The 134,173-nt window shown below is 34.4% G+C and overlaps 5 protein-coding genes and 3 pseudogenes across 6 annotated transcripts; 6 read left to right on the plus strand and 2 right to left on the minus strand.

Moving 5' to 3' along the window:
- Positions 1–9,078: 9,078 nt before the first annotated feature.
- LOC120210853 lies at positions 9,079–10,717 on the plus strand (annotated as a pseudogene).
- A 746-nt stretch (positions 10,718–11,463) lies between these two features.
- Positions 11,464–16,678, plus strand: LOC120210859 (annotated as a pseudogene).
- Positions 16,679–30,634: 13,956 nt separating this feature from the next.
- LOC120210860 lies at positions 30,635–33,970 on the minus strand. Its single transcript, XM_039209522.1, has 6 exons — positions 33,598–33,970; positions 32,307–33,313; positions 31,633–32,163; positions 31,465–31,551; positions 31,023–31,140; positions 30,635–30,954 (listed from the first exon to the last, which is right to left on the minus strand). The coding sequence occupies exons 1-6, from the start codon at positions 33,968–33,970 to the stop codon at positions 30,635–30,637; spliced, it is 2,436 nt and encodes an 811-aa protein (XP_039065453.1).
- An 8,352-nt stretch (positions 33,971–42,322) lies between these two features.
- LOC120210879 (ultraviolet-B receptor UVR8-like) lies at positions 42,323–46,270 on the plus strand. 2 transcript variants are annotated; one of them, XM_039209532.1, is made up of 7 exons: positions 42,323–42,481; positions 43,167–43,206; positions 43,331–43,611; positions 43,712–44,061; positions 44,146–44,547; positions 44,747–45,131; positions 45,793–46,270. In XM_039209532.1, the coding sequence occupies exons 3-7, from the start codon at positions 43,387–43,389 to the stop codon at positions 46,033–46,035; spliced, it is 1,605 nt and encodes a 534-aa protein (XP_039065463.1). In that variant the 5' UTR covers positions 42,323–42,481; positions 43,167–43,206; positions 43,331–43,386; the 3' UTR covers positions 46,036–46,270. The 2 variants fall into 2 exon arrangements, with proteins under 2 accessions (XP_039065463.1, XP_039065462.1); XM_039209531.1 differs by having other exon boundaries at positions 43,167–43,611.
- Positions 46,271–50,822: 4,552 nt separating this feature from the next.
- On the plus strand, positions 50,823–52,506 carry LOC120210881 (probable pectate lyase 5). Its single transcript, XM_039209535.1, has 4 exons — positions 50,823–50,977; positions 51,055–51,804; positions 51,896–52,034; positions 52,111–52,506. Exons 1-4 carry the CDS (start codon positions 50,874–50,876, stop codon positions 52,330–52,332), a joined length of 1,215 nt encoding a protein of 404 aa, XP_039065466.1. The 5' UTR covers positions 50,823–50,873; the 3' UTR covers positions 52,333–52,506.
- A 946-nt stretch (positions 52,507–53,452) lies between these two features.
- Positions 53,453–60,628, minus strand: LOC120210880 (actin-related protein 3-like). The gene is made up of 9 exons (XM_039209533.1): positions 60,277–60,628; positions 59,703–60,159; positions 59,134–59,280; positions 58,413–58,505; positions 58,150–58,269; positions 54,982–55,092; positions 54,258–54,383; positions 54,084–54,182; positions 53,453–53,863 (listed from the first exon to the last, which is right to left on the minus strand). The coding sequence occupies exons 1-9, from the start codon at positions 60,321–60,323 to the stop codon at positions 53,783–53,785; spliced, it is 1,281 nt and encodes a 426-aa protein (XP_039065464.1). The 5' UTR covers positions 60,324–60,628; the 3' UTR covers positions 53,453–53,782.
- A 25,835-nt stretch (positions 60,629–86,463) lies between these two features.
- On the plus strand, positions 86,464–93,772 carry LOC120210882 (oxysterol-binding protein-related protein 1D-like). Its single transcript, XM_039209536.1, has 8 exons — positions 86,464–87,311; positions 88,456–88,812; positions 89,364–89,448; positions 89,762–90,228; positions 91,805–91,960; positions 92,130–92,438; positions 92,826–93,167; positions 93,509–93,772. Exons 1-8 carry the CDS (start codon positions 86,799–86,801, stop codon positions 93,692–93,694), a joined length of 2,415 nt encoding a protein of 804 aa, XP_039065467.1. The 5' UTR covers positions 86,464–86,798; the 3' UTR covers positions 93,695–93,772.
- Positions 93,773–110,640: 16,868 nt separating this feature from the next.
- On the plus strand, positions 110,641–115,199 carry LOC120210862 (annotated as a pseudogene).
- The last annotated feature ends 18,974 nt before the right edge of the window (positions 115,200–134,173 follow it).

Here is a 134,173-nt window from a genome sequence, read left to right on the forward strand (position 1 = left end):
ATGCTTAGAAATGATTCTACAACCTCAAAAACATCAAAATCCTTCATCAATTTCATAAATCCTAGAGTTTGGGATCTTTGAACACAAACCAAATTAGTAAGTAATAATAGTACCAAATGATAGCATTTTTGGAATAGAACAATTTTATATTTCACGTCATGATCCAAAATCCAAAGGAAATTGCTCAAAAATTAAAAATAAAATTTTCTCTTACCTAGGTATTAAGGAGAAAGAAATTTTGGCTGAAAAATGGCTTGGTTTCATGAAATTTTAGTTAATTTCATGTTAATTTAGTATTTATTTAAGCTTAAATGAAGTCCATTTTACCCTTAATGAAACTTGATAACCTTAATACCAAGCCACATAAACCTTATTATAAATAAAAAGTCAAAAATAAACCAATTATCTTACTCTTTCCAACTTTGCCCATGCAATTTTCCAAAAATTTCAATCTTGTCATTTTCATCCAACGGTTCAAATTGAACATGGAAATTAATTCTTAAATCAAATGGTCCATATTATTTTCCATCATTTTAACATGTGTAAATAATATTTATAAGATTAATTTAATGCCCTTAAAATTTTCCTGAAATTTCTATTCGATCCGATTTATCGATTTTTTACCAAACTTTAACACTTTCTAGTTTGTTAACACAAATTTCGGATCAAGAATCTAATTTCAATAAAATCACACTCTTAAGAGTAAAATATCAATTTATGGAATAAAAATTATTTTTGAAAAAATTACAACTTAGGTCCCTAAACTTTTCTTAACTTTATACTTTGGCCACTAAAATTTCAAAAATTGCATTTTAGCCACAATCCAAAATTTTGGGGTGTTACACATGTGCTCACGATGTTTCTTCATGTATGGATGTTAATGTTGACCCATACTCTTCCCATAAATGCATGATTTGATTCTCATATAAACTCTATCAACTCACCTGTAATACCCCATACCTGATCACAAGAAAATGCTCGGGGTACTTGAGCGTATAATATATTATGATATTTTTGAACAGAATAAAAACCCTAAATCATACATACTGATCAAAAGCATACAAATTTAAACCATACATTATGCAACACGTGGCAGCAAATATCAACAAATAATCTAAATTCTCGAAGCAATCAGAACAGTGCATGACAATCACAACCAACTAGTCAAGGGTAAATTGATCATTTGCATAATCAAATAATTACAATTTGTAACCCTAAATTAAGTTTTTCAATATTCATTATTAATCTTTAATTAGTGACATGCAAATTTCCAAATTAATCGAACATCAAACAGGGAATTAATTGAACATACCATTATAGGGAATAAAACGTAAACAACTCAAAAGTCACATACAAGAAATAAACATGCAATTGACACCTTTAGTATGTAATTAAGTATATTTAAGAGTGATAACTCAAGTCTCATCAAATTCCAAGTTAAGATTTAATATTAATTAACAAATCAATTTCTAGACCATTTTGAACTTATATAAACATCCTTGGGTCAAACTAAGACTTAGGGATACTTAGGGCCTTTAATGAATGCAATTTTACCATTTTTCATCGAGAACACAGAGAAGGGATCGATTATTTTTCATGGGGGATCGATCCTCTGTAAAACTATGAGTTTGAGATCGATCCTTTCCCTAAGGGATCAATCATTTTTCTTAGAAAAATGTAGCAAGAACATGCATAATGAATTACCAAAATGTCATACAATCAATCATAGGGACTAGATACATTCTTGGAAACTTTCATACCACATCATACATGTCAAAATACACTTGTAATATGCTTCATAACGCAAGTCAATCATCATACAAGAATGTAGCATCAAAAGTCAAACATTCCGTAATAATTCTCTTTTACCTCAAGTCACCTAGACCAATTAATCATTTTGGGTCATTTCACGCATCCTAAGAGTCTAATACATTTAGTAAACTTAGTGTCACTTGTCTAAACACACCAACCACTTCTTTAAGGCATCAATCAATATTTGAAATTTTGATATTCAATTCAACCACACATGAGTTCAAATTCCAAATCAACAAATTAAACCAATTAACAAAATCCAACACAAAATCAATGGTCCATATCACACCACACTTATTACAACCCAACATATCATAATAATCTAGGTCCTTAAATGACTCTTACATTACCACTATATGGATTCAACCATACACTTTATTAGTAATGCCTTACTTGATCACTTCGAATGCTTGCTCCTCTCCTCCAACTCAGCTACTAATCCTCTGAAAAGTGTTAAACATCGAGTGTGAGCTAAAAAGCCCAGTGAAAAACTAACATTCTAAGCAATGCACATTTCAAAGCTAAAGGAAATCCCTACATACAATCACTACTCACTTGTTTTTACCTCAACATTCATACTAAAATGTCATGCTTTTATGTTCACATATTGTCTCCTAGCACACAAAATCTAGAATATATACATGTCGTTTATCATTATATGTCCAATAGTAAACACATACACTCATGTATAATTACCTATTTTAATTAAAGATCATAGGCAAACCTTTCATATCAAAAGGTCTCATTAAGAACAAATAGCCAATTAATCCAAGTTCATTAAGAGTTGTTATCAAATGATGCATAGCTTACACATATACACTTTCAAAATACACTTTGAAACACTTATCGAAAAATGGTTGTCATGATCAACCTTATATGGACAATGAGACGCTCACTCATCCATGCAAACTTTCACTTATATATACACTTTCAAATTCACTTTTAAACCACTATGCATCAATTTCAACACATATACGATTCATAATACATATCCATATTTTATGCCAATCATGTGCATCATAAGATTCATTTATACCAGAGTTCAAGCTAAGAGAACATCCTAAACACCCTATTTTACCCTTGAACATGTTCATTCACAAAGAATGAAAATCACTTACCTTTGTTGTCCACTAACCGAAATAGCTTCCACAAACTTAGCAAACGCTCACCAAAAATTGATACACCAATTTCCCTTAATAATGTACACATCAAACACCTTTGAAAGAAATATAACACATCCAAAATATAGAAGAATTTTTTATTTCCAAAATAGAACGAAATTATCGAAATTATCGAAAACCTTACTAAAACGAATCTTCGAGCCTCCGATCTAATTGACACTACTCCTCAACAAAAGTTGATCAAGAAAAAATAATATCAATAACTAAACCCAACCAAAACCTCAAAATTAACCTCAATTAATCCAAATTCCTATATTTTCAAAAAAATGTTGAAATCAAACTTGTTTTAAAGAAATTGATATCCAAATCAAGTGAGATTGCAAAACTGATTTAGTATGATAATGATATCATCAAAAAATCTTAATCAACACAATAAAACCTTGAAAAGTGATATATAAAAATAACAAATTAAATACATTCGAAAATCAAGTTTAATTCACAAACTTTTCTTTAAAGATTTGCTTAATAAAATCATCAATCACATTGGATCATTAATCATTGAAGTAAAAAAGGAACAAGGAAAAGAAATTACCTTTCTGGAAAAGAAGATGAATCAACAATGGCAACACCAAGAGATCCAGAAAAAAACGACAAAAGAAATGAGAAGAAACAATCTTGATTGAAGAAAGAAATCAAGAAGAAAGGAACAAGAACCAATAACAAAGGAATAGAAAATTACGAAGAAGAGTTTCAACCCATGAGAAAGCTTGAGAGAATTTTGGGAGAGAAAATGATACGATAGTGTTTGGATGAGAGAAAAATGGAAGAAATTAATGAGAATTAAGAATGAAAATGAGAATGATTAAGAGAATGAATCTAGATGGAAAATTAGCAAAAAAGAAATTAAAGATACGGTTAAACTTGGAGGGGAAAACACTAAGCACAAGCCTTGGTAAATTAGCATAATAGATTTTGATTTGTGATCTCTTTATAAATTAGTCACTAAACTCACAATTTCCAATTCATTCAATTTAGTCACTTGGTAAAATCAATTATAATTCCCAAAAATATAGTTAATAATTCAAAACTATTTAAATTATTTTAAAATATTTATCAATAAAAATTTCAATATTAATTTTACCGAAATCTAGAAACCAACCCGACTATCGATCTGGACTTTAGACGTTACATCACCCCACTCCTATTTATAATGAAAATTTATCAAAATGACTGTTGGAACTCACCACTCCCAAAGAAACTTATCACCTCAACATGATGAGTTATGTAATTTTCTTTTTAATTTTTTTTAAAAATTAGTCTAAACTCAAAAAAATATTTTTATAATGAAACTCGTCATGTAAACATGAAGAGTTTCAAGAAAATAATAAATTAGTAGACCATATGAATCAATCCAATAAAATATATTTTCCATTAAAATTCGTCACATTGATGTGACTAGTTCCATGAAGACTGTAACAAATGTCGTAAATCTCAAAATAATTTTCTTTGTGTGCTATTGAATTATTTTTTAATTGGTAACTGTATTGGTAAAAACATTAGTTCTTACTTATAAAAAGATTTTAAATCCATTTCCATTTACTACTTGGTTTATAAATTCCACTTGCGCTTTCTTTCCTCAATCATTCAAGTATGAAAGAAAAGATAATATAATAAAAATGTTTTCTTATATTTCTTATTTTTCATAGTCTTAAATAAGATATTATTTGTAACACTTCAGTCTCTCTCTACAGACTATTCTAGTTTCTCTCTTTATTTTATTTGTAACTTCTACACACTTTACTTTAATATGATCTTTCTTTTTAATAAACGACAACTTTACCTCTATTAAAAGATTTTGATCTACCTCTTTCTCCTTTACTATCAGAAGGACACTCCATTTTCTTTCACCGTTTAAGCTAGTTGATCCATGCATCACGCGATCCTTTGCCTATGCTCGAACTATATACAAGATGTTTCATCTTATCAATGATTGCATACCATTGTACACTTCTTCAATAGTGAGTGTTTCGGGACTGTACAAGATGTGTTTCTAAAAGATGAGTAGGAATGAGACAACGAACATAGGATTAATCCTAAGTCTTCTTAGTCATACTTCACTTCTAAAGTCTATAGATTAAAGAGATTTTCCTGAATGTGGTTAGGTTCTCTTCAAGAGATGAACTTTCTACTAACTTGAGTGAATAAGACGTTGTTTTTAGTGTAACTACTGGTCAACGATTTGTGTGTGCATAGTTGGCCCAATTTTACCCATAAAGAAGCATTTGTTTTTTCTTTCAATACATGTTGCAAGATTCAATTTGGTAAATGTAAACAAATCTAAGATAGGGCCTTACGATCCTTACACTTTTTTTTGTTCGTCCAATCTGATGATGTCTTCTAATCAAACCCTTTCAATGCACTATCCAAGTCTAATTATGCAAGGACATCCCAAATCTTCACTTGTCACATCGATAACCTAGTGTTTCAATCCTACAACGGAATATCATACTTTATTATTGCCATAATCTTGAACCTGAAGCTCTGTTACCAATTTGCTATAACATCAAATATGATCAAAAAAGAAAAACAAATAACACCAATATTTCGTGGAAAAGTCAAACGGAAAAAAACTACAGTAAAAGAGAAAATTTCACTAATATGAAGGAAGAAAATACAAGAAGATATTAGAGAAAGAAAAACTTGATATATAACCATCATCCTCAATATCTATTTATAGGGATATATATTTGATTACAAAGAAAACTAAAAAAAGTAAAAAGCTACTTTGTAAAAAGATACTTTAATATGTTTCTCAATTAAATTGTGTCACTTTAAATACGAGTCAAACTTTAACACTTATCAATATAAATTATCAGTGACAGAATGTTAAAAAATTAAACTTTTAACAAATGACGACCATCAGTGATAGGTTTGGTATAATCAACAATGGAAGACAGAAGCTTTATAGATTTACAATTTTAATATAAAACAATTTTTCTAATGACGGGTGATTGCAAATTTATAAAATAATATTTGTTCAGAATTTTTCTTAACTATTGATAAGGCACACACATCTTTCAGACACGACTACTTAAATTTAAGCCCTATAAGAAAAACAACACTCTCTTCAATTATTGGAGCCACTTGATAGGTTTAATATAAAATTAAATTAAATTCCTATAATAAAAATACATGATTTAATTATGTTTATATTAGAATTAAAATTAAACTTGTATAAAAAATTAATTACATATAGACAGTGACGGGTCCATTAAGGATTCAGGCACGTAAATTTTATTCAGATAGTTACATATTTTAATAGTTGTACTCACCCTGTATAAAAATTTTATGTGATTAATATATTTACGTGTCTATCATAAAAAATATTTCTGGATCATCCACTGCATATAAATCCTTAAAAGTTTTAATATTTCTTTAATAAAACTAGTTTAATTAATAATATAAATCAATATATCATATTAATGTTATATTTACAACGTTTACTATAAACTATTTTTAAAAAAAAAAGTTGTAATAGAATGCAACTTTGCAATCACATGATAACATAAACCTCTAACGTGGAATGGTTTTTTTTAGGTTTTAAATTTATATAAATTATTAATGATTAATAAAATTTATAAATATTATTTTATAATGATTCTAAATTAAGAAAAGAAAACCAGTGTGGAATGGGTAAAACTAATTACTCAGTCCTGTTTCACGTGACTTTTCAAACGCATTTTTAGTTAAAAGTTTGTTTTGACTCAACATCAATGTCAAACAATTAAAAACAATTATGGTGGGAACGGTAGTTTCAAACCAATCAAAAAAGTTAAAATTTGTAGTTTTTTTTCATTTTCAACTTTGCGTTTAGAAATAAACTATAATTTTACCATTATTAATATATGACCTTCACTCAATTACGAAGTTTTAATTTATTTTAATAATTTAATATTAGTATCCTTAAAATATTTATTACTTAATAATTTATTTTATTTATTTAAAAATAAATATAATTTAAATATATTAATATAATTTATTACTTAATAATTTAATATTAACATCATTAAAATAATTTATTATTTACTAATTTATTTTAATAATTATTTTAAATATTTATTACTTAATAATTTATTTTAATTTATTATAATTTAAATGATATATTTTTATATCATATATTTATGAGTAAATATAATTTAAATTCTATATTTTCAAATTTATAATAAATATTTATAATAGATACTTTATTTTTAAATTAATTTTTATAATAATTCTAAATAATTAAATTTTAACTATAATTTTAAATATTTTTTTAAATTATACACTTTTAAAATTATTTTCGAAAACCCTGAAAAATGAGCCCTATTACAATTTATTCTTTCGTTATCTCACTGTTCACGAAAATCATCGGTACTACCCACCACCGAACTGTCCCCTTCTCATTACAATGCGGTTCACATGAATTTCTTTAAGATTTATTCTCCCGATAATTGAACTCTTTATATTGTGGGTATTTTATGTATTTAAATTATTAGTTTTAATTTATTTTAATATTTAATTTTTTAATTTTTTTTAAAAGTATACTTAAAAGTTAGTTTTTGTTTCATTTTAATATTTCATTGTTAAAAGTTTAACGCACTTAGTACTTAAACTATCATTTTTTTATCAGTCTTTGTAATTAAACTTTCAATTGATTTCAAAATTTAACGTTAAATTTTGAACATGATACTAAATGAAATAAAAACTAAACTTTAGGTATTTTTGAAAAAAAATTAAAAGTTTAGATATTAAAACCAACCAAAACTAATAGTTTAGGTACTAAACGCGTAATTTACCTTATCTTTTTCAATTTTTATATTTTTTTTTCAATTTATCTTACCTTAATGGTTAAAGGAATCATCGTTGTTCTTAGAGCTCACAGGTTTGAGCACCATCGACCCTAGCAAGGTGATTAAGTGTATATTGTCAAATGGTTAAGATTATTTAGAACATGTATTACTTTGTAATCACCTTAGCTTAATCAATTTTTATATTAAAACTTAGAGTAAAGTACACAAATAGTCCATTGACTGTGATGTTTTATTAAGTCATTTGACAATTAAAAGTTATAAAATCTCAACTATTTAGTATGTTCCAAACGTGTCATTTTCTGATAAAATTTGACAACAGTTTGAGCTGAATGTTGACTTGTTGGTTGAGATGTGATAGATTTTTTAGATTATGAGATCATATTTTATAATATCTTAATCAGTAGATTAATATTCAACTCAGATTGTCATCATTTTTTATGGAAAATGATGAATTTGAAACATATTTAATAGTTATATAACTCAACAAAATGTCACACTATACTCAAGAGACTATTTATATACTTTACGCTAAAATTTTGTAAATTTTAATAATTGATAGACTCAACAAAACCTCACAATATAGTCAAGAGGTTATTTATATACTTCACCTAAAATTTATTGTATATTTAAATGTTTTAATTTTTCCCCAAGAAACCATATTCCTTCGACAAATATTGCTTTTTTCAATGCTGCTCGACCAGCAAATTCCATCACAAAAGCAAAGGAAATCGACACTTTAAATGTTATCCAAAATTTATCCAAAACTAAATTATAGAAAATTAATATTATATTAATTAATTTCAAGATCCAAACCTCGTTATTTCGATTAGCTAATTTATTTATTAACTATTCCGAGATTGGAGTATTGAATTAGAATTGATTAATAATATTGAATTATTGATGGCTGAAATTAGTTAGAAACGATGTAATTCCTAACAATGACAGATCTAAAAATTAAAAAACGAGAGTCCAAAATTATAACACTCTATTTTAAAAAAGTTTTGGACGTGCAAATTTACTTAATTTTCCTATTTACATTAAAAAATTAAATTAAATTTAAAATTTCTTCCAAAATAATGAGTGTGTAAGTGGTTCCTATAAAGCCAAATGCATCCGTCACTAGTCCCTAACTAGTTAATAGATCAAGTCAATGATGACCCCAAGTCACATGCCATTGGGTAATTAAAATAGTCGTTGTCAATCACAATCTCATTCATTTCCAACCGTTGGATGGAACTGAAAATTAAGATTCCTATAGAGAGAGTGAAAAAGCGACAACATTAATCTTTGTTAAAAACGGACCACAAAAATCACTTGGTGTTTCCAGATTTAAATGGCAACGCCGGATTTCATGGCGATTTTCCTCATCAGTTGTCTGGGTTTCATGTCCATTGTAAACCAGTTGTCGGTTTCATCAAATGGGTGTGGGTCATGTTCCTCAGGCCGCCAAAGAACCTCAGAGATCACTACGGTTCATGGGCTATAGTCACCGCTGTACCGACGGGATCGGGAAAGCCCTGGCGTTTCAACTGGCGTCCCACGGTCTAAACCTACTCTTGGTGGGCCGAAACCCTCTGAAACTCCAAGCCACCGCCGACGCCATACGTGAAAGATTCGGGGCACAAGTCGAGACCAGAAACGTCGTCGTCGACTTAGCCAAAACCAGCGGCGAAGAGATATTGAAGACGATGGAGGGTGCTACTGAAGGGCTGGACATCGGCTTGCTTGTGAACAATGCTGGCTTGGCCTACGAAGGTGCGAGGTTTTTCCACGAGGTGGAGTCGGAAGTAGTGGAGAGTATTATAAAGGTGAATGTAGAGGCGGCGACTATGATTACTAAAGCGGTGGTTCCGATTATGGCGAGGAAAAAGAAAGGGGCAATCGTCAACATCGGCTCTGGTTCTTACGGTGGCTTCTGTTCTTACCCCTTATACACCATTTATGCTGCTTCAAAAGCGTAAGTTTCTCCTCGCTTTCCGACTATCTTTTAGGGTTTTAATCATCAGGTTGGCATTCCCCGATTAAAATGTCAAGATAATTATTGCTTGATTTGGAGAGTCAGTGAGGTTAATTTTGATGAGAATAAAAAAAACGATGTAGATGAAAATAGTTATTACTGTGGTAAGTTTAAACATAGACAATATATATAGAAAAGTTAAGTGGTTAGGATATTTTGGTTAAATTAATTGAGATTCTTTAAACAATATAATTGGACAAAGGCTTTGTCCAATTTTTGAATTTGGATTGCTTGCTTAGATTACATACAATAATTAAAGGTTTCCCTTTTAAACAATTAGCGCAAGTTGTAGGATTTAAGGAGAATAATTTAAAGGGAAAATTGGAATTTTTGTGACAGATACCTTACAATGTTTTCGAGAAGCATCAACTTGGAATACAAGAAAACTGGAATCCATGTTCAATGTCAGGTAAACCTCTCTCTCTCTCTCTCTATATATATGCTTTGGAGAAGAAGAAAATGCAGAATTTGATGATGTTTTTGGCAATGGCAGATTCCATTGTTTGTGGCCACGAAAATGACGAAGTTCAAGCGAACTTCGTTGTTCATCCCGTCAGCTGAGACGTTTAGCAAAGCAAGCTTACGGTGGATAGGTTACGGGGAGCATCTGTGTGTACCTTATTGGCCTCATTCTCTGCAGTGTTTCGTGTTGAAATTGTTGCCGGACAGCTTCAAGGATCGTTGTGTTTTCCTTTACTTTCTGGGAATGCGGAAGAGAATGATGATGAAAGATTCCCGGAAACTAAGACCAAACATCAACCACAACCCCACAAGTACAGCTTCAATATGAGGATATATTTTTAGGTGATATGCCATTATCGTTTCTGTTACAAATAATTGGATGTTCCTTTTTCTCATATATATATATATATATATATATATATATGGGGTAAGGGGAGGTAAGATAGTAGGCTACCCCTAATATCAGATTGAGAGCAGCTTTCGTAAGAGACCTCCGAATTATGAAATGCCCTCCATAGGACTCGATCCCACAATCTCAAGATTAAGAACCTTGTGCTCTACCAACTGAGTTGGATGATCATTTCGTTCTGTTACAAATAATGATTTGATTAAATTACGATTTACATAAGAAAAGGATTTATTATTTTAAGAGTATTTATGTCCAAAGTGCTAGGAATTGATCATTACCTAAGAATTTGAACGTAATGACATTTCTACCGTTTTAACTGAAAATGCTATTATTTGTAATAATTTTTTACCTGATACTGATCTTTTTCGCCAACCAAACATATATATACAATTTCATAAAATATTATTCTCTTTGGTAATGATATTTTCCATAAACCAATGCCCCTAAGAGTAAGGAAATATTACGTTTTTTTAATAATTTATGATGATTACGAGATAATACTTATTTAAAATTTTCATAATATATTAACAATATATATACTCTGTAGAGACAACGCATCGAACTCAAGACCTCTAGGGAGAATAATATTTTATTTTACCACTAAGGTCACTTGATATAAAAAAAAGATGTCCAAATTATACATTTTTTTCTATTTTGTGTTTAATTTTCAGTCAATGTAAGTGTCTAATGTTACAAACATTACAATTTTTAAGTGTTTGATTTGTCACAAACGTTAAAACAACTCGTTATTTGACATGCATTTCGATTTATTTATCTCTTATTTTACACAGAATGGATTTACCTGGACCAATACACGATTTTCTTTTAGTTTTTCTGGGATCGGGTCTTATATTAGGGGGCCTGGGAGAGGTATTACTTATCAATCCAATCTATTCTGCCTTTTCATTGGGATTGATTCTTATTTGTATATCCTTATTCTATATTCTCTCAAATTCTCATTTTGTGGCGGCTGCCCAACTCCTTATTTATGTGGGAGCCATAAATGTTTTAATCCTATTTGTTGTTACATTTATAAAATTTTAAAATTTCATTTAAAAAACTTAAAAATATATATTTTTTAAAATATCTTAAACTTTTTAAATACTAAAAAAACTCAAACTCTTTGTATTTTTAATTCCGCCCAATTATCTTCGTCCACCGTTGTTGCCCACTACTGTCATTGTCGAACATCGATCCACCTATTATCGACAATCACTACCACCGCTAAACGGAAATCCATTTATTACCGACCACTCACTGATCAACCATCACTCTTGTTATCATCTTAATATCCAAAATTTTTAAAATTCTTATACCCGACTCCTAATCCTTCCCCAGTACCACCCCTTCTTTATCTTTGTCGACTATTTGTTTGTTGTTAAACGCAGCTTGAAGCTGGTATTCAAGGCAAATTAACCAAAATTTGAGTTAATTCATTGGTACATTTGATTTGAAGCATTTAATGCAAGTACTTAGAATATAAATTTTGTAGTATTAGATATATACATTTATCAACAGAATTTAAACACCTAAATAGAAAATATATATTGTTAAACCTAATAATTATTATATACTTAAATACATTTAAATCTTTTTCCCGGTAAATGGTATAACATTAAAAATAATATCAACAAAATTAATATTTAATCAACTAAAATAAACTTTAAACCCTAGTTTGAAGGGGTTGTCTAAATTTTTTTCAAAGTGATATTTAGGCGTCTCTCTTAATTTTAATATTTTTTTCTTTTTACTTAATTTTCTTTTGATTTAAATCTAAATAAACATCATCTTCATATTGATTTGTTCGCATGTTTTTATGATACGATTTTATCTATCGTTATTATAGCTTGGTGTTTCATGTTCCATTCATCATGGTGTACCTCATGATCAGGACAAGTTGATTAACTCGTAGAACTAAATCTCCTTTTACAACAGTTTATCTATATATTCATGACCATTCTCGAAGCAATCGATTAGATTGGTTTTCTCAATCTCTATGCGTTGCCTATATAAATATCGTGTCTAATTTTGAATAGAGACAAATATTATTGATAAATAGTTTGAATTTTCATATTGGGATTGTATTATCTCATTTCGTTGTATATTTTTTTAACGAAAAAATTATTTTTATTAAGAAAAATTATTAGTACATTCTAAAATCATTAGTGAAGTCTACAACACTGTTTTCATCGACTCCAGCCTTGACACCCACCTGGCGGTGACCGTATCCAACTCCGACACCGTTTCTGATCTTAAAAGTACGCCACTCTCTCTTTTTTCCTTATCGGTGTTCTTGGTTACCATTGTCTTTAGTAAATTTTCATTCTCTGCATTTTCAGTATCAAAAATTATCTTTCTTCAAAGTACGTAAAAAAATCAGTTTTTTTATATTTATTTTTCTTTGGTCTAAATGTTATACGAAACCAATTCCATAACGAGCAACGTTGTGCTTTAGATTTTGTTTTGCACTTTTCAATGATTTGTTCAATTCAAGTTCAGAGTTTCCATCCCTTTGAGACCTCAAAGATAAGAACATGAATATAAAATCTGAAATTTCCCTTGGAAAGGACCTGAAATTGAGTCATGTGAAGACCTAAAGTTTGCTCAACGGATGAAAGAGTCGTTGACTCCATTTAGAATCCCTTTAAATTGCTTGAACATGAAGTAATGTGGTAATGTTTTGACATGGAGAAATGGCTTATTTCTTATCGTTCTTTACCGTGTTGAGAAAAAAAAAATTACTTTTTCTAGTTGTTTAACTTGTAGTAACCGTTGTGTCGTAAATTTATGCTTAGTTAGTAATATATTTGTTCTGCTGATTTGCAGAAAAGATAATGTATGAACACCCTTTGTGTTTTCCGAACTTTGGTAATATAAAGATTAATTCATTAAAGGTTGGTCATCCATCTTGTACTCTTACGTTTTACGTATTAGTTGTTACTTGTTATGTATGTTTACAGTTGATTTAATTCTTACAATGAAATGACTTGCATAACACAAACAGGTAGAGTGTAATGGTGTTCATTATCACCTTTCGGATTCTATGTTTGTGAAAAGTGCTTTCGTTGGGGTGAGCGAAAATTGGTTTCTTTTGGTTGATGTTGCTGAAGAGCTTAGAGAAAACCACGATTCAATCAAATATGATACTGGTAATGTTGTGGCCTGCTACGGGATTGAATTTAAAAATCCTTCGGCTTATGTGTTTGATCCTCTAGCTGGGGATATGACCAAAAGATTGTCCAACATCAAATGATGCTTCATTGCCACAAGATCGGGACAACTGTTGTGCAAAACAGAATTCTCCATCTCAACAGTTTGGATTTAGCAATTCCACCAAAGAAAATTCGGAAGATTTGCATAACGAAGCTGAACACATGGCTGATAGTAATTCTCATGTTTCTTTCCCTGCTACCAATAAGGGGCCAAGGCTGATTGAACAGTAGGAAGATGTCGGAGAAAACATATGTGAAGATCTACCAGCTTCTGCGTCTGCATCTATTTTAAAGGAGAAACCAAAAACTAGAAAGTGAAAAAAGGATGCCGTCCTCCATGATTTGAAAGAAAATGATGCTATAGTTGTTGAATCTTGGAAAGATGCATTGGGTTCAGGTAATGTACTCAAGAAAAATTCGTTTCAGGATGGACCAAGTTCGGTTTTGAATGATGCAAACTTTGGTGACCAAATTTGTAATATTGAATCCGTGAAACAAAACCATTTATCGACTGCCGATGCAAGTGTTGGGAGGAACAGAAGGAAAAGGCAAAAATTGAATCCTAGTCAAGCAGGTAGTGAAGTCTCTTCTGCAAAAGATGTTCATCATGTTCATGTGGACTCTTTTCAGGCTGCTGAAGTGAAAGAAAAAGATTCAGACAAAAAAGCTAATCCAGATTCTTTTATTGGAAAATGTTCTATGGGTGGATTAATATCCGAACCTTGTCCGATTTCTCCAATGGAAATGCAAGAAGTTAGTGAAACAAATAGAGTGCCCCACACCGAGGGTAAGTTTCAGATGATATGAAGTGTTTTTAAAGTTTTTTCCCCTTTCATTTTAACTGTACTCTTCTCATTTTCACTTCCATGATCAGCAGAATTGAGGCAAAAATTAACTTTTGCTAATATCGGTAATGACTTTATCAGGTGACGATGGTATGGATGATACTAATGATGGGAACCTGGAAAGTAAAAATGAAGCACCCCATCCGGTTGTTGCATCAGTAATAAAGACGAGAAAGGATCAAAATTCCAGTCATGCGGATGACCATCCTACATCTGTGTCTCGAAAGGGAATTAATTTCCGGAAAGCATTTGGGGTAACAGGAGATGAAAATCAGAGTGATACTTTGGAAGAGAAAATTGTGGAAGTCTTCTAAGAAAGTAAAGAAGTCCAAGAAGAGTAAGGGTGCCATTGGAGGAACAGAAGCAGTAGATGTAGCACATAATAGAGGTCCTCCAAGTGAAATATCTCCTGCAGAGGAGGGCCCTACTACTGTGAACAGTGAGCATTTGAGTGATAATGTTGAGCAAGCCGGCAAAACTGATGGAAAAGAGGAATCAAAAATGAAAAAAACGGAATGTTCTCCTTCGGTTACTGATGTGAAAGATGATGACGTGATTCAAGATGTGTTGGAGTCCTTGAAACGTTGCAACAATGGCCCAGCAAATGCAGAAAATGCGGACAAGAAATCGAGGAAGAAAACTAAGAAGAAAAGTGCTACTGTGTTGGCCTCTCCAGAGTTGCAAGCAAAAGATGATGTCGATCAGCAGGAACCAACGCTCCTGGTACATAAAGTGAGTGAGGTGAGCACATCATCTAAATCCACAAGGAAGACTGTGAATGGGGATTCAAGCTTAGTTGTGCAATCGAATGGAACCAATTTGGGATTTAACCGAAATAAAGTTGAACCACAACATGATGGAAGGCCTATTCAAGATGATGACAGTGTAGATCACTCTAAAAGCATTCTTGTTTATAACAGCAAAGAAGTTCCCCGTGGAAGCGAAACAACCCAAAGCCAGAAGAAACATGAAATTGTTGATTTTGGTGAGGTAATTATTGATAAGACTGCACATAAAGCGGGAGTTGAAACTGCGGTGAAAGGAAAAAGGAAGAAGAATCCTAAACCCCAGTTACCATCTTTGGAGATGTTAAATGGGAATCAACACAAGGAAGCAAAAACACAAGCTAACAAAGCTAGCTCCAGCCAATCTCAAAGATCATTGTCGAAGGTTGAACCAAGTAGCTCCAATGTTAAACCAAGTAAGCCACTATTGACCATTTCTGAAAGTGTAGCGAAAGAACCTCCACAATCTAAGAAATTTGAAAAAAATCAATTCCACTCCTAAAACTGCTCAAAAGTCCGTTGAGGTCAATTCTTTAAGGGTTCATACAGATATAAAGAAAAAAACCATCGAGCCGTGTCAAGCTCCGCCTTTGAAACACCTAAAAAGACCATTCTAAAAAAAGGAGGTAATGAGCCACAATCTCATCCGGATGTTGCCAAAGCTACTGGAACTAATAGCAGGATTGTTGCAACAAGCTTAGCAAATAAGAAGAGCTTACTGGCTACTGCGGGTGCCATATTTAGGCACATTGATAATGAGAGTTCTGATGATGAAGATGGAGTAGGCAACTCGAATTCCAGCACCAGAACTCTATCTGATAGTTCATCATCATCTGCTTACTCGAGCAATAGTATAGTGAAGGGTAGTTCTTTACAAAATGGTAAAATCATATTCTTTATTATTTCAACATCATTTTTATTTGTCGTGAATGGTGATCCAGGTTGCATAGGTGGTAATTTCTTCATTTTTTGTCGAAAATTTATTTAGGATCTTACAACTCGAGGCAAACAAAACTATTGCTAGCTCAAGGTCATGAATGGTATAATTATGCTCATGAAGTATATGCTGGCAGGAAACATAAGCTACAACTTTGCCCTCTTACATCAAAACGCATCCAAGACCATTCAACGAAGTGTCATTGAAAATTGTGAAGTCTTTGTCTGAATCTGGTTGGGTCAATAATTGGGCTTGAGTTAAGATAGTCTTTAATTGTTCGAAGCTCTCCTGTAACTTCTCATTCCACATAAAGGGAACTCCTTTCTGAAGCAGTTTATCAACGGGGCAGTTATCATAGAGAAGCCCTGAATAAATCAATAGTAGTACCTAGCTAAACCTAGGAAAATATGTATCTCTGATACATTCTAAGGTGGCTCCTACTCAACTATAGCCTGAATTTTCTGAGGGTCGACTCTGATACCGTCTGCTGATACGACATGACCTATAAAGGAAACCTTTGGTACCCAAAACTCATATTTCTCAAACTTGGCATACAACTGACGGTCTTGAAGTGTTTGGAGGATGACACAAAGATGTTGATCATGCTCCTTCTCTGATCGAGAGTAAACTAGGATGTTGTCTATAACACCACTATGAACTGGTCTATGTAGGGGAAATACTTGGTTCATCAAACCCATAAATGTCGTCGGGGCATTGGCGTGTCCAAACGGTATTACTATAAACTCATAATGATCATATTTCGTCCTAAAGGTTGTCCTTGCTACATTGGTATCCTTGACTTTCAACTAGTAGTGATCGTACCTCAAATCTATCTTCGAGAACACACATGCTCCCCTCAGCTAATCAAAGAGATCATCTATAATAGGAAGTGGGTAACGGTTCTTAATTGTTAACTTGTTTAACTATCTGTAGTGATCCACAACCTTATCAACCCATCATTCTCCTTGACAAATAAGATATGTACTCCTCAATGAGAGATATTATCATTGTAACACCCATCTCCCTTATACCTTTACGTTTACGAGTTACAGATATAACATCACTTTTAAAACAATTTCCCATTTGAAAAATCCATATAATTTTGTTTCATTTTATAAACCATTTGAATTTAAGTATACTTAAAACATGCATTAATTTATATATACAAATAAAAAGAGATGTTTTATATTTCACCGTTTTACAGTAGTTTAATTCAAAAGTTTTACAGAGTGTTTTTACTAAACCTATTACATGCCGACTAAAATATATCAAAAGTAGACAGGTACGTCATACTGTTACTGAATTAGGCGACTCTAACTTGATGTCCGATAATCTCCTTACTCAGCTGGTATTCAACCTACGCGCGAAATGAACACACGTTAAGTATTACTTAGTGAGGCATACATAATCATAAGCAGCTTATAAACATAATATATGGTAACAATTCTAATATCGAGCAACTCTTTACAATTTATTGTAAACCTTATAACTTTGCACTATTAGTGTTATTACAATCATTTTTCCATTTTCTATTCATGTTCATGTATTATAATACACAATTAGTGCCTATACGGAAATTCATCAACTTATGATGAATTCCGTGTTATGTGGGTTGCACACATAGTACCTATACGGTGATTCATCAACTCATGATGAATTCTGTGGATTTGGACACAAGGTGTTTGTACGGTGATTCATCAACTCATGATGAATTCTGTGAATATGCACACGAAGTGCCTTTACAGTGATTCATCAACTCATGATAAATTCCATGAATATGCACACGAAGTGCCTGTACGGTGATTCATTAACTCATGATGTATTCCGTGAATATGCACACGAAGTGCCTGTACGGTGATTCATAAACTCATGATGAATTCCGTGAATATGCACATGAAGTGCTTGTAGTACACATATTATTGATATATCGATGTAATATATATATATATATATATAACAACATATCTTTATAACCCTTAATGTACAAAATATATGCACTCACCTAAGTATCCTTGTTATGTATCCAAAATGTAAGGCTGATTACTCTGGAACTTTGCCTTTGCCCTTAGTTTTGCTTGTTTCAGGAGCTTGGTTTCGATCTACTCAAGCATCCATAAAAACATATACCATACCCAATGTTAGAATATTTCTTATCCATTATACTTAAACAATACTCAAAAGAACATATCATTAACTTTATATACCAATATCAGCATATTTTGACATTTATGGCTTCATAGTATCGATACTACTACCCTAGTACCAATACTTCTATACTATGGTACCGATACCCCCTTTGGGTATCGATACTAAAAATAGGTTCGATGTTGGTTGGTATCGATACCCTTACCATGGTATCGATACTACCCTTCTATGGTACTGATACCCCCTACCGGTATCGATACCAAAATTAGATTCAATATTTCTTGGTATCGATACCCCTTATCATGATATCGATACTACCTCTTCGGTATCGATACTGATTGAATCAGTATCAGTACCACTCATATAATTTATCTCATTTTAGCCTATAGTATCGGTACTGTTCTCAGCAGTAGCGATACCCTCGCCTAGAATTTCCAGTTTTCAGCTCGAAAATCACCCAAATAAGGTCAAAGTTCTTTACATTTACCCCATTCAATACTATTAAACTCTTCCTTAACTATCCATACTAACATTCCTTCATTTTGTTTCCTAAAACATCTAACATCTTTCAAGAACATTAAATTCTAAGAATCAAATCACTTTTTCTAATATGTTCTTTATCCCATATAATACTTATAATCTCTCATTTACCTCATTGGCAAGTCAAATCAACCATTAAACCTCAATAAACACCAATATACCAACATATCATTTCAAAACCCATTTTCTAAAATATCTCATATTTTCTCCATTTCATAGTTTTAATCTCACTAAATCATTCCTTAAACTTCTATTATACTCAATTCTTCAAAACCCAACCAAAAATGAAGTAATAAACTAGTGAATTGAAAACTCACATTTGAGCTATGGAGGAAGGTTATGCACAGGAAAGGAAGAAGAAGAAAAAGAGTTGACCAAGTTTAAAAGCCCTTTTCCCTTTTTTCTCTACTTTAATATCCTAAGAAAAATGAATTTTAAATTCATTTACTCCAATTGACCAAAATGTCCTTTATAATCCTCTATTACTACAATTTATTTTTAAACTACTTTTCCTAATTCATTCTCATCTTTTATCATTTAATCAAATAAATCCTCATATTTTTTAAATCATTTCAATAAAGTCTCTAATTCGGTATTTGGGGCATTACAATCAAGGTACCTGAGATCACATTGGTTGTATCATATTCCTCGTGGGATCTCACTACGTACTGTATAGAGGCTACCATCGACTTTGCAACGGTCACTAATTTGGTTGTCCCTCTACTTTGTTACCTAGATGTAATACTACCACCTATCGGCGACCTTCAACCCTTATGGTCTTTACCTCTGGGTCATTGTTGGAGTTGCTTCCTGAATACCCGAACAGTCTCTGATGAAGTGGTCTAAGGAGTCGCAGCTGTAGCAACCCATCGATCCTGCTGGTACGTCCCTAGGTGTTTATCCCGTATTGAGCATAGACGGGATGGGTAAAGACTCTGGTCGGCTCGCTGGAACTAGCTCCCAAAACTAATGACAAGGGTCTCCTTCGAGACTCAGATCTACTCTACGATCAAAATTATAATTGACTTTAAAAAATTGAGCTATTAGGGGTCTCCATGAACCCTGACTGTCCCTGACCCTCTTGGCCAGAGTCTGAACTAATCTTGTTGCCTCTGTGGCTCTCCTGGTCTGTCCTATAGTCTTACTGGTATGTTGGAACTTCCTACTAATGACCCTCTCAACCACTTTTTCCTGGTGGGATAACTCAGCAAAAACCTTGGAAGGGTAAGCCATAAGATGCGACAGAATATTGAGGTATAAGCCCTTTATGAACCTACAATAGCGGTGTTCCTCTAAAGAGATCAAAAATAGTGCGTACATACTCAATCTGAGGAACTCGTACTTATATTTCATCATTGATCGATCCCCCCAGACTAAGTGTAGAAATTGCTCCCTTAAAACATTGGTGTGAGCCTCACTGATGTATTTCTGTCGAAACTTTAATAGAATTGCTCACATGTTGGTCTTTTTGGCTATAGTAGAATCTCTATAATCTCCCACCAATCTATGGCATCACCCTTGAACAAGGTGGTGACATACTCAAGCTTACCATCTAGGGTAAGGTACTATTGTCTAAGGATGTAGAGGGTATCTCTGAGCCACTAGTCCATTACTATGCGATCATCATCCCTTTAACAATAGAAGTTAGCGGTCTTGTATCAGCGGAGTCTCCTGGGGAACCACTACTGGTTGAGTTAGGGGTACTGATGGAGGAGGTGATGCAACTGTGGTACTAAGTAGGAGCCTAGTTATTTTCCTAGGTACGGAGGTGAGGTCCTTGATGAAAGTCGCCTCCTCGACCCCTACGTCTTTAGGTACGTCCTGCTGGTTTGTATCCGAGACAAACTCATCACCGATGTCTTCTGTTAGTGATGCAAGACTCTCGTCTATACCATCCTGACTATATGTTGGGTCATCTTCCATAGGATTCTCCTTGAAATTAGAAGGAAAAATATGGATATTATAGTCATTCTAGTCTTTAAAGTACTCTTGACTCTCTAGAGGTATGTATACTTATAGATGCTAACAGACTCTAGCCTGCGTGTCCTAGTAACGACTAAACCTGATGCTCTGATACCATTAAATGTAACACCCTAACCAAACTTACATAAAGATCATCGGATCATGATGTCACACAGGACCACCAAAGTATGGGAGATCCCAAATATTCAAAATTATACAACACCGAGTTTCAAATCAAAATAGAGTTACATTTGACAAAAATAGGGTATATAATAGTACATACCCTCTAAACAAGATCAAGATGTACTCTGAATCTCTTGATTGATTTGGAATTAATGTCGATAATACTTCACTATTAGTCACCTAGGAACCTGTGCATGGAAACTCATTTCGAACGCTGAACTTACGAGCTCAATGTCACACTAATAATTATACTATACTACATGCATTCACTAAATAAACTGACTAGCGCATAGGTATTAATACATGTAAAATATTGATATATACTTAAATAGGCATCAAGGTGCGATTGAAGGTTCTACATCTCAGAGCTCACACACTCTTCTAGCTTTTTAAAATACCCTTGGGTATCTTACGTGAGATCTGGAGCTACATCGGAAACATACACCCGGTCAACTTACTCCGTTGAGTCTTGGGGCATCTACACCTAGTCGACTATTAAAGTATATTGGCATTGATCGGGATATTGAATTGGTTTTCGTATTCTTCTTGAAAGACTCGGGTGTCATGTTTATTTTCCGAGCTTCAAACAATGCTAGTTTTATGTCATCCTAGTTGTTACTGTTTCTAGTTGTTATGAGTTTATTTCTATTCTCGCTTGTAGTTTTGTCTATTGATATTCTGATTTTATTAGGCCCCTTAACTCTAATCTTTGAATCACTGGATTATTTATCCAAAACTTTACATTGGAACTGATACTGGCCTTTCATACCAATACTAACCCCTGAGTATTGATACTCACATCTTGGTATCGATACTGACTGATTGAGTTACGTTGATAAGGGGAAAATAGTATCGATACTCCTTGCTGAGTATCGATACTCTACTGTTGGGGTATCGATACTGGACTGAGTATAGATACCAAAATTTTGTTTGATGTTTTGAAAAATACTTTAGTATCGATACCCCCTGTTAAGGGTATCGATATTGGTATTGATACTCCTATGAGTATTGATACGAATTTTGCTACTTGAATTGATGTAATTAGAATCAGTATTGATACCAACCTACGAGTATCAATACCACATCTATACCATCGATACCCAATGCATGAGTTTTGATACTACTATGTCTAAAACCTCTTATTTTTCACACATGAAGAACAATATCGATATTATTCTTCTAGTATCAACATTCATGCCTAGAAATACCTTGTTTTGGGCACGAAAAATGCTAATTTTCCTACCCCAAACACCCTACTGAATTCAACTTTTGGGGAAGTTGATGGGAAAATTATCATTTTGGTCCCATAAGTTCTAACTCCATTATAAATGTGCCCCATTTTTAAACTCATGTTGTGCTCAACTAGGCCCAATTCCACTCTACTTGGATCATAGTTTTCCTACAAGTTAATGGGTTGTACTAAGGCCTTATCACGTTAGTCTGAACTCCTAAGTTGGGATTTGGGGTGTTAACACTCTCTTTTCCTAGAAAGAAATTTTGTCATTGAAATTTACCTAGATAAAAGAGGCGAGGATACTAAAATTGCATGTCCTCCTCGGTTTCTCAAGTTGCCTCCTCAACGCCATGGTTCTTCCATAGCATCTACACTAAAGGAATCATCTTATTCCTTAGCTCATTTATATCTCTAGCCAAGGTCCTGATAGGTTTCTCCTCATAGGGCATGCCTGGGCTCACATTAATCTATTTTAGGGATATGACTTAAGAATGATTGGGACGATATCTTTTGAGCATGGATATGTAGAGCACATTATGGATATGCTCTAACTCTAGTGGTAATGCTAACCGGTAAGCTACTGGTCCAATTATCTCTAGTACCTTATAAGGCCCTATGAAGCATGGGGTCAACTTCCCTTTGCAACCAAAACGAAAAAATTTCTTCCACGAGGAAACCTTGAGGAACACATTGTCCTCTACTAAGAACTTTATATCATTACGCTTCAAATTTGTGTACCATCTCTACCTATCTGAGGCTTCTCTCAATCGACTCTGAATTAACCGAACTTTCTCTTCGATTTCTCTTATTAGGTTTGGACTCACCTTCTTACTCTTACTGAGCTTTGTCTAAACTAATGGAGTTCTACACCTGTGCCCATAAAAGGCCTCAAACAAAGTCATTTGCATACTCGAATAAAAACTATTGTTGTATGTAAACTCCACTAATGGCAAGTGGTCTTCCCAACTACCCTCGAAATCTATAATAGTGCACCGAGCATATCTTCCAAGCTATAAATGACACGCTCTGATTGGTCATTTGTTTGGGGATGAAAAGTTGTAATGAAGTTTAGTTTGGTACCCAAGGATTCATGAAGGGATTTTTAGAAACGAGAAGTGAATCGGGGATCTATGTCGGATATGATGGAAACCAATACACCATGCAACCTTACTATCTCACGGATGTATAACTGAGCTAACCTCTCTAAGGTATAGTCCATCCGACTGTAAGAAAACGAGCTAATTTGGTTCAACGATCGATTACGACCTAAACAGCATCATGTCTCTATCTGGTCATTGGTAACCCGGTCGTGAAGTCCATGGTTACCATGTCTCATTCCACTGAGGAATTTGAATGGGTCAAAATAAAACTGAGGGAATCTAGTGTTCTAGTTTAACATGTTGATACACTAGACATCTTACGATAAACTCTAACACTTCCCTTTTAATTTATGACCACCAAAATAATTATCGAAGCTTGTGATACATCTTGTTACCTCCCGAATGAACTGAGAACGGACTGCAATATGCCTCATGAAGGATCTTACTGCACAACTGAGCATCTGTGGGTAAACACAATCGACCTCTGAAGTACAATGAACCACCATCGTATAACTCAAATTCTAATGCTTCGACTTGGTAAACCTGCTCAACTTGAGTCGTTAACTACTCATTTGAACTTTGTAGCCTCTTGGTCTCATTAACTAATTCGATTTTGACTTGCAATTGAGTAACAACCCACCTTTAGTAGTCAAATCCAAGCGCACTAGGAGAGCTCTCAACTCTTACATTGATTTTCTGCTCAAAGCGTCTGTTACAACGTTTTCTTTACCTGAATGGTAGTCTATCACACAGTTGTATTCCTTGAGTAACTGACCTACCTACGTTATCTCGAGTTCAACTCCTTCTACGTGAGCATGTACTTAAAACTCTTGTTATCGATGAAGATATAACATTTCCCACCAAAAAGGTAGTGTCACCAAATCTTAAAGGCAAACACAACTATTGCTAGCTCAAGTCATGGGTGGGGTAACTACGCTATGAGGTTTAAGTTGGCTGGAAGCATAAGCTACAACTTTGTTCTCCTTCACCAAAACACATTGAAGACGATTCAATGAAACATTACTAAAAAATGTGAAATCTTTGCCTAACTTCGCTTGGGTCAATACTAGGGCCTGAGTTAAGATGGTCTTTAACTGTTCAAAGCTATCTTATCATTCTCATTCCACATAAATGGAAATCATTTCTGAAGCAGTTTGCTCAGCATAGCAGCTATAATCAAGAGGCCCTAAACAAATCAGCGGTAGTACCTAGCTAAACAAGGAAACTACATACCTTTGACACATTCTTAGGTGGCTCCCACTCAATTATATCCTAAATCTTCTGAGGGTTGACTCTGATGACTCTGCTGATACGACATGACTCGGAAATGAAATCTCTGGTAACAAAAAATCACACTTCCTAAACTTGGCATAAAACTGACGGACTCGAAGTATCTGTAGAATGACATTGAGATGCTGATCATTCTCCTCCTCTGATCGGGAGTAAACTAGGATATCGTCTAGAAACACCACTACGAACTAGTATAGGTAGGGGTGAAAGACTCAGTTCATCAAGTCCATGAATGTCGTCGGGGCGTTGGTGAGTCTAAACAATATTACTATGAACTCATAATGACCGTTTCTTTCCCTAGAGGTTGTCCTTGCTACATCGGCATCCTTGACTTTTAACTGATAGTAACCGGACCTCAAGTCTATCTTTGAAAACACAAATATCCCCACAACTGATCGAAGAGATTATCTATCCTAGGAAGTGTGTAATTTATTCTTGATGGTTAACTTGTTCAACTGTTTGTAGTCAATGCACAATCTTATCGACCCATCATTCTTCTTAACAAACAAGACTGATGCTCCTTAATAAAAGAAGAGATTGTCTAACAACTCTTGAATATGAGTCTTTAACTTCTTCGACTATGTCGATGCCATGCTGTAAGGGGCAATAGATACGGGAGCTAAACCTGACATTGCCTCGATACTAAACTCTAGTTCACGGTCGGGCGGTAAACCTGACAACTCCTCTGGAAATGAGTTGGTTAGTTGCACATGTATGAATACATGTAAAATACTTATATGTACTATTGAAATAGGTATCATGGTGCAGCTGAGGGTTCTGCATCTTAGAGATCACACACCCCTTTAACATTTCTAAAATACCCATGGATATCTTGGCTGAGATCTGGAGTTATACAAAAGCGTACACTTGGTCAACTTACTCCGACGAGTCTTAGGGCATATGTGCCCATCGGATACTAAAGTGCCTTGGCACTGACAGGATATCCATTTGGCTGTCTTATTTTGCTATAGAGACTCAGGTGTCCTAACTGTTTCTCGAGCGTCAAATAAAGCTAGTTTTATGTTATCCTAATTGTTATTGTTTCTAACTGTTCATAGTTTACTTTTATTCTCACTTGTATTTTATTTGTTGATGTTTTGATGTTATTAGGTCCCTCAAGTCTAATCCGTGAATCATTGGTTATTTATCTAAAATTATCCACCGATATCGGTAGTGACCTTTCAATATCGATATTGATCCCTAAGTATCGACATCCACCTATTGGTATCGATACTGACTGACTGAGTTACGCTAATAAGGGGAAAATAATATTGAATCTTAGGAATGGCAAAAAAACCCGAACCCGACGGGGAAAACCGAAAATCGAATTAAATGGGTCGGGTTCGGGATGATAAACGGGGACGAGGACGGGGACGGGGAAAACCCATTTATTTTAAACGGGGACGGGTTTGGTAATCCCCGCCCCGATTACCCAATTACCCGCCCCGATACCCGACCCGATAAATATTAAAAATAATTATTTATATATATATATATAATATTAATAAATTTAATTTAAATAAAATATATATATTTAATTTAAATATATATATATATACCCGGCCCGATTCCCAGCCAATACCGACCCAATACCCGACCCAATACCCGGCCCAATACCCGTTTAAATAACCGTTTATGCTAAACGGGGATACCCGTTTCCCTGCGGTTTTTCCCGATTACCCGATGAGGATCCCCGTTTAAATCCTCACGCGGTTTTTTAAACGGGGACGGGGACGGGGGGACCAATACCAGCCCGAACCCGGCCCGTTGCCATCCCTATCGATTCTCCTAGATGAGTATCGATACTCTAGTATTGGGGTATCGATACTAGACTGAGTATCGATACCTAACTTTGGTTCGATGTTTTAAAAAATAATTCAGTATCGATACCTTTATTGAGGGCTATCGATATGAATGTGACTATTTAAATCGACATAATTAGAATCAATATTGATACCACCCTACGAGTATCGATACCCATTGCATGAGTATTTATACTACTATGCCTAAAACCTCTTATTTTTCACATATGAAGAATAGTGTCGATACATATGCCTAAATACCCTATTTTAGAAACGAAAAATTATAACTTTCCTACCCAAACGCCCTACTGAGGGTCCCAATTGTTTTTAAATTCTTATGAGTACTAAAAAAATCATAATAGGTCTTTTAACAAGCTGAAAGCATAAAAAGATGTAAACTACCATAAACATGCTTCATAACTCATGCAACATACCAAAACTTATCTAATGCTCTACATGTGGTAGAGTTGAGTTAAAAGTGTGTAACCTTTGATTTTTAAGCTACTGGAAGTGTCTAAGGCTTAATCCAAGGTAAGGTTTTTCTTCTTTTTGATCTTGGAGCTTTCTCTAAATTCTCTTACTAAGCGAAAATCAGCATATAGATTACTAACGTTGTTGAGAAGTTTATGAAGGAATTTGGAACATCTCTTAAAGCTTAATTATTTCAAAAATGGGCTAGTTTGCTATGGTTTTCTAACCCCCCACTAAACCCACATTTCAAGAACCATAATGAAATGAAGAGGTTGAGAGCTTGAATTTGAGCTATGAGGATGGAGATTATAATTCTTACCTTTAAATCACCAAACTAGGATTATAAAGCCACCAAGTTATTACCTTTGAAAATTGTAAGAGAATGAAGAATGGGAGCAAGATGAAGAAAGAAGACAAATGTGGAGGAAAAGAGACAAAGCTCTCTTCCACATTGACATCATCCCATATTAAGGGAAATCAATTTTTGAGAAAGTTGATGGGCAAATTGTCATTTTGGTCCCCTAAGTTCTGACTCCATTATAAAGGTTCCCTATTTTTAAACTCATGTTAGGCTCAACTAGGCCCAATTTCACTCCACTTGGGTCATGGTTTTTCTACAAGCTAATGGGTTATACTAAAAACTTATCGAGTTAGCCAGAAATATAACCCCTTAAACCCGATTGGGCCTAAAGTGTCACACTAGGCCACCAAGGCAACCCCAGATTTCAAAACCTGTTCATTTTCTTTTCAAACATTATGAATAATATCATAATAAAACATAAATAACTGTTATAAAAACATTTTTTCAAAACCAGAGCTCCGTGACACATAATTTAAAACCAAAATAATACAACACTAAGTTTAATAAACTGAATACATGATAAAGGTTCTATGAATTTAAATGCTCACTAAAGCTACAATATAGTACTCTGTTGGAGATGCTGGAAGTCATACTGCGACGGTGCTCCACGATCTACTCAAGCCACTAACATGCCAATGGAAAACATCTGAATACTGAGCTTACAAAGCCTAGTAGTATAATCGCTAATCTAAAGCAGTATAAGAATTTCATAAACATAAGCATGTTAAAGACATATTACTAAGCAGTAGGTACATGCATGATCTAGATCAAGTGCTACCCACTTAAGGTTTTACTGATCTATCATTAAAGTAGGGGTCTCACACTTCCCTTAATCCTCTGCTAAGGGCTTCGTCGTGGTTACTCCATTAAAAGGTCTCTAACCCTAATGACTAAACATGTTATGCATTATCTAAATACGATATTGATACTCCTGTGCATTATCTGAATACAAACCGAACTATTATCTTGTCTCACTTAGCCATCAGACACTAGTTAACTGTGGGAACCCCAAAGTTACATAGCATCGGTGTAATTCCCACAAAACATACTAAATTATATCCTGATCCTCACATAGCCATTAAGTAGATCACTAAGGGTAACCTGATGTCACATAGAATTGGTACAATTCTCTCCTAACTGATGTATTTACACGGTCTCACATAGCCTTCAAGCCAAGGTTTAATATATATAACATACTAAACTGAACTGACATAACTACCCATGCATATCTAAGGCCTACAAGACACATAACACTGATATTTCTAACCCACTCCTTGCGAGTTTTTAGACCTCGTACTAGTTGGCCCCTAAAGTACATCGCGTACTGGTAATGCCCCGTTAGGGAAACTAAGCTAACCTAGGTATACCTTAACATAGCTAGACTCATTAAAGTAAAGTTAACGCCACACAAACTACTGTCTCGCTCGTCCTTACATCTAGAACGTTATGCGAAGGCTTATTTATTAACTGTGGAACTGACTAGCCTAATATCTAGCTCGGGTTCATTTTTGAGTAACGGTACTCTAATTGACCTTATCTTGTTTCCCTTCAAAACCTCTTGATTTGAAAAAGATGGCTTACTCTTTTTGAGTTCACTTTTATTTTCGAAGCTTATGTTTTTCGCTACTGCTGAATCTGACATAATCATCGTACCGCTTATCAGATGTCTCTTGTAACGACCCTCAATCCCAACTATCCGTATATGTCCTTGATTGAAGATACTTTGTCATATTATGCTTAATATATTTGGTCATTTATATCCCTCACAAACTAAATCTTACTATCATGGATCGTATGTAGCTCTTACGAGCCTTAAACAACTCAAATATGACCATCTAAATTGAGTAGTATCGATACTCTACTTGCAGTATCGATACCCTAGGGTCAAGTATCGATACCCCTATGAGTATCGATACTCCATCCTGAAACCCCTAATTTTAGCCCCAATTCAACCAGTGTCGATATTGTTCATCTCAGTATCAATACTCAAACCCTAAAATAGTTTATTTAGGCTCAAGAATCACTCAAAAATCATCCCAAATGACTTGGTTTGGTTTCTAAACTTATTTGAAGTTGTTGTTTAAGATCTTAAGGTTTCATATAAATGTGTTATTAACACCTAAAATGTGATTTGGTTGAGAAATCAAAGATAAACCTTAAAATGATCAAATCACCAAATCTTAGCAAAATCTATAAATTTATAAAAACGTAATATTCCAAAGGATTAGAAATATACTACCTTGATGTTTGAACCTCGAAATTGAGCTCCTTGCTTAGTCACACTCTTCTCTTTGATGATTTTGATGGAAACCCCCACTTTTCTTTAGCTAGAATAAACTAATGCTTTGATTCTTTAAAACTATGTTGCAAGGGGGATTAAGAATGAAAATGAAATAAGAAAAGGGTTCAAGACCTTACCTTGAAATTATGGCTACTTAGAGAAGATGAAGGAAGAAGAAAATGAAGAGAAAGAAAAATGATGAGATATAAAACCCTCATCTTTGCAAAAATGGGGAAAATACAAAATTAGTCATTCCTTGTTTTTCTATAATTAAAAATCCTCCTTTTAAGGCTAATTAAGCCCAAATCCAAACACAATTAGACCCAACAACTTTACTTATGAATTTTACGAGGTCCACTTACCTCTCGGATAAACCTGAAACTACTAGCTCGGAATTTGAGGTGTTATACGAACTCCTAACCCCAGGAATTAGGGTGTTACATGATCTCTCAAATGGATACAAATTCAAAATGATCATTAAACTTGTCAAATTATTAAAAATAGTCTTTATCACTATTTTATAACATATAATGGTCATTTTGTAACAATTCGATAAATTTGATAATCGTTTAGTAATTTTTGTAACTTTAGTGACCATAAAAATCATTGCAATATAGTTTAACTACAATTTGTGTAATTTATCCAATAATAAATCAAATATCCTCTAAAATTTTTGGTTTGGGTTTTTTTAATATTTAAAATACAATAATTTATTTTTTAAGTTTTGTTTAAAATAAAATCTTAAAATTACCAGAATATATCGTATGTCATTTAACGAGATTTTTTTTGTGAACAAAAAGGTAAAAAATAGAGGATTAACCTCCTGCTGTCAATGTGTAATCTTCAGCTTCCCGTTGGACAATATCTATGACTTTCAATGGTGGGGTAGAAAAAACAATACGAGCTTCTCCTCTAGTCGCGACAATCTTCGCCAGTCTATCCGCCACCTTGTTTGCATTCCGGCTTATGTGCTTTAAAACAATGTTCCAATCTCTGTTAATCAACTCATTCACGCAGTCAATAAGAGTAAAAATCGATCCTCTCTTAGTGTTCTTCTTTAACATCCGAATAGCCACCAAACTATCCGTCTCCACCATGATTAGCCGCTCTCCTAGATTCCAAGCATGAGAAACACCTTCATGGATACCTCATAACTCCGCTTCAACTATGGAACATATTCCAATCGCTTTTGAAAATCCTAACATCCAACCACTATTTGAAGATCAAAGAACACCTCCACATGATGCAAATCCGCTTCATATGTCAAGGGACCCATCGGTATTAATCTTACACCAATTGTGAGGAGGCGGTTGCCAAGCATCTGGCATAGTACATGAACGGTGAGAAAGCTGAATCATTGATAAAGATGATTACATTGCACGGTTCATTTCAAGAGTGAGGCGTCTGCTCTTCTCTAATACGGACTCATGCTCAAAATAATCTGGATCAAAAATTCTTCCATTCCAATTCTTCCAGGTTAACCAAAGAATTGAACTAAACCGTAAGTCTCAATCATTCTCCTCACGTGCATAAAACCCCGGGGAAGCGAAATTGATTTGCATCCAACTTCTGATATCTCTTATACAAAAATCCTCTAGTTTTTCAGCGTTAACTAATGTTGACCAAATAGTCATAGCCATGTGACATTGGCAAAAAAGATGGTCTCATGATTCTCCCGTCTGTCAACAAATTCCACAATTGCTAGTTGTGTCCATATGTCGTCGTACTCGCTCTGTATTAGTAAGAAGTCGATCATTCGCTAGCAACCATAAAAAAAATTGATCCACTGCAGTCTACGATACTTTGAAATCACCTCCCACACTTTATGCGTAACGTCATTTAAAATTCCCCGCCGGAACTCATAAGTTGATTTAACAGAGAAATTCCGATCAACGCTCAATTTCCAACCAAGAACATCCATTCCACAGCTTTGTCGTGGGGGCATTGTTGCTGCCAGGTGTTGAATAATGGTGATCGACAGTTTATCAACGATGAATTCCCAACGCCATTGACCATTATGATCCACCATAGAAGACACCGACTGCCTTAGAAGGTTATCACGCCCTGCTATATTAACAATAAAGCTCACCAAAGGTCCCAATTCGCAAAGCCAATCCTCCCTCCAAAAATCTACATTACAACCATTACCAATATTCCAAACAAAGCTTTGTCGTACATCATTCCATACTTGAGAAATACCCTTCCAAACATGCGAGCTTCTCATGCGATTAATGGATTCGGGGATCAATTCCACCCATTTATATTTAGAACGTAGCACTCTAGCCCACAATTGATCGGAATTAACCACCAATTTATAAGCTAGTTTCATGAGAAAAGCTTCATTCTGAACACTTAATTTCCGCAGACCCAGGCCACTGTTAACAGTTGGCTTACAAATGTTTTCCCACTAAACAAGAGGTACGCCACCTCTGTTCTCGGTATGACCCCAAATAAATCCCCAAATTAACCGTTTATCTCTTCACATACCCCTTTGGGAAGCATCATTGATTGTATTGAATAAGAATGAATCACCGAAAGTTCTGCTTTCGCCAAGGTAATTCTCCTAGCCAAGGATAACGATTTTTCCTTCCACTCCGTGAGCTTGTCACGGACTCTTGAAACAATATAACTATACGAAGCTTTCGTAATCCGAGAATGTAACAGAGGGACTCCCAAATACTTACTCAAATTTCGAACTTCTTGAAAGCCAAAAGAAGCACTAATGGAATTCTTCAAATCCAAATCCACATTCTTTAAGTAATAAATAGTAGTTTTCTGCATATTTATTTTTTGACCTGAGGAATTGTAAAATAGCTCCAAAATACCCCGTATAACATTACATTGCTCGATAGAAGCCTCAGCAAGAAGTACCAAGTCATCAGCAAAGAAAAGATGGGAGAGAGCATGCACGTTACGACACAAGCGAATAGGTTTCCACCTACCATTGTTTACCGCTCCTGTTATTGTATGCCCTAACCGCTCCATGCACATTACAAACAAGTAAGGTGATAAAGGATCACCTTGATGAAACCCACGTGATGGATTAAAAGATGCAGACATAACACCGTTCCAAAGTACCTGGGTTGAAACTGAAGATACACAGCGCATGATAAGCATCCTAAGCTTGTCCGGAATACGAAGCTCTTTTAACGTATCATCAATGAAAGTCCATTCAAGACGGTCATATTCTTTTTCAAGATCAATTTTGATAGCCATATAACCAATCTTGCCTTTCTTCAATCTCATGGAGTGGACTACCTCTTGCGCAATAATAATATTATCCGTTATCGATCTGTCATGAACAAAACTTGTTTGAGTTTCCGAGATCCAATGACTCAGTAAAGGATTTCGCCGATTCACAATGATCTTTATGATTAGCTTATAAAGGACTGAGCACAAACTAATAGGTCGAAAGTGACTAAACGACTCTGGAGATTTAATTTTTGGGATAAGCACCAAGAGAGTTCGATTGAGTTGATTATCAAAATCACCTCCTGCAAATATGTTCTGAATCATCAGACACACACCATATTGTACTGTAGTCCAATTTTTCTGGTAGAAAAAATGTGAAGCCCATCCACTCCAGGTGCCTTTAGCGGACTTATGCTAAATAACACATCCCGAATTTCTTCCATAAATAACGGTCTCGTAAGGCCACACAAAATCGACTCAGGGGTTGCGGGAAAACAACCCTTAAGCATCGTACATGCATGAAAATATTTTGTATTTTTATCCCCATGGAGGATCCATTTGTTTCTTGATTTTTGAAGCCACAAACTCTCCTCTTGTTGTAGTACATCTTCAAGTTCATTTTTCAGCATGTACTGTAGATCTACCAACCTTCGAGAATAGCGAGAAGTAAGCACTCTTTCAATACCTCGTAAACGGGCCAACAACTCTCTTTTTTTCCTCCCTACGTGGCCAAAAACCTTCAAGTTCCAATCAATAGCTTTGATTTGAAAAGAATTAATGTTGTTTAAAACATCCAATTCATTATTCCAAACCTCCGACAGAAAATTCTTAAATTGATGATGGTCTTGCCATGCAGCAATAAAACGGAAAGGTCGATTCCCCTTAACTCTCATTGTGTTCTGTGCTTTAAGGAGTAGAGGACAATGATCCGAACCCACTCTATCAAGATGCAACACCATAGTACCAGAGAAAACATCTGCCCAACAACTATTCATAAGGCAGCGAAAGATTGCCTCTTTTCCACGTAAACTTCGGCCCTCGATAGTCTACTTCGAATAACTCCAACTCAAACACAAATTCTACAAATAAGTTGCTAACTCCTGAACCACAGCATGATCCTACATCCCTTTCATCGATGTGAAGTATAGAGTTAAAATCATCACCCAAAACCCAAGCTTCATTCACGCCTGGATCAAGATTAATAAGATGCTTCCATACTAACTTGCGTTTCTCCACTTGTGGACTCGCATAAACTACAGTAAAATATAACCATCTATTGATCGCATTGGACCAGCATCTACTGTGAATAAACTGAGGCGAAATAGTTAATATTTCAACATTTAACTCATCTTTCCAAAGGAGCCAAATTCCACCACTAAAACCAAGAGCTTCAACTCTAAAAAAATTCTGAAAATCGAATGTCCGAATAACCTTTTCGGTAGTATTACCACTAATCTGAGTTTCTAGTAACGCAATAATTCAGGGTCGATGTTCTCGATAATTTTCCTGAAGATAACGTCTGAAAGATGGGCTACCAGCGCCCTGAAAATTCCAAAAGAGAATATTAACCATAAAATAAATAAAATTCAAGAGCACACCCTTACTGGGGTAGATTCTGGTTAGCGTTCTCGCCATCCGGTATTATAACCTCCTCTGTTACTGCTTCCAACGCTTCCACTACAGGTCGATTTCCTTCATTTCTTCATTCTCACGCAAGGAAAATGAGCCCTCTCCCTGCATTATACTGCTATCAAGATGTGTGTTGAATTTTGCATTCTGCAACCAATTTTTAAAACCTGTCGAGGAGAGTTTGAAATCTTTATTTTTCTTCTTCACTTTCAGTCCTTTAGAACTATCCTCAACCTTACGTTTATTTCCTTTATTTCGAATGTTTTTGCTTGCGACATGAAGCCGACTATCCTCCAAAATGGTGACCGCCGAATAATTTCTCGCATCTCTAACATTGCGATGTTCCATCACTTGAGGAATAACCCCGTCTTTCATGGATATAACATTAATATATTGTTACGTTTGTATTTCCTAGTTTTTCCTGACCGACCTGGATATCCCAGCCTACTCGCACCAGCCTCCATTGATCCACTGCTTGACCTTACCTTATTCACCTGCTGTAATGTCCGAGTTTCCTTAGTTTTTCCCATCGGACGAGTACCTTTTCCTTCTACGCGTGAGTCTAACCGTGAGGTGTTTGTCATACCTCCCTCCTTGTTAGTTACATCCACTGCGATCTCCGGAAGTACCGTGGAATCTTCAACAATGCCATTATTTTCCTCACCTAAAATTGCAAACTGAGAGCCCCTCGTATCATCACCACTTGTTTTCATATTCGGATCAGGATTTTTCTTCGTACGCCTTCTACACATTTCAGCTATCATCCATGGTCCAAATCCCGACACCTCACCACCTAATCCTTTTTCCAAGTCAAAACTTGAACCACTGGCCTCTCCCCCTTACTAGTGTTTGCTTCAATAGAACCACAAACATCTTTCGAATGCCCATATACTCCACATTGGAAACATATTTATTGTAGTCCTTCATACTCTATCTTTTTCCAGAACCCGTCAATCTTTAGGCATGGAATTAATGGTTTATTAAGGTTCACCAACACCGCCAGACGAGCAAAACGACCCTTTCTCCCAAATTTATACTATAGTCGATCTTCACCACCTGACCAATAACCATAGCAATACGACGAAAAATCACCTTTGAATAATATCTGTAAGGAAGCCCCGGTAATCTAACCCAGACGATTACCTACGATGGATGTTTTTCTGACGTGGTGAAAGTATGACTCCATGGTTGAACCGTAAGATAGAACCCGAAAATCGTCCACGACCCTTCCATCAAGACATGAATATAATCCTGCTCACTCTCAAACTTCACAGTAAATAATCATTCTCTAAATCGATGACTTTGTACTGTCCTTGGAGCTGCCATAATAACCAATCCGATTCAACAACATCTTAAAACCAATGGCACGTCCCAGGAGCCAGACTATCACCGAACGCCTCATGCTATAGTCAATTCTATCATGAACTTGATCAGCGAATTGAATCACAGGATACGGACCATTGTTGTCCACGATACATTCACCATCCAGAACCACCACCTCATCCATAGCCTGAAGCGGAACCACGTCCATCGTCTGCTTCAATTGACTCGTGACTGCACTGGCGTAAGATCGCTTCTCCTGTTGTTAAATTCCTGTCCAATGCTATTCATAGAAGATTGCATCTCCATACCACTCTAAACTTCCTCCATTCGATCATCAATCATCTCTTTATTACGAACTTTTTTAGTAACACGTTGATCCTCATCGGGGAAAGGGGAACCCGGTCTCTCCAAAGATAGAGATGATAGCACTTCAATCCCATGTTGATTTCCAGTGAGGTTGCCACCGATCAGAGGAGGATCCGGGGGAACAAAAACAGCGGCGGTGGATTGCAGTATTCCCGTAAGGGAGGGGCACTGTTTTCGCAAGGGATTTCGCAAGGGTTTTCCATGATAAGAAGTTATTTAACGAGATTTTTAAGTTAGAATCGAGACACCTAAAGTGATAATGTTTGTAGCCTTAGGCACCTGGATTAATCGGAAAAAAATTGAGTATCTATTTGAAAAACGCAAAATAATTTAGACACTTATTTTCTAATTAAGTTATAATTGTTGAGGAATATATGGTTCAAATTTTATCAAAATAAATTTAAAATAAAAGAGGAATAGGAGGGATTTGTGAGTGCCAATGCTTGCTCCTGAAAACGAAAGCATATTTGTTGAGAGGATTATATTTTCAACGCTCTTGACTTAACAAGGATTAGTGTTAAGTCTAACGTGCCAGTCTGAATTAAACCTATAAATATAGGCATGTGCCTTGGTAAATATCAAGATTCGGGGGACTTAAACAACCTTGAATCAAAAAACTAATGATGTGAGATGAATTTACGATGCACGTTACATATCGAAATATACTATTAATATAACATATTAAAATATATATTTAATTAAATTATCTTTATTAAGTAAATATTAAAAAATTTAAGAGTTGTTTAATGAGTAATCCACTGATTTTGTAGGATAATTTTTTAAAAAATAGTTACTAACTATGCTAGAATAATTTTTTAGATATTAAATTTTAAAAGTTATATAATAAATATTGAACTTTATTTTTCTATAAAATAGATACGACAATTTTAAATGTCATTAAAATAGTGATATATTAAATTTATAAAATAATCTCATTTACTCCTCAATTATAAATGAAGTTTCATTTTTGATAATTTTCAACATTTTTAAGTAATAATTCTAAAAAATATTTTTTAAAATTATAGAAATTCATAATTTATTTTTTAAAATTATAAATATTTTTAAAATTATAATTTTATGAATTTGTTAATTCATCAAATTATTTTATAAATACTTTTTTATTTAATTATGATTAAATTTGTAAAATTTATAATTTATAATTTTTGAGATCTAACAATTTCAATTATTAGAAAATAAAATCAGTTTTCCTTGTTAATTAATGTGATTCAATTATTAACCTTTTGTTCAATAAATTTAAATATAATTTTAAAAATGTATTTATATTTTCAAATATAAATTCTAAAATATCAAAAGAGAATTTAGTCACAACTGATGTAGGAAAGAAGATATTTTTATCAATTTAAAATGATATATCATTTTTTAATGATAATTAATAATCGGTGTTTATATTTTAACAAAATTTAAATTTATTGATTCTCTTATAACTTTTAAAATATTAGAATGAGTAAAAATATCCTTTATAATTCTATCCTATTTTAATTTAGTTAATAACATACATTATAATGTATTAATTTGTTTTTGGATAATTTCCTTTTCATTACCCAAGAAAGCAGGAAATCCTGCTATAAGAGAACAGTGTGACACATAAACAACAAATAACATAGCTAGAAACAACAGGAAAGCAAAGACAAAACGACTAGCTCAAATGCCCCAGCTAGCACAGAGGGTAACGTTTCGCTGGTCAACTCTGTTAATAGACCAGTCACTAAGTCGAATACGAATGGAATCACAGATGTCGTTCAGCACATCACCCACCAGTCTGGCTCTCCCTCCAGATGTTGTATACATGCCCAGCAAGTGCCAACTTCAGCAGTTGCACAATGAGAGACTTACCCTTGAGAAGCTGCGAAGCCCAGGCCAGCTCACTGTCCCAATCCCTCACGCAACGAAAAATCCCACATAAAGAGAGAACCCTTCCCCAAATCTCCCTAGCAAAACTGCAACCAAAAAACAAATGGTTACGAGTCTCAGGCTCAGAGCCACAAAATAGACAATTAATATTATCTATACTCAGTCCCATTCGTATAAGTCTGGATCGAGTGGGAAGCCTATCAAGAGCGACCATCCACAGAATGGTGTTATGTTTAGGAACACGACCTGAGAACCAGATTAACTTGTGCCAAGTAACCGTAGGCCCCTGCACACGTAACTCCTCCCATATACGCCTAGTGTTGAGGTTGTAACCGGGGCTAGCAAATAAATGGGAGACCTCAGGCCTCAGTTTGAGGATTTTTTTTGAAGCACCAGCTGGTATTTCGGGGGATACTCATCTGCCAAAAGTCCAAATTTTTAATCACATACGCATGGATCCAAGCCACCACAAGGAGCCTTCATCAGCCAATAGCTTTCTGATTAGGAGCACCATGCAGGCTTTATTCCAGCCTCCTAGATCAAGGATGACCAACCCCCCTTCAGACTTCAGCATACAAATTTATCCCCAATTAACTCGAGCACCATTTGCAGACAAGTCAGCTCCTTTCCAGAAGAAACGAGAGCACAGCTACTCAACTCTCTTAATTATAGCTTGAGGGAGAATCATTTGCCTGCACCAGAAGTTTGCCATACTAAATAGGACAGAACGTATGAGTTGCAGTCTGTCAGCAAAGCTTAGGTGTCTATTTGCCCACGAGTTTAATTTCGCTCGAATCCTATCGATCAGGCATTGAGAGTCCTTGGCTGAAATCTTCCTTGTCACCAAAGGGACTCCCAGATATCTCACTGGAAGAACACCTAATTTAAAGCCAGTAACCTCTTGAATAAGAGCACACATATTAGCAGGCACACCCGCAGCGAACATTTCACACTTGTTTGCATTAAGCTTCAGACCCGATAACAAATAAAAAGTGTCTAAGACAGACTGCACATCCAACACAGAGTCAATATTACCCTTACAGAATATGAGGAGGTTGTCAACAAAGCAAAGATGAGTTAGGTTTATCTTTTTGTACTTAGGATGGAATTGAAAAATCCCCTTCAAAGCAGCTATGTTCAGAAGTTTGGATAATACACTCATAGTTAGAACAAAAAGGTAGGGTGAGAGGGGGTCCCCTTGCCTAACTCCTCTAGCACCCTTGCAGTAACCAACAAGGCTCCCATTAAGCACAATAGAAAAGTAAGGATTAGTGAAGCAAGCACAGATCCAGTCTATGAATTTATTAGGCAAACCCAGAGCATGGAGGATGACATTATGAAATTCCCAGTTAAGTAAGTCAAAGGCCTTTTGGAGGTCAATTTTTAGTGCATACCTTGGGGAATTATTCTTCCTAGCATACCCTCTAACTATCTCCTAAGCAAGGAGTGAATTTATAATGTATTATTTTAATAATATGTTCATGTAAATATTTCGTGAAGCGGAGTATCCTTTTTTAGGGATAGGCATAGGTCTGGTTGATTCAGATTTTTGGTCCACCCGACCTGATCCTAGAACAATGACTCATCCACCGAAATTCGACCCAACTCGCATAATATATACCCTCTACCCGACCCGGCTTCTTGAAATAAAAGTCGAACTCGACCAGACCCTACCCGACCCTACTCAAAATAATAAAAAATATTATTTTTATTCAATAAAAACAGTGATTTAATTGAAAATAATATATAGAGGGTATTATTGTAATTATTCTTAAATATATAAGGTAAAATTATTTTTTCAGGTCGAGTCGGATATTTTTACCCTAAACTCGAACCCGACCCGATCTGAACCGAACACCACCTTTAAAAAAATCTGACTCGACCAGATCAAATCAGATCAAAACTCGTCGGATTCGGGTCTATGCCATCCCTATCCCCTTCCCGAGAAGAAGCGAGTTTCAAGGAGAAGAAATGGAGTGGCTTGGCGTACACGATGGTCGATGAGCACATTTTTACACATGTTGTTTTCATTACACCCATCCATCACCAAACACAATGGTCTTAGAATCAGTTATCCTTTTCACTTGGTAATGGAAAATGCCCCCTCACCAAATATATTTTTGTAAATAATAATATGTATATATATTATTTGGGATAAACTATCTATTTGATCACCCACTTATTACTTCATTTTTATTTTGGTCACCCAATTATTTCTTTTTTTCTAAATCATAATAACATTATATTTTGGTTTTGTTTTAATCACATATCGTTAAAAATGATAATGACAATTATATGTCGCTATAAGATAATGTCATCAATATTAAAATATAAAACATACCACGTCAGCATCACCATTAAAAATAAATAGAGATGATCAAAATAAAAATAAAATATGACGTTAAATATGATTTTAAAAACATAAATACTAATATATTTAATAATAATTTCTAATATATAACTACACAATAATAAAAGCTATATATAATATATAAAAAAAGAAATATATATATATATATATATGAGTGGGAGGGCTTCTCCAATTTTTTGAGGTTAAATTACTTTTTAGGTCTCTCGTACTTTTAAAACTAGAAAATTAAACCTTCATCTTTAAATAGTGTAATTACTCTTAAGGTACTTCTTAGTTTTGAAAATAGAAAATTTATATTATCTAATGGTGATTAAGTAGTTTTTTTAATAAGGCGATTAAGTAGTTTAGTGAATAATTAGAGGTATATTAGTCCATTCAAATATCTCAAAACCGTGTTTATATAATTGGTTACAAATATTAACAACATTGCATTGGACTTGCTTTCAACATGTAAATTTATATTTTAATTTGTCATTTTTAATGTAATATACGAGAATATAAATTTTAATAACTAATTAAATTATATCACGTGATAAAAATACCATATCATCACATATTAAAATTATTAAATTTATATGCTACCTTCGAAAAAAAAGTATCAATTTCAAATATTATAGTATATTATATTAAAAAAATACAAATACGACTTTAAGAAACAATAATATATTTAAATAGTAGAATAAAAATTAAATGTCAAATTAAAAAAATAATGATATTATATTAAAATTAACAAATTTAAATATTAATTCATATATTAAACCGTTATAAGAAAAGATAATTTTTTCTATAAAGAGAAAAAAGATCTGATAAGTTATCACAAGTATAAATAAAATTGAAATAGTAAGTGAATTTTTTAGATTATAATTATAATTATAAATAATATGACCATAAGATTATAATTAGAAATAATTATTATAATTAACAAATAGATTGATAATCCGATTAATAATAAAAATTTATAGAAGATATGAAGATGTTTTTTTTTTTGCTTAGTTTTTTAAATTTATTAGTATTAGAGAACAATTAACAAACTTATAAGTCATAGAATTTAAATTAATTTAATTTAATTTGTATTATTTTAAGTTATAAAGAAAAGAAATAAAAAAGGTGTTAAGTCTGTCTTCACGTCATTTGGTTTGCCATTTGCTGCGGTCTCTCATCTCCTCTCTCAAAATAGAACAAGAAAGCACAGCTTCTTCCTCCTTAAAACTTTCTCTGAAAGCTTTCTCACAAGTGAAAGAGAGTAAGAAACAAGATTGCTTTTGCTTACAGGTCAAAATTTCTAAGTTTCTCTCTTCCAATTCCATGCTATTCTGTTTTGTTAGTGGCGATCATAAGGTCCACCGATTCCGATTGGCGACGATCGGATCGCTGGTTATCCATTTCGGGAATCGCAGGGGGATTCAGCGATTTCCCGATGAAAATGGTCCGTGTGCTTTTAGGTTTTGCTGGAGTGTTAAAAAAGAAAGGAAAATGAAAAAAACAAAACAGAAAAACAAAGGGTCCCTATCTATTATTATTCACCCACCTCTTATCAGCTTATCAAGCTTTATTCTTTTTGAGAGAGAAAAAAGAAATAATAATGCTGTTAATAATTTAGCCCCTCAGATTTCGTTGAACCAGTGGTTGTGATAAGTCTGTTACCATAGTTTAGATGAAGAGAAAATCTCACCTCTTCCTTATGAATTCACCGTAAAAAAACAATTATCTACCCTTTTTCCTTTCAAAACCGCAATCTGAATCCGTTTTTCAAGCCTTTTTCGACAAAATAGAGCAGAGGCTTTTGATTAGATGTTAACCACTTGTTCTTCCAGTTTTGTTTTGAATTTTGCCCTCCCTTTTGGGTTTTTATTATCTTCAATTATTGATAGTTGCTGATGGGTTTTTGAGGAATCATGGGTCTTTATGTGTAATTTTCATCTCTTTGTTATTCTGCCTTGTTTTTTTAATGACATTGTTAAACATGTAATTCTGCTCTGTTTCTCTGTTACGTGATCGGGTGTACTGCGCCTATTTTGGTTATGTGATGGTTTGGATGATCTGGGTTTCTTTAAAAAAAACGTTTTTTTCTTTCTTTTATCATCCCCTGTTTTTTAACGGTGGATGTTGATTTTGCTTGCTTGATTGATTTTTGATCAGGTCAATGATCAATCTGACTTTTTTAATAGAGTTTACGTAAACAGGAGAGTCTCCCCTTCATGGGGAATTCTTTGCTTTTCTGGGTTTTCTTTTAAGCGATGAATATGCTTTTCATGGAGGAATAGTATTCGTCTTTTCAACATTCTCTTCTTTCGGTGCTTCCTCCTTAAATTTCGTTGTTTAAAACTTTTATATCTTTTCATCATCTCCACGAGTTTTTTCGCCACTGTTTTTCTCTCTAGTTTTTGGTGTCCCTGTGCCTGGTCGATTTGGAACATCCAAACTAGTCTATTTTGAGATAAAGATGCTCAAGAGGTTTAAAAAAATACCCTTTGATTTGTGATTTGTGTAATGATCACATAGTTTGTTGTGTAAAATTATTTTTTACCACTTTTGTGATTCAAGGAGTTTATATGAGAACTTTTTTTTCTCTTTTTTGGTTTTTCTATTTGTAGGTATGAGACTTGAAGTCTGCTGATCAATCCATTATTTAAGGTAGAAATTTTTGGCACTTGTAGATTGAACTAATAAGTCAAACATAGGTTTAGTATTTAGGAGGTAGTTTGGATCATTGGAGGGTTTCTTAGTGATTATTGTACCCATGTTTCCTAATTGTCAGCAATTTAGATAATCTGATTTGCCAAGTTTGGGCACCTCGAAAGTTGGGCAGTGCCCATGGATGCCTCAACAAGTGGAACCCCTACCATTCAATACCATAACATACCTGATCAACCAATTACTACTATTGTTGCTGCTCCTGTATCTGCGTTTCTGCGACAAGTACGCCATTGCTTTGGGGACTCCACTCCTGGAGAATTCCCCTTGGCTGCCAATCCTTCCATTGTTCTTCATGTCCTCACCACTTGTAACTTGGATCCTCAAGATCTTGCGAAACTAGAGGCGAGTGAATTTTTTTCTTTAGCCTTTCAAGCATGAAGCTCCTTTCAAATGTTGGAATTGATAATGCTCGCTGATTTTATTTTGTAAACATGTGTTCCAGGCAACATGCTCCTTCTTTAGGCATCCTGCAAACTTTGCTCCCGATTATGAATTGTCCATATCGGAGCTTGCTGCTCTTGACATGTGCCAAAAAAGAGCTATATTTAAGCCAATGACCGATGAAGAACGTCAAACTTTGAAGCAGAGATGTGGGGGATCATGGAAATTGGTCCTGAGGTTTCTGCTTGCTGGGGAAGCATGTTGCAGGAGGGAGAAATCACAGGCAATTGCAGGGCCTGGTCATAGCATTGCTGTGACATTAACAGGGGCAGTCTACTCTTTTGGCTCTAATAGCTCAGGACAATTGGGACATGGCAATACTGAAGAAGACTGGCGGCCTCGGCAAATAAGGTTGCCAAATACTTTGTATCTCTGCATATGGCTGGTGGTTTAAAAGTATTTGCAAAGGGTTAATGGAACTCCATTATTTTGTAGATCTTTGCAAGGCATTCGAATTATCCAAGCTGCTGCTGGGGCTGGCAGAACAATGCTGATTAGTGATGCTGGGAGAGTTTATGCCTTTGGAAAGGATTCCTTTGGCGAAGCAGAATATGGGGTTCAAGGAATTAAACTAGTTATAACTCCCCAACCTGTTGATTCTTTGAAAGACATTTTTGTTGTCCAAGCTGCAATTGGAAACTTTTTCACAGCTGTATTGTCCAGAGAGGGCAGAGTTTACACATTCTCTTGGGGAAAGGATAGCAAACTTGGTCACAAAACTGAGCCAAATGACGTGGAGCCCCAGCCTCTATTAGGAGCACTTGAGAACATACCCGTGGTGCAAATTGCAGCTGGATACTGCTACCTTCTTTGCCTAGCTTGTCAACCGAGTGGCATGTTAGTTCATCTGAACACCTTTTCAAATGGGTCTTTCAATTTATTTTTAGAAAGGCATCCAAACTGTGGTTTTGATGACTTATCATCATAAATCTTTGAGATGATGAATAACTTACCATCTATGTTGTTGTTCCATATGTAGTCATTGTTTGTTTGAATGTTTAATATTTTTTGGTGTGCCCTTCTTTTGTAACATTAGGTCCGTATACTCTGTCGGCTGTGGTTTGGGTGGAAAGCTGGGACATGGCTCAAGAACTGATGAAAAGTACCCTAGACTAATTGAACAATTTCAACTTTTGAACCTTCAGCCAATGGTGGTGGCTGCTGGTGCATGGCATGCTGCTGTTGTGGGTCTTGATGGAAGGGTTTGCACATGGGGATGGGGACGTTATGGGTGTTTAGGTCATGGAAATGAAGAGTGTGAATCAGTTCCCAAGGTTGTAGAGGCATTAAGCAATGTTAAAGCAATTCATGTTGCAACAGGGGACTACACAACCTTTGTCGTGTCGGATGATGGTGATGTATACTCTTTTGGTTGCGGTGAATCTGCTAGCCTCGGACATAATACTGCTTTGGAAGGACAGGTTTGAATTTCCCCTCCCCTTAAACTTTTTGTAGTGATTAACTTCTCTTTTTTGGTATCAAATAGAGGATTTGCAGGATGATTGACCTCAGTTTAAGCCTCAGTCCTGATTAATATTTTATACTTTTTCTTCAGTTTTAATAAAATTATGCATGATGGCTCCTGAATTTTTTAAGGAAAAGCAATGTCATCCATTAAAAGTAGTTTCGAAGTCGCAACGCATTTTCAACATTGTTCCTTGTAAAGTGGTTCATGTGTCTTTGTGAGGGTATATTAGGTTCACCTCGTAAAGAATAATTCCGTGTTCTTATTGTTACGCCATTGATCACTATCTGCTTCATTTTTAACTGGAAATGAACTATACGAGGTCACTCCTTTAGGAGCTTTATTTTTTAGAGTTCACCTATAAGAAAGTTTTAGATTTCAAAAAGTTTGATTTGGTTGAACCACAATACATCTCATATGAACACATCATAATGCTGTTTCCATTGAAGAATGGCCATCGTCTTTGTCAAGAACATATGGTTTGAACCAGACATTTATATTACAATGTTGTACACTTGTACTTGAATATGAGAACAGAAGGGTCCTAGGAATTCATAGAGCTGCCAAAGTAAAATATTTCATCCGGTTAACTGTCGTCTTTGGTGTTTATCCGGCAGGGAAACAGGCATGCCAATGTGTTGAGCCCGGAGCTGGTAACGTCATTAAAGCAAGTGAACGAACGGGTGGTACAGATCAGCCTTACAAACTCGATATTCTGGAATGCTCATACATTTGCACTCACCGAGTCCGGGAAGCTTTATGCATTTGGCGCGGGGGACAAAGGTCAGCTAGGCATAGAGTTAGTTAACAATCAGACAGAAAGGGGAAACCCCGAGCAGGTTGATATCGATCTCAATTAGGAATTCATCGATGGTTTGGCATACACACCATTTCATCCATTCCCTGTTTATTCTGTAAATAGAAACAAACAAAAAGGAATTTGTGAAGATTTAAGTTTAGGTGTAGTAAAGGGTCTAAGCAAATGGCTAAAACGGTAAGAAAAATGGTTAGCACGTAGGCCTTAAGCTGTTAATAGCCGAAACATCTGTGTTAAGGTTCATTTATTACTTATGTTAAAATTGCATTCTTAAAATTTTGTTTATTTCTTTTAGATATTAAAGGCAAACAAACAAGGGTGGGAATGCTCAAAAAGCAGACAACCCTTGAGAAAACAAAACCAAACCCAATAGAAAATGCAATGTCCCTTCCCCAATTCAATCAAATGTTCTCTCCTAAACATGCCACAAGGCTTTAAATTTTTTAAGGTTAACTACGTATCAGTTATGTTCACTTTCCTCATATGATACATTCGTTTTTATTTAATTAAGATATAGTTATCACGGGTTAATTGTCGTTAATAGTTAATAGATTAGGTGATGTGAAATAAAATATTTTGATATAATCACATATTTTATCTTTTTTATTTACATATTTACCCAATCATAGGGTGATACGTGGCATAATTCGATTGGAGGATTAAATTTATTTAAATTTATTAAAAGTATGATTAAATTGAAAGAATATATAAATAAGAGAGACTGAATGCTTAATTATATCAAAATATTTAACTGTCACATCACCTAATTTGTTAATTGTTAATGGCAACTAACCTATAGTGACCACATCTTAATTAAATAAAAATGAAAGTGACCATATATTATATTTTTTAAAATCAATGAAAAAATTGGACAAAATATGAACATAAATAATCAGCCGTAGTTAATTTTTTTTAAAGTCCAATTTGTTTTAAACAATGACCGAGTCTCGAATTTGAGATTTTCACAGTTCCAACCTGGTTTAGCTTTATTACAACCCTAATTTTAATAGTTGGGTTGGGAATATAAATGAATTGTTCGCATAATATTTATTTATATTTGCTTATTAAGTTATATAAATGAGTATAAATAAAAAATTTATATTTATTTAATGAATGAAAAAATACGAATAGAGATGTATTTGATTTGTTTACGTTCACAAATAAACTCGTTTATAAGCATATTTATTGACTTGTTTATAAGTTTGTTTATCTATTTTTTTCTTTTTTATATAAGATATAGATTAAATTGAACACAATATAAATTTTAGAGTTTAAACTATGAAACATAATAAATTAAGAACTAATAGTATAATTTTTTTTTTTTGGCTTACAAGCAAAAAAATAAAAGGAGAGTGTATATTCCCAAGGAAACTTGAACTCATGTCCCTTGGCATTAGTTTAACCACACCCTTGCCACTTTGACTAGGTCTTTTACGAATTCAAATTATTTAATTTTTATTTATTTGTTAAGTTAATATTTTTTAATGTATAAATGAATATATTTACGAATGATAAATGAATATGTTCGCAAAACGAGCACAAATATTTTTAAAAATAAATAAATGAACGTGAACATGATATTAAAAATTTATTGATCATACGAACTGAATAAAAACACTCTTAAAATAAACAAACGAATACGATCATAACTTTATTTTTTCAGTATGATTCATTTACACCCTGACAAGAGTTTTCTCGGTCTTGTTTAAGCACTGCATTGACATTAGCATAATGTGTTTGGCTGTCCCTATATATATATATATATATATATATATATATATCAATATCCAACTTTCTTCCTGCAGAATGAACCTTAAGTCCATAAAATCATGCTGCAAGTTAGACTAATACAATGGTTCATCATCATTATTATTAACCATCAAATTGGGCAATTTGCTTAATGGTATTTGCTAGAAATAAATATTTAGTTTCACTACTCTTATCACATGAGCCAATCATTAGGAGTGAGTTGACTTCCTCCTCTCCATATTATGTATATTGGGAGAATGTTAGGACTAAAATATAATATATAAGTTGATGGTTATTTCAAGTATGATTGTTCGATCTCAGGGATAGATCGAGAGGAGGCGATTGGGATAGTCGTTATTCTCGAAAATTTTAAATTATAATATGTTTTACATATTGTTGTATTTTCTATTAACAATCTATTTTGGTCCTTCTAAAATTTTAAAAGTTTGTTGTTCATCTATCATAAAATTCTACGTTTGTCGTTGCATCACCAACATGAAGAATTAGCATTTCACTTTCTAAAGATGAGAATTATATACAATATGATTGTGTGATTGGCATTCATGACTTAATAAAGTAGAGATGGTTGGTTTTCATCATTTTTAACGACATCCAGTTTTGATTCTGCAATCATTGAACTTGTTACAGAATTTATAAAACTGTGTCATGAGGGCTAAATTGTATGACCATGATCTTTTAACTTGTACATATAGTTGAATGTGAAATGGATCTGGTTTATTGTAATAGCAAACAGGAGGTGTCATTTTCATGGCTAATTTGTAATGGCAAGGGCACATGGCATGTTGTTCACCCCATGTGATGCTTTCCACCCATTTTATTAATTTCATACATACCCTACACTACCTATAGAGTATTGGATTTTATTATTAAATCGTGGAAATTTGCCAAAGATTATTAATATATCCAATGGATTTTAATTATTTGATGTAAATCATGCGTTGTTTTTGGTTAAGGTTTACGTCTATAATTAGAGTATTGGATCATCTTTTTAACAACAAATGGTACATTCTTTTCATATAGGAAAGCTATTATAAATTAGGGTTATGAGCATAACGAAAACGCAGAAAGCTAGTGGGATAATGCTATCATCCTTTGTTTTCATGAATCTGTCTACGTTGTCGATCAAAACTTATGGCTGAGATTAGAATGAATTGCCACGTGTCTTGGATATACATGTCTAAGTGGGACCATGTCTAAGTAGGTTTATGACATGAGCGATTCGGTTTTGCCGCTTTCTTAGAGAAATCATTAGCTGCATGGCATGCAGCGTTGAGTATTAAAACGAAGAGTCAATTTTGATCACATGGGAGGACGTGCCTTTCCCCTTGACAAACGGCGACCATCTCACTGGTTTCACGGTCGGTACGGACTTACGCACGTGCCCACTTCAATCTCCCAAACTACAACACTTTTAAAGCCTACCATTTATATTGTAATATTATAAATATTTATCTTACCTGTTGTTGGGATAATCTACTATCTTACCTTCTCTTATCCTATTACATATGGAATAAGGGTAAGCTAATTATAATTTATTAAAAATAAATTTTTAAATTTATTTTATTTATAATATTAAATTTCAAATCATATATATCATTTAAAAGTAATTATTCATCTACTTTATCAGAGATATAAATCGAATATATTTATCAGAGATATAAATTGAATATATTTATCATAGATATAAATGAAAGCTGTAGCATTTGTTAAGAAACGAAAAGTCTACCGAATGAATTTATGGATGTTTGCCTTTTTAGGTACTAAAATTTAAGGATGGGAGAGCTAGCCAAGTTCATCTATAGATTTAGATCAGATAATTTCAAATTTTTGAGTTTTACACTGAATCAAATTTGAAAATTATTATTTTGCATGTCTCAATTAACACTAAACCCGACTCAACTAATTCAATCTCAGTTCATTTATTCCATTGCGTTGTTTTTTTGTAGCACGTTCCTCTTTGTACGTTTTTCATACGTTTACGTTCGTTTTGGTGTCACATTCGCGATATTTATTTTTAATTGATTTGTCGTTGATCATGTATAATCAGATTTCTTTTTTGATAAATTATCACTTTGTAAAGTATCTCATTCTATATAAATAATAAATTTTTTATGAATGTTATTAACATGAAAGGACACATGATTTTATATTAGTTAACGAACTTCTAAAATTTTAGGAAGAGATAATTTATAAAATTAAAAATATATTTTTAATAAAAATACCTAAATTAAAAATTATAAAATATATGTAATAAAGATGATGGGATGGAGAATCAGGGGAGTTTGTCTTGAGTTTAGAAGGAAGCCAACAAGACTACAAGATCCACAATAATTGTGGATCGGCAGAGTGTCGGTGTGTTTATTTAAATTAATAAATCTCTTAATTTATTTCTAAATTTAAAATTCCTAACCAACAAAACATCCTTAACGTTATTTTAAGATAACGCCTAAGATGAGTACCATGTAATTAGATTTAAATTAAAATAAATCTAAGGGTAAACTATGTATTTAGTACCTAAGCTTTAATATATTTTAGTACCTAAACTTTTAATTTTTCAAAATCATAACTAATGTCTAATTTTCATTTTATTTTAGTGTTCAACCGTAAAATCTCAACGCATATAGTACATAAACTATCAATTTTAATCCTTTTTAAACGCTAAACATTTATTTTTTTTTCCAAAATTTAACTTTAAATTTTGAACGGGATACTTAAATGAAACAAAAATTAAACCTTATGTATGATTTTAATAAAATTGAAAGTTTAGATACTAAACGTATAATTTACTTTAATCTAAAGACAATTCACGCTCAATTTACATGATATAAAAGTTGAATTAGAATCCAGAGTAACATAGATTATAGGTTTAAGTAAACAGGTAAGATGTCAATAACTAAACAAATATTAAGGGACAAAAGATTGGATCTTTCATACACAAGATAAGGTCTCAATATTGATGAACTTTATAATTCTATATTAATGGAGATTAAATATAAGGATTATAAAAGAGAATGATTTGTATTCCCTTTATAAAAACCCCTCCTTTGATCTCAGCTCCTCAGAATTTGTACATTCCCAGAATTTATTAAGCAATAAAAAACAAAGGGTTTAATGGCAATCTCCCTCTTTCTATTGTTCTTCCCTCTCATGGCTCCCACCTTTGTCTTCTCCTTACCAGTTCAAGACCCCGAGCAAGTTGTCCAGCTAGTTAATGAGTACGTTCTGATCTGCTTTAATTTCTTTTATCAATGGCGGCTCCAAAAAGCTAATACATTTTCGTTCATTTTTGCAGGAGCATAAGAAATGCTACCATGGCGAGGAGGAGCTTGGGTTTTCTCACCTGCGGAACCGGCAACCCCATCGACGACTGCTGGCGGTGCGACCCTCATTGGGAAAAAAACCGTCAGAGGCTAGCCGATTGCGCCATCGGGTTCGGCAAGCATGCCATTGGTGGGAGGGACGGTAAAATATACGTAGTGACCGACTCCGGTGACCATGATCCTGTTAACCCTAAACCCGGGACACTTCGATACGCCGTTATCCAAGACGAACCGTTATGGATCATTTTTGCCGGCGACATGACGATCAAGTTGAAGGAAGAGTTGCTTATGAACTCGTTCAAGACCATCGACGGCCGAGGCTCCAACGTCCACATAGCCGGCGGGCCATGCATTACCGTTCAGTACGTGACGAACATCATCATCCACGGGATCAACATTCATGATTGCAAGAGAGGCGGGAATGCTTACGTCAGGGACTCCCCTGGACATTACGGTTGGAGGACAATATCGGACGGTGACGGCGTATCGATATTCGGAGGCAGCCATGTCTGGGTCGATCATTGCTCATTGTCGAATTGCAACGATGGGTTGATCGACGCCATCCACGGTTCGACCGCCATCACCATTTCGAACAATTACATGACACATCATAACAAGGTCATGCTATTGGGGCATAGCGACACTTATAAGCAAGACAAGAACATGCAAGTCACCATCGCCTTTAACCACTTCGGAGAAGGTCTTGTACAAAGAATGCCCAGGCAAGAAAAAATAAAACAAAATTTACCTACAGTCAAAACATTACCCTTAATCTAGTAAATTTTCTTTTACCATTTTACATTGTACATGCAGATGTAGGCACGGTTATTTTCACGTGGTGAACAATGATTACTCACATTGGATAATGTATGCAATTGGTGGCAGTGCTGAACCTACTATCAACAGCCAAGGAAATAGATTTCTTGCACCAAATACTGAAGACAACAAAGAGGTCTAAACAATTAAACACATTGTTTTTTTTTCAAGTTTAAAAGGGTAAGCTTCAAACTAAAATATACGAAATTCAGGTCACAAAACACGAAGATGCACCACAGAGCCAATGGAAGCATTGGAATTGGAGATCGGAAGGGGACTTGATGTTGAACGGAGCATTCTTCACTGCATCCGGAACCGGAGCATCTTCGAGTTACGCCAAGGCATCGAGCTTGGGTGCAAGACCGTCGTCCTTAGTGAGCTCGCTCACTGCGGGTGCCGGTGCACTCGTTTGCAAGAAGGGTTCCCGTTGCTAGTGATATATATGGTAAAGCAATGGTGTACACAAGTGTACGACTGAAATCTTGAACGAATTATATCAGCCTGTTGCTGTAAAAACACCCAACCAGCTAACGGGAACAAGAGCTGAGAAATGTGTTTGATAAATTGTATGTTTTATTTGAATCAATGAAATTAACCATTATCAAGCATTTTTAAGTCTTGTTTATTGAGACGAAGCGGGAAGCTTTGGGGCCTTGAAAAAAATGAATGAATGAATGTTCAGCTTCGACCGACACAAAATTGAGGAGCAACCGATAAAGGTGTGTACTGTACTGTTAAAGCACATGTGACCCGACAATTCCAGTCGCCATAAATGACACTATCTATCCACCATCCCATCCATAAATGAAAATGGAAATGTGAATTATTAATCTATATAAGGATCTTAGAATCGGGTATTACAAAAATTCAAAAGAAAGAAAGCAAAGTGGACCCATTTAGCTATTGAGTTTTGATATAACTGTCATAAAAACTTAAATCGAAACAGGGTTGAATGTTCCTTTTGGCCTTTCTAACAATATATGTAGCAACTACTCTTCCCTGTCTTCGCCGGAACCAAATAAACTTTTTTCTTTAAAAGAAAAGGACTTGCATTAAATGCCAATCTGAAACAAATACTTGGACGGGATGTGAGGGCATCCAATGTTGTGTGCACAAAAAGATACTATTTGTAATGATTTTGTATATGTCATACCATCCGAATTATTTGGAAGTAACTGTAAATCTTGGCTTGCTCGTCCGATCATCTTTCACAATCTCCAAGTCATTAATTATTTGGCTTAGCTCACATCATTCTCAATATGCCAAATAAGCAGCTTCTTGTACGTGTATATGAACAATATAATATAAATAGCATATTACATACAGATGATGTAAACAATTTGCTTCTAGTCCATTAGCTGTAAAATAATGTGAAATATTATGTTAACTAGTTCTTTATTTTTGTAACAAAAACTATGAAATCGAATCTTCAAAACTTTGATCAGTATTACCCGAGATAAATTTAACAGAAAATGTACCTAAACTTTGTAAAATCTCTAAGACCTGAGTAAGCTAAAACATTATAAATGGAATTCAGCTCTTCAGAAGATCTTCCCCCAACTATTCGGCATTCCATCTGATGCGTCAGTGTTGCCAGGGCCCGATGGAAACATATCTAATTGCATCCCTAGGCTGCTGTGAGGACCCTTTTTAACTCTGGATCGAAGAATGAATGAAAGAACTTCCCTTTTGAACTACTGCAATTGAAGACCGGCTGCCATGTTTTGTACCACCTCTTACAATGAAGACATATGAGCACCGAACAAAGCCGGAACCAGGGAATTAACTTGATGTGCAAGATTAAAGTGGGAATAGCAAGTCAGGCACTCGAGCGTTATCAGAGAATGCTTTTTCCAATGATCAGCTGGAAAATTGACATTTTCCTCAATACATGCCCTTAAAAACAGGATTTGTACGGCAAATACTGGCTCCGTATTCCTCGTATTCAGCTTTTGTATGACATGCCTGCACATTGGGGAGGTTAGAAGACATTCAGCCAAGATCCAAAATTTTAGTGTTAAAAAAATAAGATTGATGAATCACACGATGTTTATGGCAAAGCACATCGGGCGATTGACAAAAAAACCAAGCAAGAACAGTGGCAAACCATAAATGCCAAAATCAAGCCATTCAGCAGACAGTAAAGAGAAGAGACTAAGATGAGCTTATGGGTGGAGATTCATACCGCGAAAAATTCAGGTGTTGATGCAAGTACAGAACCTCCAAACCATACCGCAAATCTTTGGATAGGATAACTGACTACATTAACTTCCACGGGTTGTGACTGGAGGTGAAGACCCAAAGCAATTAGCATTTTAAAATCACAGTAGGATGAAAATACAAGCAAAAATATCCATACTTTTATTTCCCCACCAACTCGAGTATCAGACACAAGTAATCGGGCATCTACAATCTTTTTCAGATCTCGCTGCAACCTTCTGTGGAAATCTTTGAACATGGTTGATCCACCAGATAATACTATGTTCTGAAAAATGTTTCAATAGTGAAAAAGAGAGCATTGAAGTATTTATAGGGACACATGACAAAACAAGTGAAAATTCATCCTTTTCTCAATTCATTCATCAGGTTTATGCATTTATCTTCACGTTTTCCTTGCTTCTTGTTAAGTACCAACAATGTAACCATCAGTAGGCACAAGCCATTATCAGCATACTGCAACTAGGCTAAGCATTTTTTTGGGTTAAAAAGGGTAGGAATAACCCAGCTATGACTTTGAATATATATATATTAGCATCAGACCTTGTATGAGAAAACAAAATCTAATCAGCTCATAAATAAAAACACTGGTTCAAGAGTTTAAAGTGAAAATAATCACATATCAAGAACTTCATCCTACAAAAGTTAATTTAAAAAGAGACTGTTCTATCAAGAGGCAAAGTGCATGACTGCCAGGTGAATCCTTTTTTTTTTTTTGATAGAAGTACTGCCAGGTGAATCCTTAACCAGTTCGTCTCAACCTTCATATACGATACTTCATATTGTTTCATTTAGATTTGTCATGGATAAAAGAACCAAAATTTGCAAACTGGTTCTCTTTTCCTAGTGAGAATACCATACTTTACCTTATACAAAGCTCTTCTGGTGTCAATTGGTGCTGACTGAATGCACTTATCTATTACAACTGGTAAGGGAGTCGTAAAATCACTGCTATAAATCTCAGGACTGAAGAAAACCTGTCAAACCAATCAATACAGAAACATCATCAACAAGATTCAAGAAGCAATTTATAAGCAGCAAAGTTAATCTTTTATTTCTCAAACAGCAGTGTATTATTTTTTTTTATAGGAATAGGATGTCTCATTAAAAACCTCCCTCATAGTGGTCCTCTACCCTAAAGCTAGGACCAACTAGCGGAAGGAGGAAAAGAGTGCATCAATTTATTGATAATAAACCAGATACATAAGGCTTAAAAACAGTCTTGCAAACTACATAAAACTTAAAAACAGTCCTGAGGGTACTTTGCTCTTAAGGCTTACAAACCTGCCTAAGCAACGACAAAAATTACCCAATTCCTTCCTTTGCTAACTTATCGGCCTCACAGTTACACCATCTAGGAATCCACCTAACAAAAGCCTGAATAGCAGAAACAATAGACACAATTTCCTTGACAAAGTTTGACAGAAAAGCAGGTGTAAGAGCTTGGTCTTTAATCCAATCCACTGCTATCTTTGAATCGCTTTCAATAATTAGTCTGCCCTTCGAAGCCCATTGTGATGAAACAAATAGATCAATTTCTTTTTTGATAGCCTTCAGCTCTGCTAGGATTGTAGGATAAGGACCGACACTTTCTGAAAAAGAGAAAAGAATATCCCGATTCCAATCTCTGAGAATACCCCCTGTTCCAGCATACATACCAACCGTACTAACAGCCCCATCCACATTCAACTTAAAAAAATCCACTGGAGGAGGACTCCAATAAATCGCCCTCCTATTCATGTCTATGTACTCTGTTAGATTATCAGCCAAAGAAAGGTCAGCAATTAAAGAATCCATCTGAATAGGGATAAGTGGATATTTTGCCAAATACCATTTGGCTAACCTTAACCGAACAGTGAAAAACAATGATAATCTATCCAACTTCTTTTCCTCAAAAATGATCTCATTTCTAATCTTCCATATTGACCAAAAGACTGCCCCCGGAATAAACTTCCACATAACAGATTTAGGATTCACATCAGCCCAAGAACTAAGCAGCGAAGGAGGGTCTGGCGGTAAAACTAACCGAAAACCCAGTACCCTATAATCTTATATCAAAGTTCCCACGAAACTCGACATGAAATGAAAAGATGCTGGATTGATTCATCTTGCAGGTTACAATGAGGGCAGAGAATGTTTTCCCCTAAAGGAACCCCTCTTCTCAACAATTCAACTCTAACAGCAACTTTTTGATGGGACAATTGCCAAATGAAAGATTCTACTCTAGGAGGAACTAAGCCCAACCAAACACAGTTACTCCAAAATAAAGATTCATCATTAAAATTATAAAGAGCTTTCCTGCAATCTTTAACAGAAAACAGCCCCACATTCAACCCATTCCACAACAACCCATCATCCAATGACTCAATAAGTTTAACATTTTTCAGCCTATCCAACAGCTCTATCAGCTGCTCCACCTCCCAATCACAAAGATTCCTCCTAGTCTTCACACACCATTCCCATCCGGTTGAATTCAAACTCCCAAAGTCTGCAACATTACCCGTTTTATTAGTAGAAAGGGCAAAAATTCTTGGAAAAAGAAATTTCGAAGGAAACTCCCCAAGCCATGTATCACACCAAAAGGATATAGATTTCCATTCCCAATTTGTATCTTTGCATGGGATCTAAGACAACCTCCAATGGTATCATCCTTAATGAAGTTATTAACAATTCCCCTCCACATCCAAGAATCATTTTGAGAAATAACCTTGTTAATATCCATAGTCTGACAGCTGACATTGTGTTTACAACATAAGAATTTCTTCAACATCGAATTTTTGTCATTTGCAAATTTCCAAATCCACTTACCCAACAAAGCTCGGTTTGAAACATTCAAATCAACAACACCCAAACCACCACCACTCAATGGTTTGCAAATTTTATCCCAGCTCACCTAGTGAATTTTCTTCTTTCCATCCCCTCCACCCCATAAAAAAATCGACATCATGGAATTTAACCGGTGAGAAATAGTAGAAGGCATCTTAAAAATGGATAGGTAAAAAATAGGTAGGGAAGATAAAACCGAGTTAATAAGTACTAACCTACCGGCCATAGATAGAGAATTAGCTTTCCAGCCTGCCAATTTCTTGCTGAAATTATCAATGACCGGTTCCCAAAGCTTTGCGGAGTTCTTCTTCTCCCCTAAAGGTAGACCTAAGTAAACAGTCGGGAATGAATCAACAGAGCAGCCAATATCCCTAGCCCAAACATCAAGGATGTCACTCTCCACATTAATCCCATACAGCTTGCTTTTTGCTAAATTCAGTTGGAGCCCCGTCAATAAACCGAAAATCCTCAAAACTCTTCTAACATTCTTTATCTGAGTAATTGAATCTCGACAAAAAATAATTAAATCATCTGCAAACTGCAGTGTATTATCAAAAACATAGGTGCAACCTCAAAGAAGAAAAATGCCAAAACCATGCATTTAAGAAATATAACTGGCACAGAGAAGTGAAGAAAATATTTAGACAAGGAAATATTTTGTCCTAGTTGATCTACACCAACTTATTGTCAGCAAGATCACAGCTAGGACATAATTATATGCTCATATACGAAGAAAGATTTTTAGTATAAGCAGGTCAGAGAAAAGAGTAGGAGGATTCTGCTTTTTGACAAATAAGAGTTGACCAGAAATGATAGAAGGCAACCAAAGTCTCAAGAGAGGACATAGCTTAAATATTGAAAATAAGGAAAACGATGCTCAAACATCTCATTATTAATCCTAATGAATAGGAAAATCATTGCTTGTGTGCTACTGTTATACGATTGATATATTTATAAGTGTGCACGAGGGTATTGTGTAATATATTCATATTATTTGGAGAAATCTTCATAAAGCAGCCAAGAGTTTAATAACTTGAAAGAGTTAGCTAATCGGTGCTTAAGTTGATCCACAAGAACATGTTAATCTAGCAGAGTTATCCTACACTAACCCCAATCCCAAATATACTTATTAAACCTGGAGAAAAGCCAAAAGTTCGTGTAATCTTAGACTTAAGGAATGAGTTTGAAAAAAAAAAAAGAGGACAAACCTCAGGGCCTAAAAATCTTTCATAACCAATGTCACAGGAATACGGTGCCCCAGTCTTCGGTCTAATACTTCTCCAATGTTTGATATACTTTCCAGGCTCTTTGTCATGCTTGTTGAACTCCTAAATGGTCATTATCAAATTATCATTGGAACGTCAGAACATGAGAACTTCATTACAGTATCTCATGACATGTAATAATCATGAGGTGATGACTCATGCCAAAATGTTTTACAAAACCACAAACCAGTGAAATATAATATGACCTTGACTACATCAGAACATGTATAGCAGTACATTTCCTTCACTTTTCGAGCTGCTTCAAATGAGTCCTCCGGTGGAATTTTCTCTCCTCTTTCCTGCAAAAGATGGTGTCAAAAGGCAAGAATTCAAGAATAATGCATAAAGATTATTTTACCATATCCATAATCATAAATCAAAGCTGCACATGACATGTACAAGATAACAACTACAAGAAGAGAAACAATTTAAGTCTAGCACCTTTGAGCTTTTGATGAAAGCAATCTCAGGCAAGGTAATAAAAACAAGAGAGGTAAAAGAAAGACACGTTAATTTGAAGAGCTACCTGAGAACAGCTCTTATCGTCAACTTAAATCTAGCATTTCTTCAATGAAGATAAAATTTAAAACGTCACTCAGTTTCCTCTAAAAATAATATACCACACAACCCAAATGGTCATTGGAAGAACGCATGATAGTTATACAGTCACAACTTAGACTGTGTATGTGAAAGTATAGTACTTAGAACAGAAGTAGATAACTTCATAAGCATATTAATCCAGTCATATATAAGGCTGAATGACACTGAGACGAGTAGATAAGTTTCTCATCAGGACATATAAATAACTAGAAGTCTAGAAATACTAGAAATCTTGAATAAATAGTAAATGGATATCAAGCTTTCTAATATCAAGAAGCAGAAACTACTTTTATGTTAATGGGTAGGGATTCGAGGAAAAACAAGTACCTGCATAAGCTGTTGTATGAAGAGTGTAACATCTTTTCCAGCTATTGGAATTGACTTAATGCTGCTCCCAATAACATAACCATCAGCAACAGGTACAATATGCGTAGTCCCATCTCCAACATCCACTACCACTCCTGTCATCTCACACTAAGAAAATTGTATGTCAATCTAAATGGAAGCAAACACTATATATGGATAATTAGCAAGACAATAAATGCATGTAATGTAGGATATACAGCTAAGTACAATATATACCGGTTCTTTAAACTCAACTCTATGAAGTATCCAAAATACCCCATGGCTTATACCCATATGCTTAGCAATAGGCATACGCACTGATTTCTCAATTACTAAATGGCTTTAAATCAATTAGTTGACTACTGAATAGCTGACCATTCTAAAACCAGCATTCATACACAGAGACAGTTAAAAAGTTTAGTTTAATACAATTAATAATAACAATCATGGATAGTCAAAGGACCCAACCGATTCAACTAACAAGCTAGTAAATAACTAACCAAAACAGAGAACAAAAGAAACACAAACAATTCAGGAAATGAGTCACCAACCTTAGAGGTAGTGTACCCAGCTAAAGCAAGCACAGAATTCACAGCAATATAAAGCCCCGGAACATTAAACGTCTCAAACATAATTTCGCCTGTATATTCTCGATTCTCAGGAGCAGTAAGAGGACTCTCGGTCAACAAAAAGTAATGATCCTCAGGATCACACCGTAAATAATTGAATATACATTGCTGCCAATACCGTTCCATAGCATCCCAGTTATAAACTTGACTGTGTTTAATAGGATAGTTTAGGTTATAAGTGTTACTCGATCTTGATTTCATCAGCGCTTCATCTCCAATGAAGAAATCAAGATCCGCCATTACCCCAGCTGAATACTGACTTGACCAATTTGACTTGGAAGAAGTTCTGGATTGATTGAGAAAAGACTCGTTAACTGCTACTACTGTTGGCTGAATAAAACACGGCTCTACATTGCCCGCGAATCCCATTTTAGTATATCTGCCAAAAAGGACCAATTCGAGAAAACAAAATGAAACAGGGGAATTTCTTCAAACAGATTGTGAGTAATGAATATACAGCTACTATAAGTCAGAAAAGGGGGGAAAATAAACCTACCCAGTTCCGTTGTCAATGACGACAGCAGGGCTATAAGTTGGGTCCATCGAGAATCAAAACAAAAGCTTAAGAGTTGTTGCTTGTTGGTGTTGTAGTGGATCTGCGAGCGAGATCCGAGAGAGAATTTTGGGCAAGAGATCATGGTCATGAACCGCGCTTGAAGAAGCGCAAATAAGGAGAAGACGCCTCCCCCGCCCCCCGATGGCACTGTTGGTGGATAACGATAACAATAAACTTTGATCCCAACCAAAAAAGGCAAGCGACGTTTCAACAGTATGCTTCTTCACACAATAGTTGTTCGTCAGTGATATCCCAAACTATGGGGAATCAGGAAAACTAGGCATTAAAATTTTCCAATCTTTATCATCAAAACACCAAATCCCCTCTCTTTTTTCTTTCTCCTTCTGCTTCTCTTGATTGGTACTTCTCTTAGCAATCAAACAGTAGAGAGCAAGACAACGAACCAATCTTCCATCCTTCTTTTAATGGTAAATTACGAATTTACCACTCAACTTTTTTCACTCCTATTTTAATCATTACAATTTTAAAAAAAATTAACTTGATCGTTGAACTTTTATTCTATTATCGTTTTAATCGCTTGATCGTTTATTCTATAATAATAATAATAAGGGTAAACTACACATATAGTACCTAAACTATAGTTTTGATCCGTTTTAATATTTAAACTTTCATTTTTTAAAATTATACCTGATGTTTAGTTTTTATTTCATTTTAGTACACACCGTTAAAAACTCAACATGCTTAAACTATAAGTTTTGGCCCATTTTAGTACATAAACTTTCAATTGTTTTCAAAACTTAACTATACGTAAATTCAGAAAATTACGTGAACCATGGTGAGCAATTAGCTTGTGGACTTCGTTGAGCAATCAAGGTAATCTTGTTATGTATGAGCTTTGGCACATAAGGTAATGGTTATGGAAACTGAGTTGGTGCACTTTTGAACTTGATAAATGAAGAATGGATTCAGTGAAACATAATAAATTATAACGTTACTATTTGACGCCTTGTTTTGCTATTCTTTATTCATTAAAAGGGTCATTGCTGCTTATTTGGTACTATTGAGAATTTGTAAATAAAGTGACCTTTATGTAGAATAATATATATATATATATATATATTAACTTACAATAAAATAATCTCTTTTTACCTCAATCTCAAAGTTTAAACCCTAAAACTATTACCATAAACTCCAATCTCCAAATCCTTGACTATAAAGTCTAAACCCAAGATAAATATCATAAACCCTAAATTTAAACCCTGAATATTAAACTCTAAAATCTAAAATGAAAAAAAATATTATTTTACTGTAGTTAAAGAAATATTTATTTATGCGTTATAATTTTAATTAGATTTAAGTCATTTATTTATTTAAACTTAATGCTATAAATCGGTGTAAAGCTTATTAATTTTACATAGCGTAAGTAGATATATATATGAGTTAAAGAAATGTTTGTTTATGAGTTATAAATATTAATTAAATCTAAGTCATTTATTATTTAAATCTAATGGCTATCAAAATATGTAAAACAATAATTTTTCTTGTTAGGGTTAGAATTTAGAATTTGGGGTTTAAGATTTAACTTTAAAGTTTAGGGTTTAAGTTTAGGATTTAAAGTTTAAGATCTAGAATTTTAGGATTTGGTGTATACGATAAGGGTTTCGGGTTTGAGATTTTGAAGATTAAGATTTAGGATTCGGATTGAGGTAAAAAGAGAATTTTTTTTTACTGTGAGTTAAAAGATGTTTATTTACGAGTATAAATTTTAATTAAATCTAAGATATTTATTTATTTAAATGCAATATCTATAAATTAGTGTAAAATTTATTAGTTTTATATAGTATAACTGGGTCATGTCCCTATGTGTGTGTGTATATATATATATATATGGGGTAAGATTCATTTATACTCAATGTAAAATATTTTTAGGACCATTGAATGAGATAAATCAAAATCAAATGCTGAAATTAATAATAGGAAATAGAATATATTCACGTAAAACTAAAAATTTTAGACTTTTTAGAATCATTTATTTTAATTCAATTTTATCTACTTTTAAGAATAAGAGAACACAAAATTAATTTGAATTTAAAAATTACAAAGAGAAAAAAACAATAATATATTCTTAAAAAGTTTTAATGTATCTTAAAATAATTTTTTTCTTTCTCTATTAAATTCATCTTTTAATATAGACTTTAATAATAGTAGAGTCACAAGAGAGATTATATATTTTTTAAAATAATTATATATAATAATTTTAAATGTTAAGACTTACTCATAAGAATTTGTATATAAATAAATTTAATCATCGAATAATCTTCAATTACTTTGAATTTTATATAAGCCAAATATTAGTTCGTTGAAGTACTGTCATCAGACTTTTAATAATTTCAATTCTTACTAAATATTTATTGAAACATTATTGGGACGATTAAGACTTACTTCCATTGCAATTAAAAAATCTCGTTGTAGTATCATTTGTTAGAAATTTGAAAGTAGAAAAATTAAAATGAATTAATATAAAATAAGAAATACGTAAGACACGAGAAAAAAATGAAATTTAATGTGATTCGGCCTTACCTACTTCACGTATAAAAAACATAAATTTATTATAAATGCAAGCATTATAAAAATATAAATACATAAAATTTTATATATTCTTTTTTTATTAAGCTAAGGTGATTATAAAATAGTATATGTTTAAATACTCTCAATCGTTTGATAATGCATGCTCAATCACTTTTGCTGTAGTTGTTGGTGTTTGAACCCATGACATATAAGAATAATAATTATTCCTTTAATCAATGACGTAATTCGGTCGTGAATTTTTTATATATATTCTTAATTAGATATATGCTAAGAATATGGTGTCTATTTCATGGTTTTATATTAAAGTATAACGGATGGGTGTTCGATTCCATTTGGAGTGTTTGAAAACAAATTAAGTATCACAAATCTGGAATTTTTTAAATCAAATTTTAAATATAAAAAAGTCATGAAGTTAGCTAATTTAGTCTAGGTAATTTTAAATTTAATTTAAAATGGATTTAAAAAATAAAAACAAATTAAACTCAAATTATAAATGGAATTTAATTCCTTAAACTTGACTTCACCCTAGGGATGGGTATGAGATCCGAACCCGACGGGTTTCGACCCGATCGGGTCAGATTTTTTTAAAAAATTCAGATTCGGATCGGATTAGGTCGGGTTCGAGTTTAGGGTGAAAAATAATCGATCCGGCCCGAATATATATAATTTTATCTTAAATATTTAAGAATAATTACAATAATACCCCTTTATATATTATTTTTCCCAATTAAGTGACTATTTTTTATTGAATAAAAAATAATTTTGTATTATTTCAGGTCGGGTCGGGTTTTTAAGTTATATATCAAATCGGGTGAAAACTTGTATTGATCAAGTCAGGTCAGGTTTCGGGTGGAGGACTTCTTATTCTCGGATGGGATCGAATGGACAAAATACCGGACTCATACCCATCCCTATTCACCCCTATAAATTTTCTTATAAACCATAATAAATTGTTTTTTTTCCTTCAGAAAACAAGTAGAATCCAAAGTTAATGATGATGAACTCCTTTATTAATAAAAAAATGTGACAAGGCCACATCTTGGCACTTTGATCAGATGCCAAGGCACGTGACACGTGTTTGGCCACCTTGGCTCATGTGGGTCGCAAACTAGTCGGTGATTGGTTGATATTATTTTTTGCTTAGAAAAAGAAAACATAAGACATATCCCATCATGCTTCAGGTTCTGCTTCGGGACCCATCATCTCTTTACGCCGCCTTCAGTTTCTCTCTCTCAGTTTTATATGATTACAACCTACTATATAAAATTTATTACTACTAGAATAATTAATTAACAACTTTTTGGATATAAAATAGTAAAATTAGCCTAACAATTCAGACAGAATAATTATTTAAATTTATATGATGGTTTAAATTTTAATTAATCATTTATGATAATTGTTAAGGTAAAGTATATAAATAGTTCTCAAATTTTTAGAGTGTTTGCATTTTGATCACTCAATTTTAGAAACTTGCAGATAGAGTTTTAGGATCGACGGTAGTCTCTTGGTTCCGTGTAAGTACGCAGACCCATCCAGTATCTGCCAACTGTTTCTGTAGATCAGGTCGCTTGCAAACCATCAAGGCCTTGAAACATATCACTAGGACCATCAACATCGTTAACAATAAACTGGGTAGTACCATTTATTACTTGAGAACAATGACTGTTTAAGGGACTGAGGGAAGAAGCCGATAGAAGTATGTTCATGGAACTCTCATATGGATGCTCTTGAGCAAAGGAAACATCGGGAGCATATCGAAAATTCATGGGGTTGGTGGTGGATTGTGGATGAGCATCGGAGAATCTTTCGCCTAGTTTGACAAGAAAATTCCTAATGGAATGTCTGGGATCTTGGTGCGTGGTTGGCAGGGCATGACTGGTGGTGATGGTGGTAGTGGTCAGTTTGACGCTTGGTTCACCATTCGAGGAACCGAATAATTCTCACACTCTCTCTTCATTTCATGCTTAAAGGTAAGGCAGGTGGCTCTCCGAGATAATCATATAAATTAGAGCGTAATTCTTAAGAAGAAGAAAAAAAACCCAAGTATAGTAATCATATAGTTACCTAATTCCAATGCTCATGTAAAGGCTACAAATGATATTATCTTATTCTTCTGAAAATACTCCATGATTATATTGCGAGTTTCAAAAGTTCAGTGACTAAAATACAAATATTTTAAAAAGTTTGAGGCTATTTACATAATTTACCCTAATTGTTATAATGATTTAGAATTTGTCAAACTAGATGACAATTCACTCATAAAAATTCTAATAAAAATTTATACTTTTTTAAACTCATCATTCTAATGTGATAAAATTTAATAATTTTCTTTTAAATTCATCACATCGATGACAAGTCTATCTTCTACTGTAATAAATGTTATAGATCTTAAAATAAATTTTGAACTGTATTATTAGAGTTAATAGTTTACTCACCTGAATTATTGTCTTGACTTTATCGAGAAATAGATTATTATTTGAAATATATATTAGGTAGATTTTATTATTTAATATACATATGGTGTATATATTTATATATTATGTTTTAAATTTAATTATTTAAAAACAAGAATTTATTGAATGGTTTTAGTTATAAAAAAAGAGTATTATTATCTTTAGGAATCTCGGATTTAAACAATTATATTTGTCAAATTTGTATGCGCATTATTGATTGCTAAGAAAAATTACGAACATGTATCACCTTTTAATCACATCAAACTATTCAAAAAATTATTTAAAAATAAATTATTATTTGATACATAAATCATATAATTTTATTTTATAATTTATTTTAATTTAAAATCTAAATCTTAAACCTTAAACTATAAACCTTAAATAAGACAAATAAATATTAAATTATACATAATTGCTTTTTAAAGGTAAATTATATGTAATTATAGAAAAATAAAGTTTCTTTAAAAGATTATTCTAAAGATGTTTCTGGTGAAATTCCTGAAAAATCATCGGTGATCGGTATATTTATCGATCTAACACCGGTCAGATTATATTTTCCGATCTAACACCCGTAGCAATAAAGCGCGTCACCTGTCCCGCGCTATATACTGATTTGGCGCCACGTGGGGTATAGCGCCCCTCCTGCCCTGCTCTATACGTTGACATAGGTTACACGTGGGTATAGCGCGGCCCCTGATCCGCGCTATATGCCATGTAGGGGTATAGCGCGGATCGGGGGCCGCGCTATACCTGGTTATCTGACATGTAGGGTATAGCGCGGTACATGGGGCGCGTTATACCTTTAATTACCCACTCGTCCACACCCTAATCCTCCCTATAAATACCCCCATCCTCAATCACTTTCATCACACCAAATTCTCTCAATTTCTCTCAATTTCTCTCAAATAATCTCACTGTTTAAGGTATATTTTATAATATTTTAATATTATGTATTTAATTTATTTAAGTATTTTATTTTATTTAATATTTTACTAATATAATTCTTTTTTAGATATATAATGGAAGGCAGTCTACTTCGCTTGGATGGAAATTATATATCTCGACACTTTGTTGATACGGTAACATTTTAACGTTTTAATTTAATTTAAATTATTAGTAATAATTAGTTGATTTATTTAATGCATGATTATTAGATTAAGAATTAATTTTTGTAATTATTTATTTTTAGGAGAAGGACCGTGTATTAGATCATTTTATTAGGAATCTTAAGTTAGTGATACCTAGTCGTGTATTGCCGTATTTAGTAGAGGCTAAATTTGGTTACATAGGTAGATATCAGGGTCACTGTAAGATAGAATCGGACCTTATTTCTGCCTTAGTAGAGCGGTGGAGGCCGGAGACCCACACATTCCATCTTCCGTACGGTGAGTGCACGATCACGATTGAGGATGTTTCTATGCACCTGGGGCTTCCGGTGGATGGAGATGTGAAATCAGAGATAGCTTCCGGTTCTTGGACTACTTTGTGTCGTGATAATCTATGACGTGTCCCGGAAAGTTTTATCGGAAGTAGGATACCGTTAAATTGGTTAGATGCCAATTTTCAGGAGTTGAGCGCAGACGCCTCTGAGGATGAGGTTAAGATGTATGCACGGGCATGCATATTGCAGTTGATATGAGGGTTGCTGATGCCGGACAAATCGTGCAACCTAGTTCACTGCATGTGGTTGCGACATCTTAGCAATTTTCATCTCGCCGTATCATTCAGTTGGGGCTCGACAGTTTTGGCTTTGTTGTACAGGGAGATGTGTGGAGCCACTGACTACAGGCGTAATGCTATCGTCGGTTGTCTCCTACTGCTGCAGTCTTGGGCATGGTATCGATTGCCCTTTTTATGTTCCGTTGTGAAGAACCCATTCGTATTTCCACTACTTCTGAGGTAATTATAAAACTGATTTTGTATATTAATAATTTTATACAGCGTATAATAATTTTTTTCCTTGAATAGGTGGTCTACTGATAGGAAAAATCATCAGGAGCTACCTGATGATTTAGAAAAAATTAGGGTGTTAATCGATCAGAAGGCTGGCACACAGGTATGAATTTTAATGTTTAAAAATCGATTTTAGATTATAGTTATATAATTAGATTATTATTTTGATAAAAATTATATATTATTTGTTTTAGTTTGAATGGGTGCCATATTCTACTGATGATGTGAGGGCGGTGATCCCACCTGAGTTGAGGGGTCCATCAGATGTTTGGATGGCGATGGTCCCTCTGATCTGTTATGCGACCGTCGAGTGGCACTCCACTGATCGCGTGCTCCGACAGTTTGGTTGTTTTCAACCAATTCTGGAAGCACCTCGTAATATGGATGAGTTGCATAGCTTAGATAGACGCGGCAAGACAGATACAAATTGGCTGGTGAGGCATCATGAGTGGGTCGTGTTGTGGGAGGATCGACATCGGCGCCTTCCACATAGAGAGCCCATTTTTACTGTCTTCTTGATACATGCTAAGGATTATTATGAGTGGTTCAACGGTAACGGGAAACCGTTTCTACTTCCCGAGGATGCACGAGGGCAGACCCAAGACGTCGACAAAGACGTTCACCGACACAGCACCATCGTCCCCCGACTCGTGGACGGAGAGCAGGTGCTTCCGGTTCATCCTTAGCTGCACCAGCAGGACCTTCACAGCACCCACCGCAGCCATTTATGATGCCGCAACCATATATGATGCCTCCATCGCCTTTCCATTACCAGATGCCGCCGCCGCCTTCACGTGGTTTTATGACACCGCCACCGTCATAGATGACCCCTTCTGGAGGATATTATGGGTCTATATTTGCAGATCTGACTTGGGGTTCATATGCTGAATATTTGGCGGGTTCAGCCTCATCACCCATGGCCGCAGCACAGACACATCCTGTACAGTTTTCACACTCAGCGATGTCTGGGTTTTCTCAGTTTTCCCAATTTTCGCAGGCCGGTGGGATAGTCAGTCATACACATCTAGGGTCCTTATTCTATGGAGGTGCTTCATCGTCATCAGCTCCTCATCAACCTAATGTACCTGTTCAGGACGAAGACGACGACGATGACGATGATGACAGTGAGGAGTCAGAACCAGTGATACAAAGAAATCCTCCTCGAGACCGATAGCCACCGCCCTGCGGAACACATTTGCGACGCAAGCATCGATATATTTTTTTATTATATTTGTATTTACTTTATTTTGTTTAATTGTAATTTTTATTATTTCTCGTTTAATACTTACTTTATTTTGTTAAATTTGTTGGACTTTTTTTTAAATATATTTCAGTTAATTTTGTTTATTACCATTTAATATCAGTTATTGTAATTTGGTTATCATTTACCATTTAATTCTTATTGTAAGTTTGTTGTATTTAAATACCAAATTGTTATTAGTTTGATAAAATTTAATGATTGTGTTCGTTTTTTAAATCTTCATCAGCGATTTTCGAATGGCATTAACTTAAAGTAAATGCAAATTAAAATACAAGAATTATTATTTGATAAACAAATACATCATTTCCTCATCAATTGTTACTTGATGACAACAGAAGTGGACATGTTTTTCTAGTGTTTCCTGGGTTTCTACAATGGCCACATCTTTTGTCTTGTCTAGATCTTTCTCGAATATCCATATCGCAATGAATTCAATTGGATTTTGGACGACCACACTCCCTCAATAAACTCGGATTTGGTACAATCGGAAGCCAATCTTGAACCTCATCAGGGTCTTTGTCATTACTTATGGGGGAAAATCAAATTTGTATACCTTAAAAACTTCAGATAGTAGGTATACGGGATCCACAAAATGGTTATAGTCTTGACGTGTATGCGAGTAAGCTGCTATCACATGAGAGCATGGATACTTCAGAGCTTGAAAAAACCCGCATTCGTACGTTCTGTCCCTTAGATTTACTCTTAACGACACAGCTTCAATCCCTTGAAGAGGTCGCGGCAACTTTGTGACACGAAACATTTCATGCCGTCTAGAAAAGCTTGTTACAGACATTCCATTTGATGCAGCAGTTTTTTTCCTGTATATCTGCAACTAATCTAGGGTGATAGACATGACCGTCTTACATCCAGGTTTGAGCATGTCCCCCGAGCTTCGCAAAAAGCACCCCCAAACGAAAATATATAATTTTTACCAAAGCCGCTACAGGTAAGTGACATGCACCCTTTAAGGTTGAATTGATTACCTCAGCCAAATTGGTCGTCATGTGTCCATATCGATATCCACCATCATATGTGTTCGTCCACATTTCTTTATCGATGAGGTTGATGTAATCGTATCCTTCCTCGTTCTTCGCCCGTAAATCTTGAAGCATTGATTCAAACGTTCGAGGAAGTAGTTCGTAACATGATCAAAAAATGTATAACTTACTAACTTGCTTTCTTTGCACAATTAAAATGATCAAAAAATGTATAACTTACTAACTTGCTTTCACTTACCCATGCGCATAATTAATTGACGCTCATCATTCTTCTTGTACCTTCCATGATAGTTCGCAGCAATGTGTCGGAGACAATACCTATGTTGGACAAAGGGTGGTTTCCACATTGGACCCAAAGACTCCATTGCTGTTTTGATCCTAGCTCCACGATCTGAAATGATACAAATGTTTTCCCTCGTGATAACATGTGCACATAAATTTCGGAGGAGAAAAGCTCAAGAATCTGTATCTTCTCCTTCGACAAGAGCAAAAGCAACTGGAAGAATATTGCGATTGCTATATTGGACAACTGCCAATAATAAAACTTGCTTGTATTTTCCATAAAAGAAAGTCTCGTCGATCTGGACCACAGGCTTGCAGTATTTGGCAGTATTGACGCACTGTGGGTAACTCCAAAAAACCCGGTAGAATTGGCTTCGATCGAGAATAACTCGATCATTATGGTATGCATAGGAGGTTTCGAAGTGCACAATTGTCCCAGGATTCAACGTCCACACCAGCCTAAACCAACCTGGAAGTTCGTTGTAAGATGCATCCCATTCACCGTGAAGTTTAAAAATGGCATTTTGTTTTGGAAACCAAGCTTTTTTATAGGAGATAGTGTACCCATACTGCGATTGTATAGCTGAAATCAACACTGCAACAGCTATATAAGAGCTTACTTTTACCATGGGCATGATAGCTTGGCATATCATTTCAGAGTCCAAGTTGGGATGATCTTGGTTGACCCCTCCAGCACAACATGTGTGGGGACCGTTGTATATTGTTAGTTCCCATATGTTGTTTTTCCTCTTCATTTTCGATACGCGAACCATCCAATTGCATCTATTTTTGCGTCGGGCACAGTAGCATACATATTTTTCGGTCGTCGATCGGTTGACTCTGGACTGAATAGAATTACGGATATTGTAATTTTTGATAGCCATCATCGCTTCTTCTTTGCTTGAAAACTCCATGCCTAAATATAACTCACCATTATTTATTGATGAGTAATATCCATAGTCACCGAGATGAGGCATATCCGTAAATTCTGGCCCATACATTGTACCATAATCAACTTCATACATGTGTGCAGGAGGGTCAGTTTGTGTCACATTTCCTAGAACTTCATATACATCATCATCATCAGAGTTGAATTGCGGTGATTATGGGTGAATGAATAGTCCGATCTCAGCATCATCCGCACCAGGCTCACGAAGCGGTTCTTCTGGTGGAGATGATGGTTCCTCCATGCGCTCCATATTTAGGTCGAAGAACCTACTACTTGCATGTCTTCCCCTTGAACTAGAAGGCATATCGACATTGAGATCAAAAAAGCTCGCAATCGAATGCCTCACCTTGGAGCTTGAAGCTATCGTGTCAAATGGAAACTGCACAGATTGTTGCGTCGATGACATATCCATATTAAGGTCAAAAATATTTGCAGATGAATGTCTTCCCCTTGAACTGGACGCGGTGTTGCCATACGGATTGTTCGTTGACCCACCTCGGTACATATCGTAAGGAGTTGTGGATGAATATCTCCCCATTATGGCATTAAAATCATTACACATTACTGTAGTCGGGCTGTCAACTTGATCAACTTATTCAGCTAGCCCATAGTGGGAGCTTAATGATTGACCCCGAACAATACACACTTGAACAAAATGTGCATACATCTCAATAGCGGCGTCTGAATAATTACTTTGAGCTTCAACCATTATTTGAACATCATCATTGTTCGAAAGTTCGAACGCTGTATAAGTTAATGACAACAATGATGTTGGAAATCTGTACTGCAAAGACGACATTCTTCTACTACTTCCAACATGAATCTTCCTCGAAATATTTGTTATCAGCTCTTCAAGAGTTATGTTTCTCTTGAATGATATTTTAACACGCTCATTTGATATGAAAACAACGCTGGTTTTATCTTCTCGAATTTCACCATCATAATAAACAATAGCTGAAAGTCGCGTCATTCTTTGAGTTTAAAAGTGCGGCAATATTATATCTGCAAAAAAAACTGAAACAAACATGATTAAATAAATTATATATGAACGAAAATATAACACAATAAATTTTTTACACATCAACGTAAATAATTTAAATAATATAATTTTATATTATTACATGCACCACAAAACAATTTCGACGTATGCTCCCGCTTTTCAATTTTACAAACATAAAAATTAATTGAAAATAATTAGTATAATATTTTTTCAAATAATGATAATAAACAATAAATATAATTAAAAAATTATAACAAAATTACCTTATAACAAAAAATCACACGAACTTCTAAATAAAATATGAGAAGATTGCCAAAATTATTACTCGTTGACGGAATTGTTGTATTAATTTATAAGTTGAGAGGAGAGATGCGAGGAGATGTGAGAAACTTAACCGGCGGAGGAGGGTATTTATAACCATATAAAGCGCAGTACCTGCACCGCGCTATATGTAATAAAGGATATAGCACGGATCAGGGATCGCGTTAAATATAATTTACCCCTACGTGGCGTATAGCGCGATACAGGGGGCGCTATACCCCACGTGATGCCAAATCAGCATATAGCGCGGTTCAGAGGGACCGCTTTACTGCTACGGGTGTTAGATCAGAAAATATAATCTGACCGGTGTTAAATCGGTAAATATACCGATCACCGGTGATTTTTCGAGAAATACATCGATATTTCTTACCTCTTGAATTATATAGTCAATCAGAATTTAAATAAATATTGAATTTGATATTTGGTTTAAAAGAGTATTTTTAAATTTTTTTATATATTTAAGAGAGTTAAGAAGTCTTTGTCTAAGAGTAAGTATCTAAATGGTCATCCGATTATAATATAATATTTTATGGAGTCTTTAATTAATAAAGGTCATAAATAGTTCCTTGACTAAAGTGCATTGTTTTATTGAGTCCCAACTATATAAAATTACAAATTGATCATTCAACTATTAATATTCTAAACTCATAATTTTTCGTTAATAATTAATGACATTTTGAACTAAATATTAACATATTGACTGAGATATAGTAAAATTTAAAACAAGAATATCAATAGACTATATAGCTCAAAAGGTCATGAGATTAGATCTTATCACATCTCAATTAAGAGTTAATATCCAGTTCAGACAATCGTTAATTTTGTAACGAAAAACACGTTTGTAATATATGAATAGTTAAGCGACTATTTTATAACATTTAATATTTAAAAGACTCAATAAAATTGGATCTTATAATTAAAGGACCAATTTATAACTTTTAATAATCATAAATTATAATTGGGATAAAAAATAGATTTTAAATAAAAAAAACAATATATATAGGTGTAGGTTTTCCCTTTCTGCAAAGTAATAAAAGTAACCATCCCAGCGGCATTGATAATTGCTGATCTGCAAATGCATTAACTGCGGACTTTCACGATTCCAGCTCTTTGTAAACATATGGTGTTCAAAGCTGCTTAATTTAATTTTATGCAATTTCCAAGCAAGCTTTTTAATAGCAGAGTCAGATAAGTTGGGAGGTCGATTCCAAACAACGTTGTCGACATGGAAAACTTTTATTATCCCTTTATGTTAATATATACATAAATACTCCATATTATAATTTTTTTATCTTTTAGGGTAAACTACATAGTCTTTCAATTAACACAAATTCTATTAAAAAATTTAATCTTTAATCTTCTAAAAAAATAGAGTTATTACTTAAATATTAGTTTAAATATCATCAATTTTATCGAAATATCATCCATACATGTAATAATTACCTGCTAGACATATTTTCTCATAATATTATCGATCTAAAACCTTTTCTAACAAGGCGCAGATCACCATTCGTGTCTTCGCGGGTTTTGTCCAAGCTAGCGCCACATAAGGGACGGTGCGGATAATCATCCGTGTCTTAGCTGAACCACTGACATATACGGAAGGCACGGATCATGAAGCGCGTATTCCATAGGTCCACATCATCCCTAAAAGAATTTTAAAAAATATGCTTTAAAAAAGTAAAAAAAAAACTATAGAGACTAACATCGTAATTTAATAAATATTAGTTCCATGAGTTGAAGAGCTTAATATGTTTAGTTTATATAGACATATTAGAGTATTTAAGTTATGTTTCTTGACAATGTGGGATAAAAGTTAAAATGTGTATTTTTTGACAATGTGTTTAGGTTATGTTTCCATGAGTTGCCTTCGATCGTTTTCATTAAATTTTTATTTCAATTATATACATATAAATGTAATAAGAATTGATAAATTATTATTTGTTTAATTTTAAGTTACCTTACATCAACCCAAAAAATAAAAGTGAAAAAATAATTTATTAATTACTTAGGGCATCTCCATTGTTGCTCTACTTTGGAGAATTGCTACAGTGCGAGCCACATCTGTTGCGGCACTGTAGTTCGTGCTACAATTTTTTTTTAATTCAAGTAGATTAAATTACAAAAATACATTGAAATTAGATAAATAAACATACTATTTTTTTTTTTGTAATTTTTCTTATTTTTTGTATTTTTCTTAATTTTTTTTTAAATTCAAGTATATTAATTTGCAAGATAGATAAAAATACATTGAAATTAGATAAATAAACATACTAACTTTTTTTTGTAATTTTTTTATTTTTTTTAAAATTCAAGTAGATTAAATTGCAAGATAAAAATATATAATTATGTAACTTATATCTTTTCGCATTATTATTATGAATTGTAATTTTCTTATTTATTTGTATTTTCGCAATATTATTCATGAATGTTTTTGTTGAAAACATTTTTGTATTTCGATATAACAAATTAGTTTAAATGAATTTTAAGATTTTACAAATGATTTTCTAAATATATTCGATTCAATTAATCGAATATCAAATTATTACTCCAAGTATTTTAAGATCAATACTAAATGTGTAAAATTGTGTTTTTTACTTAATATATTTTTTAAAACAATTTTCACAAAGTATTTTGAATCAAAATCAAGCCTAAAATCAATTTTTTAGAGTGATGCACCGATTCACCAATCCATGCATCGATGCACCATGAATTAAATTGAACATCGAATGCATTTTATGCATCGATGCACTTACCATACACCAATGCACTAAGGATTTTATGAAAACATCGAATGCATTTGATGCATCGATGCACCAGACATGCATCGATGCACTCTGGCTATTTTGAAACATCGAATGCAATTGATGCATCGGTGCACTCTTAGTGCACTGATGCACTAAGGGTCCAACGGTCAAAATATTTGAATTTTACACTGATGCACCATGGGTATGCATCGATGCACTGACGCTCCCAACTGTTTTAATTAATTGTTTTCACACTTAAAAGGCTCTATTGACTCCACTAAACATCCCTAACGTTCAAAAGTGATTCAATGTGTATTTAAACAAGCTTAGAAGACATTGATCAACAACAAGAAACATCAAGCAACTAGAATCAAGAGAGAATCAAAGAGAAAGCATAAAACCTCAAGTTTGAGCATTTCAAGCCTATTTTTCATTCAATATTCATTTTGCTTTCAAGAACACTTATTGTGCTCAATCGTATTTATTCTTGAGTGGTCTTTCTTTGTTCTAGAATTGTGCAAACATATTTGCCTTGTGAGGTTTTTCTTGTAAGTTTGCAAATTTGTAATATTCTCTTTGAGAAAAGAGTGTTCTCAAGAATTGGGGTATATTCTTAAGGGAGTTGTAAGGTTATCTCTTTGGCCTCAAAAGAAAGAAAAAATTAGTGAATTTGTTGGAAAATCCTTAGTGTGGATAGCTAAGGTAGTGGATGTAGACTTTGGTTGATAAAGTCGAACCACTCTAAATCGCTGTGTAATTACTTTTAATTTTCTGCAAAAGCTTCCACAAATTTTTAATTGCCAATTCACCCCCTCTTGGTCGATTCCGTCAATCTATTAACTCAACAATTGGTATCAGAGCCTAACTCATTTGAAGGGTTAATCGCCTCTTGAGTCGATTCGGGAAGAGTTATATCGATAATCAAAGTCATCAATGGCCTCCGCTTCAAACTTCTACTCCGGTCTCGATTTGATGCCCGTCAACAAGCCTCATTTCTTCAATGGGGCTAACTATGCCTATTGGAAAAATAGGATGATGTACTTCATTCAAGCAAGTGACATGGGAGCATGGAATGTCGTAGAAGAATGATACTTCAAGCCTCTCACTCATCCAAGATTATGGAGTTAAAGAGAGACAAAAATGTTCCAGCTCAACTCCAAAGCCATCCATATCATATTTTGTGCTCTTGGACCAGATGAATACGGAAGAGTTTCATCTAGTACAACTGTCAAAGAAATATGGGACAAACTTCAAGTCACTCATGAAGGTACCGATGAGGTAAAGAAATCTAAAATTAGTATTCTAACACATAGCTATGAAAATTTCAAGATGAAACCAAATGAATATATCAAAGCTATGACGGATAGATTCTCAACGATTATCAATGATCTCAAATCATATAGAGAGATCATTTCAAATGAAAAGCTTGTGAGGAAGTTAGTTTACTCCATTCCAAAATCATGGCAATCAAAGAAGATGGCAATCATCGAGTCTAAGGATCTAACGTCCTTAACTCTTGAAGAGCTAATCGGTTCACTCCTCACTCATGAAATGATGCTTGAAGATGAGGTGGACCTCGATAAGATTGAAGAGACACCAAAGGAGAAGGAGAAGAAGAAAAACATTGGAGTTGCTCTCAAATCCACAAAAGATGAGAGTGATTCGGATAAAGATGACGATGACGAGGAAATGACATTGTTTGCCAAATGGTTCAGAAAAATGATGAGACCTTATCGAGGAACAAAATTCAAACGAAATGAAGGCCTCAAAAATGAACCAAAAGAGAAGGACCCAATCATTTGTTATGAAAGCAAAAACTGGGGCATGTCAAATATGATTGCCCACAATTGAAGAGAAATGGTCAATCAAAAAATAAGCACAAGGCTCATGTGGCTACATGGAGAAATGAAGAAGGTTCCGATGAAGAGGAACAAGAAGTAGCAAACTTGTGCTTGATGGCATTTGGGGAAGATTCTAAGGTAATCTCTAACTCATCTGATTTTGATGATTTATCCTATGACGTGTTATTAGAGGAATATAATGGGTTGGCTTCGGATTATGAGAAATTATTTTTAAAATATAAAAATGATGTTTCAAAATTGAAAAATGAAAATAAACTCATATCCAAAACCAACAACGATCTTGAAAGTAAAATCAAAGATTTGCAAATCAAACTAGAAGAGTTTGAAAAGAAAAATTTGGATTTGCAAAATTTAATTTCAAAGGTCAATGATGATCATCAAAAGAAAATTGATGATCTTAAAGCTTCTTTTGATAAAGTTGGAACAAAACGTTTTGAAAATGGAGAAAATTCAAAATCCAACTTTGTTAGAAAAAGTTTTAAAAACTACAATCATAGAGGTCCCCAAAGAACCTCTAATGGAAAAATCGTTAGAAGTATATGGGTTCCTAAAGAGCTCATTACTACTAAAGATAAGGATATCCTACACAAATGGATACCTAAGTGGACTAGGATTTTGGAAACTAATGAATATGGACCCAAAAGAATTTGGGTACCAAAAATAAAAAATTAATCTATGTTTGTAGGAAAAGGAGCATTGCTACAAGGCACGGAAAACAAATCTAAATTCATGGTACCTTGATAGTGGATGCTCGAGACACATGACCGGGACAAAAACCGGTTCATAGAGCTTAACGCCAAAAATGGAGAAGAAGTGACTTTTGGTGATGATTCAAAAGGTCACATTGAAGGTATAAGTATAATAGGTAATACCTCTTCCATACAAATTAAAAATGTGTTATATGTGAATGGATTAAAGCATAATCTCTTGAGTATTAGTCAATTATGTGATAAGGGATTCAATGTCATATTTGAAACTAATGGTTGTAAAGTCATTAACATTGCATCTAATAGGATTATGCTTGTTGGTCATAGAATAGGAAACATATACATGGTGCATTTAGACTCTATAGAAATGACTAATTTATACCTAGTTGCAAAGGATGAGCATGATAATTGGTTATGGCATATGAGACTAGGACATGCTAGCATGAGTGTTTTGCAACGGTTAGTTCAAGGAGAATTGGTTCGAGGGCTGCCTAAACTAAAATTTGATAATGATAAAATCTGTGATGCTTGTGCTAAAGGAAAACAAAAGAAACAAAAGCGAGTTTCTTTTAAATTCATTAATGATTTGTCAACTACTAGAGTATTACAATTGATCCATATAAATCTTTTTTGGCCAACTAGGACTACTAGCTTAGGTGGAAAACAATATGCATTTGTCTTGGTAGATGATTATTCTAGATATACTTGGGTTCTATTCTTAAGTACTAAAGATGAAGCATTAGAAAATTTCATCACATTTTCAAAAGTAGTCCAAAACGAAAAAGGTTACTCTATCACTAGTGTTACAAGGGATCATGGCACTGAATTTGAAAATCTTGGATTTAATGAGTTTTGTAATTCTAATGGTATTAGCCATAATTTTTTAGCACCTAGAACCCCTCAACAAAATGGAGTTGTTGAGAGGAAAAATCGAACTTTAGAAGAAATAGCTAGAACCATGCTTTGTGAAAATAATTTGCCAAAATATTTTTGGGCGGAAGCCACAAATACCGCTTGTTATTTTGTAAATCGAGTAATGATTAGGCAAATTTTAAAGAAAACTCCATGTGAAATTTTTAAAAACAAAAAGCCTAACATTAGCTATTTTCATCCTTTTGGATGTAAATGTTTTGTTTTAAACAACGGTAAAGAAAACCTTGGCAAATTTGATTCTAAAAGTGATGAAGGAATTTTTCTAGGTTATTCCTTAAATTCTAAAGCTTATTGAGTATTTAATAAAAGAAATTTGGTTGTAGAAGAGTATATACATGTTGTTTTCGATGATAATCTCCTTCCGAGGAAGGATTCTTGTTTGAATGATGATGTAGGTATTATAAATACAAATGATGTTAGACATGACGTTGGAGAATCATCATTAAAGGAAGAAACGAAAGATGAGGAAACTCATGATCCTCTTGAGAATCCAACCATTGAAGAAAGGGAAGTATCTTATCCAAGAGAGTATAACTATGTCAAGGATGGTGAGATTATAGGTGATCCATCAAAAGGGGTAACAACTCGATATTCTCTTAGAAATATTTGTAATTTTGTTACATTTATTTCATGCATAGAGCCTAAGAATATTAAAGAAGCATTAAATGATGAACATTGGATTATGGCTATGCAAGAAGAATTAAATCAATTTGAGAGAAGTAAAGTATGAACATTAGTTGAAAGGCCTAGTAATAAATCTACTGTAGGTACTAGATGGGTATTTAGGAATAAGCTTGATGAGAGTGGTAATATAGTGAGAAACAATGCTAGACTTGTTGCTCAAGGGTATACTCAAGAAAAGGGCATATACTATGATAAAACATACGCCCCCTAGCTAGGATGGAAGCAATTAGAATGTTATTAGCATTTGCATATTTTCATGAATTTAAACTATATCAAATGGATGTTAAAAGTGTATTTTTAAATGGTTTTATAAAAGAAGAAGTGTATGTGGAACAACCTCCAGGTTTTGAAGATTCAAAATTTTCAGATCATGTTCTTAAATTGACAAAAGCGCTTTATGGTTTAAAACAAGCTCCTAGAGCTTGGTATGAAAGATTGTCAAACTTTTTAATTGAAAAAGATTTTTCAAAAGGGAAGATTGACACTACATTGTTTTTAAAGCATAAATGTAAAGATTTATTAGTAGTTCAAATTTATGTTGATGATATAATATTTGGTTCTACTAATGATGTTCTTTGCCAAGAATTTTCTAAGCTAATGCAAAGTGAGTTTGAGATGAGCATGATGGGGGAGCTCTCATTTTTCTTGGGACTCCAAACCAAGCAAATAAAAGATAGCATCTTCATCAATCAAGCTAAGTACGTCAAATATATGCTCAAGAAGTTTGGACTGGAAAATGGCAAACCTCATGACACTCCAATGAGCTCTTCAACAAAGCTTGACTTAGATGAAGGAGGTAAATGTGTAGATGTTAAATTATAAAGGTCAATGGTTGGATCTCTACTTTATCTAACTGTAAGTAGACCGGACATTATGTTTAGTGTTTTCTTATGTGCTAGATTTCAATCATGCCCTAAAGAATCACATTTACTAGCTGTTAAGAGAATCTTTAGATACCTTAAGGACACTCCTAGTTTAGGACTTTGGTACCTAGAGACTATTGCTTTAGCTTGCATGCCTTTTCTGATGCGGATTATGGAGGATGCAAATTAGATAGGAAAAGCACCTCCGGTACTTGCCAATTCCTTGAAAATATGTTGATTTCTTGGTTTTCAAAGAAACAAAATTGTGTTGCATTATCTATCACTGAAGCGGAATACATTTCAGCCGGTAGTTGTTGTGCACAAGTTTTATGGATGAAACAACAATTTTTTGATTATGGAATTGAAGTAAGTACCATTTCTATCAAGTGTGACAATACTAGTGCTATTTGTCTCACTAAAAATCCCATCCAACACTCTAGAACTAAGCACATTGAAATAAGACATCACTTCATTAGAGACCATGTCACTAAGGAAGATGTAGTTCTAGAATTTGTTGATACTTTGCATCAATTAGCGAATATCTTTACAAAACCTTTAGACAATGAAAGATTTTGGACACTTAGGAGAGAATTAGGTTTAACTGACCTATCTTCACTTAGTATTTAAAATAATTTTAGCACTTTTAAGAATAAATGAAAAATGCTTATAATGGTAATTTTTTATTGCATTCTTTGCTATTAGTTAGGGGGAGTTTATGTTATTTGGTGAAAATTAATTTTATATTCAAATATTGTTTAAAGATTAATTTGATTGATTGAACATGATTAATTTTCAATATATGAGTTGCCAATACCACTAGAGCTAATTAATTTAGTATTTTAAGTGTTTAAAACAGATTTTTAACATTTGTGTACTTCATGCACCGATGCACTTAACAATGCATCGATGCATCCCTTTGAATGTGCATCGATTCATCATGTTGATGCACCGATGCACACCTTGAATGTGCATCGATGCACAGGGTCATGCATCGATGCATCCGTCGGGTTTTGGGTTAAAATGCTTAATTTTCTTTATTTTCTCAAACCCTAAAACTAAAACTCTCCCACCATTCATCCATCTCTCACTCTAAATCCTCCTCTTGCTCAAAATCATTGGAAAATCATCGGTTTCTTCGTGCTGTTCATCTTCAAAACCTGTTATATCATTAAATCGTGCAAAATAACTCCTCATCCATCTCAATCCGAATTTTCAAGGTAATATTTCAAAAATCTCTATTTTATTGATTTTTTGATTTTAGAACTAGTTTTGATTAGTTCTAGGATGAACATTATATCGGGCATTGATTGTTTGTTGGTTCTAAACTAGATTTTACTACCAATTTCGTCAAAAACAAACTATTTTTCAAGATTTTTCCTTGAATTTCGAAATTAAAAAAAACAATTATATATATATATATATGATTTCAAAAATTAGTAATATTTTTGATTTAATTGTTTTGTTTTTCATGAAAACTATACTATGATTATCAAATATTATTTTTAAATAGTTTTCAAAACATGCGCATTAGGATATGGTTTAGAGAACCTTGAATTATTGAGGACTCATTTGAGTTTTGGGATTGATTGTGCATACATGTGTTTCAAATTCCAGGTGATATTCCTTATTCCAATTTCCTTTAATCATGTCAAACCCTAAACGCCCTAGAACTTCATCAAGTCATTCTCGTTCAAACCAACCTCCTAATCTCGTTCCTCATCCGCCTTCATCTCTATTAGGATCTTGTTTTAACATGCCTGAGCGTCGTAGAGACGAATTGTACTCTAGGTACAGAAATTCCTTCCAAACTTATAGAATTCGCGAAGAGCGTATTCCTTCACTTCAAACTATGGTTGACATTAACTTCGAATACCTTCCGACTCTTAAAACTTGGAAGTTTGATAAATTATTTCAGCTTAAACCTATCGTCTATCAACAATTGGTCCGCATTTTCTATTCCAATGCGGTGTGTATTCAAAATGAAACTCAATGTGGAACTATAGCCTTTAGATCCTATCTTTTAGGTCAATATATTGACCCCGAGACTATAGCTTTCCGATTTGGGTTAGATGATAGTGGTGTATATAATGAAAATGAAAATGTGGAATATCCCTATATTCCAAACTCCAGTGTTAGTACTCTACGATCTCATCATGATCGTTTTCTCCATTTGATGATCTCTTGGTGGTTTACACCATTCGGAGGTAGGTACTCCACACTTCGTGCTAGATATTTATGGTGGATGTATTGTATTAAAAATAAAATCAAAATAAATCTGTCCCACATTATTTTCAGTCAACTAGTGGACATCGTAAACATTGTTCCTTCAAAACTTGTTGAAACATTGATTTATGGATGTCTTCTTAGTAATCTCTTTATCAAACTTGGTCTAGAAGTCTCTCTCGATAATCCTATCCCACTCCAAAATCAAATCAATCTCACATCCTTGAAGAAAGCGGATTGGAAACAAGACGAGGTAACCGGTCAATGGGTTTTTAGACCTGGAAAACAAACTCCGAGAGCTAGTTCCTCACGAGCTGCGCCTAGCTCCTCTCGTGTTCCTCCTCCTCCTCCGGCTTCTGACGATGATCCTGAATTTTAACAACTTATGCAAGACATCGATGATCACGTACCTGATGACGAGCCTGCACCAGAACCAGCTCCACAAGAATATCAAATGCCTCAATATTTTCGTTCGTTTTTGGAGACATTTGATTTATGGTATGCGTCCATAGATTCGCGCTTCACATTTATTGAGTCCCAGCTCTCTACCTTGGGAGCTCGAAAACAAGATATGCGTGATCGTTTGGATGCACTCATGCTTGAGATGAGAGCTCGTTACCCTCTTCCTCCTCCCGATCCTTCTATGGATGAATATACTTGTTTTGCTTTGATTGTCTTGAATTTAAATTGTTAAAACATTTAGGATTATCTTTCTTTGATTGTTGGATGACTGTTTAATGGATATTTGAACTTTTATTTCATATATATATATATTGGTTTGTTTCAATATATGCATCATTTACCTTTTAGTTGAAATATGACCAATTTACCATTTCACATTTTATTATGAATATTGATTATGAAACTAATGGCTAATCTCTCTTTTGATTGTGATCTTAGCAGCTTAAGCTATATATATATCAATTGGCTATGTTTTTCAAAACCTTGTATAAATCGATTTTATGTCTTTTTGATTTAACAAAAAGGGGGAGAAATGTTATGTTTTAAGGGAGAAGTGTTATAGTAAGGGGGAGTAATTTTTCAAAATTGATTCCAAATTTTAGAAAATCTTAAATGTTTTGTTATATCAAAAAGGGGATATTGTTGAAAACATTTTTGTATTTCGATATAACAAATTAGTTTAAATGAATTTTAAGATTTTACAAATGATTTTCTAAATATATTCGATTCAATTAATCGAATATCAAATTATTACTCCAAGTATTTTAAGATCAATTTCAAACCTTACTAAATGTGTAAAATTGTGTTTTATACTTAATATATTTTTTAAAACAATTTTCACAAAGTATTTTGAATCAAAATCAAGCCTAAAATCAATTTTTCAGAGTGATGTACCGATTCACCAATCCATGCATCGATGCACCATGAATTAAATTGAACATCGAATGCATTTTATGCATCGATGCACTTACCATACACCGATGCACTAAGGATTTTATGAAAACATCGAATGCATTTGATGCATCGATGCATCAGACATGCATCGATGCACTCTGGCTATTTTGAAACATCGAATGCACTTGATGCATCGATGCACTCTTAGTGCACTGATGCACTAAGGGTCCAACGGTCAAAATATTTGAATTTTACATTGATGCACCATGGGTATGCATTGATGCACTGATGCTCCCAACTGTTTTAATTAATTGTTTTCACACTTAAAATGCTCTATTGACTCCATTAATCATCCCCAACGTTCAAAAGTGATTCAAGGTGTATTTAAACAAGCTTAGAAGCCATTGATCAACAACAAGCAACTAGAATCAAGAGAGAATCAAAGAGAAAGCATCAAACCTCAAGTTTGAGCATTTCAAGCCTATTTTTCATTCAATATTCATTTTTCTTTCAAGAACACTTATCGTGCTCAATCGTATTTATTCTTGAGTGGTCTTTCTTTGTTCTAGAATTGTGCAAACATATTTGCCTTGTAAGGTTTTTCTTGTAAGTTTGCAAATTTGTAATCTTCTCTTTGATAAAAGAGTGTTCTCAAGAATTGGGGTATATTCTTGAGGGAGTTGTAAGGTTATCTCTTTGACCTCAAAAGAAAGAAAAAATTAGTGAATTTGTTGGAAAATCCATAGTGTGGATAGCTAAGGTAGTGGACGTAGACTTTGGTTGATAAAGTCGAACCACTCTAAATCGTTGTGCAATTACTTTCAATTTTATGCAAAAGTTTCCACAAATTTTTAATTGCCAATTCACCCCCCTCTTGGCCGATTCCGTCAATCTATTAACTCAACAGTTTTATTTATGCTTTTTATCTTGATATTTATTAGAAATGTATATGTTTTATTTTATATTTGCAAAATCAATATTATAATAGTTTAATATTGTGAATAAAGTAGAATTGATGGTAATGTAGAGATAGTTCTTGAGATGAATTACTGTTTCATCTTTAGAGTAGAGATAGAGATGTTGTAGAGTAGAGATAAGGACTTGAGATGACCTTAGTATTAGATCATGTTACTCCTATATCATCAATGTACATTGTATCATGAAAAATTAGTGGTGTGACCGTATGTCAGAGCAAAGTGAATCCAAGTATGATCTTAAAACCGAGAGAAAACCTTTAGCAGCTTCATTCTAATCATTTACAGCATCAAGACAACAATTAGCAAATCACTGAAATATGGCAGCAACGCTTCATTAGATTATTTTTAACAAGCGATCATGTAAAACCCAAAATGAAACAAACAGGAGATATTTAATGGTTCATATGGATATTATACCGATAAAGAGACATGATCAACTTTATAAACTTAAAAAATGGTGGTAGTGTGTTTCCCCCATTAAAAATGGTGGTAGTCTAGTTCACCTCAAGATGGTAGTTAATATAATTTCTAGTTATACATCACAATATAATTGTGAATAGTTGGTGATATAATAGTAACATGATCTAATACTAAGTAATTAATCAATTATTTTTTTCACTTCTATTTTTTTGTTGATGTAAGGTAACTTAAAAATTAAACAAATAATAATTTATCAACTTCTTATTACATTTATATGTATATAATTGAAATAAAAATGTAATAAAAACGATCAAAAGGAACTCATGGAAACAACCTAAACATATTCTCAAGAAATACAACTTTTAGCTTTTATCTCACACCGGCAAAAAACATAAACTAAACACTCCAATATGCCTATATAAACTAACTCCATTAAGCTCTTCAATTTATGGAACTAATATGTATTAAATTACAATGTTAGTCTCTATAATTTTATTTTTTAATTTTATTAAAACATATTTTTTTTAAAATACTTTTAGGGATGATGTACACCTATAGAAGGCGTGTTTCATGATTCCCGCCTTTCGTATATATCAGATGTTCAACTAAGGTGCGGATGATGATCTACGCCTTCTCATACGCGTGCCAACTCACGTAAAACCTTATGAAATCTCAAAAAATGTACTAGATTAATAATATTAGGAGAAAGACGGCTTTCAACAGGTTTTGCTATTTAGCAAATAAAGAAGGTTGTCCTCCATTCGATCCTGTCATGACTATATCCCCATATTTTTTTGGTTGAAAGCGAACCAAAGCGAGAGTGGCAGGCAAAGCTTAAAAAGCAATGGCAGGTTTGATTTCAGTAGAGCTATTTAGCAGCATCAGCACTGACGTTGAAATTGTCTGAAAAAAGCATTAAACCAATAAATAACCCTCCCTAAAACTGAAGCTGTTCAGATCCCCATTTACAATAAACAAGCAATCTCTTTTTCTAAAGATTGTTGGTAATGCGGCATGCAGACCAAATCATTAAACATTAATAATCATGATTATTTGATTAGATTAGTGGGGTTAATCAAAATCAACTATTTCTTTAATTTATTATTATTATTTTAAAATTAGAAAATAAAAATACGAAAAAGAAAATGTGGATGTATTGCCGGTCACAGTGCTGCCCTATTACGGGCATCAAAATCCTATCCTTTCATTAATCCCTTTCACAACGGATATGAAATACCCAGAACGCCATCGGGGAACATCGCAATCATAGTTAATAAATGCGAAACATAGGAACAAGACAGTCATTACAGACGAACGCCCGGGGGGGGGGCATTTACTCAACGGACAACCACTTCCCCAACGGACAAACACTTCCCCCTTCAGTTTCTTCAAATCACACAAAAGTGCGCACGTTAGCTGTCTCCCCTCACCCACAATCGTCGTCAACCAAAAACTAGTTAAAATAAACTGAAAAATTTTAAAAAATTATATATTTTTTATTTTTAGAAAAAAGAAATCCCCATGAATTTATATATTGGGATTTAATTTTAATGGCATTTTTAGCTTACCTACGCATCGAGACCTCCCTGACTCCTATACTGAAATCACTGACCGCTGCCTTAAATGGATCTGTGTGCGCACTGCAACTCTTCTTTATAACTTCTAACTTCCCTCTCCTGTGAATCTCCGTTTCTATGTCATTTCGAGAACCTTCCGTTTACAGCTCCGATCGGGTCTCACATTCCCTAGGATCCGGCCCGATTCTTCCTCAATCGGAGCTTCTGCTTCTTCTCTTCCGCTGCTTTTCTTCGTCTCCGACATTTGTATGAATCTGATCGGATATAGTCTCCGTGAATGTGAGATTTGTTTTTCTGTTTGTTTGCCGTTCTTGCTGTTTTTTTTCCATTGCGATTCTGAGAAGAGATGAATACGCTGTGCTGCATTGCTCCGGTTTCCATCGATCGTGACCGGGCCAACCCGGGGGTTACCAAATCGGGTCAATGTCAGCTGAGCATCGAAACTCCCGTTAGGACTGTGAACTACTCTTCGAAACCGAGTTTCTCCTCTCAGGTCTCCTCCATCATCGCTGACGCTGACAGATCTTCGCCGTCGGTGATGAACTCGACCTCCATGGCATTATTTGACGAACCTATTATCGGAGATGTTACCGCCATCCATGGTGTTTCTGGGATCTTGTACAAATGGGTGAATTATGGAAAAGGATGGAAGTCGCGGTGGTTCGTGTTGGAAGACGGGGTTCTCTCGTATTATAAGATTCACGGGCCTGACAAGATATTGATGAGTCCATCGAGGGAAAAGAGCGTACGAGTGATCGGCGAGGACTCGGTCCGGTACATGAGGAAAGCTAACTGGAGTAACAATCGGGTTAACCCAGTGCCAACTCAGTGCAAGCCGTTTGGTGAAATTCATTTGAAGGTTATTCTTCTTTCTTCCTTCTTAATACTCTGTTCTGATTTCATTTCTGCTTTTTATGTTATTTTTGTTTCCGTGGCAAAAGGGCCGGTTCTTTTGGTATTTTATTTTAAGGCCCTTTTAGTAGTTTTTTAATTCTTGACGTGTGGATGGTTATTGACGCTTGCATTGCATGCCTAGAAATTTGATACTAGAAAATTATGCCGGATATTATTTAGCATTATTTCTTACTTTCCTCCAATGGAGCCACTTAGAAGGACCCATCGAATCGAAACTTGGACAGACCGTGAAAGATTGGAGGATTAGCGAGAACAGAGAAGAGAAGGTCCTCTTGATTTCATTCTAAAAAAGTCTCTGCTTCGATGCTTTAAAGTATGGAATTATTGTTTTCGCAAAAGTCTGTTTCTATGGTTTCTAATATTGAGATTTCTAGATTGTAGAGAAAGTCTATATAGTAGACTAGCCTTTTTCATGCTTCTTTTGTCCATTGTTGTGGCCATAAACCATCCAAATATAATTTCAGACGTTCTCTTGGAGGATTAACGGGAATAAAGAGAAGGCCCTCTGGGTTCATTTTAGAAATAAATGATGAGCTTGGATGCATTGAAGATTAACTTGTTTCTGCCAAAGTCTGTTTCTGTGATTTCTTATGTTAAGATTACTAACTTCTGCAGAAAGTCCATATGGTAGACTAGCCTTTTACATGCTTCTTTTTTACGTTGTTGTGGCAGTAAACCTTCCAGATGTAATTTCCGACATTCTCTTGCAGTTGCTTCATTCAGGATGAACACTCTGGAGAATGACCCGATAAGAAAGTACACATCATTTCTTATGAGAATCAACTGCATAATCTAGCTTACTTTATTGAAGCACAATACACTGGCACAAGTTCAAAGCTCCTTTCCTTTTTATAAAAGACACCCACCAGAAAGCTAAAACAAACTGACCCAAAAAAAAAAAAAGAAGTAAAGGCACATTTCAGGAGAAGGAAAGACAATGCCCTAATTCATATCCCTGTTTCAATAAAGAGTACATCTCTTGCCACCCTCCATCACTTTGAGCACCTCCTAGAAAATTAGGTTCTAACAACATATTTTATTCTGTTTTGGGGGAAAGATTTCTGAAAAGTTTGGATGCTAATGCACAGGTTTCCTCAATTCGTGCTAGCAAGTCAGATGATAAAAGGCTTACAATATTCACAGGAACAAAGACTCTTCATTTGCGATGTGTGTCAAGAGAGGACAGAACTGCATGGATTGAGGCTTTGCTGGCTGCTAAAGATCTTTTCCCTAGAGTGTTGTCAAGTAATGATTTTCAAACTTCTGAGGATGTCGTCATCTCAACTGAAAAGCTAAGATCACGTTTGTTACAGGAAGGCATTGGCGAGACCGTCATTAAGGACTGTGAGTCAATAATGTTTTTAGAAATTTCTGAGATGCAAAATCAGCTCAGGGTTCTTCAACGCAAACATATTAAGTTACTTGATACCTTGCGGCAATTAGAGGTATATGTGATTCGTCTTGAGAAATAGTACAATTTGGTAGTCAAATATATGGAAGAAAGAAGATAGCATTGACCTGTATTCTTTAAACTCTTCCACTATGTCATTGTAGCTTGAGTTGATAAATTACATTATGTTCCGCCTTTATATCTAATGTTCTGCCTATCTCATAGATTGTGGTAGTGGTAATTTGATCTTAAGAAAAGATATTTGACAAGCAACTTAAGGATCACCTGTATTTGTTTAGTGTGTAACAATGCATTAATAAATTACTTTATATTCTATCCACAAGCCTTCTAAATCTCTCTTTTCCTATTGTTTTAGTTTGCCCATTGAAGTCTGTAACAAAAAACATCTCACTTATTATTAAATGTTTTATATGTGATTTTTAGTCAAATAACCAGATCCAGTTCCCCTTTTCCTCTGTTGGCTTCTATATTTATAATTTCTTTACTTTATATTGTTTACATTTGGCTTTTCTTGAATATGAAGAAAGTCAACACTGTAAAAGTTTTCCTTTGAGGTGTAATTTCCATCTTCCGTCTTGTTTGCAGACAGAGAAAATAGAGCTTGAAACTACTGTAGTTGATGAAACAAAGGAACGCAAGTCATATTGTGGACAAGGAAGACGATTTAGTGGTTTGTTTTGCTTTTAGATTGTAGTAAATAATTTCTTTTTAATTCCCACCTATTTATCCTTTTGATTTTCTGCGTGTAACATTTATTCAGTATTGCCGAATTATTTATTAGCAATTTATTATTTCATAATTTCAAGGGGAAATTTGATTCAAAGCCCTAGGTAATTACTTGATTGACCACAATAAGTTTCAGCTAAATTACTCTTGAAAGAATTTATTCATGAGGAAAAAGTTTCACGACTAGATTCTTTTTGTTACCTGGTCTTAATATAGATTTAGAAGTTTAATAACTCCTTGCCTTCCTCATGTTGCAGATTTCTACTCTGTCATGTCAGAGGGTAGTGCTACTGATTCTGATGCGGATAATGAAAGTCAAGATGGTGCAGACATTGAAACAGATGAAGATGATGGAACATATTTTGATACAAATGACTTTTTGTCTTCAGAAGCTCTAAGAAGTGCTTCCTATCGGTGTAGGGAAACTGGAACTGGCTGTGTATTTGATAAAGATGCTTTGTTTTCTGATTGTATGTGTAGGCCTGAGAAGGAAATCAGGACCATTAAATATGCTTATGTCAAGAGGAGGGATAAACTGCCAGAACCAAAGGAGAAAGAGAAGCCAGTAGGCTTGTGGTCTATTATCAAGGATAATATCGGAAAGGATTTATCTGGAGTCTGTCTTCCTGTGTACTTCAATGAACCACTCTCTTCATTGCAGAAATGCTTTGAGGATCTGGAGTATTCATACTTGGTTGATCAAGCCTTGGAATGGGGAAAGCAGGTCAGGTCCTCAGCTCTGCTTTCTTTTGTGGCAAAGAAGTTTTAAAGCATGATCTGCTAGTTTCTTTAATCCAGGTAGATTATGTACTGGCTTTATGTAGACTAGCATATTAGAATGTGACAATACACTATAGGCTTTTAGTTTGAAGCTGTCTCTTTTATCATTAGTGGTTATTTAGCACCTTTGTTAGTTATTGTGTATTGTTGGCTCTGAAACTATTTGTTTCTTGTCTAATCAGAATAAATAAATAAATAAATAAATAACAAGGAACTATGGAGCAAATGAGAGGAGGAAGAGATAATTGAAAGATCCTCTCCTGATAGGAATCTCTTATAGAATGGGATATCTGTATATGCGTCACCATTGACTTTATGACTCTTTCTTCTCTGGGTTGGGTTTGCCGGAGAACTTGTTCGTAGTTTCGATGCTTGATTTTCTCATCCTTAATTGCTGTTCTAAAATATTTTCCCATCCTTTTTTCAAACTTTGATTGCTTTTTTACGAGGGGCATCCTTCCACTCTTGCTCTGCAATAAACATCACTCCCACCTTCAATTTCTCTCTTGCCTTGGATCTTTTTGCATTACTTGAACTCTTGTCATGGATGTCAATAGACGCCTCCCCTTTCTCTAAACCTTTTTCAAGGGGTAAGACTAGACTGACCTAACATTGCGATAATACAAGGAGATGGATGCGAGGATAGTCTAGGAGATCTGGTCATCTTGAAGCCAGCTAGTTGAAGAATGACCCTAAATTTGCTTTTGTGGCTAGATCCGAAAATGTAGTTACTGTTTTATATTAACTTTTCAGTCTCTTTGAGGCTTTCATTGCTGTAATCTTAAATTAATATAAGAAAATATTGTTTTGTAAGATTAAGATGTAAATGGACCGTAGCAAATCAATTTTCTTACTGAACTAGCTATCCTGTTGTTTTCATGCATGTTTTTTATTGATGGTTTTTTCATGCATGATCAGGTAGGAATGACGTGCTGGTGGTTATCTTCTACGTTTTGTGTTATTGTTTTCTCCCATTGAGGGAAAAAAAGGGCTGCTAGCATTAAAGTAAAAAGCCGTTTAGAGAAATATCATAGAGAGAGAACAATTATCACTTCAAAAAAATGCTAGCTTTAAAATCTGAAAGAATTTGGAAAAGAAATATCATAAAGAAAGGGAAGATAACACTTGAATGTCATTCAAAAAACTCCATTACTTTCTGATATTTTCTATTACTTTTGCTTGATTACTTGGAAATCAGTGCCTTGGAAAAAGATATTTTGCAGTAGGGAGTAGGGACGCTATATTATGTACCTTGCATTTTACAAATATAAACTCAATGTCATATGGTGTCTTAAGGAATTTCAGAAAAAGACCAAGATGCTGGCATCGTGATTCTGTGATTCGTTTCTAACTTGTCCAGGAACATATATGCATATTTTGCTTCTAAGTTCTGAATGTCTACTTATTGCCATGGTGTTTAAGTTACATTCTTAGGTTCTAGGCCTAAGGAATTCATAACAGCATTTTAATGAGTTTATTTACGTTATAATTGACTGCCAGTGTTTGTTGAAATAATGCAGGAAAACGACTTGATGAGAATTCTAAATGTTGCTGCATTTGCTGTATCTGGTTATGCATCGACAGAAGGTCGGCAGTGCAAACCTTTCAATCCACTTCTTGGAGAAACCTATGAGGCTGACTATCCAGATAAAGGACTTCGTTTTTTCTCTGAAAAGGTATGCTATGTTGGGTTAACTGGTTATTGGTCAGATTACTGGAAAAACTTCGGTGGAAAGATGAACAAAATGCTTTTCTATTGCACATGGTTGAAAATAAGACAGATTGTATAGGGTAGTTATATGACATTAGATCTAACAATTGATTTGATAAGCTGTTTGCTTCCAGGTGAGTCACCACCCCATGATTGTTGCTTGTCACTGTGAGGGTAGAGGATGGAAATTCTGGGCAGACTCCAATCTCAAAGGAAAATTCTGGGGGCGATCCATTCAACTTGATCCAGTTGGTGTGCTAACATTGCAGTTTGAGGATGGAGAGACTTTTCAGTGGAGCAAAGTTACCACGTCCATATACAATATTATCCTTGGTAAAATCTATTGTGATCACTATGGTACCATGCGCATAAAAGGCAGTGGCAATTACTCTTGCAAAATCAAGTTCAAGGAGCAGTCTATCATAGACCGAAATCCCCATCAGGTTGTATTTTATTCTCCTTAACATTTGGGTCAACCAAGCTTCATCGTGTATTTTTAATAGATTACCATAGTGTCTGCAATGGTGGACAAACTCATGTTTGTTTCGTTTTCTTTTAGCAGAAAGGTCCACTCTTTGCCTCGTGGAAGCAGTTCTAAATAATAATCCATTTGTTGATTCAGTGTTATTTGACTTGCTTCTATCCTTAAAATATTAGAAAAAAAATTGAGTTTGATAGTGGTCAGACATTCAAAACTTTCACAAAATGACAGTGAAGGCAATTTTGGCTCTCTGTATTCTGCCAAAGTTATGCGAAATTGAAAATGACTAGTAACTCCCGTTGACAATAATTTGAAGAAAGAAATTGATGGTTTCTCTCGACAATATCAGGTTCATGGATTTGTGCAAGACAACAGGACAGGGGAAAAAGTGGCCATGTTGGTGGGAAAATGGGATGAAGCTATGTATTATGTGCTGGGAGATCCAACCATGAAGCCGAAAGGGTACCCAATGACAGAAGCTGTGTTGCTGTGGGAAAGAGACAAATCTGCTACTAAGACAAGATACAATCTTACCCCTTTTGCAATATCCTTAAATGAATTAGCTCCTGATTTATTGGAAAAATTGCCACCGACGGACTCAAGACTAAGGCCAGACCAGAGACACTTAGAGAATGGAGAATATGAAATGGCAAATGCAGAAAAGCTGAGACTGGAACTGTTACAGAGACAGGTATTTACCTTTTCAGTGTGTATTTGTTGAATCAATGGGTAATAGCCAAAGTAGCCGACCCTTGCTTAGGTATTTGAGAATATCATAAGCATGACTGTTTAGAACGTTAACATGCACTGGTTATTTGTTTATAACATATGCTTTTTTTGTAAAGAAAAGAGTTACAGATGCTGAGAAAAGAGTTACAGATGCTGGGATTCGAATCCTAATTCTGTTGAATACCACACCTTACCATATGCAGCAGATGCATGAATCAACTCAGCTAAACTTTGAGTTCGTCCTCATGGTAATGTGATTAATGTCAAACACCATTGATTCGTATGATTTTGATTGTGATTTAGGCAAGTAGATTACAAGAAAGAGGATGGCGGCCAAGATGGTTTAACAAAGATGAAGACGGTTGTTATAGGTACATTGGAGGATATTGGGAAGCAAGAGAGAAAAGGAAATGGGATGGAATCCCTGATATATTTGGGCAGAGTAGCAGTAGTAGTCGTAACTCACCTTCATGTTTGATTGAAGAGTGACTAAGCTAAGCTATATTTTGTTTCTGCTTGCTCGGTTATATTATGGTTATTGTTTATTTTACTGATTCCATCTCATTTCTTGTGTATGGTGATGATTATGGAAGAACTTGTGCATCTTAGATTGATGTGAGCTTAAGTTATAAATGAGCTTTTATTTGGGGTGCAATTGCCGTGTCAAGTTCATCTCTAATATTCTCTATAGGTACCATCTGCTCTTTCCTCTGGGCTCTTATCCTTGAAAACATCAAGAGAACTGCATGTTTCGGCAAAATTAGGGAAATAATATAGGCAGAGTAATTAATTAGTAAAATAGGACAATTTCAAATTTATTTTGAGATTGAGCTTATTTGATACAGTGGATGTAAAACTTGTCATGTGGAAAGATCTAGGTTATTTGATACAATGTTAAATTTGTCACGTGGAGGTGATGAATTTCATGCAATTTTGCTGCATTTCATATCATAAGTTATATTTTTTAAATATATTTTATGAAATTCGTTATCTTTGCGTGGAGGTATGTGAATAATTTATCTTTGGTGTTAATGACTGTGGGAATTGGCATAAGTAGGTGTATATTTATTGATTAAATAACGATTTGGTCATTGAGTTAGTATCTGTTTTTATATTTGTGTTTAAAAATGGCTTATTTTGGTACTTAAAGCATCAGTCTGCGCTGTGTTTTAGTCCAATTTTTAGGTACAGTTAAAGGTGAGTTACCCCTCCAGCTTATGAAAACATACGACATGGTTTCTTTTTTCTATGCTATCAATCATTCGGCGTTCAAATGGATTTAAATTAAAAATGCATCTAATTAGTTAAACATTTTAAAACATAGATCTCAAATAATAAATTAAGCTTATATTGATCTTTCTTCGAGGAAAGTCTATATTGATTGTTATATTAAAATCATTGGTAGAGTCATAAATCGATTATCGATTGTAGGATGTTATTCTATTGACTCTATTGATTATTAAAAGTTATAAAATGATATTTTAACTATAAGATGTTATTTTGTTGAGTCCTTTGACTATTAAAAGTTATAGAATGATCTTCCAATTATTCATATGTTCTGAACTTATTCTTTTTTGTTAAAAAAAAATAATCGTTTGAGTTGGATGTTAATTTACTAATTAATATATGAGAAATCTGATTTTAGAATAATCTGAGTTGTATAATTGTTCGAGATTATATGATCATATTTTATTATATCTTAATTATTAAGTTAATGTTTTACTCAGACAACCGTCAATTTTTAACGAGTATAAAACACATGAATAATCAAATGATTATTTTGTCATTTTTAATAATTAAATCGTTCAAATAAAATAACACTATATAATTAAAAAATTATTTTATAATTTTTAATAATAAAAGAATTTAGCGAAATATTACTCTATAGGAGCCATTTATGTATTTTACTTGGATAATTGGATTCAAAGGGTTTGACTCAAACCGGAAGGTCATAAGGCGACTCATACGTATCAATCTTATCATACTGCAATGGAAAATAATTAATTACTTAATTAGCGTAAGATTAATCCATCCGATTATCCAACTGATGACAATATAAATCCTTAAGAATACCGGAAAGCAAAACTAAAAAAATAAGCAAAAATTTGAAAATGGTGATGGGAAAGGACATAAACATAGGGCTGCATTACCCATAAAGCGTAGGCCGCCCTTGCTCTGCTAACTACGCCACGGCATAAAGCTCTTATCTCATTAATGACATATCCTCTCACTCCTCCTCAGCCTTACACATCATTATATCACCTTATTAATTTATCCATTTGTTTAATCAAGTGCATATTCTTTAAACCCAGAGTGCATAAATTTTATCTTTTAAAAATCAAACGTAAAATAATTTCAAAATTAATTATAAAAAGTTATGAAACTCAATACACAGTGTAAAATGTTTTAAATTAAACCTGGGCTGGCACATGTATCACCGGTGCTATAAATTAGATCAACTCTTGTTTGGTTAATCAATCGATTCTAAGGTTCATTAAAGATTGTTTATGATCTGTTAAAAGAACTAATCGGGGAGTTCTTCAAAGGGTTGATTTTATTCATCTTACTTTATTTGTTTAACTGATTCTCTGTTAAGGTTGTAATAACCGATGAAGCTAAAGATTTCAACACCTGATGATCTAATTGGATCAAACCTATGAAATGAATTAAGAAGAAGGTAAGTCATGTAGGAAAAATTGATAAAAATATCACTTCACTTGTAACTAATGCAGTCACCAGTGATGTTAGTACGATTCTCGAGACTTTACACCAACATATATATATATATATATGATTTAATATACAAAAGGTATCTAATGTATATTTATTTTTTTAGTTTAGTGTTTAATATTTTTTTTGTTTTAATTTGGTGCATAACATTTCATTTCGTTACTGAAAATGGGTCACGCTGTGACAGACTGTTAGTTTTTTCCGTTAAGTGATACATGTCACAATCTGATAATTTTTAAAATATCTTTTTAAAAATAAATATTAAAAATATTATTATATTTATAAAAAAAATCAATTTTTCTTTTAAATTACAAAAAATCCAAATCCTAACACCGGAGCTTACCCACTGTGGCGGACGACGACTACGACGTGACCCACCGGTTATGTTTTGAGCGGACGACGACGGGGAAGCTAAATATAGTGGTGGTGAGGAGATCGGAGGTCCGAGACGGCCGGAATCGTCCAAAATCCGAGGCGTCGGGGTGAGTTTTCAGCGAAACTTTAAGGGATTGATTCCGGCGAACGGTGACGTCTATCCACAAATTATTTTGGGGGTTTGATCATGGGGGCGAGGCGCTTTGATTGGGCTGGACAGTGACAAGAACAGACGAGCGGTGGCGGCGGTCGGCGTTAGTTTAAGGGTTGAAATGAAGGTTTTCAAAGTTTTATGATTATTTCGAAATTAATGTATTTTTTATTTTAAAAAATATATAATTTTTGAGATTTTTCAAAAATAAATATGTACAAACTAGAAACCACAACCAAAAGACTGCATTAAAATAAAACACTAGCCAAAAGATAATTATATTCAAACTAGAAACCACATCATAAATAGCATCAAAATCAATATACTCTATAAACAGCACAAAGGAAGACGAATGGTAAAGGGAAAATGGAAAGAACTTTCAACAAAACGAAGACATACCCATAAGAAATAACATGAAGGACGGTGTTATATATGTTCGTAATAAAATAATGGGTAAATTATACAAATAGTAACTCATCTTTGAGTAAATTTATTCTTTTTTCCACTAATATTTTAAAATTAATGATTTAATCATTAATATTATCAATTTATAACAAATCAATCCATTTAACAATCAATATTGGAGATAAAAAATATTGATGTGATCAGGGACGAACGCATGGTTCTATATTAGTGTATGAACTTCTAAAATTTTAAGAAAAGAAAATTTTATAAAATTTCAAGGGACGAAAATAAATTTTTAATAAAAAATGCATAAAAAAATTAAAACATGTAAAAATTATGAGAATTTTGTGTTGGAAGAACATTATGATGAAGAATTTTGTGGATGATTGACAGTAGATCGGTTATGATTCATTAAATCGAAATACGAGATTCCTTTTTTCCTGCAAAAATTTTATAATATACTTGGGGAGAGGAGAATCGTAGTTATTTCGATTTCTCTTTTCGTTTTTTGAAACATTTTCATGACATAATTTTATAATATAATAACCCAACAGACAACCTTCTTGATCATAGCGTTGTTTTTAAATGAAAAATGGTTACCCCCATGCTATATGTACTTCCACTTCTATATCTTACATTTATAGAATTAGAATCCAATGTCAAATAAATTATTTATTCATTAATTGATTCAATTCGAATATTATAAAGATTTATTGTATGAGTTGTCTCTCCAATTTAATATCCTATATTCACAACATAAATTTTATACTATTAATTTATTTCAAATTTGAGTTTTTAATAATTTGAAGTAATTATAATATATTATACATTTAAAACTTTTTTAATCCATTTAGAGTGTGCGCGCACCTCGTAGTAGGGGTGTACAAAATTACCCGACCTGGTTGACCCGACCTGCCGACCCGCCAACCCGGATCTAAAAAAACCAGGTAATTCTCTAAAAAAAATTACCCGGCCGGTTAGTTATTATTATTTTTTTATTTTTTATATATAATTATATAAAATATAATGAACTATTTATATTATGGATTATTATATTTTGTATTTTGAACTTTTAAATTTTATGTTCGGATATTAGAGTATGTAATTCGAAGTTTCGAACATTTAAATTTATGTATATATTTTTTTAAATTAATAATTTGAAAATAAAAAATAAAAAACCGAATATCGGGTACCCGCAAAATCCAGGTCAGGACACGGGCCGAGAAATCATCGACCCGGAAGTTCCGGTACCCAAAAATCCGGGTACCCGGATTTACACACCCCTATCTCGTAGATATTCTATTTAGGATGTATATATGTAATTAGAAAATAATAATATTTTCTTTTACTAAGGCCCAACCAAATAAAATATTTAATGTGCCTTATCAAGCCTTTGTATATATTAATAAACAAAGAAACATCCCTTTTGCTGCCCTCTTTCCATGCCCATAAATATCATAATTACTTATTGTGTGTTTTTCAAATATCACATAAATGTTAATATTATTAATAATTTATTTTTAAAAATTAAATCTCAATATTTTGATATTTTGATATAACAAATTAAGTTAAATAAATTTTAAGATTTTTCAAAAAGTTTTTTTAAGTATATTCGATATAATTATTCGAATATCAAAACATTACTCTAAATCTTTCAAAAGTCATTTTTAATCCTTACTCAAGTGTAAAATTAAGTTTTAATCTTAAAACAATTTTAAAATAATTTTCGAACCGTTTCAAAGTCAAAAATTCCAGATTGCTCAGAGGGAACCGATTCCCCCCTGAATGGTTTGGCTCAGAGAATTCCAGTATGCTCAGAGGGAACCGATTCCCCCCACTGTTCAACGGTCGAAATATTTGAATTTTACACTTAGGGAACCAACTCCCTATGAGGGGTACCGATTCTCCCCACGCTCCAAGCTGTTTTATTAATTAATTTCACACTAAAACGGCTATATTATCTTCATTAACGATCCCCAACGTTCAGAAGTGATTCAAGGTGTATTTAAGCAAGCTTAGAAGCCATTGATAAAAAACAAGAAACATCAAGCAACTAGGATCAAGAGAAAATCAAATAGAAAGCATCAAACCTCAAGTTTGAGCATTTCAACCCTATTTTTCATTCAATATTCATTTTGCTTTCAAGAACACTTATTGTGCTCAATTGTATTCATTCTTGAGTGTTCTTTTCTTTGTTCTATAATTGTGCAAACAATCTACCTTGTGAGGATTTCCTTGTAAGTTTGCACATTTGTATTGTTCTCTTTGGGAGAGAGTGTTCTCAAGAATTTGGGGTATAATTCTTGAGGATTTGTAAGGTTACTCTTTGTCCTCAAAAGAAAGACAAATTAGTGAATTTGTGGAAATTCCTTAGTGTGGATGGCTAAGGTAGTGGACGTAGACTTTGATTGAGAAAGTCGAACCACTCTAAATCGCTGTGCAATTTCTTTCAATTTTCTGCAAAAGCTTCCACCAAAATTTTTATTGCCAATTCACCCCCCTCTTGGTCGATTCTGTCAATCGATTAACTCAACAATTGGCATCAGAGCCTAACTCATTTGCCTACTTCAATTGCCTCTACTTCAAACTTCGACTCCGGTCTCGATTTGATGCCCGTCAACAATCCTCATTTCTTCAATGGGGATAATTATGCCTATTGGGAAAATAGGATGATGTACTTCATTCAAGCAAGTGACATGGGAGCATGGAATGTCGTAGAAGAAGGATACTTCAAGCCTCACTCATCCAAGATTATGGAGTGAAGGAGAGACAAAAATGTTCCAACTCAACTCTAAAGCCATCCATATCATATTTTGTGCTCTTGGACCAGATGAATATGAAAGAGTTTCATCTTGTACAACCGCCAAAGAAATATAGGACAAATTTCAAGTCACTCATGAAGGTACCGATGAGGTAAAGAAATCTAAAATTAGTATTCTAACACATAGCTACGAAAATTTCAGGATGAAACCAAATGAAGATCAAAGCTATGACGGATATATTCTCAACGATTGTCAATGGTCTCAAATCACATAGAGAGATCATTTCAAATGAAAAGCTTGTGAGGAAGTTAGTTTACTCCCTCCCAAAATTATGGCAATCAAAGAAGATGACAATCATCGAGTCTAAGGATCTAACATCCTTAACTCTTGAAGAGCTAATTGGTTCACTCCTCACTCATGAAATGATGCTTGAAGATGAGTTGGACCTTGATAATATTGAAGAGACACCAAAGGAGAAGGAGAAGAAGAAAAACATTGGAGTTGCTCTCAAATCCACAAAAAAATGAGAATGATTCGGATGAAGATGACGAGGAAATGGCATTGTTTGCCAAAAGATTCAGAAAAATGATGAGACCTTACAGAGGAAGAAAATTCAAACGAAATGAAGGCCTCAAAAATGAACCAAAGAGAAGGACTCGATCATTTGCTATGAATACAAAAAGTCGGGGCATGTCAAATATGATTGCCCACAATTGAAGAGAAAGAGTCAATCAAAGAATAAGTACAAGGCTCATGTGGCTACATGGAGCGATGAAGAAAGTTTCGATGAAGAGGAACAAGAAGTAGCAAACTTGTGCTTGATGGCATTCAGAGAAGATTCTAAGGTAACCTCTAACTCATCTGATTTTGATGATTTATCCTATGATGAGTTATTAGATGAATATAATGGGTTGGATTCGGATTACGAGAAATTGTTTTTAAAATATAAAGTGATGTTTCAAATTGAAAATGAAAATAAACTCATATCCAAAACCAACAACGATCTTGAAAGTAAAATCAAAGATTTACAAATCAAACTAGAAGAGTTTGAAAATAAAATTTTGGATTTGCAAAATTTATTTTCAAAGGTCAATGATGATCATCAAAAGAAAATTGATGATCTTAAAACTTCTTTTGATAAAGTTAAAACAAAACGTTTTGAAAATGGAGAAAATTCAAAATCCAACTTTGTTAGAAAAAGTTTTAAAAACTAAAATCATAGAGGTCCCCAAAGAACCTTTAATGGAAAAATCATTAGAAGTATATGGGTTCCTAAAGAGCTCATTACTACTAAAGATAAGGATATCCTACACAAATGGACACCTAAGGGGACTAGGATTTTGGAAACTAATGAATATGGACCCAAAAGAATTTGGGTACCAAAAATTAGAAATTAATCTATGTTTGTAGGAAAAGGAGCATGACTACAAGGCACGGGAAACAAATCCAAAATCATGGTACCTTGATAGTGGATGCTCAAGACACATGACCGGATACAAAAACCGGTTCATTAAGCTTAACGCCAAAAACTGGAGGAGAAGTGACTTTTGGTGATGATTCAAAAGGTCACATTGAAGGTATTGGTACTATTGGTAATACCTAAGAATGTTTTATATGTGAATGGATTAAAGCATAATCTATTGAGTATTAGTCAATTTTGTGATAAGGGATTCAATGTCATATTTGATATTAATGGTTGTAAAGTCATTGACATTGCATCTAATCAGATTATGCTTATTGGTCATAGAATAGGAAACATATACATGGTGCATTTAGATTCTATTGATATGACTAATTTGTGCCTAATTGCTAAGGATGAACATGATAGTTGGTTATGGTATAGGAGACTAGGACATGCTAGTATGAGTGTTTTGCAACGGTTAATTCAAGGTGATTTAGTTCGAGGGTTGCCTAAGCTTAAATTTGATAATAATAAAATCTGTGATGCTTGTGCTAAAGGAAAACAAAAGCAAGTTTCTTTTAAATCCATTAATGACGTATCAACTAGTAGAGTATTACAATTGATCCATATAGATCTTTTTGGGCCAACTAGGACTAATAGCTTGGGTGGAAAACAATATGCATTTATCTTGGTAGATGACTATTCTAGATATACTTGGGTTCTATTCTAAGTACTAAAGATGAAGCATTACAAAAATTCATCACATTTTCAAAAGTAATCCAAAATGATAAAGGTTACTCTATAACTAGTGTTAGGAGTGATCATGGCACTGAATTTGAAAATCTTGGATTTACTGAGTTTTGTAATTCTAATAGTATTAGTCACAATTTTTCAGCACCTAGAACCCCTCAACAAAATGGAGTTGTTGAGAGGAAAAATCAAACTTTAGAAGAAATGGCTAGAACCATGCTTTGTGAAAATAATTTGCCAAAATATTTTTGGGTGGAAGCCACAAATACCGCTTGTTATGTTGTAAATCGAGTAATGATTAGACCTATTTTAAAGAAAACTCCATATGAAATTTTCAAAAATAAAAAGCCCAACATTAGCTATTTTCATCCTTTTGGATGTAAATGTTTTGTTTTAAACAACGGTAAAGAAAACCTTGGCAAATTTGATGCTAAAGTGATGAAGGAATTTTTCTGGGTTATTCCTTAAATTCTAAAGCTTATCGAGTATTTAATAAAAGAACTTTAGTTGTAGAAGAGTCTATACATGTTGTTTTCGATGATAATCCCCTTCTGAGGAAGGATTCTTGTGTGAATGATGATGTATTTATTATAAATACAAATGAAGTTAGACATGACTTAAAGAACCATCATCAAAGGAAGAAACAAAAGAATGAGGTAACTCATGTTCCTCTTGAGAATCCAACCATTGAAGAAGGGAAGTATCTTATCCAAGAGAGTACAACTATGTCAAGGATGGTGAGATTATAGGTGATCCATCTAAAGGGGTAACAACTCGATCTTCTCTTAGAAATATTTGTAATTATGTTGCATTTATTTCATGCATAGAGCCTAAGAATATTAAAGAAGCATTAAAAGATGAACATTGGATTATGGCTATGCAAGAAGAATTAAATCAATTTGAGAGAAGTAAAGTATAGACATTAGTTGAAAGGCCTAGTAATAAATCTACTGTAGGTACTAGATGGGTATTTAGGAATAAGCTTGATGAGAGTGGTAATATAGTGAGAAACAAGGCTAGACTTGTTGCTCAAGGGTATACTCAAGAAGAGGGCATAGACTATGATGAAACATACGCTCCCGTAGCTAGGATGAAAGCAATTAGAATGTTATTAGCATTTGCATGTTTTCATAAATTTAAATTATATCAAATGGATGTTAAAAGTGTATTTTTAAATGGTTTTATAAAAGAAGAAGTGTATGTGGAACAACCTCCAGGTTTTGAAGATTCAAAATTTTTGGATCATGTTCTTAAATTGACAAAAGCACTTTATGGTTTAAAACAAGCTCCAAGAGCTTGGTATGAAAGATTGTCAAACTTTTTAATTGAAAAAGGTTTTTCAAAAGGGAAGGTTGACACTACATTGTTTTTAAAGCATAAATGTAAGATTTATTAGTAGTTCAAATTTGTGTGGATGATATAATATTTGGTTCTACTAATGATTTATTTGCCAAGAATTTTCTAAGCTAATGCAAAGTGAGTTTGAGATGAGCATGATGGGGGAGCTCTCATTTTTCTTGGGACTCCAAATCAAGCAAAGAAAAGATGGCATATTCATCAATCAAGCTAAGTACGTCAAAGATATGCTCAAGAAGTTTGGACTGGAAAATGGCAAACCTCATGACACTCTAATTAGCTCTTCAACAAAGCTTGACTTAGATGAAGGAGGTAAATGTGTAGATGTTAAATTATATAGGTCAATGATTGGATCTCTACTTTATTTAACTGCAAGTAGATCAGACATTATGTTTAGTGTTTGCTTATGTGCTAGATTTCAATCATGCCCTAAGGAATCACATTTACTAGCTGTTAAGAGAATCTTTAGATACCTTAAGGATACTCCTAGTTTAGGAATTTGGTATCCTAGAGACTCTTGCTTTAGCTTGCATGCTTTTTCTGATCGGATTATGGAGGATGCAAATTAGATAGGAAAAGCACCTCCGGTACTTGCCAATTCCTTGGAAATATGCTGATTTCTTGGTTTTCAAAGAAACAAAATTGTGTTGCATTATCTACCACTGAAGCCGAATACATTTCAGCTGGTAGTTGTTGTGCACAAGTTTTATGGATGAAACAACAACTTTTTGGTTATGGAATTGAAGTTGGTACCATTCCTATCAAGTGTGACAATACTAGTACTATTTGTCTCACTAAAAATCCCATCCAACACTCTAGAACTAAGCACATTGAAATAAGACATCACTTCATTAGAGACCATGTCACTAAGGAAGATGTAGTTCTAGAATTTGTTGATACTTTGCACCAATTAGCGGATATCTTTACAAAACCTTTAGACAATGAAATATTTTGGACACTTAGGAGAGAATTAGGTTTGACCAACCTATCTTCACTTAGTGCTTAAAATAATTTTAGCACTTTTAAGACTAAATGAAAAATGCTAAATTTTTATTGCATTCATTGCTATTAGTTAGGGGGAGTTTATTATTGATGAAAAATTAATTTTATGTTCAAATATCGTTTAAAGATTAATTTGATTGTTTGAACATAATTAATTTTCAATATATGAGTTGTCAATACCACTAGAGAAAGTTAATTTAGCATTTTGTGTGTTTAAAATCGAATTTTAGCATTTTGGTGCAAAGGGAATCGATACCCTCATGAGGGAACCGATTCCCCCTTTGAAGGGGAACCGATTCCCCCTAGGGGAATCGATACCCACCTGGGGTTCTGGAATTTAACACGGGCAGAACACCAAAAATCCTAAAACCCTCTTCTTTCTCTCATTGCCGCCGTTCTTCCCCTCTACTCTCTCAAATCTCCATTCTTGCCTCAAAACAACGTTTTAATCGGAATTCACTTCAAATATCATCTTCTAAACCTACTAGCATCATTAAAATCGTGCAAACAACATCAAAATCCACTCAATCTCATATTTCAAGGTAAATTTTTCTAAACTCTCTATTTCATTGATTTTGAACGTAGGACTAGTTTTAATTTGTTCTAGATAGAAATAATGATCGGACATTGATTGTTTAGTGATTAGAAACTAGATATTACAACTAATTTCATCAAAAACACAAGAATTGTCCAAAAATTTAGAAATTTTCGAAATAAAAAAAATGTTTTTCAAATTATTGTGTTTTAATTGAATTATGAAAACTATACATATATGTTTTTCAAAATCTTATTTTTTTCAATAGTTTTCAAAAACTTTGCCCATTAGGATTGATTTAGAGAACCTTGAAATATTGATGACTCAATTGAGTTTTGGGATTGATTGATTTGCATACATGTGTTTTCTAAATTGCAGGTTATTCATTCTATTCCGATTTCCTAAACCATGTCCAATCCTAAACGTGCTAGGTCATCATCTAGTCGCTCACACGTCAACCAAATCCACCTCCAAATCCTCCTCCTATTCCTGAAATTCCAATTCCTAATCCTAATCCAGTTGATCCCAATTTAACTATTCAAAATTCATGCTTTAATCATCCTGGTCCCAGAAATCATCGTTTTTGGTATTATCAATATTTCGATTCTTACAAAATTAGAGAAGAACGTATTCCTTCTCGTCAAGCTATGTTAGATATTAATTTTAAATATCTTCCTCTTTTATAAGAGTGGAAATTCGATAAACTTTGTGACCTTAAACCTATAGTTTACCATCAACTTGTTCACATCTTTTATTCTAATACCGCTTGTGTCAAAAACAGAGCTCAAACTGAGACCATAGAAGTTCGTTCCTACCTCTTAGAAAAATTCTTACATATTAACTCGGCTTACATAGCCAAGGCATTAGGATTAGATAACGATGGTATTTCAAATGAAAAACAAATTTAGGATCTCGTTATAAAAGAAGGGATAGTGCGAGTATCTTAGACCTTCATGAACGTTTTCTTCATCTAATGATTCTTGGTGGTTTCGACCATCCGGAGGTCGTTATTCTACTCTTGGAGCCTTGGATCCTTGGTGGTTACATTGTTTCGAAAACAGTATTAAAATAAACCTACCTCAGATCATTTTTGCTGAAATTGTTGAAACCGTAAATCTTGTTCCTAACAAGAAATTCTGTTTATCTCTAGTTTACGGTTGCATTTTGAGTAATCTTTTTACTAAAGTCGGACTTAGAGTTGGTCTAGATGCCTCCTTTCCTCTAAAGAAACAATTAATATTCTTTCCTTAACGAGAGCGGGATGGATAAAGAATAAGGAAACCGGTGAATGGGTTCGATCTTCTGAAAATACTTCGGGAGCTAGTTCTTCACGAGCTCCACCAGAAGCTGACGATGATCCCGAGCTTGAACAATTAATGCGAGACATCGATGAAGCCGAAGATGAGCCTGAACAGCCCGAGGAGCAGCTCAGGAGCAAGCACAACAAATGCATCAAATGCCTCCATATTTTCAATCTTTTATGGAGACATTCGATTTCTGATATGCTATCATGGATTCGCGCTTTACTTCTATAGAGTCCCATTTATCCACAATAAGAGCTCAACAATTAGAAATTCTCCGAGAGATGCGCACAAACAACGCTTCGATGAATGAACGTATTGATGCACTCTCACATGAGATGACTGCTATACGAGCTCGTTTTCCTCCTCCCGATCTGGATGTTTGATTCTGTGTTTAGCTTTATAACTTTGAACTAAAAGATTATTGTTTCAACATTTTGAATATTTTGGAATGTTTGATTTTGTGGATTGTTAGACTTTGGATTTGTTTGGATGTTTGAATTTATATATTTGGTTTAATTCATTGTATAATTTACATCATGTTAGATATATGACCAATTTTGCCATGTCACATTAATTATGAATATGATTATGAACTAATGGCTAACGTTTCTCTTGATTGTGATCTTAGCAGCTTAAGCTATATATATTTATCATAAATTGGCTAAATGATTTCAAAACCTTGTTTTAAAAGTCTTTTTTGACTTAACAAAAAGGGGAGAAATATTAAAGAAAAGAGTTTTAAAGGGGAGAAGTGTTAAAGTAAGGGGGGAGTAATTTCAAAACTTGATTTCAAAATCTTAAATTACTAAATATTTGTTATATCAAAAGGGGGAGATTGTTGAAAATATTTTGATATTTCAATATAAAAAATTAAGTTAAATGAATTTTAAGATTTTCCAAAAAGTTTTTAAGTATATTTGATATATTATTCGAATATCAAAACATTACTCTAAATCTTTCAAAAGTCATTTTTAATCCTTACTCAAGTGTAAAATTAAGTTTTAATCTTAAAACAATTTTAAAATAATTTTCGAACCGTTTCAAAGCCAAAAATTCCAGATTGCTCAGAGGGAACCGATTCCCCCTGAATGGTTTGACTCCGAGAATTCCAGTATGCTCGGAGGGAACCGATTCCCCCCCAGGGGGTACCGATTCCCACCACTGTTCAACGGTCAAAATATTTGAATTTTACACTTAGGGAACCGATTCCCTATGAGGGGTACTGATTCCCCCGCTCCAAGCTGTTTTATTAATTGATTTCACACTAAAACGACTATATTATCTTCATTAATGATCCCCAACGTTCAGAAGTGATTCAAGGTGTATTTAAGCAAGCTTAGAAGCCATTGATCAAAAACAAGAAACATCAAGCAACTAGGATCAAGAGAGAATCAAAAGAAAGCATCAAACATCAAGTTTGAGCATTTCAAGCCTATTTTTCATTCAATATTCATTTTGCTTTCAAGAACACTTATTGTGCTCAATTGTATTCATTATTGAGTGTTCTTTTCTTTGTTCTAGAATTGTGCAAACAATCTACCTTGTGAGGATTTCCTTGTAAGTTTGTAAATTTGTATTGTTCTCTTTGGGAGAGTGTTCTTAAGAATTTGGGTATAATTCTTGAGGGTTTGTAAGGTTACTCTTTTTCCTCAAAAGAAAGACAAATTAGTGAATTTGTGGAAAATCCTTAGTGTGGATAGCTAAGGTAGTGGACGTAGACTTTGATTGAGAAAGTCGAACCACTCTAAATCGCTGTGCAATTTCTTTCAATTTTCTGCAAAACTTCCACCAAAATTTTTATTGCCAATTCACCCCCCTTTTGGCCGATTTCGTCAATCGATTAACTCAACACAATATATTATATTTTCGAGCTGATCACGAGTTTTTCAAGTTAAGTATCAAGTATTTCGTTTCGACTCGTTAAAAACTCGAGTCAAGTTCGAGCTTGAGTCGAGTCCATTCGATCCGAGTATTTAATGAGCCTTGACCGAGTCGATCTCGAGTAACTCACGATCTGTCTCATCTCATTTAGAACCCTACCCTTATGCACACCAAACCCTAGTGACCCACCAACTCATGTGGCAATAACGGGGAACACACACGCTCCATGCAAATCTACGTTTTTTATTACTAAACTCAAATTACCCAAATTTCACAATCTAATAATGTTTCGTTTCTTGTCAATTACTATCACTAAAGGAAATTAACCCTACTAAAATGTTTGCATGAACGTAAGCATATGAATATTATTTTTTTTAAAGGAATTAGAAATTATGAGTCGATACTTAAATTATTTTGAATATAAAGGGTTGAGGAGGACAAAGATATTGTTTTGGGACATGTGAAGGGGGAGACAAGAGCGTGCAAAGTAGCAAAAGACAAAATTAAAAATTAATAATGCAAGGATTAAAGTTACCATTGGAATATGTAATAATGTATTTAAGCATGCACAACCTTTTAGAATTTTCATTTTTTACTTAATAAATAAATAAATAAATGGTGCACGTGTGGTGGTGAAGATGAAGCTGGCCGCTCGTGAACACAACTTGTGTGTGCTTGGGCTGCTACTTTTCATTATTTTGAATAAATAATTTTTCAACAACAAAATAATAATAAGTGTTAAGAAATTAAATTTTTGATTTGTACCATTTCAAGTTTATTATTTATATATTAATATTTTTTAAGTAAACTGTCAACTTTATATGTTTTAATTTTATAATGATTAATTGAGAAAAAAATAAATTTTTAATATTATAATTTTATTGTTTACTTTTATCATTTCGACCAAATATGGTCTTAAACCACAACAAAATATATGATTTATTTTTTTAGGGTAAATTATAATCGATAGAAAATATATCGTTTATATTATTGAATTTTTAGTTTTTATAATTACAACAACAAATTTAAGGTGTATTATTTATATTATTGAATTTTAGACATTGTATCGTTTATATTATTGAATTTTAATTTCTCTAGTTATAGTACTAAACTTTTATTTTAAATTTAACTATGCCACTCAACTGTTAAAATTCAAATGGTATGATGACACGGACAAATCGACATTATTTTGAAGTGGCTATTGATGTTTGAAACAAAATCATTTTAGGTATTGAAAATTAGTGGTATATTGATTTTGACACTAAATTTATAACCATCTCATTTTTCTCGACTGATATCAATAGCTAATCATCACTCGTAACCAAACATTTTTCATGATAAAAATCACTTAAAGAACATTCACATTTTACATTTTTTTCTTCTCCTATGATTAGTTTTTTACAATTGTATAATACAATATTATAAATTTGAGTAAATTATTCGTTTATTACTTAAATTATTAGTTTCGGTCTATTTTAGTATCTAAACTTTTAATTTTTTTTAAAAAAATACTCAATGTTTAGTTTTGTCTTGTTTTAATACCTCACCTTTAAAAACTTAACGGTTAATTTACTCGTGACACCCTTTTTTATGGGTAAATTGAATTATTCATCACTCAACTATCTTGTCATTCTTATTTTAATAACTAAAGTTTATTTTTTTAATTTAATTACTTAACTTTCAAATTACTCCTAATTTAATTCTAACTTTCAAATTTATTTTTCATATTTTTAATTATATATTAATAACATAATAAAAAAATTAACGTCACAAAATTTATTAATAAAATAAATAAGAGTGATTAAAATAGGAGCAATTTGAAAGTTGAGTAGTTAAAATGAAAATTTTTAAACTTTAAAACCAAAATAGGATTGAAAAGAAAGTTGAGTGATGAATGATGTAATTTGCCGATAAAAAATACAGTGTAAACCTTAATGGCAAGGTACTAAAATGAAAAAAAAAACTAAATATTAGATATAATTTTAAAAAAATTAAAATTTAAGTACTAAAACATATTAAAACTAATAATTTAAATACTAAACATATAATTCACCCTATAGATTTATACCATAATTTATTAGATACCTCAGTAATATAGTTCGGATAATAAAGTAATATATATATATATATTTACAATTAGGATATGCTTTTATTGTGTAATTTTTTTTAATTTTATATATTTTTTTAAATTATCCGATTACAAAAGTGAAATGTTGAAATTAATTTATTATTTTTTCAGTAATATTTTTCATTTTTCACTGTTAATCTAAACATTTAATTAAAAAATATAAAATTACAATAGTTTTTACACAGTAAAATTGAATTCTCTCTCTATATATACATATGGATGTGAAAGAGTTTATAAAGGTAAACAGTTCTGACAATAAAACAGAGGAGGAGAGGAGAGAGTACTCTTGACTGTCTGAGTAGTCAAAATACCAAAAATGAACCAGCTTTATTGTTACTGTTCCCCCTCCCTCCCCCCAGCCATTCATTTCCTCTGCATCACCACGTGTACGGTTCACATTCTTCATCACCTCCAAATCACAAGCAAGATCATTATCAAATAAACCAGAAAACTAAGGGGCTTTCCTGTAAAAAAATATCTTTCCCATGAGGTGGCATTTTGGGAATGCACGACATTTTTAGTAACCTTTTTGTGGTTTCCTTGAGAAATGTACTGTGATCTTGGAGATGGAAAACGACACTATTGCAGACGAAGAAAATATTTTCTTAGCTGCACTCATAAAGGAGAAACATTTTCTCAGTCCTTGAAACAGTCATGGAGGAAACCGGTCCGCTCCGGTTCCCTAGAAACCTAGACCCGTCGGCACAAGAGTTTTGGCCGGCCAGCAAAGTAGTTTGCCTACCCCAATTTCTAATCTTTACTCCTACCCAACTTTACTACCCGTTCGCTGCTGCATCTCCGACGGTTCCGCTTTGCAACGGCGGCGTACCGCCTTTACTTGCTATGGTTCCAGTACATGCACCTGTACCTGCACCAGCGCCTTACGTTGCACCGCATCCTTCACTTCCTCCTCCGACGGTGGCGGCGACGAGGGCTTTGGTGTTGACGTTGGTTCCATGCGATGTGAGCGAGACGGAGGTGCGGAAAGAATTGGAAGTGTTCGGGGAGGTACGCGGAGTCCAGATGGAAAGGGTCCGAGAGACCGTGACCGTCCATTTCTACGACCTGAGACATGCTGAGAAAGCGTTGAAGGAGATAAGAGACCAGCACATGCAACTGCAAACCAGGGTCCGGGACCAGTATGTTGCATCTGCCGCCGGGTGCGACTCCAACGCTCGTGGACTCGTAGCGGGGAGACCCGTTTCAGCGCATTTCGTTATTCCGGCAAGTAATGCTGTTCCCGACGGGATTAATCAAGGAACTATCGTTGCTTTCAATTTGGACCCTTCCGTTTCAATTTCGAAACTCAAAGATATTTTCCAAGCTTATGGTATGTTTCCGTTCATTTCTTAACCTTTAATCTTTTTGTCTGTAAATAAAGGTTCGATTAGTTAAGTTTTCATGTTTAGTTCGGTTTTTGGTCTGTTGAGATTAGCGGTCTCTTGTTTTGTTTAAAATTTGGAACTTTGTTGTTTAGGCCAAGTGAAGGAACTAAGAGAAACGCCATTGAAGAAACACCAAAAGTTGTGGAGTATTATGATATAAGGGATGCGGCTAAGGCTTTAAGAGAAATGAATGGAAAAGAAATTAACGGTAAACAAGTTCTAATCCAATTCAGTCGGCCTGGTGGATATAGTAGGAAGCTTTTTAATGGTGATATTAAAGTTTTCACAGATAAAATAGTCACCATACAAGAAATTCGAAGTATTCATCTCCTCCTCCTCCCGCACCACCGCCGCCACCTTGGTTATTGGCTCGTAGTTTTTTTCCGAACAATGTTATAACTCGTTCCTTTGTTTCTCGAAGCCAATCGCCTCTTACGAAAGTGATGAATTCTAGTGAAGGAAACCCTAATGAAATGGAGGAAGGAGTTGAAGAAAAGGTTGGTAGCGGTGGTGGAGGTCCGAAGAAGATAGTAAAGAAGAACCAAAATTACCCATTGACGTCGAGTAGTAGCAATGAAAGTAAGCAACAGCTGCTGCAGCCGTGTCGGGGCAAGCCATGGAAGGTAGACAAGCGAAAAAGTTTGATCCTCCCTTCCTTATAAGTGAAGACGCCATGGTAGAATCCGATTGCAAAGATTTCAGGACCACTGTCATGATCAAGAACATACCCAACAAGTATAGGTTAGCCTTTTTCACAAGATATAATATACTAAAGTAGCTTATTTCTTATTTTAATAATGTGTTTGAATAATGCATGTTGCAGTCAGAAATTATTGTTGAACATGTTGGACAATCACTGTATCCACTGCAACGAGCAAATCGCTGCCGATGGCGGAGATCAGCCCTTATCTTCCCACGATTTTGTCTACCTCCCTGTCGATTTCAAGTAACTGCCTTTTCCCTTCCGTGCTTCATATAATATCTTTTCTGTATTGCATAATTCCTTAACATTTTGCTTTGAATTGTTTACTTTCCGAATGAAAAAACAGCAACAAGTGTAATGTAGGGTATGGATTTGTGAACATGACATCTCCACAAGCAACATGGAGGCTTTACAAGGCTTTTCATCATCAACATTGGGAAGTTTTCAACTCCAGAAAGATCTGTGAAGTTACTTATGCCAGAGTTCAGGTTCTTTCTTTTCCCTCGGTTACTTTTCTCTTGTTTGAACAGATTATAATAAGCATGGATTATTGGTACAGGGATTAGAGGCGTTGAAAGAACATTTCAGAAACTCGAAGTTCCCATGCGAAATGGATCACTACCTTCCGGTAGTATTTTCGCCGCCTCGAGATGGAAAACAACTGACTGAACCACTTGCTATAGTTGGTCAAAAGCAGCTGCAATCCCTCGTCAGTGGTCCCTCATCGGCCCAAGCCAACGGTGAAGGCGATGATGATGATAATGGCGATCATCAAATTTATTCGAAAGCCCCAAGTAAGCACAGTAGCCGAAGGCTAAAAGAGAGGGGGGAGAGAAAGAACGAGAGGATTGTAATTGTGACATGTGAGCCTGAAGAGTCAAATGTGAAACTTTGCAAAGTTATCTGTTTGTGATTTTTACTACTGCCATGAAGAAGCGAATGAATTGAACATAATGCTTGTTTATTGTAACCAAGACTGTGTCGATCCACTGGTTTATGAATTGCATAATGTTTGTTTATGATGATAATGGGTCTCTCATAAAACCGAAGCATCTACCTATCGAAGAACAGAAGAAAAGCGTCTCTTTCAATGGTACACACAGATGTAACCCGAAGGATAATACAAGATTTGATGATTCCTGTACCATGTGGCTCAGAATTGGGGTTCTTCTTCTTCTGGTTAACAGCTAGAGATTGGCTCGGTTATCTACGAACGTCAATGTTTGAAATGAAATAAAGGGTAAGCTACATTGGTAGTGACTATACCTTGTAGCTATTTTCACTTTGGTCATTAAATTTTTAAACTAGGAATATAATCAACAAACCTCTAGTTCACTTTTATTACAATCATTTTTTGTTAACTTCAATTAAAAATTGTTGAAATTACACAATATATTCGCCTTTCTAAAAATTAAGACAACTTTCCAAACCGATAATTGTTGTAAAACCTCAAATATCAAATGAACAAAGAGGTCATTCGGTAATTTCAATTAGTTTTTTGGTGATAGTAGAAGGAAAGAATAGTTCGTGATCTCTATTGTTTTACTATTGTAACTGATCATCTAGTTGTTATCATGAGAGACAGACAACCAACGAACTAGAGCACCAAAGGAGTGACCGAAAATCTATATTAAGAAAATCGTGTAATGATAAGTCTCAACTAATTCCGATTGATAAATCAAAATAAAAAAAATATTTTCATTTAATTTTATCTTAACTTATAAGAAATTTAACATTTTTAGTTTATTTTTCTAGAATTTATTCGTCTTAAATTATTATTTCGGATAACAAGACGAAGATAGAATAAACTCGTTTTATCCTCTCTCTTTTTTAGAGAAAATAACCTTAGTGACCAAAATCCATATAATATACGATTTTAACCAACTTTTTCCGGATTTGCCAAAATGACCAACAAAATCGCAATGCGATCGCTAATTCGCAACGCGATCTCCATTATCGCAAATTCGCGTTGCATTTTCGCAATGCGATAGTTGAAAATCGCGTTGCGATGGTCTACAGTATCGTTGCGATTTTCCCCAATTCGCAATGCGAATAAGTAAATCGCAACGCGAATTGGGAAAATCGCATGCGAATAAGTAAATCGCAACGCGAATTGGGAAAATCGCAATGCGATACTGACTATCGCAATGCGATAATAAAAAATCGCAACGAGATACTTACTTTCGCAACGCGATACTGACTTTCGCACGCGATAATACATAATCGCAATGCGATTTTCAAAGCGCCATTAGTATCCTGGCCAAGTATTTTATTTTTAAATTCCAAACATGAATATTAATATATGGAACAGGGGCTCTAAATTCAATTTCTTTGACACGTAACTTAGGTTTCATAAGTTAACTTCTTTAATGACAGTTTAGTTGAAGATTCATGGGTAAAGGCATATATTGTAAAACACCATGAACATTCTCTCATGACCCTCCAAAACACAAATCTATCCAAACATGATCAACATTAGATGTTTCATGGTTGTAACTAAACAAACGAGATGCGAAACTAAGACCTGTTACCGGATGGGGAAGGATGTCGTTGGATATTGGACGAATGTCGCCGGAGAGAGTGATAGATGGAGATGGAATGAGTTGCGATTTAGGAATTTAGGTTATGAGTTGTTGCTGCTGCGTATATATATACACTAAAATTTGGCTTGCGAATCATTCGTTAATTCTTCTGTTAGGGATTGGGTTTTAGAAAATGGTCCCTGGCACGTTCAGCATAAGTTATTATTCCTTAGGAAGTGGGAACCGAACTTGAAAGAACTACATTTCGATTTGGTTAGAATGCATGTTTGGATCCAGCTGTTTAATGTCCCTTTGGAGTTGTTTTCAAAGAAGGGGCTGAGCTACATTGCTAGTGCAATTGGCAAGCCTTTGCTTATGGACTCGATCACAACATCTAGAGAGAGACTAGAATACGCCCGAGTCTGTATTGAGATCCCAACTGGATCCAAAATTCTGGACCATATTAATGTGTTGCTTTGTGATAATTCAGTGGCTAGAATTAAAGTTAAAGTTCCTTGGATGCCTGCTTCTTGTGGTGAATGTGGCAGTTTTGGTCATTCGAGTAAATATTATCCTCAGGGGGTTAAAGTTGATCAAGTTTAGAGAGTTAAGGAGACTGTGCAAGTGATTAAATCTGATAGATCCATCAATAGTACTGAGGTGGTTAAGGAGGATGGGTTAGACACTGGAAATGGTAATGTGGTTTGTAATTCTACCAATAGCAATCATCAACTAAAGAGAGGTAGATAAAGAACATGGGGAGAGTTTGACTGTGGCAATAAAGCTATTGACCCTGAAAACTTATTGGGGATGCCTTCTGTGGATTATGGCATAAAGCAGAGAATTGCTTCCCTTGGTGTTGAGAAAATAGTACAAGACTTGAAGCTTAAGAAAAATGAACATGTTGGTAAAGCTAAAAAAATTGAAAGAAAGTGGTGGTGCTTCTTCCTCTACCCCAATTTCATGCTAATTTGCTTTTGGAACATAAGGGGATTTAATAATCCCCTTAAGCAAAATAAAGTATTGCGTTGGGCTGCTAGTTATCATATTGGTATCTTGTGCCTTCTAGAGACGAGTGAAAAAGGATAAGGCTGGGTTATTTTGAAGCAAAGATTTGGTGACTGAGATTCATGCTGCAATTATAATCATCCAATAATGGTCGTATTTGGGTCTTATGGCTTAAAGTTTGAGTTGTGTCGTCTGCTCGATCTTTGATCAAAGTGTTTCTATTAAAGCAGACTTTGGGGGTAAGGTTCTTTACATAATTACTATATATGGTTCGAATGATGGAGGTCTTCGAAGACAGCTTTGGAACCAAATCAGTTTAATAGAGAGTATTGTGGGCAATGATCATTGACTGCTAGGAGGTGACTTTAATGTCATCTTCAATTCTGAGGAAAGTTCAGTTCCTATCAGTGCTAGCTTGAAGGCTGACATCTCTGAGTTCCAGAATTGTGTGGAGGAGCTGGGATTTACTGACCACCCTTTTATCGGTTCCTTGTTCACTTGGTCTAACAAGCATCAGGACAGCTTCCAGTCTCGCAAACTTGATCGAGTCCTTATCAACTCTGGCTGGTTTGGTGCTTTTGCAGATTCAGAGGTTGAATTCTTAGCTCCAGGTGACTTTGATCACTGTCATGCCCTTGTTTGGTTGCATAAGCCTGTTCCTGCTGCTAGGCCAACACCCTTCAAGTTTTTCAATTTTTGGGCCTTGTACCCTCGGTTTTTGTCAACCGTGAAAGAGTCTTAGCAGGCCCCAACTGAAGGTGACCCAGCCCATACTTTATTCCTAAAGCTTAAGAGACTGAAATGTTGTATTAAAGAATTTAATGAAACTCATTTCAATGATATTTCAGGCCGGTTAAACAAAAGCGAGAGGAGCTGTTAAAAATCCAGTTGGCAAACTTGGATTTGGATTCTGGTACTGTTGGTACTTGTGCTAATGTGGAATGTGAGGTTGAAAAAGAGCTGAGAACCCTTGAGGAACCTGAATTACTTTTCTATAAGCAGAAGGCGAAGGTCAACTGGATTAAGGAGGGGGATCAATATACTTATTTCTTTCACTCCATGGTTTCTAGTAAGAAAAAGAGCAACACCATTAGAGTGCTCTTTGATCAGAATGGTGGTAGACTGGACACTTTTGAAGACATGTCTAATGAGGTGATAAACTTATTTAAAATTCAGTTAGGGATGATTAATCACAATGTCAAGGGCTGCAATGTTAGTACCATGAGGGATTTACTTGGTTATTCCTTACCTTTGGGTGATGCTGACACCTTGTGTAGAGTAGTTTATGATGTGGAGATTAAGTATGCTATATGGAGACAAGGGAATGATAAATCGCCTGGTCCAGATGGATACAATCCTTATTTTTTCAAGAAAGCATAGCCAATTGTTGGTGAGGACTTCAGGGCTGTCATCAGGTACTGCTTTGAAGCCTCTTTTATTCTTCATTCTTTTAATGCAACTGTTATTGTTCTTGTACTTAAGATACCTAATCCGAGCACAGTCAAAGACTTCAGGCATATCTCATGCTGCTCTGTGATTTATAAGATAATGGCCAGAATTTTAGTTAACCGATTGTCTACTATTTTTCCTGGAATGATAGCAAATAATCAGACTGCATTTGTCAAAGGGAGAAACATAGTAGATAACACCCTTCTTGCTCAGGAGATAGTTAGGGGTTATGCTAGGAAAAACAATTCCCCAAGGTGTGCACTGAAAATTGATCTACAAAAAGCTTTCAATTCACTTAATTGAGAGTTTATTAGTGTCATTCTCCATGCCCTTGGGTTGCCTGAAAAATTCATCGGTTGGATTTGTGCTTGTTTCACTAATCCTAGCTTTTCTATTGTGTTTAATGGAAGTCTTGTAGGCTACTTTAAGGGTGCTAGAGAAGTTAGGCAATGTGACCCCCTCTCACCTTACCTTTTTGTCATAGCAATGAATGTTTTGTCCAACTTGTTGAATACAACTATTCTGAAGGGAATTTTCAAATTCCATCATAAGTGCAGGAAGATAAGTTTAACCCATCTATGTTTTGCTGATGACCTCCTCATATTCTGTAAATGTACTATAGATTTTGTAATTGGTGTGCAGTCTGTCTTAGATGTCTTTTAATCGCTATCGGGGTTGAAGCTTAATGCTAGCAAATGTGAAATGTATACTGCTGGTGTTCCCGCTGAACAATGTGCTTTTATTCAAGAGGTTACTGGCTTTAAATTATGAGTACTCCTAGTGAGATACATTGGAGTCCCTTTGGTGACAAGGAAGATTTCAGTCAAGGACTACCAAGGTCTAATCGATAAGATTAGGGCCAAATTGAACTCGTGGGATAATAGACTTTTAAGCTTTACTGGTAGGCTGCAACTCATTCGATATGTCCTTTTTAGTATAGCCAACTTTTGGTGCAGACAGATAATCATCCCTCAAGCTATAATTAAGAAAATTGAGTAGCTATGCTCTCGGTTCTTTTGGAAAAGGGCTGACCTGTCTGCTAACAGTGCTCGGGTTAGTTGGAGATAAATTTGTCTGATGAAATCTGAAGGGGGTTTGGGTATTATTGATTTAGGGGGCTAGAATAAAGTTTCTTTGGGGCTTCTTATTAAAAAGTTACTGGCTAATGAAGGCTCCTTGTGGGTGGCATGGATCCACTCGTATGTGATTAAAAATTTGGACTTCTGACAGATAAGTATCCCTCTAAATGCCAGTTGGTACTTCAGAAGAATTCTCAAAATGAGGCCTGATGTATCACATCTATTTGCTGGCCCTGGTTGTGACCTTAGCACTAGGCGTATATGGGAGAATATACGTATACAGGGTCCCAAGGTTCCTTGGCAAAAGTTGGTATGGTTTTCAGGGCGTATCCCTAAACATATCACCATTTTATGGATGACCATCTAAGATAGGCTCCCTACTCGAATGAGACTTCTGTGAATGGGGTTGAACATTGACATTGACAAATGCTTATTCTGTGTCACTGAGCTCGAGTCTCGTAACCACTTATTTTTTTGGATGTGGTTTTGTAAAGGAATTATGGGGCAATGTTCTATCTTTATGTAGGGTTAAACGCTGTGTGAGTACATGTGATAGGGAGCTGGCATGGGCTTCTCAACTCCTCAAGGGAAAGACTTTCATTGTGCAAGTGCTGAAGTTGGCTCTTGTTGGCCATGTGTACAACATATGGGGGGAGAGAAATAACATACTATTTGGGGGTAGAGCCAAACTGGTGGGAGATGTGCTGAATGACATCCGTGAAACCATTCAGATTCGACTAAGAGACTGGTCCATTAACACGGCGGACCAGAGGAACGCTGCCCTCTGTGTTAGCTGGGGTATTTTGAGCTAGTGTGTTGTTTTGTTCTTGTTTTTCTGTTGAATCTAGTTGTGTTATTTTGCTGTTTATGTAATGCACTGTTTCTTGTAGTAGGTTCTCATGCTTTCTTGCTTGGGTAATGAAATGAAATTATCCAAAAAAACTTTAAATATTAGAGATAAATATATACTTTTCTATATTTTAAATTAAAATAATATTTATTTAAGTTTGAATGGTAGAAAGAGTTTTATCTTTTGAATACTTTAAATTAAAAATATTATTATATGTTTAAAGTTAAATATTAAAAGATATCTGGTTGGATTAAATATCTCTTGAAAATTCCCTATAAATAATGAGTTAACCTGCTAGGTTAATCACAAGTTATAAGTTTCATATCTTAGAGTTCAAGAACTTTTACTTTCTTGAAAAATATTTTCTCTTTAATTAGTTTTTCGGTGATAGTCGAAGGTAAGAATAGTTCGTGATCTATATAATTGTTTTGCTACTGTAGCTGATAATCTAATTGTTGTATCATGAGAGACAAACAACCAACGAACTCAAGCACCAAAAGAGTGACAAAAAATATATATTAAAAAAATCGTGTAGTGACAAGCCTCAACTAATTCCGATTCATAAATCAAAATAAAAGAAATATTTTTATTTTCATTTAATTTTATCTTAATTTCTAAGAGTTTAACATTTTTAATTTATTTTTCTCAGAATTAATTGCGTCTTAAATTATTATTTCGAATAGCAATCTCAAGATATAATAATCTCGTTTTATCTTTTTTTTTTATTACCGGACTCGCCGCTAATAAAGGTCTAATCTACTAAGTTTCATGGGATAAAACCTTGAAAATATGGCGAGCATCGGATGCTCACTGTTTACAGTCTATTAAAGCACACGACGACGCCATTAACGCCGTAACCGCCTCCGTTGACAGAACGATTTATACGGGATCCGTCGACAAACGGATCCGGGTGTGGGCGAAACCGTCGGGCGAGAAGCGGTACGCATTGGTGGCGATTCTAGAGAAGCATAAGTCCGCGGTTAACGCACTGGCTTTGGACGACGAGAGATCGGTGCTTTTCTGCGGTGCTTGTGACCGTTCGGTCCTGGTTTGAGAGAGGGAGGATAGCGCCAATTACATGGTGGTCACGGGAGCGTTGAGAGGGCATGGGAAGGCGATCCTATGCTTAGTCAACGTCGGTGATTTACTGATGAGTGGGTCAGCTGATCAGACGCTTAGGATTTGGCAACGTGGAGTGGAGGGGAAATATTGTTGTTTGGCGGTTCTGGATGGTCATCAGAAGCCGATGAAGTCGTTGACGGCGGTTAGAGACGATGAACATAGTGATGAAGTTTCCGTTAATAGCGGAAGCCTTGACGGTGAAATTCGAACGTGGAAGGTCTCGATTTTTAGCGGAGATAATTCATTATTTCATCGTAAAAGAACGATAATTTAGCGGGCACATATTTTTTTTATACAGTCCTCGATTATTTCTTTTGTTTTCTTTCTTTTATTTTTATTTTTGTTTGTTTTCAGGAATATGTTATTGTTTGATTTTATGCAAAGTTTACTATTTCTGCATTAGGTTGTTAAAATACATATATACACCATTAAAATTATACTTAATATATTTATATTTATTTTGGAATATATTATTGTTTGATTATATGTATGTTTACTATTTTTGTATTAAGTTGTTAAAATACATATATAAATGATGAAAATTACATTTAGTTCAAGTATTATCAATTAAATTCTTAAATTTTTATTTCGTCTATCATATTAATCTCTTAATATTTATATTACAAAATTTTGCAAGACACAATCAAAGTTTCCACGTGTAATGAATGTAAAAGATAGTGAAAATTAAATAAAATCATAACTTTGTAAAAATTACGTTTTGAAATTTGCATTTTTTTAAAATAGTAGTTATGATTAGTTTTTTTAAAAAAAAATCATAAAATCATTATAGATATTTAAAAAAATGAGTTCCTTTTAACAATTTTCTTAAAAAAGTGTTTTTTTACATAAACTTTTAAAATATTATTTTTATTACATTTAATTAAATGGTATTGAATCACGTCAACTTTTTAATGAAAATAAAGAAAATTTTTCAACGTTCGATGAACACCGTTGAGCACCGTTAAGGATGAGCATCACTGATTACTATTAATTTAATTTATCAAAATTTAGAATTCTAAAAGATTCGACATATAATTATAAATTAATTAAAAGTCTAAGGATATATTATTTAAACAAGAAAAAATATTTAAGATTTTTGAATTTAGGGTTGATATTTGATCCAATTATTATTAAAAAATAATAAAAAATAATGTAATTAATATTTTATTTTAAATAATTTACCTTTAAATTTTTAACTAATTTATAATTATACATTGAGTATTTTAGAATTTTAGATTTTTATAATAGATTAAGATCTCAATGGTATTCATCGTTAGTGATATTCAACGGTGTTTATCGAGTGTGACAGACTCATGTTAAAAATAATCAATAACCAAAATCATAATAAAAAAAATTTAAATTTTTAAAAATAATAAGAAAACGAATAATAAATTTTACTATAATGCATAGACCAAAATAAATAATAAATCTTATACATTTTTAACACCGTTAGTATTTTCGTTTGGTTTGAAAATCAATAGACAATTTAGCGTAGTCAACTCAGTTACGAAACGAGTGAAAAAGAGAATTCGATAGTTTAAAATAAACGAAATTCGGTATAATTGCACAAGGGTAATTACTTTCAAAAACCAGCGACCTGGATTCCAAAAATAGCTTACCCTATTCCCATGTGTAATGTGGTAAAAGAGAGGTAGGATAGTAGGTTGTCTCTAACGCCAGGTTGAGAGCAACTTCCGTGGGAGACCTCCGACAGTCAGAATTATGAATTGCCCACCGTAGTAAAATAATTATTATGATTCTTTGAGATTTTGAATTCGAGCACCAGGAATATTAGAATTGTGGACATTCAATATTAAATGATTGAAAACTATCTTTAAAAAAATATGGTCTTATATTTATCTAGATTGATAAAAAAGAGTTCATACACATTATAAAAAATTTAATCCGCTTATACATATTAATTAATTTTTAATATATTTATAAAGTGGCGAATTCAAAAAAAAAATATAGATTGGACCCACATAAACATAATAATTTTTTTTATCTAAACTAATTTATATACTAGTATTTTTTAAAATTTTAAGATATAATAACAATGATATATATATGGATTAAATCTAAAAAAATATTAAATGAATCAATATAATTTTCTAACATAATTCATACATGTTTTTTTTAGAGTAAACTAACTATTTGGTCACCCGTCTATTATTTAATTTATGTTTTGATCACTCAACTATTATTTTTTCAAAAATCATAGCTAGCCTTACATTTTGGTTATATTTTGACCTCTCAACATTAAAAAATTTAAAAATATTAACATGTCATTTTTAATTATTTTTCAATTATGATATGACATTATTTTATGATGACACACCAACATCACTGCCAAAATTTTAAAGATGAGTGACTAAAACAGAACCAAAATGTAAATTAAGTGTGATTTAAAATAAATAATAGTTCTATGACCAAAACAAAATACAAATAATTTACGAATGATTCAATAAGTAATTTACCATGTTTTGGCATAGGGGCATCCGCCCCTATATTTGTACACATCCTACCATAGAGATGTTCAAATTTGTGATTTTCAAGAAGCATAATGTTTTTTTTATTATTGAGATCAATTTAAATAACTTTTTTTTATAAAAAATATAATTTAAAATAACTTTTTTAATAAAAAAAGTATAATTTAAGGGATTTATAAAATTGATATAAGCATTTACTTGAATAGTGCAATCAAAGATGCGTTTGGAAATCATTGAATAATGAGTTTGATGACCCCATTGTTATCCTCATTGTAAACTATGCATCAAGGTGACAGATACTTTCCAACTTCAATCAATTTCCCAGCAAATTTCATCACACCCCATTCCTCATTATCATTCAGAATGTCAATGTCAAATGTCCCACATATTTTTTTTAGCGCTAAAACTTTTGATTATATATTATATGATGTACAGTTGGTCCATGAGATTGTTTTATGTAATACATTCTAAAACTGAAGTGGGGACTCAAGTCTCTATCTCAAGCCACACATCTTCCACTTTGAATGTTTGAAGAAGAACCTTCTCTCATATTTTTTTCTACATTCATTGCTTTAACCACAATCTTCAAAGACGGCAACCCATCGCTTTGCCACCTGAGGTTGAGAAAATATGAGGGTCGCTCCTTGCATGAAATCCTGATGACAATTCCTTGTGTAGTTATTGTTGGATAAATATTTGAGGGACTCGATAGGACTTGTATATAGGCAGTTTGGAGAGGAATTTCTTCTTTGCTTCGAATGAGGTTTAAGCTATGAAGTGGTACAGAGGATTGGAATTTCGAACAATGGCTTCGAAATATCTTTGTCCACAGCAAGACCTTAACAGAGTAAAGGTTTGTGATTCCTAGACGACGCATTTCCGCAACCTCCGACTTACGTTCATTGTTGAATCTTGAATGTTAATGCAATAATTTGCCTTGCTTTTGTAGTTACAGCTTGCGATTCCCTTTATCAACTTCACTTTTCTGAACTAGATTCTTGTTGCTATACTGTGTTTATATAGTTAAAGGCTATTTTGCATGGATTCTGAGATTGGTATCATATACTCATCTATTTTACTCTACAAGTGTTAAGTGCACTGTGTTTGTGTATGTCACATTCTTAAGAACAGAAATCAAGTTTCGAATTTTAGTAATAATAGCACTTGGAGGGACACCCACAAATTTTAAAATGATCATTTTTTTAAATTTAACAAAAGAAAATTTTATTCTCCTTAGAAAATCAAATTTAAGCAGTTTTGTTTACAAGATGTCTATACGTTGTCAATTAACTAAAAAAAGTTATTAACGTATTTTATCTTATAATCAATTTAATTATTTTTTACAAACAATAAAGAAAACATGTAATAATCTATTAATTTTAGGAGAGAAATCAAGAGAGTAGTGGGATTCCCCCTCCCCATTTTTCAGCTAATATGAAGTTAAAGAAGTCAAATATGGGCTTCGATCTATTCTAAAAGTTGGTACGATGGAAAGCTGAGCTGTGAGTGAGTTAGAGAGTTGGTTAGGAAGGTTAAAAATAGATAAATGGTTGTTAATTTGTATAAATAAATAGCTTGTATTTGCTCATTTTTAATGTACAACAATAGTAAAATATTTAATAGTTCTTTGCTATGAAGCATGGGACGATAAAGTAAACTCATTTCAAGTATCTGATATGTTCTTGGTATGGGGATAGATGGGATGGGATACGTATCGGAGACGTGCTACGATGGCGAAATACAGTTAAACGAACTTGGAGACGTTCAATGCTTACCTGGGAATATTTCAGGAAGGACATGTGACTATCACAAATGTCCAGAATTAATTTTGACATTTATTATTGTAAAATTGAAAAAAGGACGTTCTCAGACAAAACCCTTCTTTCTCAGACAGCCAACATCCTTATAGAGTGAATTATGATGTATACGCTCCGTCGATGGCTGCACTATTATTCGGGCTACTCCGGTTTTCGTCCTCCCACTGTGTAGAAGGCGAGCACAATGCGATGGGGTGAGAGGAACCCTTCTTTCTCATTTATTCACCGACTCGGAAAGAATCCCAACAACTCCACTTCCAAGCATCTTGAACCTTCACAAGAGAACAAAAAAAGAACAAATAGAACTATACTACTTACAGTCTTCTTTAGACCGAGATTGAACACAGATTCAAAAGCCACTTCTTCATTAGTATTTGCTAATGAATTCAATCCACTGCTGAATACTCTTTCGCTTCAAAGTTCAAAGTATGTTCCTCGTACAATTAAGGATTCCATAACAGAATACAAAGAAATTACTGCAAACCAAACAATGTTTGATTTGTGTTGTTTAATATTGTTCTAGATTTAATATTGTGTTTATGTCTTGGGATTTGACATTTTAATATTATCGTTTGTTTATGTTTTTTTTATTGTTTTAGACTTAATATTATGATTTGTTTATAGATTTTATTTTCTAATTTTCTATGAAATATTGACTTTATTTATTAATTTTTACATCTATTTATAATTTTAATTTTTTTATATGATGTATATTGTCGTTTTCGTACTCTATAATTTTAAAAGTTATCGTTTATTGTCCCTGTCTTTGTCTGCGTATCCGTATCAATACAACATAAGTTCTTTGACTTTTCATACTACTGTTTTTATTCTGCATGCTCATTAAAAGATCTTGAACCACCGCCAATAACTCTCCGATCGTTGACATAGTATCAGAGCTATCGTCATCGGTCTAGTCAATTCTTTGTTTGTCTTTTATGTTTTCGCATGTAATTTTTTTGTTTGTCTTTTAACTCTTCACATGATAGTATACTATGGCATGATAGGCTTGCACTAAATAAAATGAAGCAATTTTCTTATGTGCCAACTAGCAATGAACATATAAAGCATTGTATGTTTCCCTTACTAAACAATCTTGCCTACCTTTTTCCTTTAGTACATCTTGAGTTAATAAACATTTTTCCCTTATTCACATCAATCTTTGAGGGGCGTATCATGTCTCAACTCACAGTGGATATCGATATTTTTAACTATTGTTGATGACTATACATGAATGACACGAATATATCTTCTTTGACTTAAGAGTGATTCCTTGGTTGTTCTTAAGCAATTTATTATGTTTGTGCAAAATCAATTTTCTACTCTTGTTTAAGCTATTAGAAGCGATAATGGATTAGAGTTTTTCAGTATTGAGGGCAAAGAATTCTTCCAATCTATTGGAGTCGTTCATAAAAGTTTAAGCATTCATACACCTAAAAAATGGTGTAGCTAAAAGCAAGCATCAACATTTGCTTAACGTTGCTCGTGCGCTTAAGTTTCAGTCCTATATTCCTACAAAGTTTTAGGGGAATATGTTTTAACATGTTATATAATAAATAGACTGTCCACAGTGGTTCTTGATTGAAAATTACCATTCAAAATGTTGCAGGGGAAAGTTCCAAACTTATCACATTTCAGTATCTTTGGATGCCTATGTTATGTCACCAGGGCCGACCCTGGGCATAGGCCAGGGGCGACCGCCTAGGGCCCCAAGCTTGGAGGGATCTATTTTTAAAATTATTTTTAAGTTTAATAATTAAAAAATATTTTTAAACATATTTTTTTATTTCAAATATTTTAAAATATGATAATTTAATGGACCCCAATAATTAAAAAATATTTTTAAACATCATTTTTTATTTAAAAAACTCGAAAATATGATAATTCAGTTGACCCTATTTTAATGATAGGAGAAATCTAAGCATAAGCCCCACTTATCTTCTTGTCCTCACCTTTCGGCCTAGGGTCCTTAAAATGTCAAGACCGGGTCTGTATGCCACAGTATCAAACTATCATGATAAATTTAAATCCAAAGCTATTTTATCTGTGTTAATGGATTATTCTTCATTGCAAAAAGGATATATTATGTTTGACATTCATGCTCTAAATTCTTTTGTGAATCTTGATGTAGTTTTTCATGAATTTTTCCTTTCAAGTTTCCAGCTAAGACATCACCTTTATTTTCTTTTATCCCTTTGTCAAATGATATTGATCATGAGTTTCTTCACATACCTGTTATTGCTCATAACGCCGTCCAAATTACTCAACCAATATTGGATAAATATCTTGTTGAGGAGCCTATTACTCATAATACCTTACCTACTGTTCAACTGAATATTGAATCTATTGAACAACCTCCAGTTAACCCTATTATTCAACCTTCATCTAGTTATTCCATCCAATCATCATACTATTAGGAAATCAACTTGGGTTAGTAGACCTCCTACATAATTATCGAATTTTATTTGTCAATCCTTCTCCTCTACTTCATTTTCAAAATGTACATATTCTATTTTCAATTGTATTTCATATGTTTATTTACCTTCACATACCCAAGTTTTTGCTGTAGCCTTATTTTCTATTTTTGAACCTAAAACCTACCATGAGGCTGTTATCGATAAATGTTGGGTCAAGGCCATGAAAGTAGAGATCCAAGCTTTAGAGGCCAATGACACATGACAAGTGGTGACGTTGCCTCCTCATAAGAAACTGATTGGTTGTAAGTGGGTGTATAAAATGAAACATAACTCTGATGGCTCGATTGGATGTTTCAAAGGTTAGTTGCTAAAGGCTACATTCAACGTGAGGGCATTGATTTTCATGATATGTTTTCCCGTGTGGCTAAACATGTTACAGTTCGTATAGTCATTGCCTTAGTTTTCATATTCAATTGGTTGTTGTTTCAAATGGACGTCTTCAATGCGTTTCTTCAAGGCTATTTTCATGAATAAGTGTATATGACTCTTCTTGAGGGATTTCCCAACTAGGGGAGACTCAGGTGTGTCAATTGCATAAATTGTTGTATTATTTGAAGCATGCATCTCGTGTTGAGTTCATTTAGGTGTTGTGCCACCGATGCCCCTTCCGCCATCCGTAAATTGAATAATTGCCTCATCAAATGAACTTTGTTTGAGGCCGATGGCTTCTCGTACATACTGGAGAGAGCCGCTATAAGACCCGCCGTGGTCTTTTCCTTTGCTATGTTAAAAGCAACATTGCGGGATAACGTCAGTCGGATAACTCCGAGGGCTTGTCTGTCGAGAAGAGCCCAATCTTCATCCTTCATGCCCTCTGGTTGCTTTCCTGAGAGAGGTTGATATAGATTTTTCTGGTACAAAAAATCTTCAATCTGCATCTTCCAAAAGCCAAAGTCCGCACCATCGAACTTTTCAATTTTCACCTTCCCTTCGTCTGCAGCCATCGCTCCCACTCGAATCTGGCTTCGTTTGGATCGTTTCTGACAATTCTTGCGAATCACCGTGTATTAGAACACCACCGTCGACAAACTTGTATCGCCGTTGAAAAATGTTTTTCAAAGTTTGGTAAAATTTTGGTAGATGTTTGTTGAAAATAGGAATGGGTAAATTCACTTTAGTCATTGCACTTTAGGGTATTTTCAAAGATTAGTCCCTAAGTTTCTACTATAAATACCCTTACCCATTTAGCTTCAAAATCATCCCAAAACATTTATTTCTTCCTATACTAGAGAGCTTTCTTGTGAGTAATGAGTGTTTTATAAACACCTGTAAATTTTCTCTCTTAGTAAAAGATCTGCAGCAGCCCGAAGACGTAAGCACAATTGGCTGAACTCCGTTATCAATTTTCGGGTATTATTTTTCCGCTTTTATTTCGCATTCTCACTAATCTGGTTATAGGGAAATCACTTGTACTCGACTTATTTTCCTAACAACTGGTAATCAGAGCTTTTGGTTGTGAATTTTGTCAAATTTTCTGCGAGGTTACTATTCATTACTATTCACGTGAATAGTGAATTTTGTGAATAGTGAAATTCGGTCGGCGATACGAGTTTGTCGACGGTGGTGTTCTAATACACGGTGATTCCCAAGAATTGTCAGAAACGATCCAAACGAAGCCAGATTCGAGTGGGAGCGATGACTGTAGACGAAGGGAAGGTGAAAATTGAAAAGTTCGATGGTGCGGACTTTGGCTTTTGGAAGATGCAGATTGAATATTTTTTGTACCAGAAAAATCTATATCAACCTCTCTCAGGAAAGCAACCAGAGGGCATGAAGGATGAAGATTGGGCTCTTCTCGACAGACAAGCCCTCGGAGTTATCCGACTGACGTTATCCCGCAATGTTGCTTTTAACATAGCAAAGGAAAAGATCACGGCGGGTCTTATGGCGGCTCTCTCCAGTATGTACGAGAAGCCATCAGCCTCAAACAAAGTTCATTTGATGAGGCGATTATTCAATTTGCGGATGACGGAAGGGGCATCGGTGGCACAACACCTAAATGAACTCAACACAATCACAACCCAGTTGAGTTCAGTGGAAATCGAGTTCGATGATGAAGTTCGAGCTTTAATTCTCTTATCATCTCTACCAGACAGTTGGAATGCTACTGTTACAGCAGTCAGCAGTTCGTCGGGAAACAGCAAATTAAAATTCGGCGATGTCCGAGATCTGGTATTGAGTGAAGAAATTCGACGAAGAGAATCGGGTGAAGCATCAACCTCCTCAGCCTTGCACACGGAGTCTAGAGGGAGAACTTCAGAAAGAAATTCAAATCGTGGCAGATCAAAATCCAGAAGGGGCAAATCAAGAACAGGAAATAAAGATTTTACCTGTTATAATTGCGGCAAGAAGGGTCACTTCAAAAGAGATTGCCGAGCACCGAAGAAAAATACCGGCGCACAGGAATCTACCAACATGACAGAGGAGACAGGTGATGCCATGATTTTAAGCGTCAACAGTCTGATTGAATCATGGATCTTGGATTCAGGGACATCTTTCCACTCCACCCCATGCCGAGAAATCATGGAGAACTATGTCAGTGGTGATTTTGGGAAGGTTTATCTAGATGATGATGAAACCTTGAAGATCGTCGGAAAAGGAGACATCCGACTAAAGCTGCCAAACCAGACCACCTGGAAGCTGACAGGAGTGAGACATATTCCTGGCCTCAAAAGAAATCTGATTTCTGTTGGACAGCTTGATGGAGAAGGATATAGTACAACTTTTTCAGGCTGTGAATGGAAGATTACCAAAGGAGCACTCGTCATTGCTCGTGGTAAGAAGACCGGTACTCTCTATGTAACCTCAAATTTAGAGAATATCATTACAGTAGCAGATGCTGAAGGAAAATCAAACCTATGGCACCAAAGGCTCGGCCATATGAGCGAGAAAGGAATGAAGATTCTTTTGTCAAAAGGGAAGCTGCCGGATCTAAAGAATGTAGATGTCAGACTATGCGAGGATTGCATCTTTGGAAAACAAAAGAAAGTCAGTTTTACAAAGATTGGCAAGACTCCCAAGGCAGAAAGGTTAGAATTGGTTCATACTGATGTATGGGGACCATCCCCTGTTCCATCTCTTGCAGGCTCACTATATTATATCACCTTCATCGATGATTCAACAAGGAAGGTGTGGGTTTATTTTCTGAAGAAGAAATCAGAAGTCTTTGATACCTTCAGAAAATGGAAGGCCATGGTGGAAAATGAGACTGGTTTGAAAGTCAAGCGGTTGAGGTCTGACAATAGAGGAGAGTACAGAGACAGTAGTTTCAGAGATTTCTGCGCAAACAATGGGATCAAGATGGAGACAACAGTTCCCATAACACCGCAGCAGAATGGCGTAGCAGAGCACATGAACAGAACTCTTAATGAACGTGCCAGAAGCATGAGGATACATGCCGGATTGCCCAAATTTCTATGGGCTGAAGCTATCAACACTGCAGCTTACCTGATCAACCGTGGGCCCTCAGTTCTTTTGGATGGCGGAATACCAGAGGAAGCTTGGAGCAAGAAAGAAATAAACCTTTCACACTTGAGAGTGTTTGGTTGTATTTCTTATGTACACATAAACTCTTCTGAAAGAAGTAAACTTGATGCCAAGTCCAACAAATGCGTCTTTGTTGGTTACGGTGGTGATGAGTTCGGTTACCAGTTTTGGGACTACAAAAATCAAAAGATCATCAGAAGCAGAGACGTCATTTTCAATGAAAATGTGATGTACAAAGATAGGTCAACCGCAGAATCAAGTAATATCGAAGCTGAAACAAAGGAATTTGCTGAGTTCGAGGAGATTTCTGGAAATGATATTCAGATCAATCCTGAAGCAGTTCAAGAAGAACCACACACACCAGAACTGAGACGCTCCTCCAGAATTCCTAAACCAACCCAACGGTATTCGCCTTCTTTGCACTATTTGTTGCTGACTGAAAATGGTGAACCAGAGTGCTATGATGAAGCAATGCAGGTGGAGGATTCAGTCAAGTGGGAGTCTTCCATGAAAGATGAGATGGACTCGCTTATGTCAAATCAGACATGGGAATTAGCTGAATTACCACAAGGCAAGAAAGCGGTCCATAACAAGTGGATTTACAGGATCAAAGAAGAACATGATGGGAGAAAACGCTACAAAGCAAGATTGGTTGTCAAAGGTTTTCAGCAAAAAGAAGGTATTGACTACAATGAAATTTTCTCTCCAGTCGTAAAACTGTCTACAATCAGACTGGTGTTGAAAATTGTAACTGCGGAGAATTTACATCTTGAGCAGCTAGATGTAAAGACAGCTTTCCTTCATGGTGATTTGGAGGAAGAGATCTATATGAGGCAGCCAGAAGGCTTCATAGAGGCAGGCAAGAAAAACTTGGTATGCAGGTTGAAGAAGAGCTTGTATGGTTTAAAACAAGCTCCTAGACAGTGGTATAAGAAGTTCGATAGTTTCATGAGTAGCAGTGGTTTTACCAGATGCCAAGCAGATCATTGTTGCTACATCAAGAGGTTCGACAATAGTTTCATTATTTTATTGTTGTACGTTGATGACATGCTCGTTGCAGGCTCAAACATGCAAGAGATCATAAACTTGAAGCAAAAATTGTCGAAGCAATTTGCTATGAAGGATCTGGGCGCTGCAAAGCAGATTTTTGGGATGAGGATCAAGAGAGACACAAAGTCGGGGACTTTGATGTTATCACAGGCTGAGTACATCAACAAAGTACTCTCCATGTTCAACATGCAAGATGCTAAACCAGCAAGTACACCTTTAGGTGTTCATTTCAGTCTCTCCAAAGACCAATCACCAAAGACGGAGGAAGAACGTGCACACATGGTGAAGGTGCCGTATGCCTCAGCAATTGGAAGTTTGATGTATGCCATGGTTTGTACCAGACCAGATATTGCTCATGCAGTGGGAGCTGTTAGCAGGTACATGAATAATCCGGGCAAGGTACACTGGGAAGCAGTCAAATGGATCCTCATATATCTTCGGGGTACCACAAACAAAGAACTTTGTTTCAAATGTGGAGATATGATACTGACAGGCTATGTAGATGCTGACTTAGCCAGAAATGTCAACATCAGAAGGAGCACTACAGGGTATGTCTATACTCTAGGAAGAACTGTAGTGAGTTGTGTTTCTCAACTACAGAAGATAGTTGCTCTCTCCACAACTGAAGCAGAATATGTCGCTGTTACGGAAGCCAGCAAGGAGATGGTTTGGCTCCAAAGTTTCTTGGAAGAGTTAGACAAGAAACAAGAAAACAATATCTTGTATTGCGACAGTCAAAGTGCTATCCATCTAGCAAAGAATCCGTCTTTTAATTCCAGGACAAAGCACATACAATTGAGATATCATTTTATCCGGTCTCTTCTGGAAGATGGGATTTTGAAACTTGAAAAGATTAGTGGAGCTCAAAATCCGGCAGACATGTTGACAAAGACGGTGACTACGGACAAACTGAAGTTGTGTTCAGCTTCAGTTGGCATGCTAGAATAACAAGACCATACATGCTGCTGCATTGATCGAGGTGTGAAGACATTAAAATCAGTCTTCAAGTGGGAGATTGTTAAAAGTTTCAAAGTTTGGCAACCAACTTTGGAAAATGTTTTTTCAAAGTTTGGTAAATGTTTCTTTGAAAAATGTTTTTCAAAGTTTGGTAAAATTTTGGTAGATGTTTGTTGAAAATAGGAATGTGTAAATTCACTTTAGTCATTGCACTTTAGGGTATTTTCAAAGATTAGTCCCTAAGTTTCTACTATAAATACCCTTACCCATTTAGCTTCAAAATCATCCCAAAACATTTCTTTCTTCATATACTAGAGAGCTTTCTTGTGAGTAGTGAGTGTTTTGTAAACACCTGTAAATTTTCTAACTTAGTAAAAGATCTGCAGCAGCCCGGAGACGTAAGCACAATTGGCTGAACTCCGTTATCAATTTTCGGGTATTATTTTTCCGCTTTTATTTCGCATTCTCACTAATCTGGTTATAGGGAAATCACTTGTACTCGGTTTATTTTCCTAACATCTCGGTAATGGAATCTGAAGTTAACAAAGGCCCATGCTAGCGATGAATATATACAAAGCGAGTATGATTACTCAATGTTTATTAAGAAGGAAGGAGCCAAAATTGTCGCGATGTTAATCTACGTTGATGACTTGTTGATTACAAGAAACGATAGTTTCCTTATTAAAGAGCTTAAGGGCATTATTCACATAAACTTTAAGATGAAAGATCTTGGACAATTGAAGTACTTCTTGGGGATTGAAGCGGTGAGATCCAAAGCGGAAACAGTTTTGAACCAACGAAAACATGCTCTTGAAATTGTTGTTGATTTTAGTTTAGGGGGAGCACGTTGTGCATCGACTCCTCTTGAACAAAATCAAAAGCTTACTTCAATTGAATAAGATGAGCATGTAAAAGAATCTTGTGATGATGCAAATTTTGAAGATGTTGGATCATTTCAAATACTAATAGGAAGGTTGTTTTATCTCACTCATACGCATCCAGATATCATGTATGCTGTGCAACACTTAAGTCATTTCATGCAAGCACCAAAACAATCGCATTATAAGGCAACACTTTGTGTGGTACGATACATAAAGAAAAACCATAGTATGAGTAGTTTACTATCAACAGGAAGTAAGCCACACTTGAGTGCTTTCTGCGATTCAGATTGGGCTACCTGCCCCATGTCTCAAAAGTTAGTATCAGGTTACTATTTTAAGATAAGGGATCCCTTGGTGTGTTGGAAATCGAAGAAGCAAAGTACGATGCCTCATTCCTCTGCTAAGGCAGAATATAGATGCATGGCCTCAGCGGTTATTGAACTAGTCTAGTTGAAAGGGTTGGTTAAAGAACTTGGAATTGAACTTCAGTCTCCAACAACGTTATATTGCGATAGTCAAGCCACTCTACAAATAACTGCAAACCCAATTTTTCATGAAAAGACCAAACACATTGAGATAGATTGACATTTTGTGCGTGAAAAGATTCAAAAGGGAGTAGTGGAAACACAACATATATCTACCAAAGACAAGCAGATAGACATTTGAACAAAATATTAGGTGTATATCAACATGGATATTTGATGGGCAAATTGGGAATGATAGACATCTATTGTTCTCCAACTTGAGAGGGAGTTATAGAAATCTAAGCTGTGAGCACTACACCAAGTGTGGTATATAACGACGTTTTTAGCGGCGTTTTGCATGTAAACGCCATTAATATTATAACTTTAGTTGCGTTTTTGTGTAAACACCGCAATAGAATATTAAAAGTTGCGTATTTGGAAAAATGCCGTA

Source organism: Hibiscus syriacus, unplaced genomic scaffold, assembly GCF_006381635.1.
Source record: "Hibiscus syriacus cultivar Baekdansim isolate YM2019G1 unplaced genomic scaffold, ASM638163v2 tig00109937_pilon, whole genome shotgun sequence".
In the NCBI taxonomy this organism is placed as follows: Eukaryota; Viridiplantae; Streptophyta; class Magnoliopsida; order Malvales; family Malvaceae; genus Hibiscus; species Hibiscus syriacus.

Excerpts from the sequence above, each read along its gene's own strand:
- LOC120210880 (XM_039209533.1), bottom strand. The coding sequence starts at position 60,323 with ATGGACCCAACTTATAGCCCTGCTGTCGTCATTGACAACGGAACTGG. Across the intron at positions 59,281-59,702 it reads CTGGGTACACTACCTCTAAG|TGTGAGATGACAGGAGTGGT; the intron begins GTTGGTGACTCA and ends CAATTTTCTTAG. Across the intron at positions 54,183-54,257 it reads GAGTTGGTGGGGAAATAAAA|TCACAACCCGTGGAAGTTAA; the intron begins GTATGGATATTT and ends CTTCACCTCCAG.
- LOC120210881 (XM_039209535.1), top strand. The coding sequence starts at position 50,874 with ATGGCAATCTCCCTCTTTCTATTGTTCTTCCCTCTCATGGCTCCCACC. Across the intron at positions 50,978-51,054 it reads GTTGTCCAGCTAGTTAATGA|GAGCATAAGAAATGCTACCA; the intron begins GTACGTTCTGAT and ends TCATTTTTGCAG. Across the intron at positions 51,805-51,895 it reads CTTGTACAAAGAATGCCCAG|ATGTAGGCACGGTTATTTTC; the intron begins GCAAGAAAAAAT and ends TTGTACATGCAG.
- LOC120210879 (XM_039209531.1), top strand. The coding sequence starts at position 43,387 with ATGGATGCCTCAACAAGTGGAACCCCTACCATTCAATACCATAACATA. Across the intron at positions 44,548-44,746 it reads GCTTGTCAACCGAGTGGCAT|GTCCGTATACTCTGTCGGCT; the intron begins GTTAGTTCATCT and ends TTGTAACATTAG. Across the intron at positions 45,132-45,792 it reads ATACTGCTTTGGAAGGACAG|GGAAACAGGCATGCCAATGT; the intron begins GTTTGAATTTCC and ends TTTATCCGGCAG.
- LOC120210860 (XM_039209522.1), bottom strand. The coding sequence starts at position 33,970 with ATGGTGTTGCATCTTGATAGAGTGGGTTCGGATCATTGTCCTCTACTC. Across the intron at positions 31,552-31,632 it reads TTACGCATAAAGTGTGGGAG|AGCGAGTACGACGACATATG; the intron begins GTGATTTCAAAG and ends TTACTAATACAG. Across the intron at positions 31,141-31,464 it reads AGACCATCTTTTTTGCCAAT|ATGCTTGGCAACCGCCTCCT; the intron begins GTCACATGGCTA and ends GTACTATGCCAG.
- LOC120210882 (XM_039209536.1), top strand. The coding sequence starts at position 86,799 with ATGAATACGCTGTGCTGCATTGCTCCGGTTTCCATCGATCGTGACCGG. Across the intron at positions 87,312-88,455 it reads TTGGTGAAATTCATTTGAAG|GTTTCCTCAATTCGTGCTAG; the intron begins GTTATTCTTCTT and ends GCTAATGCACAG. Across the intron at positions 90,229-91,804 it reads CCTTGGAATGGGGAAAGCAG|GAAAACGACTTGATGAGAAT; the intron begins GTCAGGTCCTCA and ends GAAATAATGCAG.